Source organism: Clarias gariepinus, chromosome 27 (assembly GCF_024256425.1).
Source record: "Clarias gariepinus isolate MV-2021 ecotype Netherlands chromosome 27, CGAR_prim_01v2, whole genome shotgun sequence".
In the NCBI taxonomy this organism is placed as follows: domain Eukaryota; kingdom Metazoa; phylum Chordata; class Actinopteri; order Siluriformes; family Clariidae; genus Clarias; species Clarias gariepinus.
The window spans coordinates 16,646,164-16,770,051 of record NC_071126.1 but is presented as its reverse complement, the minus strand read 5'-3'; the positions used below and the strand labels follow the sequence as shown (position 1 = coordinate 16,770,051).

The 123,888-nt window shown below is 38.3% G+C and overlaps 6 protein-coding genes across 11 annotated transcripts; 1 reads left to right on the top strand and 5 right to left on the bottom strand.

Moving 5' to 3' along the window:
- Nucleotides 1–9,371: 9,371 nt before the first annotated feature.
- On the bottom strand, nucleotides 9,372–15,403 carry ccdc25 (coiled-coil domain containing 25). The gene is made up of 9 exons (XM_053489420.1): nucleotides 15,264–15,403; nucleotides 14,669–14,716; nucleotides 14,538–14,577; nucleotides 14,336–14,387; nucleotides 14,161–14,236; nucleotides 12,023–12,126; nucleotides 11,566–11,768; nucleotides 11,392–11,437; nucleotides 9,372–9,977 (listed from the first exon to the last, which is right to left on the bottom strand). Exons 1-9 carry the CDS (start codon nucleotides 15,286–15,288, stop codon nucleotides 9,948–9,950), a joined length of 624 nt encoding a protein of 207 aa, XP_053345395.1. The 5' UTR covers nucleotides 15,289–15,403; the 3' UTR covers nucleotides 9,372–9,947.
- esco2 (establishment of sister chromatid cohesion N-acetyltransferase 2) lies at nucleotides 15,367–25,560 on the top strand. 4 transcript variants are annotated; one of them, XM_053489418.1, is made up of 12 exons: nucleotides 16,530–16,604; nucleotides 17,086–17,103; nucleotides 17,813–17,876; nucleotides 18,608–19,475; nucleotides 20,358–20,445; nucleotides 20,534–20,570; nucleotides 21,264–21,405; nucleotides 21,723–21,854; nucleotides 22,433–22,522; nucleotides 22,657–22,800; nucleotides 22,994–23,178; nucleotides 24,988–25,560. In XM_053489418.1, exons 3-12 carry the CDS (start codon nucleotides 17,818–17,820, stop codon nucleotides 25,118–25,120), a joined length of 1,878 nt encoding a protein of 625 aa, XP_053345393.1. In that variant the 5' UTR covers nucleotides 16,530–16,604; nucleotides 17,086–17,103; nucleotides 17,813–17,817; the 3' UTR covers nucleotides 25,121–25,560. The 4 variants fall into 4 exon arrangements, with proteins under 4 accessions (XP_053345394.1, XP_053345391.1, XP_053345393.1 ...); XM_053489419.1 differs by lacking the exons at nucleotides 16,530–16,604; nucleotides 17,086–17,103 and adding an exon at nucleotides 15,367–15,448; XM_053489416.1 differs by lacking the exon at nucleotides 17,086–17,103 and having other exon boundaries at nucleotides 16,499–16,604.
- An 876-nt stretch (nucleotides 25,561–26,436) lies between these two features.
- pbk (PDZ binding kinase) lies at nucleotides 26,437–30,991 on the bottom strand. 3 transcript variants are annotated; one of them, XM_053489215.1, is made up of 8 exons: nucleotides 30,910–30,991; nucleotides 30,676–30,749; nucleotides 29,521–29,614; nucleotides 29,296–29,435; nucleotides 28,908–29,077; nucleotides 27,945–28,074; nucleotides 27,672–27,863; nucleotides 26,437–26,881 (listed from the first exon to the last, which is right to left on the bottom strand). In XM_053489215.1, exons 2-8 carry the CDS (start codon nucleotides 30,743–30,745, stop codon nucleotides 26,646–26,648), a joined length of 1,032 nt encoding a protein of 343 aa, XP_053345190.1. In that variant the 5' UTR covers nucleotides 30,746–30,749; nucleotides 30,910–30,991; the 3' UTR covers nucleotides 26,437–26,645. The 3 variants fall into 3 exon arrangements, with proteins under 3 accessions (XP_053345190.1, XP_053345191.1, XP_053345192.1); XM_053489216.1 differs by having other exon boundaries at nucleotides 30,894–30,912; XM_053489217.1 differs by lacking the exon at nucleotides 30,910–30,991 and adding an exon at nucleotides 30,894–30,903 and having other exon boundaries at nucleotides 30,676–30,770.
- A 4,761-nt stretch (nucleotides 30,992–35,752) lies between these two features.
- Nucleotides 35,753–40,633, bottom strand: LOC128515267 (solute carrier family 35 member D3). Its single transcript, XM_053489375.1, has 2 exons — nucleotides 40,112–40,633; nucleotides 35,753–37,210 (listed from the first exon to the last, which is right to left on the bottom strand). Exons 1-2 carry the CDS (start codon nucleotides 40,545–40,547, stop codon nucleotides 36,396–36,398), a joined length of 1,251 nt encoding a protein of 416 aa, XP_053345350.1. The 5' UTR covers nucleotides 40,548–40,633; the 3' UTR covers nucleotides 35,753–36,395.
- Nucleotides 40,634–43,333: 2,700 nt separating this feature from the next.
- On the bottom strand, nucleotides 43,334–79,224 carry pex7 (peroxisomal biogenesis factor 7). The gene is made up of 10 exons (XM_053488407.1): nucleotides 78,908–79,224; nucleotides 77,742–77,799; nucleotides 77,506–77,656; nucleotides 77,262–77,339; nucleotides 76,448–76,556; nucleotides 64,201–64,307; nucleotides 63,525–63,638; nucleotides 62,512–62,567; nucleotides 52,806–52,905; nucleotides 43,334–44,508 (listed from the first exon to the last, which is right to left on the bottom strand). Exons 1-10 carry the CDS (start codon nucleotides 79,011–79,013, stop codon nucleotides 44,428–44,430), a joined length of 960 nt encoding a protein of 319 aa, XP_053344382.1. The 5' UTR covers nucleotides 79,014–79,224; the 3' UTR covers nucleotides 43,334–44,427.
- Nucleotides 79,225–83,945: 4,721 nt separating this feature from the next.
- hey2 (hes-related family bHLH transcription factor with YRPW motif 2) lies at nucleotides 83,946–90,972 on the bottom strand. The gene is made up of 5 exons (XM_053488527.1): nucleotides 90,792–90,972; nucleotides 88,454–88,532; nucleotides 88,268–88,351; nucleotides 88,011–88,092; nucleotides 83,946–85,630 (listed from the first exon to the last, which is right to left on the bottom strand). Exons 1-5 carry the CDS (start codon nucleotides 90,872–90,874, stop codon nucleotides 85,095–85,097), a joined length of 864 nt encoding a protein of 287 aa, XP_053344502.1. The 5' UTR covers nucleotides 90,875–90,972; the 3' UTR covers nucleotides 83,946–85,094.
- Between the last annotated feature and the right edge of the window lie 32,916 nt (nucleotides 90,973–123,888).

Below are 123,888 nucleotides of genomic sequence, written 5' to 3'. Positions count from 1 at the left end.
AATGAGCCAGATGAAATTGGAGAGCTACCTGAAGTGTTTTTTTTTGTTTGTTTTTTTAAACAGGAGAACATGTTTTATTTATCTTATGTAAAGTGAAAGATTTTTATGTGTTTTTAGGGAAAAAGCTTTTTATTAAACCAATAGCAAACAATTACTGGATGACAAGATATAAGAAGTTAAAAGAAGAAGACATATGGAAAAACATAAAAATTAAATTTAAGTTTTTTAAGATTTTACTTACAGTATTTGTTAAGACGTAACACTATACTGACACTAATGAGACTAAAGCATTTTAAGCAAAAAGCCAAAAGAATAGCATGTGATTTCCTAGAAGATGAATATAAAGAAAATATAAGAAATAAAGAATGGGAATTTTTTTTTTTTTAGTAGTATAAACAGTAAACAACATAAAGCATGTGGTTTTAATTTTATAATGGAAGTAGCCAGGAATGCAGTTTGGATTAGGCAGAGCGTGAAACGATATGAAAAAGGTATGTGGAGGTGTGGAATATTATTTAAAACAAAATGAAACAAATAGGAAATTTGTAAAAAAAAAAAAAAGAAAAAAAAGAAAAGAAAAACGACCGCTCGTGACCTTTAAACACTAAATAATTCATAGAAATAGAAACAAAAATAAATTAGGGAATGGACATGAATAAAATATAGAGAAGAAGATAAGAAGAACAGAATATAAAATATGGGAAATAAAATTATATTAAAAAAAACTGTACAAAAGATGCACATTAATGACTGTACAAATATGCAAAATATGAAAATGTGCAAAAGTGTAAAAAATGAAATAGATATAAATGTCCAGAAAGTATGCAGAAATGAAATGACCAGAAGTATATGCAAAATGAAGTGTGCAAAATGAAATGAAGTGTAAGTGTCTAGAAATGTCCAGAAATATCCAGGGTGAGCGCAAATGTGCCTGAGTGTAAAAATGTATAATGTCCATAAGTGGACTATAATTGTTAGTTGTGAGACATGTCCATAAAGTGCAGTGTGGAAAAGGATGATTTTTAGTTCAGTGTGATGTTTTGGGTGAGAGACCCTATCGCCTGCGGGAAGAGGCTCCTCCTTAGTCTCTCTCAGTTGACCTTCAGGGAGCAGAATCGCTTTCCTGACCGCAACAGAGAACTGTTGGGGTGACTTAGGTCTTTCACAATTTTCCTGACCTTAGTCCACCACCGCTTGCCGTAGATTGAGTGCAGGTCAGGAAGCTCGGTGCAGATGGTGCACATCTTACCAGCCTCTGTAGAGCTCGTCTGTCCTGCATGGTGCTGTTCCCGAACCAGGTCGTGATGTTTCCCGTAAGGATGCTCTCTATGGTGCAGGAGTAAAAGGTCCTGAATACCCTGGAGGGCAGTCTGAAATCTTGTAAGCGTCTGAGCTGATAGAGAGGCGCTGCTGGGCCCTTTTTACCACTGTGTTGATATGACAGGACCATGATAGGTCCTGTGTGATGTGAACACCAAGGTTTCTGGAACTGTCCACTCTATCCTTGATAGAGGCTCTTGTTGAGTCCTCTCCTGTAGTTCCTCTCCTGCTTAGTGCTGAAGTCCACTATCAACTCCTTTGTCTTGCTGACATTTAGAAGGTGTTTGGCTCTGGCACCAGTTTTCCAGATTTCCAATCTTCAGGCTCACCTAAAACGGTGTTGTCAGCTAACTTGATGACGGTGGTGGAGTTGGTAGTGGCCACGCAGTCATAAGTGTACAATGAGTACAGCTGGGGGCTAAGAACACAACCCTGAGGGCTCCAGTGCTGAGGGTGAGGGAGGCTGAGACATATCTGCCCATCCTTACTGCCTGTGGTCTGCCAGTCAGAAAATTGGAGATCCACTGACACTGAGTCCCAGGTGCTTCAGCTTGGTGGTGAGTGTGAGGGAATTATGGTATTAAATGTCAAGCTGTAGTCGACAGGTTCTGCTGCTTTCTTGGTGCTCACTCTTCTGAAAGCTCTCCTCACGTCATGTGGAGATGATGAGCACATTTCCGGTGCTGGCATTCTCTTCCTGTCTGCAGCCGATGGCACCGCTAGCATTAGCATTGCTAGCGTCTTCAGCTGCAGCCTTGAAGCAAGCACAGAATGTGTTCAGCTCGTCTGCCAGAGACCAGTCCGCGTTCGTCATACCGGATGTTGGTGTATTTATTTAGTTGTTGTGATTGTCATTATTATTGTTATTATTATTATTAACTATATTTCAATATTATTAATAGCAAATATTTAATTAAGTTAAAACTTTTAAAGGATGATATTTAAACATGAAAAATGTGATATGTATACTGACGAAGAATTAAATAAAAGGGAAAAAAAGTGCCCGAACTTGCCTCATCTTAAAAGCTAAGCAGGCTCTTACCTGATTAGTACTTGGATGGGAAACCGTGCAAGGAATACTAGGTGCTGTAAGCTTTTCAATTTTATTCCTCTTATATATATTTTTTCAATATATATATATAAAAATAGGCCTCAAATAGGCCTCCATTTAAAACAGATTTTACTTATGGCCATGCCAGTCTCATCTGATTGTGGAAGCTAAGCAGGCTCTGGTTGGTACTTGGATGGGAGACTGGAAATAAACCAGGTAGTGTAAGCTTTTCAATTTTATTCCTCTCCAGTTTTTTTAATTTATTGTTATATAGGCCTCCCTTCAAGGCAGCTTTCACTTAGGGCCACACCAGTCTGAGTTGCCTGATCTTGTCTGAAGCTAAGCAGGCTTGGTCCTGGTTAGTACTTGGATGGGAGGCCAATGTAACATTTTCACGTGCCCACTCTGGCCTTTGAGTGATTGAAACCAAAATTTTATTGTAGCACAAAAACATGATAGCTCAGCTCATGATGATTTAGGACAATTAGCACGCATAGGCTCTTGGCCTTAGTCCAACATCTGTTTTTTTATTTTATTTTTTTCTGCACTTGCTGTCCTTATTTCATAGTTTCATGATTATCTTAAAGTGAGATCCTGACGGTAAGGCTATTGGTTCTACATGTACAGTACATGCACATGATGCCCCCAGCCATTGCCTAACACATTAGATTTACCCTAACAATAAATTAAACTGGCCTTTACCTTATCTACCAGCCTAATAACCTACATGCTTTCCAGCAGCTCCATGTACAGCACAGAACTGGGGGCAGTCATATTACGTATTTACACACGACAGTAAAAATGACAAAATTTTCATTGTTTATTCATACATAAATTGAAATATCTAAGAAACAGTTGAGTCTTTAGTCATTGCTTAAAGACTTTATTGACAGTTTCTAGCTCAGCACTGTTGCCTTGCAGCTGCAGGGTCCGGATTTGATTCCCGGCCAGGCTCGATTCCCGTCTCTGTGTGCATGGAGTTTGCATGTTCTCCCTGCGCTTGGTGAGCATATTATTATGAGAAACCAACCATTAAAGAATGTGATCATGCTTTATCTGATAATGCTGTATCTGTGCTACTTTTTTGCCTATATGACCCATTTTTTTTTTACATGTATTTTTTGGTCGGTCATGTTTGTATAGTCGGTTAAAATTAAATACATTTTTTCATCATTCAATCAAGTGAGGAAACAGAAACTCTATTCTTCTTCCTCATCTTCTTTTGTTTTATGCTAGTCAGCAACCTAGGGCAACCTATTTACTGGGGAATGTGCTATTGAGCTGCTGTGCTCAATGTGTGTAAAATCTCATGTTCGAGTGGCAGTAAATTAATTTAGAATGATAATAATGGAAAATAATTTTTTAATCAAAATATCAAAGCTATCTGGACCAATATTTTTTAGACTTTTTCTGGAATATTTGGGAAGACAGTAGAGCCAACTCCATTTATTGCATTGTTTAGTGTGCCCCCAGAAAACACTATATAACCAAAGGAAAATTTTAATATTGGCCTTCTGCTCCCTTTTGGCTAGGAGAGTAATTTTGATTAAATGGAAAGACCCTGATCCACCAACATTTAGCCACAGGATAAGGGAAGTGATGTACTGCCTTAAACTGGAGAAAATAAGGGATACATTTGGAGGGTCTACTGGCACATTTTATAATATTTGGCAGTCTTTCTTGACTTTTGCTGAGGAACGCAGATAATATTGTACTGTAAATAAAGGGTGTGGGGAAGATTACTTATTATTATTATTTTATTTTATTTTAATTTTTATGGACATCTGATTGTTATGGCATCCTTGTGTTTGTCTGGTGTTGGGGGGGATGAGGGGTTTGGTTTAGTGTTCTCTTTTTTAGTGTTTTCTTGTGTTTTTTCTGTATAGTTTGAAAATAAATAAAAAAACTTCCATAAAAAAAAATCAAAGGGACCCAGTTTAACCCTAAATAAAAGTTGAGACGCACTTGACAGACTGGGTCTATGTTCTACAGCACTTTTGTGCATTTATAGCAGTGTGCATATTGTAGGCAGTGAAATGCAATGCGTGCAGGTAATAATAATGCTTGTAATCATTTTGACTCATATATTACTAACAGATTTAGATGAGAAAAAAAAACATCACCATTTCTTCAGACAAGGCAGAGTTACAGAAGCAGTAAGAAGGGAGAGACAAATACACCCTGGATGTAGTTGGTAATAAACAAGCTAGCTAGCTAATCTAACTTAGAAAAGGCAAATGTAAAGCTTTAAAAAAATAATAAATTAGCTTTTTTAATTTTGTGTAATTGTGCAAATATACAGTTGTTTCAACAAGAGCATAGGGCAGCAGCAGTAATAGTGGGCTAAGCAAGGGATGTTTGCGCAGCACGTTTTCACATTTAATACATGCAACAAAGGTTCAAGAAAAAAACAAATCTGTATATTGAGTTGCAGGATCTTGTGTCCAAGTACAGCTTTACATCTAGCAACGACTCTGTCAGAAGTCCTCTTAAAATGCATTAGTATCCTTTACTAGACTGGAGTTGGGATCATTTGCAAATTAGGGGGGAAAAAACAGCATAGATGACATTGTAGTAAATTCTACTATTAAATCAGGTTTTTTATAAATACAAACCATTCAATTGCCAAACAAATCGTTTTTACAATCAAAACTTGGAAATCCCTTCCTGCTGTTGTTCTGCACATGGGCTGGTTTGGGACATGACTGACAACCTGCAACAAATAACAAATTACTTAATGCAATATCCATTCAAGAAAATGTATTTTAGATTTTGTATTCTCAAATCTAATTAATCAGATGGTAATATTTTTTTATAATAGCAGCTTTAACTGTATTTCAAATCACAATATTATGTTCATGCACGTTTTAAAAATATTTTTAATCTTTCTTTTACTTACATAATATGTTGCTTTCTTTTCTAGCATATCAATATTTTTTTCTGTAACTTTTAATTTTGTAGTGGAATATAGATGAAAATCAGAAACATTTTTGTACTGACTGAATGATAAAGTCATAATGTAAAAACAAAGCACAGTACTGTAAATTTGTCATTTTATAAGTACAGTCAATTTATATTTTTGGAAGAAGTAGCTTACATCGCAAATTTAAACAGTCGATCTAATGGACATCGTAAGGACAGAAGAGTCCTCAAAAACATTATACTGTTTATACAGCATTTGATATAACAGTGAACTTACTAAGTATAAACATTTACTATTTATATTTACTATTGGTGAATAATAATCATGAGATTCTAATAAAATGAACATTTTCTAATTATTTTAAAGTGATTACAACAGTGAAGAGCTGTGGTCTTATAAGTATAAAAGATTTATGATTGAAAAATGCTCCAATAATAACACTTATCATGAAATCTTCTCATCTAATTAGTACTCACAACACGCTGAGGTTTAGCATATTTCTTTAGGTAATGTTCTGTCTTGCTGAATGCTTCATTATTCTTTGAACAGTCTAGGAGTCCTTTGTCTTCATGGAACAGGATGTCCACCATCATCAAATTGTTCGTTTCGTACCTGCTGCTTTTTTGGGTGTTGTAGTCAGGGTCGAAGGTGTGATGAAGTACGAACACTATGGTGGGCTTTTCAACTAGAAAGTCAAGATTACTTATTAATGCATAATATAGAAGTTTTGCATTTAAAATGTTTACAATCAGGTGTTCCTTTATAAAAAAAAAAGTGTTTGGCTTGCAGAAATATACTGGCAATTAGGATTCATTTATCATGACTAAAATACTGTTTGATAGAATGGCGAGCAACAGAGCTCTGTATATGTAGGCTGCCTGATGTTAGCATTTTAAAAGTTGGGGCACGTGCCCCCTCTGACCTAATATTGTTACAAAAAGACTTGTTGCAGCAGAGCAGTGTATAAAAGCTGGCTAAAGTAAGCTTTTTCAAATGGTGCTGATTAAAATTCAGGCAGTTATGAAGTTCTCCAAACTCAGCATACTTGCATACGCTTACACAAATGAGTGCTAATTAGTCGAAAATTATGTGCGTTATAAACCATGCGTGTCAGCGCTCGCAACCGCTCAACCGCTCACTTTTGAGTTTTGAGACTTTGGAGGCGTTTAAGGAGGTAAAATGTTGCCATTTCTTTATAATCCTACAGGTAAACTATTTTCATTTCATGTGAATTATTTACTAAGTTCGAATTATTGTTAGAGATAGTAATTATGCCGGGATGACAGAAGTACGTGCTGCTTAGTTAAATGTTAAACTCTTGTATTTAAGGGTAGTTTTTACTAGTTTAAATGGTGCCCTTGTCTTTTAAGGAATAAACTACATTTAATTAACTATTAAACTTTTTCAAAGGTTTATAATTTAAAAAAAATTAGGTGAAAATGTAATATTGAATAAGTATATTTAAAAAATCGCGATACTTATAGAATCGCAATTTAAATAAAAAAAATCGGCACCCGAGAATTTTAATAATATTGTATCGGAAGGTGACTGGTGATTCCCATCCATAATTAAGTACTGTGAAGGTTTCATTAAATTCTGTCCAGCGGACACGCCCACAGTTTGACGCATATGCGCAGTATGATGTGATAGCATGACTAGCGCACGTTTAACTTCAGGCAAATACCGAAGGACTGGCAATTGTTTATTTAATTATGTCTAACCAGTTTTGAGTGATGCTGTAATAAAATCTGCCTGGACAGACGGACATACAGACAGAAATTTTTCTGCGACTTGTTTCGGGTCCTCCAATGTATAAAACGTATAACATTGAAAGCGCGAGTTTCGACCAATTGTTTGACCGTTGTTAGTGCAAATCAGACTCACGTGCAAGGCGCGAGAGAGTCAATTCAATATCGGTTCCTGCGCGTGACACGATCGGACAGAAGACCACTTTAACGTCACACTCTTCCTCGTTACTCACACTGATAACATTCAGTAATCTACACACGCGTCCAATAACTTCAGCACGGACTTGCTGGATACTATCGTGATATTCAAAATAAACACTGATCCTTAATACGGGCTTGAAAAAAAAGCGTCTCAGAACTGTATTCTCCGTCACCGCCATGAGGAATAAAGCTACGGGATTAAACACGCCTGCAGGGCTCTCGTACTGCAGCCTCCCAAACTTGTCTTGTTTAACTTTCACTTTCGTTTTGACCCCAGCTTTAACGTGACCAAAGATCTGATTGGTTGTCACAAAGGAACATGCTCCTTTCTGATTGGACGACAAAGCCACAAAAAATATTTTGTACATTTTACTACATTTGGTAAATATGCTCAGTATATTGTATAATTGCTTTTTCTATACTCAAAAGTACTAAGTACTAAGTTTCAAAAGTAACTGTACCAATTGAAATGTCACCCCAACCCACAACTATGATGGCGTTTGCACTAGAAAGAAGCAAACTTCACACAGGTCATTCTATTGAACAGGTGAAATTTGGGTCATAAAAAGCTCCTGAAATATATTTCTTTCTTCACACCTTGAACATTCTTTACATGCCCTTTATACGGCGCAACTTACAATTTTATTTCATTATCCATCTGAGCAGTTGAGGGTGAATAGCCTTGCCCAATCGTGGCAACTTGGTGGTGGTGGTGGTGGGGTTTGAACCTGTGACCTACCAATAGTAGTCCTATAGTAATAGCCATAACAGAATGTTAAACTTGATGTTAGTTCACTTCCTGCAAACACAAATGACTGTAAGAACAATGACAATTAAAAGAAAATTATAACTATTTGCAAAATGGTTACCTTGCGTAAGACCACATGGTTTTCAATTATGTAAAAAATTAATTATTAGAAGTAGTCAGTCTTTTTTTTCACAATTATAATTATAAAACTAGAGAGCGAACATTTCTGGAGAAATTTTAAGTGTGCCTCTGCGACGGCCGGGTCAGTTCTAATGAGTGTGGCTACTATTCAGTGCGTGGTGGCGCCTTCCGTTGCATCACAGTCAGCGAGCCGCACGGGATGGTGTAACATACGTGTGGGTCGTCTCGAAACTGCGGGACAAGTTTTAGGGATATAATAAACTGATTGCGCAATGATTTCTAGGGGAGGAGAGTACTAAGTGTGCGCCGGCACACTTAATGAGTAACGCCAATGAGAGACCTAAAAGTTTCGCATAAAATTGCTAAATACATGGTGATATTCCTAAACAAATGAAGAGACACCTGACATAACTTTTGCACTTGTCCAGTGCCCTTCATTAATTTCTAATTGTCAAATGTACTATAAAATAAAACTCTTTTTGTGTAACAGTAACATAGATGACATTGGGGATGGTTGGGGATGACTGATACCCATTTCCCATTTGCCTGCGTGTTGTTTTACTTACACCTAAGGCTGGCTACGAAGCTAACTAGCTTCTGATACCTCTCTTTCACCTATGCAGGTTGACTCGCGGTGAGATGCAGTGTAAGGCACCGTGAGGCACCGCGAGTGATCGCACGACTTTTCTCGAAGCTTCCACGAGGACCGGCAAAAAAATGCAATGTTAGTGTAAGTGAGATAAGGGTATAACACAAGGCTGAATCCCAAATCCCTCTGCAACCCCTCAAGTGCACTATTTGGTGTGTTGAACAAGTGATTTAGCACCCTAGCAAACAAGCTTTCCATTTCCATAGAGTTAACATAGCTGATATTCTAAAGCACAAAAAGTGGAAACTGCTTTCATCCTGTTAATTACGCTAACTCTCAGACACCAGTTCGGCCAGTTAAGTTCCTCCAGTCGCAGGAACCAATTTGTTGAAAGACCAAAATAACTGGTTAAATAAACAAATCATAATCTGTTGATAAATGGCGTTAGTGGACCGGTTGTATTTATGCCTACAACCTCAACAGAGCCATGCAGATATTCATCACAACAGCAGTCACTCTCATGTAATAATTTAAATGTGATATTTTAAAATGTGTATAATTAAATATGTGAGTACTTTCCAAATAATCTGCACATAATTCTGAAATGACTGATTTTGGTTAGTGTCTGTCATATAATCCATCGAATCAACTGTGAAAAAAGAAACATGTATTATAAGATTTATTGTTTTGCATCCGTCAGAAAAACAAACAAGAAAATGAACCAGGGCTAACATATATACTGTCATGCATTGCGAAAGTCAATGTGTATACCAAGATCTGGCTATCATAATGTCTCAGGAAAGGAATTGAGCCAGAAACATATCAAACTACACAATCCATGATAGACCAACATCCTAGCCCTGATGAGTCACTGCTGCAAAATCAGTAAAATTCGAATAAAACCATGCCATTCCATCCCTCTTCCCCAAATTACAACCATCATTTTCCCTGTAGAAAAATCAACAAAGATAGCCAGAAAAGAACAATCCTTGTTCATAGAGTAAACAGCCTTGCCATGGAAAATGTTGCTTTTTCTTGTTTGGTGTTTAAGAAGCCATTGTTAATTTAGCTCCAACACGATCCAGGCAAAATGGTTTATTGGCACAGGTAGTGTTTATGATGCACAGCAAGCAAATTCCTCCATTTCATGGCATGCTATGGTGTCCCTCTAAGCGTGTGCATGGTTTAAGATGTCAAGTCTGCTCCTGAAAACCTTTTTTTTCCAGTTACATAAAATCGTCAGAATCGTTACCATCCTGTAAAACAAATAGACATTGAAGGATAGACATTAGAAATACAGATTGGGCATCATGTTACGCCAAGGTAACTCACTACAGTTTTCTCAGTATTCCTAAAATTAAATAAAATTATTAACCCTGCATTTAATAGAGTACCAACAACACAAATATAATATATAGAAAGAATGATTAAATGACTGCAATAAATCTATAAAATGCTTTTCATTTTCCTTGTAGGAGAATTGTCACCTTGTACCTTATAGGTAGACAGTACCAGGCCCAAAAAAATTCCTATTTCTAGGGCTGCAACAACGAATCGATAAAATCGATAAAAATCGATTACTAAAAGTATATTGCGATTCTTTTCAAAGGTAAAGTGCAGGTTAATTTTATTTACTTTACAGCAGTGATTCCCGTTAGTGTGTTTTTAAAAATAAAATTTGGTTTTCAAGTGTTTTGGAATACGAGCCGCTTCCGTAACAAATTATGCTCGTAATCCAAGGTTCCACTGTATCTACTGTATTTGGCATATGTAAAGCATACATGTCTATGTTTTTTGTGTTAGTCCATTTTTATTTTATTTTATTATTATTATTATTATTATTATAACAGCTCAAGGAGCAACATGTTTGTGTGTAGGAATTAATCGACAGATTAATCAATTATTAAAATAATCGTTAGTCGCAGCCCTACACATTTCAAAATGGTCAAACTACTGGCCTGCACCAATCAAAGAAAACAAATGAGGACATCTGAAACTATTACAATGAAATATAAAGGCTTTAGTTTGCTAGGGAGCATAAAGATAGAAGCAACAGAAAGAATTCTTATTACGAAAAATCCAAATCATCAATTGGTTGGAATAGAGTGTGCGACTTTTATTTTTGGCCATGCAATGTAAATATATGTATATCTAATAAATAATATGCATTAGATATACATATTATAGCACATAAGTGTTATCCAATAGAAAGGCATTTAGGTGACAGGTTCCTTTATCTGCTAATTTAATAAATTTTCTACCAAAACACTGTTAAATAATTTGTCAAAAGGATGTTGATTCATTTACTATCTCACAAGTTTATTGTTCCTATAGCAACAACCAGTGCATTGACTTGTATGGTAGGAATTTTACACACAAATTGTAAATGAAGAGGTGTTTATTAAGAGGATTTGAGGTTTATTTAGAGATATTCATTTTTGGAAGGAGTCTCCAGTGTAAGTGTTCATTATTTTCCCATTACAGTGTAGTCAGTTAGTGTTCTCGTTGAAAAAGTTGCTGCTACATTATGAAACGCAGAAAACTTTGGCATGTTTTGAAAATTTTTGAACAGTATTGAATATTTTCACCAGGCCAAGTGAACACACTTAAGTGAGGATGACTAAGATTAACAATAAGCACACTAGTAGGAGAGAAAATAAATGGTCCTACCTCGTTTGTGGTCATGTTTTCGCTTTTCATAAGTGATGAGTAATTTCTGTAAAAAGAAACAGGTTTAAGCTTTAGCATTACAATGGAACTTATTCTTAATAAATTCTGAGAAGTATATAAGATAAGCTTATACGCGAGGTCCAGGATTTATTGACAATTTGATCATCATGATACCTCAACTCTTCCTGCTCCTTTTTCCTCTTCATGTCTTCCTTTTCCCTTTTCTTCATCTCCTGAATCTGGACCTTTTTCTCGTTTCGATCCTCTCGTTCTCTGGACTCTTTCTCCGCTGCGAGATCGGGGTATTTCTCCTCCTTTGTCTTCTCTAACCGGTTGATGATTTCGTTGATTTTCTTTTCTACAGCCACTGTTTTGACCTGTTAATGACAGAATACTCCTTGTAAATAATTATGCTTATGCTTCCTGGATCAATTCTAAACAGCACAGGTAAAGTGATGAGAGACATCCCTGAAGAACCGGATAGGGATTGTGGAAGATATTTACCGAAAGACATTCCTTCTGGATTTTTTTTTTTTTTTTACAATTTCAGTGCAGAACTCAGAATATCACAGAGTGATATGTATAGCTACATTTCAGGTGAGTGTTCACTTTTCCATCATGTTTCTTGTACCTCTTTCTGGCGATGAAAGCCAATCTGACCCACATCCATGTCTCCGGTTTTCTTCAGGTTTCCCCATGGCGTGTAAACAACGTTGATATTGTTCATTTTGCAGCCTGTCAGTGACAAAGCAATCACATGTTAAATCAAAGCAACACACAAAAATAGGTGGAATCTGATCTAGTGACATTGTGAATTACATGAACACCATAAATATTACTTAAATAAATTACTTAAATAAGTCAATGCTGAGTCCTTGAGCAATATCCTTATATTCAGTAAATCTGGACAACTTTGACAATTTCTCAATAAAAAAAAAATCAAGCTGCATATGAACTAACTTAATTGTAATAAATAAACCATGAAAAAATGTGGTATTCATAGAAATCCGGTTAGTTTGAAAAAATACACTTCTATCCGATGAGAGCTCCTGAACTGTATCAGTCTGCATACACAAAAAAGTGAACCTTTAGTTTTAGCTTTAAACTTGATAAGGACTTGATATTTTTCAAATAAAAATACAAAATTAACGTGAAATATTGTACAACTCAGTTGTTTCATTTTAATCAAAAAGAAAAAGAAAAAGAAAAAAAAAATGTAAAAAATAAATTGCCCCAAATTTAATTGGGCCAAAATTCCTCCACAACGATGTGAAAGACTCATCACAGTTATTATAAAGGCTTGATTGTTTTTGTTGCTGCCTAGGGTAGCCCTGATGCTTTGCTGATAAATGAAAATAATTAATATTATTATTACCATTACTCTAGTGCTTTTTCCCTCGAGGTGGGCGTAACTATACATGTCACTCATTAGAGCCAATTGACATGATAGTTTAACGTGTTTGGAAGAAAGCGAAATAAAGGCACAACAGAGCAGCCAAAAAAAACTTTAGTAAACTATGAAAAATTAACATTCAAAGACGAATGGACAGATTAACATATGTCTATTATTCCTGGGGGAAGTTAAAACCAGTTTGTCTCGCATGTTTTGAAACCATTGCGATAATAAAAAGCAATAGTGTGAAACGCCAATATGCGATAAAACACTGGTCATAAGATCAGACATATCTGTAGTAGTCCAAAATTAGCGCATGTAAAACATTTAGGGCCAGTATGATAGAGCAAGCAAAATTCATTTACAGCCCAGCAGCACTGAAAATAAAGATTTACTGAAGATTGTTGTCTGTATTCCCATACAATAATAACATACTAGACCAGTTTATTTTAAACTAGACTAAGTTCAAATTGTCCATATGTTTAAGAAATTACTGAAAACTGCCAATAAATATTATTGAAATGCTATAGGAATTTTTGATTGCTTTATATCTTTATACACACACACACAACCGTTCAAAATTTTGGGGTCACTTTCTAACTCCATGATCGTTCCTGATTTTTATTTCTTTCTACATTGTAAAGGAATGCTGAAGGCGCCCAAAAAATGCATTAATCTCCTTTGAACAGTTGATATTGAGATGTTTCTGCTACTTCTGCTCTGTAAAGACTTCATAACGCCTCTAACCTGAGGTGCTGTTAATTGGTCATTTTTCAGGCTGATTACTCTAAATGAACTTCTGGTCTGCGGCAGAGGTAGGTTTTGGTCTCGCCCTCCTGGGACGGCCTTCATGAGAGCCAGTTTCATTATGGTGCTTGACGGATTTTGCAAATGCACTTGACAATACTGTTCTTGCAAGAACTATTACAAAATGGCTGACCTCTGTGTCATAAAATAACAACTAACTGTTGTTTTTGTTGTTGTTACATGATTACCTAATTCCATATGTGTTATTTTATAGTTTTCCCAGTATTGTTGTAAAATGTAGAAAATAAATCACTAAACAAAAACAAAGAAATTTGCAAGTGACCCCAAACTTTTGAACGGTAGTGTGTGTGTGTGTGTATATATATATATATATATATATATATATATATATATATATATATATATAGTGTGTGTGTGTGTATACAGTATAGACTCACAATAACTGCATTTAAGAGATCTCAATCCTAACACAAACATGAAATTCAGACCTCTGCTCGAAGAGAATTTTATTGACCAGACTTTATTAAATACTAATTCAGTACCACTTATCTAATCATTAATATGACTCATGATTTATTCAGTCTAAAAAACATTAAAGTACACTTTACCTTGAATGCTATTGTTCTTGACGAGCTGTGCGCAGTCGATTAGGACTTCTTTGGGTATGTCCTCTATTGTCTTTCCCTTTTATGCAAAAAGAAAACAATTTGATTAAACTGCTATGATTACGAAACACACCGAGGATTAAGTATAAGTAAAACGGTATAAAAATAAACATTTTACTTTGGGCATTCTTAGGTACACGTGTGCAGACGAGAGTTTATCCACGTGAAACCTGAAAGACAAAAGTCGCTGTTTACACCATGTCACCACTGACTGTAATTAGAATATAAGGGCAGACTACAGCTCCATTTAGGGTCAACTCCACAAGTATTTGCAAAATTCATGAAAACATACACAGAAGAACAACACACGTTGTCCTTACCAAATGTCCTCAGGCCAGCCGTATTTTATAAGATCTTCATCTGGTGGGTAAAGAAAATGCTTGTTACTAAAGTACAACCATGAGAAATGAAAACAAAAAACAAACTGAGTATATATAAGAATGAGCTTTACTTTCATATTTGTCTTTGCCCATGTAGATGGTACAGGGTGGGGACACAACTGCAAAGATAAAAAAAAAAAAAGCCTGTTCAGCATAAGCCATTAAAGCCGGTTTCCTGAGATAGATCACTGTGGTAGAAGAGGAATAAAACACTACAGGGCATGCAGTTATAGGAAAATAATCAACCACAACAGGCAGCACAGCGTTTTATTTACAATTTACTATATAATCAGGGATGCTTATTTAGACTAAAATGAACTTAAACAATACATATCTATCATTAGACACACAATATATAACCTTTATAAAGGGTTTGTGTTTCAGAGTATCTATTTACTTTACATTTGTGTCTTTCCCTATCCATAACCTCACAGATCCTGCCTCCTGGATTCTGAATGGTTATCATTTCACATCTCAGAACTGCGCGCCAACCGAACAGTTTCATTAGCCAATCGCAAAACAGGACCAACCACAATTAACTAATAATAGCACAGGAGGCGGGAATTGTCCGAACAAGCAGATAAATATAATAGTAATAGTTGTAATAGTTTATATCGCTAAACAGATTCTGCCATTTCTTCTGTTCAGATGTAAAGCTGCACTCACCGGCGCTGGTAAAGTAGAAGACCATGATTCCACGCTCAGTTTAAAGACGAGGCAGATGTGAAAAAAAAAAAAACAGGAATCGCAAGCGTTCAACATCACCTGACAACTAGCATGCTACGAGCACTGACAAAGCTGACACCGGAAGTAAATCAAACATCTGCCGCTATATGGAAAGGTCATTTCCGGTGCGTTTTATTTTTCTCACTTGTTATTTAACGTTTAGAACGTTAAAAGTCATTAAAGTCAAAATATCTTCAGATGTACTTCTGACACGTACATTTTCATTTAGGTTTTAATTTGCTAATGAGCTGCATGACAAATGAATAAAATGGTTGAAAGTAATAAAGGGCAGAACAAAAGTCTCAATACCATAAGAACTTAAAACGTGTAATCGTCTATAATAATAATAATAATAATAATAATAATAATTATTATTATTATAGTTGCAAAGCAAATATGATTGGGCCCAAGCACCTCCGCATCACTGCTTGGGTCGCACCACAAAACTTGTGTGCTTTTTGAATATGTTAAGACCTCTAATAAGCTCTAAATGATAAAAGAAAAACGTCACATTATGATGTCACTCAAAGTGATGATGACTTAAGTTATTAGTCATTTTCTGGCACAATTTTAAGGTATTCCCCTTAGCTGAATCGTTTGAGATATATATAAAAAAATCTCACAATTTTGCATCAATTTTGCAAAATCTCCTGTGAAGGGCCCAGCCACTCTGAGTCCTAATGGCAGCAAATTCCAACCAGTTTGCTGATTTTCATGACTTTTTAAGAATGCTGGAAATGCTGAAAAAAAAAATTTGTAGGAGAACAATATGGCTCTTCGCATACTTCACATACTTCAACATGCCTGTTGTCATAGTGCTTGGGCACTAATAATAATAACAATAATAATAATAATAATAATAATAAAAGTTTTTATTTCTTAAAATGTTCTTAAAATGTGTTGGTTTCCCAGCTACCGCACTTTCTAGTAACAGGCACTCCCTTAATACATCCTTAATTTGATTTAATGTGGGTTATTTTAATGTGTCTACTTTTAATTTAGAAGTTTCCTTTGTTAGGGTACACTTGTGTTATTTTTCTTTATTTGATTTAATTTAATAATTTTACAGTCACTCTTATAGGACATTTATTCTGAAATAACTTCTTCCCGGAAGTTGTTTTGCATAGCACGGACTCGCGCAAAAAAGAAAAAAAAAAACGAGTTTGGCGCGCGGTTCAAAAGCCAGACTTGTCAGCGCGCGCGAAGAAGGAGGCAGCAGGAAGACTGACAGTTTTGTTTTCTTTAAAAAATTTAAATCAGTTAAACTGAAGCTATCATTCAGTAAGTGTTTTATTAAGAGTTTGTCTATTCCTTCACATTTAAATCACTTGGTGTTAGTAGGATATTAACACGACTGGTGTTGTTATTCGCGCGCGCGACTAATGTTGGCGGCGTCGCGAGCTGTTACAGTTACAGCTGAATATTTTACCTCAGAGTAAAAATATCTTCTGCAGCGGATGTGTACAGAGATAAAATATATTATTCCATCTTTAATCATTATACAGCTATCGTTTACTACTAAGTTTTTACTGAGATTAATTGCTAAGTCAGTCGCTGAACAGAAAACGCGGTCAGATTTGTGTTGTGGTTTGGAGTCGAATAAGAGCTAGCTTAAAGCGAACTAGCTGCTTTACAGTAATTAGCGCCTTTCTTTTCTTTAATAACCTAGTGTTCTAGAACATTCTAGAATTTTCTGTAACATCTTGCATGACCTAAATACATATCAGACAAGTTATAAATCAACTTTCTCTCTTCACATAAGCTTCAGGTCACTGAGCTGGTAAGAAACTTTTTTGTCTGTCTATTTATCTGTCTGTATATACATGCACATTTGGATAGAGCCATCTTGGGAAAAAATTCTTATAAGAAACCATAATGATGTGCATCCACTTGTGTGTGTCAGTATTGTATTTATTTAGTAACTTCCAGGTTACAAATAAATCATAATTTTTTGGTAATAAATGGTGTGTGTGTAACTGTTGTATAAAAGCAATATCACACTCAAGGTTGTGCTGTTGTACTAGATGTCAGCTTGGCTGTGATGTGTTTAGCACTCATGATTTCCAGCACAACAGGACTTAATATTGCTAAAATATATTGCTTCCATTACTGCCATAAAAACATTTTCCTGTAACATTAATTTATCTATTTACTTCTCTACTAAACTAATGTTTAAAAACTATTTTTGATCAATTAATAATGCAACATAAAAATAAAGAGACTCAATCTGTATTAAATAAAAAAAAATTCTTAAGTATTTTTGCACAGATTTGTAAACTCAGAAAAAGCAGGATGAGGTGTTCTGTTAGGTAAATAAACAAGAAAAAGTCTTGCTGAGAAACCACAACCTTTCTTCATTTGTTGTGTATGGATGTTTCTTCTACAAAAACTTAAATTTGTAAGCAGACAAGCAGTCTGGAATATTGGCCCCCTATTGTTCTACCTCTAGGTGCTAGGCCAAAGTGTCAATTTTTTTTGTTTTGTTTCAGGCAACATGAAAATGTCAACTAGTGCATCCAAGAAGAGAAAACAGTGTTCTCCAAACACTGAAAAGTAAGTGCTCTATTTCTCCCTCACAAATAATGATATAGTACATGGTGTATGAAAAGTCAAGAATAAATGTGAACACATTCAGCAAAATTGGTGTAAGCTACACTGCCCCTTAAATGTGATACAGTGGTTGAGAAAATGCATAGGCCATGTAACTTGTGTTATAATAAATGCTAGTGTAAGTACCCCTCGTTGATAGGAAATAGAGTTTTAGAAATAGTTTGTAGAAGTAGGTTAGGTTTTCTAACTAATATATATTGGTGCAAGTGTTTGTCTACACTGAGCAATTAGCTTGATGGTATCTTATTTTAAACTAGACTAACATGTACCCATTGTTGACAGTTAAACAGTTTGTGGAAATAGTAAAAGGTTTAAGCTAAAAATAATCTGATCAGCTTTAATGTAATCAGTGATAATTCTATTTTAGGTTGTCCATGTACATGTCGGCCTGTTTTTCTGTACAACAGAACTCTCTGCCTAACTTGTTAATACAAAGAAATAAATTTATCTTACACCTTGTTTAAACTAAATTGTAAACTTTTTTGGACATCAGCCAAATACACTCCCTGTTTTGTTTTGTCTTAAAACAACTCTAACATTCGTAATAAAAAGGGGAAAACTGGAAACTGGTTTTGGGTCCTCTAATGTATAAAATATAAAGATATCATCGAAGGAGCAAAATTCTTTATTTTTCTATAATTGATTCCACTAAAGCTGTGTAATGTTCCACACAGTAATCCAGCAAAGAAGAAAGCCTTGAGACAGGAGACTTGCCCAAAGAGAACATCCGCTCGGCTGAAGGAGAACTGCCCGTCTCTTCTGAACTCCCCTGAAAGGATGCGCTCTCCATCGCGCTCTCCCGGTACACCTAGGAAGAAGCGGCGCACCTCCACACTGGAGTCTCCTCCCAAAAGAGCGTCTCCTGTCAAAGCCACCTTGGGAGCAGGCTCGTTTTACAGCAAACAGAAACCCCTTTACCTCACCCCGCTCGAAAGAAAGGTGCTCAAGGAAACTAAGTCGCCTCCATCAAACCAAGATCAGCCGAGCGCTCCCGTGTCTTCAGCAGGAAACAACAAACCCAAAAAGCTGAAAAAGAAGGAGAAAGCGAAAGTGCAGAAATCCAACCTAAAGGGCTACTTTGCTCCTAAACCCAACTGCATGCAAGCAGATTCCTTTACAGACAGTGTGGAAGTGAAGAAGCAGACTTCTATCACATTCAGTAGTTTAAAATCCAAAAACAAACCCAGGATCGTCGTCGGTGCTGCGTTCTTCGGCACCGGAAAAAAGCCAGCTTCCATGTACAAGCCACACGCTCTGAAACCGAAGCCCAAACAAGCCATCCCTCAGAAACCAGCAGTGGAGAAGGGCACAGCTCCAGCAGAGAGGGAGCGCTCTCCGGTGCGCCAGGCTGTTTTTATTCACAAACCTAAACCTAATCCTCAGCTGCCATCTAAACCCAGGGACTGCGGTATTTCTGAGGGCACAGAACAAACACCACGTTTTCAGACCTTGAGTCTCCCTAAGACCACTGAGGTTAATATGGCGGTTGCAAGGACACCTCATTCACCAATCAAATTCTTGGTCTCGAATACGGATCACCAGGTAAGTCTCCTGTCAGTGTCCTGTTTGTCATTGTGATGTTCGAGTACGTTTTAAGAAAGAAAAGTTTGGTTGTTTGTTTGTTAGTTTTTTTATTGGAGCTGTGAGAGAGTCTAGTCTAACTGTTTTTCCACATGTCAGGTAAAAAGTGCCACGGCTTAAATTTGATATGGATTAATTGTTTATTTTATGAAACTATGAGGGTAAGTCAAAAATTATGTGCAATTCAGTTATACAAAATATTGACTGTACTGTTTTATCAGCGCTTTCCGTTCAAAGCTACTGTCTCCCCAGTCACTGTAAAACTTTTGCAGTACAAGTAAAAGTACCACTTGTGATTTGCATGAAAATGCAGCACGCAGTGATTAGTTTTTACTGTCTGAGGGTATTGACTAGGTGTGCAAGAATGGATAGGTATCGATAACATTTGTGGATCTCCCTATATTCCTCATCTTGCTCCATCAGACTTTCACCTGATTGGTCCCCTGAAAGATAAAGATTTGCTTCTGATGAATGAAGATAGCAGTGAATTGTGGTTTGCAGCTTAACCTAAAACGTTTTTAATGAGGAAATACGAAACCTTGTTGACAGATAGACAAAGTGTATTAAAAAGCAAGCAGATTTAAAAAAAAAGGTATGCATCATTTTTCTAAGTGAATTCAAATAAATTCTACAGCCAGAGTGCGGATAGTTTTTGACTCATCCTCATATTACTAAACAAATTGTACACAGTACCACCCAGATGCTTTGTTAATTCTTTAGTTTATTAACATCTTGGCTTAAATGCAGAAACCCAACAAAACCCAACATTCTTGCTGTTTTGTATTTGTATTTTTATCTTTTAAATATTTGCAAAACCCTTTTTTTTCCCTTTCTTTTTTTAAGGCCATCACACCTGCCAATCCTGATTCAGAGACGGTGCTGGACATCAGTGAAATCAGTGCCCCAAATAACAGCAGCTGTTTAGATAATGGTAAGTTCCAAAAACAAAACAAATGGCTAAAACAAACAGTAATTAAATTTTACATGAAATGATACAATGCTGTGTTTTGACTTCTCAGACACTTCAGCTGTGTACCCAATCTTTGGCTCAAGGAGGTAAGTAATAATATCTATACATGTAATAAAACTGTAAAGTTGACTTGTCTTTACATTGAAGATATTTGCGAGAATATAATTGTGTGTGGGGTGGGGAGATTAGACAGACAAAAATTCTTAATGAACGAGGTCTTACACGTTCATTCACTTCATGGTAACCTGTAAAAAGTTTTGTTTGTTCCAAAATTTAACAGATGGTGCTGTACATTTCTTTTTTAACGTGCCTAAGTGTGCAATTAAATTCCATGCAGGCACATCTAGTATATAATATAGAAAGTCAAAGTGCGTGCGTCTCCATTCAAATATTAGAGAGCGCAACTCATATTGAACCAACCTTAATTATGAGCAAATACAATTTGCAGCTGATCAGGTTCTTAGAAACAAGCTGTTTCAGTGGCAGTGCACCATTGCCAACTGAAACATGTGGAAAAAATTTTTACTGTGTAGTTTTAGCTCAAATAGAGTTTTATTATAATGATGCATTTTGAACAAGGAAATGAAATAGTAAGACCTCAAGTGTAACCGTGGTAAACAAAGCCAAAATTAGAACACATGAATATTCATGATAAAATATGTACTACTCATTCTGGTCATTACACATTGCACTAATATATTGATAGATATGCTATACACAGTCCTGATTCTGATTTATTCATTATGATTCATGTTAATGATAATTGTTTTCTTCTGTAGGCCTCAAAAGAAGCGTGCTCTGTCGTCCCCTCTGAACTGCAGTACCCCGTCTGCAGGCACGCCGTCTCTCATGGTTAAAGAGAGGAGCGCCAGAAGAAAGAAGGAGCTGAAGAAGCAAAATGATGATGATCAGCTTGTCATTGTGAGTCAAAGTGACTTACTCGCTCACTCACTCATCTTCTATACCGCTTTATCCTGTATTCAGGGTCGCGGGGAGCCTGGAGCCTATCCCAGGAGGCTTCGGGCACGAGGCAGGGTATACTCTGAACAGGGTGCCAATCCATCGCAGGGTGCACACATAGACTCACACACTAATTCACACACTACAGTCAATTTGGGAACAATGTTAACCACTACACCACTGTGCCGCCCGGTTAAAGTGACTACGTGGATTAAAAAAAAAAAAAAAAAAATCAGATTTATGCTGTGTAAGCTGAAAGATCCCCTCCTGTGTTACAGGATGCCGGTCAGAAGCAGTTTGGTGCTACGATGTGTAATTCCTGTGGCATGCTGTACAGCGCAGACAGTCCAGAGGACAACTTCCAGCACACGCAGTTCCATCAGCGCTTCCTTGACACGATCAAGTTTGTGGTGAGGAAATGTATATGTTTTGCACTGACTAATTTATTTGGAAGATGATTTAATGTTTTAAGCAAATAAGAAGGATACACTCTCAGCACTGCTGTTATATTTGTATATATATATATATATATATATATATATATATATATATATATATATAAGAAGAAAAATTTTATTTCTAGACTACTGCTAAACGCACAGAGGACATATGCGAATAACATTGGTAATATTGTTGTTTGAGAGTTCCAGCATCCTCAGTTCAATGCAGAGCTCTGGTTACTCTTGGTAAATGGTTTTCCTGTGTCCTTTCCGTTTCCATCATGTTCTTAGTGTTCCTCCTACCTCCCAAGAACAAGCAAATAGGTAAATCAGTCATACTAAAATCACCTTAAGGAGGAAATGGGTCAGAACTTAAGTCAGTGTAAGGGTGTGTTTAGGCCTCACACTCTTTATTCCTGGAAAAGTATGCCAGACAAAAATCCCTGACAAATAAAGTGAAATCAAACTTACTAAATGTACAGATACATGCTAATGCAGTGTATATTTTTTTTGCTGAATTTTGGTTTTCCTCTTGTTGGTCCATGAAGGGCTGGAAAAAGGAAAGAGTTGTGGCAGAATTCTGGGATGGCAAAATCATCCTTGTTCTTCCAGACGACCCAAAGTACGCAACTAAAAAGGTGTGGTTTTTTTTTTTGCATTATGATACTTGCAATGTGAGTGAATGGATATATGTGTTATTTAATTATAGAGGAGTGCATTTAAGACCCTGTGAGGTGAAAATGAACCTGTATTCTGTGGTGTCTGGTTTCAGGCAGAAGACGTGAGACGTATTGCTGATAGTGAGCTGGGATTTCAGCAAGTCACCCTCAGCAGTCCCAGTGCTGCGAAAACCTACCTGTTTATCAACAGTGACAAGATGGTAGTAGGCTGCGTGGTGGCTGAGCCTATAAGACAGGTGTGTTTGTGTGTGTAAATAATGCTCATTTCCTGTCAATGTTAATATTGGAGTGGAGAAGTACTCTTACGAAAAGAGCTTAGATTAATCAAACCGAGCACATCCTTTATGATTAAAGTGAAACAAAGTGTATTTATACAGAGGCTTTCTGAGACTTTCTCAGTTAATCATCAAAGTGCTGTTCGGCTTGCAGGCGTTCAGAGTGCTGGCACAGCCGGAGAAGCTCAAGGACATGACCAAAGAGGACTTCATGGAACATCACAGAGCCTGGTGCTGCTCCACCGTGCCAGAGAAAGCCATCTGTGGAGTGAGCCGAATCTGGGTGTTCAGCCTGATGAGGAGAAAGGGCATCGCCACACGTCTGCTAGACACAGTCAGGTAAACATTCGCACTTAATGACACCATCGTCTTAAAGAATGTGTAAAGTACTATACAGGATGTGCCACAGTGTGTAACATGTAAGAATCCTAGCATTGTGCTATGCTGTTTCAAAAGAATAACTTATTACACTATTTAGCCATTACAGTCCCAAAGTTTGTTTATTCTTTTTATTTAATTAGTTTTTTATTTTACATTAACAGTAATCACAGGATTTTCCAAAGTTATTTATTCCTCATGTCTGCAAATTTAAAAACTGTCATGCTCTTTTCAATAAGGAATGACGTACAGTACTTATACATTTATATTCAATGTAGTAAAGGAAATTTTTTAGCAGGTAATTTTTCCAATAATTATTAGTACTTGCTTTATAGCAGCTCTATTGAAGAAGAGATAAAAACCGCAGCTGGTTGCATTACTGCAAACTATTCTGTCCTGAAGACTTCCAATGCCAGAAAACAGTAAAGTTACAACTTTACTTCTGATTGTTAGTGTTGACTGAGGTGTAGTCTGAGGTGCTTCATTCAATTCAATTTAAATTAGAAAGATAAGTATGAAACATTTGAGAAAATGTTTATTAATTAAAATGATCAGTTTATCCCAGATGAGCAAGCTGCAGGTGACCATGACATGAAAAAACTCCCTAAGATGGGAATAGAAAGAAACCCTGAGAGAAATTAGACTTAACAGGAAACCCCTCCTTATTAGTGTGATATCAGATAGCAGGGATTGACTGTGTGTTGGAAGACTGGAAGTTCAGTATAACAGGAGAGAAGTTTAAGTAAATATGGACTCCACTTTCGTTATTGTAGGCTCGGGTACAAAAAACAATTTGAAGGCTTGTTAAACAACTCTGTACAGGAACCTCCATATTAACAACTAAACGATTGTCTATGTGAAGTAATTAAAATATATGTTTATCTGGCTTTAAACAACTGTTAAGTGTCTTATAATTAAGCACAATTACAGAAGGGAAAGTGCAGCTGCACTTAAAAAATGAACAGTCAGTATGACCATATACGTAAGTGAATATGTGGGACATTTTTTTCCCCTTTCTGAGCAGACTGATCAAATACTGTTCACCAAGGGAGAGACTTCCCTTTTTAAAACAGACACAAGGTCATTCTTTAAGCATCTGATAAAATTTTTATTCATTTAGCAAATATGTTACCATGAACAAACCTGCATATATTCTAATCATCACTATTTTATATTTGTACTATAACACAAAAACAGTTTACTAAAATATACGTAAGTGTGATATTGCTTTTATACAATAATTCTAAAAATGATCATGTAAAAGAGTTACACAGTATGGCCAAATATGCTGCAACATTTTCCACCCGTAGAAACTGATGCTAAAGAAATAGATGCCATATAGCATGCTGGCTAGTTGACATTAAATTTAAGTTCTTAAAGGTGCTTTACCTGACTCAATAGGGAACCCTCATCATCCTCATTTGAGTGATATCAGATAGTAATAAACTAAGTGTTGGTTCGCTGAAAGTTCTGTATAACATGAGAGCAAGTTAATATGGAGTCCACTTTCGTTATTGGAGATTTGAACACTTGTCTCTCTCCCCCCCTCATGCTTATTATTAATCTACATGTGAGCTTTTATATTTTCTTAGCAGCTTATTTTTTTATTAGATTAATATTCTTTGATATTTTTTTCTAGATAACATAGCTAGGAAATAGAATCTACTGTTGCACCACAGTATAAACCCTCAAGATACTCTATAGACTGAGCTAAAGGATGTGTACATTAGTGTGTGAACAGTGTTTTCTTACTTTTCTGCCTTGTTGCAGGGGATCATTCATGTATGGAAGTCCACTAACCAAAGAAGAAATTGCCTTCTCCGACCCCACTCCTGATGGCAAGCTCTTTGCAACAAAGTACTGTGGAACGCCCTCATTCCTAGTCTATAACTTCATTGGCTAACTGTTTAATAGTTTATAAACGAAGAAATGACCTGCTGCTTATCTGTTTAATGTTTTTAACAGTTTACTTTAGTGTTAATGGATGTTTTTACCAATACACAATTAATGGAACAGTTGAAACATTAATTAAACAAGTGTTGTTTTTTATAACCTCAGCAATTGAAGCTGTACAGTTTCATAAATTTATATCAAAAGCATAGTAAAATTTAGACAATGAAACATGTCTCAGTTTAGTGTTTTTCTCCCTTACTCTTAAATTTAGGTTGAAAAAAAACAAACTTTAATAAAAGTTCATTACTCAGGCAAATTCATGTTTCAGATTTGGAGTAGTTAAACAGTCCAAACTGACCCCTCATAGTCTGAGTACAATCTTCCGCTAAAATGTTTTATTTGCAGTCTTTTTTTTTTGTAAATATTTTAAATAAATGTTGCTGCTAAGCATGTTTGTGTTTGGTCCAATGTTTGTTCATAGGAAGTGATAAAACACTACGTAATGAGTGCAACAGTAGAGATGGGGATAAAATTAATTTAGTTATGACGTGTGTGTGCCAATTCATGTATCACAACACTGACTTCATTTTAAAAATTATAATAGAGATGCACTAGTCAGTCAGCCAGTGACCGGAATTGGGTGTTTTTTAGCTTAATCAGCCATGACCGAACCACTTTGGACATAATCAATTCTGGCCAAAGTAACAAACTTTATGGTGTTACATTAAAGAATTGCTCACATTTAAAACCTAATCTGTAAAACGTGCACATTAGAAGCTATACACATGCACCCCACCACACGCTCACACCCTTGGACCCCTTTGAGGTCGTACAGTCACCGTTTTTTTTTTTTTTTTTTTTTTATTATAATCTTGCAGGTGGTGCTTTAAACTAATCACACATTAGCAACCTGTGTTTAAAGTTAAATGTTAATCTTCTGTTTGAAGTTAGTTTGTATCGTTTAAATGCCCCTGATTTTTAAGTAAAAAAAAGCTAATAAGGAACAGGCTACAATTAATTGAATTGTGGAGCAAAAATAAAGCTAACGTATAAAATTATGATTGCAACAAACTATATAAAATCAACATGTACACTATATAAACAAAATATTGAATCAGGATATTTATAAAATCGTGAAACTTTACAGAATCACAACATTGAATTGGCACCTACATGATATTATATCTAAGATAGGAGCACTATAAAAGTAAAGCAAGTGCTGTAATATGAAATGTGGAAAATCACCTCATGTGATCTATTCATTTACAAATTTTTGCATCATACATTTAAAAAAAGAAAAAAAATCATCATGGAACACACCAGAACTCTAATTACATCATTTAATTAATAACTGGAACAAGTCCAAATCTACATACAGTAAAAACAGGTACATATTTGTAAATGATAATGTTTTTCAGTGATAACTGTAGAGTGAATTTTAGGAGAGAAAAAAAAGTTTAAAAACAGGACAGGAAAGAATTTACACTGAAATAAGGACAGACAGTACAGTAAGGAAGAAAAAAAAGGGTACAGAATTAATCTATGACTATGACCTCACAACGTTTATCATCCAGCTGACTGTTGGACTCCAGAGCCTGAACGATGTGAGAAGCTGACGGTCTTTTGCTGGGATCTTCCTCAGTACAGAGACAGAAAAGCTCCACCATTCTTTGGTAGGCACCGCCCAGAGTGGCTGCGTCCAGCGGAGGGCGGGTTCCCAGCCTCTCATAATAGGCATCTTCGTCAAAGTCATCCTCATCAAATGAGTCATCTAGCATGAGTTTAGGGGGAAAAGAAAAAAACAATGTTGGTAATAAATGAAGATTTGCCAACTTTAAGAATAATAAAATGTATTTAACAGTTCACCATTTACACACCAACCTGAATAAAGGTAATCGGGTTAATATCCAAGTATCAAATGTGCTGAGCTATAACACACATAATAGTCAACAGGTGGTGGAATTTTTTTTTGTACAGATATTTGCTGTAGGATGTAGTGGAGTAAAAGTAATGGTGTCGTTCCTCTATAATCCTACAGGTGGTGCTAAAATTCATGGGTGGAGCGAATCTGTCATGGAGTTTGTTTAGAAATAATAAAAAAAAAAAACTTAAATCAGGATATTTATAAAATCGTGATGCTTATAGAATCGCAATATGACACTGAGGTATTGTAAAAATATTGTATTATGTGGTCACCTGGTGATTCCAATTCCCCAGTAATGAAGTAAATTTACTTAGTTACCTTCCACCTCTTCATGGGAACAATAGTTGCACTTTCTGCTGCTTTTCAAAGTAAGCAGCAGCCACAAAATCTAAGACTTTTTGCTCTATTTTTTTTAAACAATTAGGTAGGTGCAAGACGAACTTAACAGCTCATTAAGAACACCATTTTCTGGGGAAACGCCCCTTCCTCTGCCTCCCCAAGCTTGTCACGTCACCTAATCTTACCCCCATGAACAAGAGAGAAATGAGAGACGTTTTGTCTATAAACATCAAGTCCTACTGATGATTAATAGTAAATGTTCAGTCATAGTGTGAATGAATAAATAAATAAATCTAACCATCATCATCAGCATCCCCACAGTCACCCTCGCTGTCGAGCATCTCTAGGTGCGGCACAGAGAGAGTCATCATCTCCCACAGGGTGAGTCCATATGCAAAGATGTCAGCTTTGTCAGTGATGACACCGTCCTCCAGCGCCTCTTTGGGTTTCCATGGCTCGGTGCCGATGTAGTGAGCCTTCGGGTCGCTCACTATGGATAAACAAAGATAAAAACAAAGATTATTAACCGCTTTTTTTTCCTCTTTTATTTTTACTTCTGCTTAAGACTTACCTTGCATATTTTTATCCAGCTTAAGGGAAACACCGACATCACAGATTTTGATGGTCTCGAAGTCACCTTTAACGACGATGTTGCAGGATTTCATGTCTCCATGCAGAAGCTTTTTCTCGTTGTGCAGATACTGAGGAGAAAATTGTAGTGTTGCTTATTATACAGTGGAATAAAAAGGGACGACCTCTTTGTTCCTCTTAGTGCTATGGTGTTGAATTAAGCTAAAGGAACATAAGCTACATGAAATGCACACACAAGAAAATATTCAAGATTTAAGAACAGTACAATGCTGATCGGTACAAAATACTACAGTGAGCAGGGTGCTAAAACAAAATTTTGCAATACAAGAAATGTTACAAAATAAAAGTAAAAAATTACGAACTGAGATTCTTTTGTGTGTCAAATCACGTATTAATACTGACTTTTGTAAAAAAAAAAAATGATATGTCTTGCATTTGAGGTGGTAATATTTAGCAGATCCTCTACAACCCTATGCTAGGTTTGTTTAAAAGTGTAACAAGGTCTTTAAAAAATTAAATAAAAAGATATAAAAAAAGGGAAGATTTATAAACTCGTATAGGATCGCAACACAAATCGAATCAGTACCTGTGTATCGTGATCATATTATAATCGGGTGATGGTTGGTGATTCTCATCTCTAGTAAATATGCCGTAATGCAGAATAACACAATGTTTTTACCAGCCAGTTCAAACAATAAAAAATGTGAATGAAAACTATTGAAAATCCTTTTTTCCTCATTCAAATTAATAAAACAAAAATAATAAATAAAAAAAAAAGAGTAATTTACCATTTTTAATAATTATTACAGTGCCCTAGAAATATTTTTAGCTTTAAACGAAGAGTGAAATGTTTGTATAAAACGCACATTATTAGGTGTGTTTGTAAGTTCGAGTCAGGTGATGAACTCTAAAAGGAAGCAGGATTTATTTGTGCAGTCGATACCTGCAAACCACGAGCTACATGAAGAGCCACTTTTTCAACAGTAGCAACTGGGAATGCCTGCAGGCCCTCCTCTCTCCTCTTTTCAATCAAGTCATTGAGAGACTGCTCCCCTCCGTACTCCATCGCCAAACACTTCGAGCCATCCTTCGCTGTAGTGAACGCCCGGAAACCTGCCATACAGAAAATAATAAATCCATTACTTGAAAGAGAGACGGTCTCCAGCAGTTTAAATGACTTGTCAAAGCATTTATCAATCACAAAACCAAGCACAGAGCAATGGACAATGTGAGCTAAAACTAAACGCTCCCCCTTTTCTACACAGAGCACAGCAGCTGATCTATTAAAGTTCACTTGATATTAAATGATTTATTTATTAATTTTTATTTACCAACAATATTTGGGTGCTTCAATTCCTTTAAGATCTTCGCTTCCTCATTCAAACGCTTCTGAAACATGGTCTGCTGAGTCTTCGCACATTTGCTGTTGATCTTCTTAATGGCCCACGGCGAATGAGTCTGTTTTCCATTTCTGAAAGCAATTTCAAAATAGTTGAGTTGAGAGCATTGCTAAAATCCTTCAACTAAATCTAATCACAGACTGAAATCACTCGTACCTGTTCATGAGGTAGACGTTCACACCCGTGCCACAGCCGAGCTTCTTCATAAACGGAGACGCTGGTATAGTCACCGGGGTTCCACAAGAACCAACTACACGAGAGGGGTTGATGACAAAGGAACAAATCTATTACTTCAAAACTTATTGTTCATGGAAGCTAAGAAACCATTAAAACTATATTTTGTGAAAATGCTCTGCACTTGTTTTTTGAACCTGAACTTGTTACCTCCTTTCCCTCATTAACACAGAATTAAAACAGAGGAATTTCCCTAAAAATTAAAAATGATTTTTCCCCATCAAATTATAGTAATTAATTATAAATAATTGGCTTCCATGTGCAAGACCAAATTGTTTGATTATGTCAAAATCAATTATGTCAAAATAATGAATTTAATAATTAAATCAATTATTAGTTGTAATCACTTTTTATGTCTAATTTTTATAAAGTTATATTTAAAAAAAAATATATATAAAAACGAGTAACACCAATGACAGATTTAAAAGCTAAGCATAAAATTGCTTAATAAATTATGACATTTTTAAGAGACACCTGGGATCTTTTTGCATTTGTTCAGTGCTCTTCATCTACTGACCTCAATGTCAATGACTGATATTTATTTCATATTAATAATCAATTGTTGTTTCCTGATTTTAGTGCTTACCTTATAAAATAAGATATTGGGGTAATTGCAAATTAGATTTATTTGATAAAAAAAGACATGTGTTTAGATGAAAAGTATACGGTCCCACGTCCACGTATGATCATAGTGACGAGACATTTCCTTGAACTTGGTATTTTAAACTTAATAATAAGAAAAAGAATTTCCTATTTAAAAGTGCATGCTATATTTTCTGAACGTATACAAGTAATGCGTCTGTTATGTTAATTTAAAGTATTATGGGATTAATAAGACTAAGTGAAACTTTGCATTTTCCACCATTTTTTTGGTAGAATGACCCATAGATGTGCAGCCACAGGTCCATATTAATTGTGCAATACAAGATCTGTCCACTAGATGGCAATAGAATGCAATAGAAAGGTCTTAAATGCAGCTTCGTGAAATGAACCTTTTGACGAGGCTTCATCTAACAATCATCTCACAAGCACTATAACTAATTAAAAACCTTAAAAGTTTTGTGTGTGGTGTTTTACCAGGACTTTTTATCTTCGCCGGTTTACACGGAGTTTTAAACGCTTCCGCTGGTCTGCTCTCGGACTCCATTGTACTGAAACAAAACACACAACCGCTAAACAAACAGCAACACGGAACGCGTCAGTATACAAACATAGAAACATGTCTATATATAATTTAGACATACTGTTAAATATTTATATTTATTGCTATATTTAGTCCTATTTTCGCTAGCTACCTTACTAACAACAAACCTGCTGCGTTTTGAAAATCCGCGCCCGTCTTTCAAACCTTTTCCGCTTCCCTTAGCTTCTGCGTTTTCATTGGCTACTACGCGACGGCGTCTTGCGTTATGATTGGCTACAAATCCAAATACCGCCTTAAGAATGGAATTTACAGCCAATAGTAGACCAGAGGGCGGGCTCTTAAGATTCATTCTAACCGGATAGGGAAAAAATAAAAAAAATAATGAAACCTAGGGAAACTACATCTCTACAAAACCAGTATAAACGCTCTAAATTCATTTTTTTTAAACAAGAGAAGCAGAATTTAAATAAAGTCAAATTGGTCAAGTAATTTAAAATCACCATCACTGGTTTGAATCACCAAGCTGTATTCTTTTAAGATATTATTATTATTATCGTTAAATATTATTAATCATTAAAAAAAACTTAAGTGCATTCTTATATTTTAAATGAGAATCTATCCTTGCCTTTTTATATATATATATATATATATGAACTATCTACCACTGGCCACTAGATGGCGCCTCAAAACAAAACCTGCCTTTTCCTGGGTAACTGCTAAATGTTTAACTGCCCCCAGGGGTTTCCCAGCTCTACTGTACATGCAGTTTAACTGAATAATAGATGTGAAGTGATAACCAAAAAGTCAAATTCACTGTCAATTAAATTTTGTTTACAATAATGACAATCAAGATAAGAATAATCTGTTATTTTATGCATTAAAATTGCTATACAGCAACCAATATTTCAAATTTACATTTTATTTGTCACATACACATACATATTATTAAGTTCTTTCTTCTACTAAACATGCTGGATCTGGCTGAGCGTAGAGTCAAAAAAAGTATGTCTGCAGTACTCTAATGTTATTCGCTCAGTCCTTGCCTGCTTGACTGCCACTGCCCTTCTTCACCATCGTCCAACAGTTTTAGATCTGGAGATGACCTAAATCTCCAGACCTAAAACTGGGTCATAGGTGCAGAAGCTGGGAACCATGGGTGCAGAAGGCCGTGGGTGCAGAAGGCCGTGGGTGCAGAAGGCCATGGGTGCAGAAGGTGGGTACCATTGTCAGATAGCCAGTTTTCCACTAGTATTTCAGTTAATTAGGACAACTCTTTATAACTAATTAGTGACAGTACACAAAAGGAACGATAATACACAGCATATGCTGTGTAACCCTAACATTAACCCTTATCCTGTAGTACTATAATTTACCGACACTAAGAGACCCAACTCAGTTCCAGCATGACAATGATAACGAAGACATTTTTGCGCAGGTAGAAATAGAAGAACCACAGACTTCTGCCCTCAACCCCACTGAACACCATTGGGATTAATTTAAACATCCAAGTCTTGTTCTCTCTCTCTCTCTCTCTCTCTCTCTTGTTATTCTGAGGTTAAATTTTCATTTCATGAACCTTTCATGTGTTTGCCTTTTAGGCCCTTTGTCATAACTGTTTCTGCTAAATGATCCACTCAGAAAATGCCTCAAGGCAAAAACAATAATGCATCACATGGTGCTCTTAACCTGGTCTAACTGCACATGGTAAGAGCTCCTGGAGCGAACTGGAGTTATACAGGGAAAGTGAAAATGAATCCTAGGGCGTTGGGTTCAAACCTCTGGTTAAGCAGGGTCACGTTTTGTTGTTCCTAACACAAGGATGAAGCTGTGAAGAAGCTGACGTGCCAGTATTAACAACATGCTTCAATATAAAACAGACAAATTATATGCAACTTTTTGAGAAATGACACACTTTACTTTTTTTTTTTCTCTTTTATACATTTTGAACACATGCTCTATGGGGATTAGGAAGTCCTTGTACATCAGCTCCCACAGAGTTAAACATGTTTCGTTCTGTTCTCCTCTCTACAGGAGTTTATTTATACTGACAACTTTAGAATTTCCCTTCATATGGCTTTCCAGTCATTAATTTATGCAAACTAATTTATAAAATGGGCAGAATCAAAAGCATAAACCCACTTGCTCACTCATCGTCTCTAACTTATTATTTTGTCAGTACCACATAAATGCAAGTATTGCAATTAGTCCAATTTCTGTAAGGTCAAATTATAAAGATTATGGGCTTAATTCTCAAATACCTTCCATTAAATAATACAATCATTTATTTATTCATTCATTTATATATTTTCTGTAACTGTTTGATCCTTATCCTGTTTGAAAGGTCAATCCTGTATCCTACAAACACTGGTGTGAATAAATGTGAATACACCCTGGATCAGTCCATTGCATGGCACCACACACACACACACACACACACACACACACACACACACACACACACATTCACACCCTCAGTCACACCTATGGCCGATACAAAGCAGCCAATCCATTGGCATGATTTTGGGAGTTTGGAAGAAACTGGAAAACCCAAAGGAAACCCACGTGTACACCTGGAGAACCTGTGAAACCCAGACAATAACTCTAACAGAACATAATCATGATTTTTCCCTATGAAAAGTATCATACAGGCTAAAGACTTATTATTATTTTTAAAGTCTTTAGTTATAATCACTGGGAAATGTCTTGAAGGTATTATCTGTGGCAGTCACTTAGACATACATTAAAATAAGGTTGCACACTTTTATTCCTTCACCGAGCCACTGATGCATATTTCCTATCTACTACCTCAAGTTTCTTTGTCTTTTCTAAGTTTACTTTAGTATTTCATAATCCCTCTGTATACAAGCGATTCTTTACAACGCAGAGGAAATGTATACCCTTATGACTGTGTGTTATCATTATCAAATCCCAAGGTTCATTATCCAGTAATTGCACCAAAAATATAAAATTATTAAGCCATTATTATATCCTAAAAAAAAGAAAAAAAAGAAAGCCATCTGGGGTTTATTAAGCGTTAAAAAAAGTCTGAGAAGCCTTCACATTCATAAATGCGCTTCTTTAATCACAGAGACATCCCTTTACACAGAACATCCTCGTATGAGTCAGAGATAAAAGAATCACAGCGCTCATGGTCTCAGGAGGAGGTCGCTTCCCGGCGTGTCCCGACTCGGACCCCCCCTCAACTCTAACGACTGAGGAAATACATTCTCTAATGTCTCTGACTTCAACATAAAGGATCAGGGAACGTCTTCTTGTCCCCGTGCGAATCTTTCAGATTCGATCCAGATTGTTTTTATGTTCAGTGACCCTTCTCCCAGTCGTCTGTGTGTAATTCAGTACCAGTCATCAGTGACAGCATGAGCAGGGCAGCTGGCAGGGATCTCTGATAAACGCCCGATCATTAATGGTGACATGAACATTTCGAGTGTTCTATATAAAGCTTGTTTGAGATTTCTTTACACAACACATGCAAATAATCTCTTTTAGAGATCGCAATTTCTCGGCTTAAACATAACCTAGACTGGGACAAATGATGCGTGCAGGAAATAAAAGCTAAAAAATAAACTATTAGAGATCAGATTAACAAAATCTGATTTCATGATCAGATCATGTAAATTATTTTTTTTAATCATTATTAACCATATTTTTCTTATTAAAGGAATGGTTAGGCAAAATATAACATTTGCACAATAATACCCTTTAAACATGGGTCAGTCACTCAGTCAAGACATGTTTAATGTTTGAAGTTTGCTTTTCTAGAGATTTGCACTGCACTTAATCCTGATCAGGGGAATCAGTGGGTGTTAATCAGGAATACACCCTGGATGGGACATCAGCACATCACAGTATGATTTTACTGTTGCAGACAAAAAAAAAAGTATGTTTTACATAAATTAATTTAAAAGAATCCATGCCCAACCCTTTATATTCCCTCGTTAAATATCATAATTATCTTTTTTTTCTTTTAAATAAATGATTTAGTTAAAAAGCTGTAGACACATATTATATAATATTATAATTTATTATAAATTATATTTCTGTACTGTTGCATTAACATAACACTGTTGTTCTTTTACTAGGGGTCAGTATAGCAGTATTATTATTATGCATATTGTTATACAGTAGCCAGGAGGTTTTGCCAATGCCCTTGCTGATACAACCTTACGATCTTCATCTGGGCCCTGCAGCGCCCCCTAGCTGAACTCAAACCCTGGCCTTCCGCATGGCAGACGAGGTGCCTACCACCGAATCACCAACAATCATCCTGCAAATTGCACAACTGATAAATCTGTGCATAATTTAAACATATTCTTTAACTATAAGTCTTATCCATAGGACACTACTTTATAAAATAGTCCTGGAATTAATTAAAAAAAATTATAATAAAACATTCAAAAATAATGTTTGGAACAGGGGATGAGATAGACAATTTAAAAAATTGTATATATATATATATATATTTAAAGTGGAAATGCCAATACCTTTATGGCACAAAATATTATAGAACCATATAATTAAGAAATTTGCAATTTTGCATCCTCAATGTCTTGAGGTTAACCCAAACACAACCCAAAATAACTGACTTCCTCTTGAATAGAGCCAATGATACGCATAGTCAAAGTTGTTCAGCACAATGTGGTCTAAATATGTACCGAGTTTTACATGTATACAAGTGTGCATAAGCCATGCAGCAAAATGACATCTTGGACCGTGATAAAAAAAAAAAAAAATGAAGACTGTATCCGGCCAATCATATTTTGACACTGGAGTCACCACCAAATTCCAAAATAATAGTGTCTGATTGTTTCAGATTAAATCCAGAGAGAATTAAGATTTTTGTAGAAGTTTTCAATTCTGAAAGCCCCACCCCTTACCAGTTTTACACTTGTACTATTTTGACCTGTGCTTTCAGTGCTTGAAAACAGTTTGAATATGCATATATCCTACAGTATTGATAAATTGTGTTGGATGGTGGTGTCAAGGGGGATGTGGGGTTGTAAGTTTGTATGTCATTGCAATGTCAGTATGAATACACACTGCACAAAGGAGAAAAATGATTTTCGGTTATCCAAGATCTCCACCTTGTTACAATTTCCATTTACAATTTGAAGCTTATTCATGTTCATAGGTTACAGGAAATCACACTGACTTCCTCCTGAAACCCAAACAGTCTGTGTGTCTGTGTGTGATGTCACTGGAAACCTGGATGAGGTTTGAGGCTGACACAGATGTCTATTACTACCTATGGCTACATTTGCCAAAGCTAAATAAGCAAACTTCAGACCGCAAACACGTCTCGACTCATCGACTACATCTGGGGTATATGAGCTATAAGTAAAACTGTGTAAATTTCATTTTTTGAGGAAACACTCCTTTAATGTGTATCAGTCCACTGCCATATAAGACACTGAGAGAACTTATAAGTCACAATAAAAGTCCCATTCTTAAAAACAACCAATATTTGATTTTAGCCATCATACAAACAGACCATAATGTGTTTTTAAAAAAATACTAGCTTTCCATAAATTCAGGTTTAAGACAATGAGTAATAAAAGGCATCATTCCTCTTGTTCACACGTGAACAAGTCTGTGAACATGTTTTAACTTAGCATGCATCTCTTGTTAACCTTTATCAAGGACTCTGCACCTCCATGTTGTCCAGTAAAGTGTCTTTTTTAAGGAACTTTAAGGTACGCACTGATCTCCACACGCCTACAAAATTGTCACTCAAATTCGGGTTTACAGATTGATCCTCATTCACCTGCGCTGATGTCTGTAACTCTATAGACTCTGCAACTTTGTTGTCGTGCACACGACCCAGGCCACCGTCCTCCAACGATTCAGCTGGGCCGCCATTTGGAATACTCTCCACATCTCCATCAGGTTTGGAAGGAGGTTCTACATATGGCTCTCCGGGTGGCTCCTCGTCCTTCGCGGCCTCGTCCATGTCCTGGTAGCTGACCTTCTTCTGTGTCTCGTAGTACTTCACTATGCAGTAGGTGATGGAGCCGATGGTGTTGACCACCACACCGGCTATGAACAGCTTAGTGGGCGCGACGTCAGCAAAGGCCAGCATGCCCACAGTGATTGTAGCGATGCTCTTTACCACCCCAACAAAGCTGGTGGTCACTGCTGAGTTAATGTACGTGCAGTGCAGCGTAGTGAAATTCATGGCGCAGCCAATCACAATGCAGATGCAGAAGATTCCTGTAATGTATGGATTATTCCAGCCCTCGTAGGTCCACATGTCGATGGCGTCCATGCTCACGAGGGAGCAGACAAGCAGCACGGGCGTGGCCACCAAGGCGATGGTGTATTGAGCCGTCAGCGGGCCGTACTCGCTGTCCACGCTCGTCTTTTGAATGAGTACCAGGTATGAGGCATGGATAATGACAGCTAAAATGCCCGTCACGTAGCCAAAGGGATCGCCGGTGAGATCTCCTGCACCTGCACCAGTCAATCAAAAACATAAAAAACAAACAAACAACACACCCATCAAATTAAATGCCAAAGAAAGATCTGGTCAGCAGTGGTCCTATATGATGAGCACCCTTTTAACACAGAGTGCTAAACTTAGCATAGATTAGAGTACTACAAAGTACCCTTTTGTATGTACTGTACCCCTCCCTTACAGCCACTAAGCATCACTACATAGTAGTTGTGTTAACTAGCTATGAGGAAGTCTAGATCGTAACAGTCTGGAAAGTTTCATCATTAAAACTCTGACTGCTGGCGTTAACCAATACCCAGTCAGCAGTAACATTTGGTTCACAACTGACCTCAGAGCAGCTTAACAGCACATTTTATGGATTTGCCTACATACCTAATCACTTGTGTTCGGTCTGTGCCAGACTTTAACTTCTTGTTAGGAAGTGCACATACTAATATACGGTGTTAAAAACTAACATTCGATATAACTATGAGTAAAAATGCGTGCATTAATATGAGAACTTGTATTATAACTGTAGCATGTAGCATGTTGTTTTATAAAAAGCGTAGTTTTTTCCTCCTTATACTGTAGTTATACCACAAGCTAGATAATTCGCTATAAATAAATGCTAAATGTTAGTTCCGGTTTAAGCCATTCTGTAGCGATCTATTGTGAACTAATGTTACTCATTATTAATACATGATGAGCACGATGTCCCTAAAGGCTTCAGCTTCACAAGGACTTAGGATTAGCATAAAGCGCTTATCGAAAATAAATGGATAAATGAAAAAGGTACATATTCAGGACTGACAGATTAACTATGGCACATTTTTGCAATGCACTGTTAATCTTACCAAACTTTTTATCTTGTCTTTGACTTAGGTACACCTACTGTACACCTAGCCACTAAGTATCACAGCTATGTAAAGTAGGTGCAACCAAAAAGCATGATGTATGTGAAATATACGGTATAAAATAAAAAAGTATAATAATCAACAGCTTGGTATCTCCAATAAATTGTTTTTCATTGTTTTATATTGCTTTGTATTTAATTAAAGAAATCTACAGTCTGGACACATAATCAATTTGATTGAGTGTAGTTTAAAACTCTTTATGATCTTGAACAAAATAATTATCTGCTGAATAATAATTAGGCACTTGAATTATGCAATGTGCTTTACAAAGAATATCACATATATTATCAGGTGTAATAATAATAATAATAATAATAATAATAATAATAATAATATTAATAATAATGTTCATCAAGTAAAGCTGTCATTTGGATTTTATTTTACAGTTAAAGTATAGAAAAAGTACAAAAAAAAAAACTCCTGGTTGACTGTATCTTGGAAATGTGGTCAGGTATGGTGATATAATATTTCTGTTTTATTGGTCTATTGATCTGAGCAAATGCTATTGTATTACAAAGGCTATTTAAGAGACAGTCTGAATAAAGTAAAGAACAATGTTACTGGGTCAAATTAAGTACATACTGGTATGGGTACAACTTTGCCTATACTAATGACTGGGTAAAAGGAGACTAGCTATTCTTTTTGGTTTGGTTTATGACCAAATAAAATGTACATATGACATCGAACCATACTGGTTCAAAATAACCACACTGGTCTATGTGTATGACCAAACAACCCCATGGAAAGGTAACAAGTAACATCATCTATGCAAACCAATGACTTCAGAGTGACTGGTGACATATTGTTTTTTATTACCAGAGGCGATAGGAAGATTGTGTTGGTGCTACACCCACTGGGGAAAAGCAGGCTAGTTATTCTTTTCGGTTTGGGTTATGACCCAACTAAAATGAACATATGACATTGTTACTTGTTTAAAACAACCACAATGGTCTATTTGTATGGTGCAACAAGTAACACCACTAATGAGTCAAAATAATCCAGTGTCTTTGGAGTGACTGGTGACATATTGGTTTTTATAACGAGGGGTGATGGGACGATTGTGTTGGTGCTGGGTGCCAGACAAAAATGTACATATGATATTGAACCATACTAGTTCAAAATAACCACATTGGTCTATTTGAATGACCAAACAACCTCATGGAAGTGTAAGAAGAAACACCATCAATTAGTCAAATCCAGTCGGCCAAAACGTGCTATTTGTGCAAAAAAGTGTCTAACCTAGGTGTAGTGTTCGTAACTTTTTAGAATTTAAATCTTTCAACAATCTTAACTGTCATTTAGATGAAACTTGGCTAATTTAGATTTCACATAAAATGACATAAACCTGAAAAAGTGTATTAGTCTAAATCAAAAATGCTAAAATCTTAAGAAATCAAAACATAAATTTGGCATGGTTACGGACACTACAGATTTTTAGCTTTTTAAGCTTTTACCAAAAAAAAACAAAAAACAACAATTTAAGCAAACATATTTACAGGTCAAATGCCTCTGAAAGTTTACACCAACTTACACCAATTTTAGTATCAATACTCATAAAGAAATATGAATAATTTGCATGTGGTTTGAAGTGAGACAGTATAACTCAGAAAAATGGCCATTTTTGGGGCACATATAAAATGATTTTTCCAAAAATTAGCTGAAATTAGCAACTTGAATTTTTTAAGGAAGCAAGACTGGTCAATTCCATGTTACATAAATTTGAAAAGTAGTTTCTCTGACACACATTTTCAATATTATATGTATAACATAATAATAATAATAATAATAATAATAATAATAATAATAATAATCAGCACCAGTACTGTGTTTTGGCGTGACTGGTGACCCCGTTGGTTTTTATAAATCAGAGCTGATGGGAAGATTGTGTTATACCCAGTGGGCATCTTCAGGACCCCAGTCCTCATACTCTTGAAGATAAACAACACTACTGGGTGCCCAAATTGGTGGCAACAGTATTTGTGCGTGTGTGTGTGTGTGTGTTACCCGCCAGTGCCGCTCCGCCGGTGGTGATGAGCACAGCCACGGTGACCCCGAGTGACGGCGCGCCGTCCCGCAGCACGCACACGCCGACGGAGAGCGTGACGAGGGGCAGGCAGCGCTTAAACACCACGTACATGGGCAGGCTGAGGCCGCGCAGAGACCAGAGGGTGAGCGTGGACTGCAGCGTGGAGAGCGCGCACACGCCGGCGAACACCCGCGCCAGGCGCGCGCTCGGCGGCGGGATGTTCACGACGCCCAGCCGGCGCAGGATCTCGAGCGTCACCGCCGCCGTGAAGCTGGTGAGGAACTGGATGAGGGTCAGGTAGGTGAAGTGGTACGTGCTGATGAGGAACTTCAGCAGGATGTTGAGAGACCCGGAGAACACGCCGTGCGCCACGGCCACCGAGATGCCCAACGTTCTGCCTCTGCAAACTTCCATCTTTATTTGTTTCCCTTAAGTTTTATATATATGTATAAAAAAAATTATCCGACTCCTTCTTTAAAAATATTTAAAAATGTCGAGCTCTAAATAACACATAGCAGGTGAAGTTTCTCCAAAGCACTGCATCAAACCCAAATCCACACTCACACACACTCGTCCCTCTGTCCCGGTGACACGCGTCCCGGGGTTTCCTGCAGCCCTGTTATCTCATTCTACACACTGTGGACACTCTGTACGGGTTTAGAGAAAAAAGCTCACTGCCTGTGCGCGCGCGTGTGTGTTCTCCCGCCCCTGAGTCCAAGTGCGTGCGTGCGTGTGTGTGTGTGTGCACGCGCCTGAACCCAATGCGCCACACACTGCGCCTCCTGCAGCTCCACTTGACTTCCTAACTGCAGGATCAACTGTTTGAGACAGAAACCCCACTGCAGCCAATCAGCTCACTCCTACTTACAGACTTAATTTATATACAGCATTAAAAACAAAACTAAACAAAAAAACATCATGCAGTTTAAAAGTTTAATAGTTTTTGTGTGTGCACTGTGATTTAGCAGGAAAATATAAATTCTAAACTGGTACATCATTAATCAAAAATATTCTGATGTTAGTTTGTGTTTGTAAGAAACACACCACTTACTTTTGAAAAAGGCACAGAGAGAAAAGGAACAGAATTGTTTTTTTTTTAACTTGCATTATGTTTAAATGCAAAAAGTGGAAATCTACTTATTTATTTATTTATTTATTTATTTATGAATTTATTTAAAGTTTCATATACAAAAAAACCATTGAGGTGATTTTGTGATGTGATTTTGAAATGTTTAATATTTAATCCAGCTCTGTTATTTTTTTCTCTTTCCTTTTTTTGATTTCCTTTTAAACAAATATTTAATGCCACTGCCTGAATAAAAGACTTGGATTAACTGGCAGGGATGTGTTATTTTCTGGTACTTCTCACACCTTTCTAGTGCAATAAAGTAATAACACATGGGAGATAATGCTGTCATGATAAATGTCAGTACACACACACTTATACAGTGCTAGCACAGTGGTGTAGTTTTCTCTCTTAATACACAACTTATTAATGATCGTTTCAAGACCTCCCAACATGATGCACTTCCCAGTTGTTGGTTCCCAAATTGCCCATTGTGTATGTGTGTTTGCCGTAAGTCTGGGATAGGCTCCTGACCCCTGATGACACTGTATATAAGATAAGCAGTATAGATGATGAGTAAATAAATGTATATCATAAGTGTCAAAGGCTTTTATTGACAATTACCTTAAGTTTATGCAAAGAGTCTATATATGCAGTGTAGACTCTTCTTTTTCAAGACTTCTGCAATTAACCCTCGCATGCTGTCGATCAATCTGAGCCACATCCTGACTGAACGTAGCCCATTTTTGCATAATCAATGTTTGGAGTTTGTCAGAATTGGTGGGTTTTTGTCTGTCCACCCCCCTCTTGAGGATTGACAACAAGTTCTCAATGGGATTAAGGCCTGGGGAATTTTCTGGCCATGGATCCAAAATTTCCATGTTTTGTTTCCTGAGCCACTTAGCTATCACTTTTGCCTTATGGAACGATGCTCCATCATGCTGGAATAGGCATTGGTTTATCACCAAACTGTCCTTGGATGGTTGGGAGAAGTAGCTCTCAGAGGTGTTTGTTATGGTTGTTAGTCTTCTGGCTGCTCCGGCCAAGGGGTTACTACAGCGGACCATCCACAGGTTATATGCAGGATGCCCTTCCTGACGCAACCCTTCCAGTTTTATCCGAGTGCATCCAGTGACTGGGGTTTGGGCGGGATCAATCCTGGGCCTTTCTCATGGCAGGCGAGAAACCTACCACTGAGCCATTTTTTTTTAAATTCATGGCTGTGTTCTTAGGCAACATTGTGAGTGAGTCCACTCCTTTGACTGAGAAACAACCCCACACATGCATGGTCCCAGGATGCTTCACTATTGGCATGACACAGATGGTAGCACTCACCCGCATACATTTCAGGAAGAGCAGCGAATAAGCCAGAAAAAAAAAACATCTGATGTTCTGCAAAAAGTACAAGGATTAAACTTCTGAGGACTGGGGCAAAGTCATTTTCTTTGATTAATCCCCTTTACGATTGTTTTGGGCATTGGAGAAAAAAGCTTGTTCGAAAAGAAAAGGTGAGTGCTACCATCAATCCTGTGTCATGCCAACAGTGAAGCATCCTGCCAACATAAATAAATAAAATGTACAGTATGCATACAATAAAAAAACTATAACAGCCAAGAAATTTCTGTGACAGAATAAGTACACAGAGATGCTTTTAGGAAAAATAATCAACTCTGTGGTAGAAACTGTAAAAACTGTAACTTTCTCCTTTTACACACACACCTTGTCATGGGTAATTTTCCCATAATGGCGTTTAAGTCATTCTACCTTACATAACATACAGTCCATTGTGTGAAATGTTCGATGTGCTTACAGAGCTGATTAACAACATCTAAGCCAGATTAAAATTCTGGCAAAGACAGATATTAAACAAAAGAAGAAAAGATGCCATACGTTTATCTAGGCTTCATATACATGTTCTGTACTTCATATTTCATGCAAGCTGCAAATTCTTTTTACAGAGGAGGGATCGCATCTTTATTATATTATGCATGGTGATTTGCATTCAGTGCAACACACTCCTGCTGGGAAATAAAGGGCACTTTTCCTCTTAGTTCTTTTAGAGATTGAGGGAAGACAAACAACATCTCAACAACAGTAAAAAAAAAAAACCTAAATGTACTTTTATTTTTTTTAGCTTTAAAACACATTCAGAATTTAGGTTATAAAGACCTTAGATTTTTAAACTATTTTTTATTTTATTTTAAGGGCAATCTAAACATCTGATTTCCAAGTGCGCAGAAAACTGAAGACGAAAAAAAAAAGAAAAATCTTGGCCTGAGGTACGACATATGTTGATGCCTCAACATATGAAACAAAAGAAAGAAATACATTTAATGGAAATGTGGAATGGGGAAAATATGGAAATGTTTTTCTTTTTTTTTTAATTATGGCTTTCTGCAGCATCTTGTTGGAAAAAGAGGCAGTTTAACTTCATCGCCTGGAGTGTTATAGCAGAAAATCAATGAAATGGAAAATTTGCTCTAGCTATACATACATTTATGATCACAATAAAGAGTCAAAGCCAAGATCTGAGTGTTTATTTAAGTTGTGCAATTTTGCCATTGTGTAAAGCAGTACCAAGTTAAAGCACATGTAAACTGCTAAATGGAAAAACTATGGCAAAAACACTAAGCTTGCCTGAAGATGTCTAAAATTCTGCTAGCCGAGTTGTGATTTCCTCACACAGTGAATGTCACGCTTTGATCAAGGTGTTGTTTAGCTCGGGGTCTCAGCAAAAACAGACGTGAAATTGCTATAATGTGACTTTTTGGGTGAAATGCATGCCGAAGAAAAAATTTTGTTAGTTCAAATAGAGAGGTTTTACTCTAAACGTCAAGACAAACCTGCGGAAGGCGTACCATTTTAATTAGAAATTTTAATTATGACTTCATTTATGATTCACTTTCTATACAAGACAATTATACCATGGACCAGACATTAGAAGTCTACACAGCATGTGTTTATCACCTAACAGGAATCATCATGATTTCATCCAGTTTTATAAAGCACTCTAAAGCTGCATGTGAACCAGTAAAGTGTCTTTTCAATGGAACTTCACATTCCACACATGGATTTTCAGAAACATTTTGCATTAAAAACTTCTCAGCAGGATTCTTGGGTCTGTTTTGCACGGTACTATTCACATGGAGCAGTGTCCTCCTTTAGGAAGAGTGCAGTGGTGGACCTCCAGACTCGGAGCCCTTCTGCAGTCACAGTGTTGTTTTTTCTTTACGCTGTACTGGGCTGCGTAGCAGCCAGACATGGAGGGGTGTAGATTTTTACCATCTCGTCCCAGGAACAGTCCACCAACTGTAGAAAAACCCCCACACATACATACAGTGACATAGGATTGACCTGTACATTTTAAACTGGAAGCACTTAGAAACAAACAAAAAAAAATGTAATTAGGGTTAATTAGGGTTCATTTCATACAGCATGTGACATGCTACTGACGTCTCACAATGTGATAAAGCAGCAGTCTCCACTGGAAACTAATCCCGCCCATGGTCTTGAATTTAATCTAATTTAAGTAAAGTATGCTGACTGAAGTCACTGATTGTTCTCATAGTAAAATGCTCATGCATTTATTATAAAAACTCTAAGTCCATATATTTTTAAACATTTGTGGACATCTGACCACCACACCTGCATCTGATTTAAAAAAATAAATATCCCATTGCAGATTTAGTCCCCATTTGCTTTTATAATAACCTTCTCTCTTCTGGGAAGGTTTTCCACTCGATTTTGAAGCATGGCTGTGGAATCGTAATGCGGCCAAGTATGGAAGTGGGGTGAGGAGGTCTGGGTTGGAGTCGGAGATCAGGTTCATCCCAGGGTTGCGGTCTGGGCTGTTTGCCTGTTCCAACCTTGATGAACCACAACAGAGTCCCATGGGGCTCACGTTCTTTAGTTTGGACCTATTCATTCTAGTGAAGGGAACTTAGCATTCAAAGACATGCCATACAACTGTGCACTTCTAACTTTTGGCAACTTTTTGAGAAGGATCTACACATTGGTAAGATGGTCAGTGGTCAATGACTTTTGGCCACATATTTTATGTTAGTTGTAATCATATCCTCATTCATCATCAGTTCATGCCTTTATTGTCTTCATTTGTTTTAAAACAGAAGATCGTCTGAAATGTCAGTGTTGACATTTGACAAAAGACCAGAACTAGGGGTCTTCCTCTTCGAACCATGACTTAGGACAGTGATTGGTTTACTGACTAAAAAAAAACCAACACCACCAAGCTGCCACTATTGAACCCTTGAGCAAGCCCCTTAAAAAAAGCCTCTGCTCCAACCCTGTGACCCTGTGCTCTGACCCCAGCTTCTTACCCCAGATATGTGACAAATTTTAAATTTTACAGTGCTGCAAGTTATATGTGAAACTATAATAAAATTTTATGATTGGTGTTGGGGCAGCACGGTGGCTTAGTGGTTAGTATTGTCGCCATGCACCTCTAGTGTCCGGGTTCGACTCCCGCTTCTGTGTGGAGATTTTGGGTACTCTGGTTTCCTCCCACAGTCCAAAGACATGCTGATTAGGCTAGTTGGCGGTCCCGAATTGCCCGTTGGTGTGAGTGAGTGTGTATATGTGTGCTTGCCCTGCGATGGATTGGTCCAGGGTGCATTAAGTTTCCTAGGGATTGTCTCCAGACCCCGCCGCAACCCTGTATACAGGATTACGTGGTATAGTGAGTGACTGGTATTGGTTGAAAAAGTATCACCTTGCACAGGAAGTATGTGTGTCATTTGGTCATTTATGGAAAATGCTTTGAATCAACATTTTATATATGTTTTTGAAAATGGACACTGCCTCTGTGCTCATGTTGCCTGTGTAGAGTTTCTCTGCAAGTTCTCCATGTATCTGTTTGTGTTTTCTACAGATTCCTCATACCTTTTTACACAGATGGCATATAGGTTCTATGTTATCACAGGTTAAAGATAAAAGATAGAATATGTTATGGTTGAAATGAATAAAAATTCCCCCCGGAAGTAGAATGAGGCACTCTCTCTCTCTGAAGTATATCCAAATCTATTTATATGCAGCGTTAAAGAATAAAATACAGCAGGCTTTCACTGAGCGACACAGACTGTCTTTGCCAAGTCCAGCAATGCTGTACCAGCACTGACCGTATCACTCTAATGGACTAAGCACCATCACTGAAGATGATAAAAATTCAATCCCAGGTTTCTTTACCTCACTGCTTTAAAGGGCACTGAGCTCGGGGTTCTTAACAAAGGACACTAGCTGACTGAAAGGTATTTGTCTCTTCTCTGAACTGCATGATAAGGACGTTTTGGTTCAATATGCTCCAGCTTGGACTACACATCTAGGACAGACACCATTTGCTCTTTTGAAGCCGCTTCAAAGGCCGAAGCACGGAGAATGAAAAATTAATCTGAATTTGCACAGGGAAAAGTGCATGTAAAATCTACTTGTGTTCAGTTCTCCTTTATTCTCTTAGACAGCAATGAAAAAGCAACAAAGCGTCACAAAAAAAAGGGATGAGATTGTCCAGAAAACCATGTTGAAGGCAAAAATGAAAGACAGCAAACACATTTCGGCTAATTGAATACATTTGGAGTGAAGGCAGACGTATAGAACAAAAGTTCTGTCATCAGGAAAAATGTACAGTATGAGTTCTAATAAGTTCGCTCAGAAAAAAGAAAACAAAAATAAGTGGGGTTCTGTAACATAGTGTTAGTACTACACAGCATGTTAAATATGTAAACATTAATAATACACGAGAGGTGGTTATAACTGCGGTCACACACCTCCAGGGTTGAGGGTTCGATTCCCGCCTCGGGTCTGTGTGAATGGAGTTTGCATGTTTTCTCGGTGCTTGATTGAGAATCGATAGATTGGCACTCTGTCCCTGGTGTACTATGTCTGAATCAGGGTTACTTTCCTCACCCTGAAATTTATTACTTATTAATAACAGCACGGAACCAAATGTTTCATTCATCAGAAATGTTTAGTTATTAAAGGAAGCCTTGGTACTTTTTTCCAGTCATAGTTAATTTAATACTTTAAAATCTGTTCCTTGTCCCAAAGACTTTATAGCTTTACCCTTGACTTTTACCAAGCACTGACACTTGGGACCAAAATAAAAAAAAGGCTTACACATTACACATCTGTTATCTATTTTATTTATATGACAAGACAATCTGTAGGTAAAAAAAAAAAATCTAAATTAACATAATAAAATAAAACCACTTCCACCCAATCAGAACTCAGCAATTAACCACATTATGGTTTGACCAGGGACAGGCAGAGACATGCTGAGGGGAAGTTGATCTAAACTAATGCTGTATTTGCCAAAACAGCAGTGATGCTTTTAGGATCAGCGTCCTAAACAGTTTAGCAAGAAAACATGGATGTTAAACTCTTTTCAGCTGATGTCACCTCTCTTGAAAGTGTTTTAGATCTTCACGGTAGCCTGTGATAAAGGTGTCTGTATGTTCTTTTTCAAAAAGTTTTTAACTGGCATAAAAAAAAAATAATAAATGCATGGAAATCACAATTGTATGAAAAAAAAACTGCATAAATGTAATTTCTGGCTAAAGTCTGACTTTAAATAAATGGCAGTTATAGTGCACAACCCACTCTCCGTCCTGGCTCCTGTCCTACAGAGGAAGTATGGGGGAGACGTTCATTTAATTAAAGAAGGCATGAGATGCATTTCTTTCTCGTTAAAAAAAAAAAATAACGAGAAGTAACACAGGGCAGTACATTCGCTTTGTCCGAACGGAGCACATGCAGATGAAATGACAGGACGAGGTAAAAGAATGTCGAGGCTCACTCCAGAATAATGCACAATGATGTAGTGAAGCAATTGGTCTAGGACAGATGATATATGGCGCAGTCCTGTTTCACTGCTGCTGTTCTTTCGTCTGTCTCAGATGGGAGGGAAGCTCATTATTCCTGAGTAGGAAAGGAGCCGGTGCACACCACTGCCAGGCCCGTGACTCATCCATTTAAGGGGAAAAACGACTTCCATTAATTACTTAACTACACTTGTGAGACTGGACAGCGTAGAGACGCCAGTGTGGTTGTTGGACTACTGATCAGAAGGTTCCTGAGTTGAGCCCCAGGGCCACCGAGCTCCCACTGTTGGGCCCTTCCAACCTCAACTGCTCAAACACTCAGGTGTCAAGCTGGCTATCCCAACCCTGTAAGAAACAACGATGAAACTATGGATATATCTCCAAGGAGGGGAATATTCATCACCCAGTGTAACCAATGTTATACTGACAGACCCCATAGTGATACCCTATAATCTGATTCAGACTCCTCTTTATGTACTCATCAATCAAAACTGTTTCTACAGGTTCAATTTTAGTCCTAAGAAATTGAAGGCGAAAACATAAACAATTAAATTCAAATTCGAAAAACACTAAGCGCCCCAACCATGTCTCAGCATGACCTCCAAGAAGACAAGGTCTGACATGGTTGTACTGGAAGAACTCGAGTGGCTTTTACACAGCCCGGACCTTAAACCCCAATTAAACACATTTGGAATAAATCCCCACTGCCACGCTTCCAAATAAAGCCTCGGCAGAAAGTGGAGAATAAATCCGGAATGGGATGTTCAACAAGCTCGTTTGATTTTAATGCTTAGGCGTACATATACTTTTGGCCATACAGTGTGTATCCACACGAGAGCAGATGATGGATATACTGTATTATTGTATGGTTGATAATGGTAGGGGGTGGAAGCAGATCCTATGTAGTGGAACTGCCAGGGTGGGAGGCAGAGGAGTGTGACAGCCACGATTTGTGTGAATGTGTGTAGGGGGATGCAGGAGAGAAAACCTGTTAAGCTGTATGCTCTTGTCTGTAATGAACATCCCACTTCATTCACGGGCTGCCAACAGCTGAACGCTCTGATGTGGAATGGACAAAAAGCAAGAATCCACACACACGTGCTGTATTCTTCTTAGCCTCATCCTATAATTTGGCTTGGGCGGCAAAGCAGCATCTTTATATTTATCTTTTCTAAGCTTCTTCCTGCTCCTTGGAAGAACTTGGTGCCGAGATTGGTCCACTGGTCTACTGAAATGATTTCTGGGACTTGAACCCTCACAAAGTGACCTATATGGTCGGTGTGTAGAGCAAAAGGGGCAATGTGTGTCTTTAGCGTTATTAAATTAAGCTAAGATTCCTTGGTGTCCCTTTAACTTTACACCATTCAGACACACTGTGTCCAAAAGCAGACAAGTATTGACTGAGGGTTTTTGAGTGAAGTGTTTGGAGTGAAGTTATTAATCCATGTTAGTGGAGTGTACCACTGGAAATATTCACTTATATGTAGCGTTTTTTGTTTAAGAGCAGGTTTCACGTTGCCAGGTCCAACCCACAATATCTGCGTATATCAAGGTTCATCAGACGTCCTGTAATGCGATAACAGGATTATTCTGAGCTTTAGTTTTTTTTTTTTCTTGCTTATAAGCTTGTTATTCATGACATCATTTGCATAAGGGCACACTTCCATATGAAAAAAAAACCCCAGTTAAAATAGGACTAATTAAGCCTACACCCAGAGTACACTCAGGTTGTGAGTTTTAAAATGCCAAAACAAGAGGTGTTTTAGGCCCAAAGCCCACAAGAAGCCTTGAGGTTATATCAATAATAAAAAAAAGTGTTGACCACATTTCAGAAAAACAAACAAAAAAAATTAATATGAGCTGCTTTTATTATTTTAGAATCTTTTGCTGATTTTCAAAACCATCTCTTAAGTTGAGCAGAAGCGCATGAGGACACTTTTCTGCTCAACACTGTTGCAGATGTGCAACAGCAAAAAGACAAGCTTGGCTTCCACTCGTCAACCCGATTCCTCAATTTGATCTACACTTGGCGCTTCTATTAAATCAGACTACACGGGCCAGCCTTCACTCCCCATGTGCATCAGTAAGCCTTGGCCACTGTCGCCAGTCCACCAGTTTTCCTTCCTTGGATCACTTTTGGTATGTCCTGACAACTGTAGCCTTTGAATGTCCCACAAGACAACAGTTTTGGAGTTGCTCTGACCCAGTTGTCCAGCTATTACAATTTAGCCCTTCTCACAGTAGCTACATTTTCAATAACTCATTACATTGGCGGCTGGAAGTAGGTGGAATATATTAGGCAGCAAGTAAACCTTTTTTCCTGAAGTTGATGTGTTGGAAGCAGGAAAAATGGGTAGGCCTAAGGATTTGAGTGACTTTGATGAGGGCCAGATTGTGAAGGCTAGAGGACTGGGTCAGAGCAACTTCAAAACTGCAGCTCTTGTGGGATGTTCCTGATCTGCAGTGGTCAGGACATACCAAAATGAAATATTCTAAGAAAGGAAAACCGGTGAACTGGCGACAAGGTAATGGGCCAAGGCTTACTAATGCACACGGGACACACAAGTGCACAAGTCTGGCCTGTGTAGTCCGATCCAATAGACGTGCTAGTGTAGTTCAAATTAAGGAAAAGGTAAATGCTGGTTGTGATAAAAAAAAGTGTTGAAGCACACAGTGCATCAATGTTATGTTGGCAAAAGGGGGGAGGATCTAGTTAATATTAAGCAGGTGGTCTGTCTGTCTGTCCATCCATCCATCTGTTCATCCATTTAAATCTCCATTTTTTCCACTACTATACTTTTTTTTTGTACATCTTCATCGCTTCAGTATAGTTCCAGTAGAATTTATGCCATAAGCACTGAAGCTGTTCCGGTGGCCAAACACACCTAATCCACTACAGTATGTTAGCTTTTCCAACTGATAGTTGTAAGCAAAGTTTGGATCACTGCACCACCGTCTATAAAGTCAAATTTCAGCTTATAATTGAAGTCTTTGATGCAGTGAGCAGCACAGCACATGAACAATACGCTCTTTATTTCCATCATGTTTCAGTTCCACAGCTGGAGATGGAAGAAAATGAGCCTATAATATCGATCCTACTGAAAGACTTCAAAGCCGTGCTCGAAGGGAGTGCGTTTTGTGCGAGCTCAGTGGGACGTCATGCGGCTGATGAGTTGAGTTTGTGAGTGACGGTTCATTAAATGATCTGACCTCAGGCTTGTTCTTCATCAGTGTGAGTGCTGGAGTTGGGAAGCGCCGTATCCCCTGAGGCCTGAGACTCGCGCTTCTACCGCAACACAAACTGTGTCTGGGTTCGTACGAGACCTGCGTGTGTGTGTGTGTGTGTGTGTGTGTGTGTGTGTGTGGATAGGTTTTTTTTTTCCAGGAACAATCTGAATGTCACATGTATGTGACTGATTAGGTCTGGTTATTACTATAAACGCAGGCTGGGATGGCGTGATGGAAACAGTGATGCAGGTCTTAGAGAATAATAGCTGTTTGCTTTCAATAACCTGACTCGGCCATCTTCAGTCACTGGGAAGATTGAGGTCGGTAAGCAATGAAATAAAACATTTGTGTGTGTGTATTGTATGTAAGCAATACTGTACAGTACATGCTGACTATTTTCCAGGCAATAATTCACAAGTCATCAGAACTGCTGGAAAAAGAAGCTTACAGGACCAGGCAGGTTGAGTTGTTCTGGATCATTGTAAAAACGCTGAAATTGAGCGAGAAAGTATAGATAATATGCTGGATATACAGTTTTCCTCAAGTTAAAATGAAACCAGTATCTAGCAGAAATCAAAACAGATAGTGATGGGGTGGCTTGAACTGGCATCACTACTCCAAAGTTGATCTCTTCTCCAGAGCTTAATATAATATCACTCACTCACTCACTCACTCATCTTCTATACCGCTTTATTCACTCCAAAGGCCTTAGGGCACGAGGCAGGGTACAGGGCGCCACTACTGCAGGGCACACACACATACACACACTCACACACCCAAATACACACTACGGGCAATTTGGGAACGCCCATAAGCCTAACCTGCATATCTTTGGACTGTGGGAGGAAACCGGAGTACCCGGAGGAAACCCAACAAGCCTGGGGAGAACATGCAAACTCCATGCACACAGAGACGGGAATCGAGCCTGGCTAATAGAATATTATACAGTTTTATTCTTTTTTTCAGTGATTGTGAGTGTTGAATAAAAAAAATATAGCACCACTATTTAACAATATGTTTATGATGAGATTTCTTTTTAATTATTTGTGAGGATTCGCCAACACTTTGAATTAACTGTTACTATAGGAACGATAATGCCACTTAAAAAAGTTCATGGAGTAAAAAACCTATCACACTATTATAGCCATGCAAATTTACATCATTATTGTATTATTACTTTCTATTATATATATATATATATATATATATATATATATATATATATATATATAGTAAAGTATTCTAAACCCGAGTTGTTGACTCGGGTTTAGAAATACGACGACAAATAAAACAGCTGAACTGAGTTACTTGATGGAGGATGGGCATCTACTGTATATCATTACAGAATCACATACATAAAGGAATTATAAGTGAAACATACATCTCTAAAACACACGTGCTAATAAACAATGCCTATGCCTTCTCCTAATTTAATGTTAATGATATGCAAACTAGTGCTCTCGACTGAATTAAGGAAATCTGTTGTGCTGCGCTACAGTGATTGATTTACATAAACTGTTTACATCTGTTTTACTGTGAGCCTACCTGGTTGGGGACGTGCAGGTTGAAGTCCAGGCCGCACACAAACTCTGAGTGGTGCTCCATGGTGTCGAGCAGCGGCGGACTCCTGGAGAAATCCCAGACCCTGCAGATGGAGAAGCAATCACACTAATTGAGTGGTCGTTTTTCTTACTCCGTGACGGGCGAATGGCTCAAAGCCCTGACGCAGCCCTGGCTCAATGCGCCTGGTCGCATCCATTCAGCAAATACGATTAAATCACTTCCCAGGGCAAAACGTTAGGCGAGCATTAATACCAACGTCGCCCGAGACGTTGAGCTGGAGCAAACGTATTACTTATAGGCGTTATAAGAGTTTGGCATAATGCTCTTTTAAGAAAAGCTGTCAGTATGAATTATATTATATAAGAAGAAGAAGGAAAAGTGTATTGCACTGTAAGATATGAGCTTACACATTACAATTAATTAGTTTAAAAAAAAAAAAGACCAGCCCTGGAAAGATTTAGCATAAAACACTAAAACAATTATGAACCAATTTATATTTATTTTCTTTATCTTTGGAATACATTTTTATAATACTCAGGGAGAAATTTTAAGGAGTTATTTTAAGGAGTTTAAGGATACCAAGTTTAAGGATCTAAGCGACTTTGATGGCCAAATGACCGGGTCAGAGCATCTTCAAAATAGTAGGTCTTGTGAATGTGCTCAAGGGTTTGTACCAAAAATGTTTCCAAGGAAGGAAAACTGCTGAACCAGTGACAGAGTTATGGATGGCAAAGTCTCGTAAAGTCGAGCTACACATGCCCCTCCTGAGCTGCCAGTGATCCACACCGCCTCTGCCCTCTGGACCCGTCTGACTCATCCTGGCGCCCCGCTTCTAGTTGTCGCATGGGGGCCTCATGTGGTCTGTTTGGGATGCGTGTGGTGATTGGGGTTCCACTTCACATTGGTCCGATGCACACAGCAGTTCTCTGAGGACTAGTGACTGCATTCGCTCGATAGTTCAGGACTAAAATTTCCAACAGTCTTTCTAAGCCTCCAATAACAAACTGGACTCTAAGACATCATCTGTTATATTGAACATCAAGGTACCTAACACATAGTATGACTGCAAAACAATTCCTGCTATCCGTTATCACCCAAATGATGATGGGTTCCCTGTTGAGTCTGGGTTCTCACAAGGTTTCTTTCTATTGCCATCTCAGGGAGTTTTTCCTTGCCATCGTCACCCTCGGCTTACTCATCAGGGACAAACCGATCATCATACACATTTCCATAATTTTATTTGGATTATGTAAGGCTGCTTTGCGACAATGCTCATTGTTAAAAGCGCTATACAAATAAAACTAAGCATGTGAGCATCAGAACTTGATCATGGAGCAAAGGAAAAAGGTGGGCCAGTCTAATGAATCATATTTTCCTTTGATGTTAATAGCTTTTATTTGTCATGTATATGTTAAGAAACAGTGAAATACTTTTTTTCGCATGTCGCAGTTACAAAGCTCCTGAACCCCTGATCAGTAAACCAGAGACATGACCTTTTAAGGCACCACTGCCATCTTGTAAATGGCCATTGTAAATGGTTGTGCATCAACTACCTGGGGCAGGGGTGGCACCAGGGTGCACTATGGAAAGTAGGCAAGCTGGCAAATGCTCTGGGAAATGTTCAGCTTAGGTCCTGGCATTCATGTGGTTGTTACTTTGAGAAGTACAGCCTATCTGATCATTGTTGCAGATCAAGTAAACTACTTCATAGCAACAGTTTTCCCTAATGGTCATGTCCTCTCTAAGCGGGATAATGCGCCCACACTACAAAAAAGTGTTGAAGAATGCATGGAGGACATGACAAATTGTTCAAGGTGTTGACTTGGCTTCCAAATTTCATGAGCATCTGTGGCACGTGCTGGACAAACAAGTCCCATCTATGGAGGCCCCACAAGATCTGCTGCTAATTTTCTAGTGGAAGATACCACAAAACACAGAGGGGGGCATTGGTGGCTCAGTGGTACAGGTCTCTCGCCAGCCATGCGAAAGGCCTGGGTTCGCTTCCTAGACAATGCCAAAACCCCAGTCACTGGATTCAGTCCTGGTCCCAAGCCCGCATGAAATGGGAGGGTTGATTCAGGAAAGGCATCCGGCTTAAAACCTGTGCCAAGTTTGGTCCGCTGTGGCGACCCCTTAACGGGAGCAGCCAAAAGACTAAAACTCTCAGCGGTTGACAGCTGTCTATAGCTGTTATGAAAGAATTAGTTTCATATTGGATAAAATGTTACTATAAATTACATTTTACATTACATTTTCAAGTATATAATGTATTTAAAATGTAAAACTTGCACCAATCTGTCAAGTTTTCGTACATGTACAATACAATCTCAGTAGCATAATGGTCTGTAAATATTCTGGACACACCCGCTCTGTCTTCTCACAATTCCACATTTTTCCATGACAGGTGCAATCCTGTTATTTATATCTTAGCTAAACAATCCATTCAGAACAAATAGACACATCCCTGGCTTGGAAAATCAGAACACTTTCCTAATATCTACGCGCGGACAAGACTAAAAAAACTAATTTCCGTTCCTAATTAACTCTTCAATAATGTAAAACCGACCTTCTAAAACCAACCCTATGTAAACAGGTCAGTTTCTATAGCTAAGCCTCAGCACGGATGCTTGTGTGGGCAGTTTATTGTGGCAGGAATAGGAAGCGTTATCTCTGGCAAATATGGAGACCTCTGGCTTTTGAAAGCGTCCCGAGCAGACTTTGGTTAAGCAAACAGCGCAGTGTGCGAGACAGCAGGTGCTTCTCACGCTCTCGTGTACGTCATCCTCTACAAATGAAAATGGGTCAGTCAGACATGTTCCCATCAGGTTACAGTAGAAGATCAAACGACTGTCCTGTATATGCAAAATCAGTTTTATTGCCTGGGTGAGATTAGTACAACATTATGCAATCTTAATTAATTTTAAGAGACGTTCTGTTATAAGCAAAACTAATATCTTAATAAGCAGATAATAGAATATTCTGGTACTTCTATGATTAAAATGGGTCTTGAGCTTTTTAAAGCAGGTTTGTCCCTTGATAGCCCCCAGAAAGTGACAGAAACTTTAAAGCCGCGTATCTGACATTTCAGTGCTATGAGAATTCACTGTAACTTCTAATATCTATTAATGTAAATTTTGTTAAGAAACAAGAAAATAAAATTTTGGGCGTGCCATTATAGGAAATTGAATTGAGTTCCATTTTATTTACAATGGAGAATGCTTTAGAATCTTGTCACAAACCAGCTTTAAAGGGGAATAATATTGATCACAACAGCAAACTGGTGAGAGGATCATGGGCACCCAAGGGTCATTTATGCCCATAGGGACAAAATTCCAAAATTGTCCACTCCAAATCCCACAGAAAAGCCAATTATGAAGCAAAAAAAAATTATGCTGGCCACACTAGAAAGGCACCAAAATACCCAGTGCACCACAGCCTACTGTGCACGAGCCCAGCAGTCAAAGAGCCCAAGACATCAAACCCAGACATTAAACTCTCCAGATCCCAATCCAATCAATCACTCATGGGATGCACCGGCCAAACTATTCTGATCCACGAAGGCCCAATCCCTCAACCCACAGCACTCAAAAGGTCCACTGCCAACTCTCTCACTAATGTCTTTGCATGGACTTTGCTTTGTGCACTGGTGCACAGTCATGTTGGAACTGGTGTGAGGTTGTTTTTAAGGGGTTGGGCTTGGCCCCTTACTTCCAGTGAAAGAAACTCTTAATGCTTAAGCATACCAAGACATTTGGGACAATTTCATGCTCCCAAGTTTGTAGGAACAGTTTAGGGACGGCCTATTCCTATTCCAACATGACTGCGTAAAGCAAGCTCCATAAAGACATGAATAAGCAAGTTTATTGTGGAAGAACTTCACTGGCATATATGGATGTTCATTCCGATGGAACACCTTGGAGATGAATTGAAGCCAGGCCTTTTTGTCCAACATCAGTGTTAGACCTCACAAATGTGCTTTAGGAAGCATGGTTAAAAATTCCCATAAACACACTCTTAAACCTTGTGGAAAGCCTTGCCAAAAGAGTTGAACCTGTTATAGCTGCAAAGGGTGGGCCAACATCATATTAAACCCTATGGATTAAGATTTGGATGTTACTCAAGTTCATACGCATGTGAAGGCAGACGAGCAAATACGTTTGGCGAACATATGGTGCATGTTGTGAAGCCCTCATTCATTAAACTACTAGTGTCAGTTTATGTTTTGTATAGAAAAACACATTCTTATATATGTTCTCTAACAATCCTTATTATTAGCTGCTTACAGTATTTGTAACATGTCCTCCTGTTCATATTGAATTTCTTCAAGGCCACATTACTGCTAAATGCTGATAAATAAGAGTAGCACCCTAATGTTCACAATTGAAGAAAATATTTTTTCGTTGTCTGTCTTAGACCTTTCTGTGTTGTGTGTGTGTGTGCGCGTGTGTGTGCACAGCTGCTTCATCAAATACTGAGGAACAATAATGACAAAAACTGGTGAGCTGGTCTGGCCACTGAGAGACAAACACAACACTGACCTGCTCCTAAGTGCCCAAGGCAATGATTACTGCACTACAGCCAAATCATGTCCGTTTAAAAGGGCTGTCTTTGCAATATATGGTCTTTTACTGCACAGCTCGTCAGTTCAAAGAGTCATGGGCTGGATTTCCAGGTACAGGTTAAGCCCAAGTTTAGACTGAATGACAACGTCAATAAGGACTCTCCATTAAAAATGCTCCTCGTAACGATGGGCCATTAAGTAAATTGCCATCTGTTTGTCTTTAAGCTTTATGGTAAACACCGTGACAAAGGCGCATTATTGATCTAAATTATGACTTGAACGTGAATGATTCTGCAGACATTCAGCTAAAGCTTTTTTCAATTTACCCTCTGGTGGTAAGTGCTTTAACTGCTTACTGTTTTCTCTAATACTGTCATCTTCTACTAACAACCCCGGGAAGGACCCATGAATAATTCAAGAGCAAGTAGATGACTTTAATTGAGCTGTTGATCATGGACATCATAGTAAGTGACTTCAAAGTTTTGGTCCTGGGGTCAGTACTAATGTCTGGAAAACCAAATTTAAACTTTGGGGTCAGCTTAGACTAAACATTGCTCAGAAGTGCTTCATATTTAATGAATACTGATACTGATACTAATACCAAAATGAATAACCCACTTAGCGTTCATCAATCAGAGGCTTCATAGAATACTATATTCACCTTAGAAAGCACTGCGTTGGCCAAAAGTATTAAGTATTTTATTCAAAAGTGAAAATTTGTAAAATAATAACAATCAAGATAATAAATCTATTGTGTTATTTTATGCATTGTGTTACTTATTGCTACACAACAATAAGTGTTTATTACAAAACCTGCTGGATCCAGTTGGACATAGAGTCAAGAAGACGTCTGCAGAACTCTGGTGTCACTCACTCAATTCATGCCTGATTTCTTACTGAAAATCAAGTACAGAAGATGGTTTCTTCACAGCTACAGTACCACCATCTTCACCATTGTCCCAACAGTTCTCTATCAGGAAACTGTTTTTGCCAGTTTTTCAGTTAATTAACACTTCTCAGCCAGATATGCTAAAACCAATTAGTGACATTAATTATTTTGTGCACAGGGACAACTATAATGCGTGGCTTCTTAATACTTTCAGCCACTGCTGTATAAGGCAAAACAAGCATGGACTAAAAACCGATCCCTGAGGAACTCCTACTGAGTAGTTAATCTGCAAGCTAATGAAACTGAACTATGTTGTGTAGTACAGGGCAATTAATAACACCAATATGTTGAGTTTTCAAATTGGCCGGAACCACAAGTTAAAATAGGGCTAAAAATGAATAAATCTGTGTGTAGAGAAAGAAGTGTTGGGATTCAGAAGCTGTAGCTAATGCTGTAAAATTTTCCTAGTGTCAATTTTCTTTCCTAAGTTTCATGTGTTTGTCAGAATGTTGTTCCAAAGCCTATATCATTGAGCATAGAGACAACGATCTGGTGGTTAACCATATCAGAGGCACCTGAATTATCACTCCGTGGCTATTGCTTTGGGCTACTGAGTGGAAAATTTGCAAGCCTAAATGCCAAAACTACCAAGTTGGGAGCTGAGTTGAGTCCTTTTATTCCAACACTTTGGATAAAAGTGTCGGCTAAATGAGGTACAGTATAGGCAAATAAGGAAAATGGTTATCATTGAAACGGGGGAGTGTATTAGAAGTTATTAATATACCTGTTTTAGAAAAGCATGTAAAATGTTTGGAGATGGCAATAAAAGGGAACAGGTCTGTAGTAGGTGATGGTAGTTACTGTAGGCCAAGCCTTAGATAATATATAAGCGGAGACCTGATGACAGAAGTGCACAGACATCAGTATGTTCATCATAGCGGTCACACACTCTGTGTGTATAGAGACTATACAGACTGTGTGTATATATAACTTGGTAATAAATGGAAAAGCACTGAATCATAGTTGCGTGCTGCACTACATACTATATTATCAAAACACCCATAGTAAAATATGAACAAATCAACTTGGACTATTTTATATCAACAATAAAGCTGTTCTATGAAACAATTAGTTCAGGCTGTAGATTTATTCCTGCACGCATATGTCAGACGTACAAGCTAAACAGAACAGGTGCACAGATTAGCCCGAAGCAAAAAGCGTTTATAAGGGCACACATCTGTTTTTATTTAAACGCTTCTTATATTTTTAAAAGGATGCATTATTAATCTTTTAAACATGAAATAATGAACGGACTACCTAAAGAATATAAATGATTGAAAACTATAGTGAAGCTAATAGCAACAGTCACCAATAATTTAATATAAAAACACTTTACATAATATTAGAAAAGTATTGTCGGCATGGTGGCTTATTGGTTAGCACATGCACCTCCAGGGCCTGGGTTCAATTTCCGCCTGGAGTCAGTGTGCATGGAGTTTGCATGTTCTTTCCATGCTTGGTGGGTTTCCTCCGGGTACTCCAGTTTTCTCCCTCACCCTAAAGACATGCGGATTCAGCTAATCGCCATTTCAAAATGCCCAGTAGCGTGTGAGTGTGTGCACAGTATATGCCTTGTGTCCTAAGTCTCCTGGGATAGACTCCAGGTCCCCACGAGCATGTATACAGGATAAAGTGGTATAGATGTTGACCGAGTGTCTTAGCATTGTATTAGCATTCAGGTAATAACAATATTATTATGTAGATATAATAATATTCTTAAATACTGATTGGGTGATATTGATGAGATGACACTTTTTACATGATCGCAGTCTCTTTGTGCTTTTTTAGTACAGCTTGCATAAAAGGCCAAACTACAAACCAACAGTAAGTGCGTTCTAGATAAAAAAATTTAAAAAAGTGAAAACAGCTAATCTCCACAGTACTCGGAAGATCAGTTCCGTACATCATAAACGATATTCATCATTTTAATGTTGAAAGTAAACACTCCCTTCTTCACTGAGCCTGAAAATTAGTAATGGCAATAAATCTTTAGCAAGACTTTAGCAAACGTTTCATCCAGGGAAACAAATAAGGACATAATATTCCCATATATAACACAAAAGCCCTTTTTTTTCACACTATAAGCTCTGGTGAAAGACTGCTATCACCCTGTACATCAAAAACATATTATAAATACAAAAACTGTATTAAAATAAACCAATTTCTATGGAAGATAGAATTACATATGGCTTACGTCAAAAAGGACTGCTTCATCTATGTGTGTGTGTGAGTGTTTTGCATTTATATTAAACACTATCAGTACAGTGTAAAATTCTTCCCTTACTACTAAGGCTGAATAATTCATGCCAAAATACAAATCGTGATTTTTCTCCATGGCAATTGAGATCACGATTCTCTTAAACTTATTTTTAATAAATAATAAATAAAATAAACTAATAAATAACCCCTATATTTTTGCACACTCAGCCAACTACAGTACTTCATAGTTTGTATCATTATTATTTTTAATAGCATTATGTACATGTCATGGAGCTTGTTGGGTAGTTTGTAATTAAATGCATAATTTACAGTATTGAATTTATTGTTGTCAAATGGTTTGATTGCTCAAACTTAACATAGGCCTACTTCTAGTGTAAATCTCTGAGCTTTTGCTCATAATACATGATACAGCAGTAAGTTATATGACAGTTATGGCTGTACATGCCTGTTTTTGATCAGACACGAGTATATATTACATTTTTTTAGTTTGTGTATATGCGTGTGCGAGACATTTATAGTATGCTGATAAAAATAATAACGAAATAATGAAATGAAATGGAGGACTGCTTGTATGTATAAATCGTGAATGTGATTTTTTAAAATTTATTTAAATTAAGTGCGCAGCCCTACTCACCACAAAAATGTCGCATTAGTGTTTAGCCTGACAGGCTTTTGATGAAACTCCATATGGAGCTTTATTTTTTCTGCTTTCCATCAATCAATTTAAAACCTGCATGCTGCTACATGATTTCTTTCACACATAATTCTTTAATAACATAAAACATTTTAGAAATATATGTAAAAAATTTTTAAATCATTTTCAACTCACTCAGCTGCAGTAACTGGGATAGTAAGTGTATAATAATAATAATCAGAGCTCAGACCACTACAATGATGTGTAATCAGAACACGGTTCTGCGTGGCTGAAGAGCAGTGAACTGTGGCAGCCGTGAACGCGGTAATATCTTTCTCAGCCTTTGGGTGCAAATATTATCTTCGCGTGCGTTATGAACACAGCTGATAGCTGTCTGCAAAGGAAACAAACCGGTCTAGCTTGAAATTTAATCAGCGTCCTTTATAGCTCTATTAGTCTGAAACAGCAGTAACTCGTCCATCCTCACAGCGCCTGACCTCCTGCTTTACCCACGCTGTGACCCTGTGATGGCTGACTCTGTGCTCTAACCCCAGCTTCCTAAATGGGATATATTATTTCACTGTGCTGTAACACAGTGTACAGAACCCTACAAGTCAAAAGTTTAGACACAGCTTCTAATTTCATGGTCTTTTCTGATTTTTATTTCTTTCTACACTATAAAACAATGCTGAAGTCGTTTATCCAAAATATACAATAATCTCATTTGAACAGTTGATATTGAGATGTATCTGCTACTTCTGCTCTGTAAATCCTTCATAACGGCGCTAATCTGAGATGCGGTTTGAGGTTAATTCGTGATTTCTGTGGCTGGTGACTCTAAATGATCTTCTCCTCTGCAGCAGAGGTCAGTTTTGGTCTTGCTTTTGGTCTTGCCTGGGATGGTCTTTGTGAGAGCCAGTTTCATTATGGAGCTTGATGGCTTTTGCAAATACACTCGAGAATACTGTGCAGAAAAAACGGGCAAGCATAATGATTCGAACCACTTGAACAAGGGCAACTTTGGACAATCGTGATGGATAGACGTCTGGGAAACTCCACAATCGCAGCTCTTTTGGGATGTGTCTGGTCTGGAATGATCAGGACCTACCAAAAACGTCAAACTGGTGACAGGGTCGTGGGCGGCCAAGGCTCACTAATACACAATGGGAGTAAACACTGGCCCATGTAGTCCGATCCATGTGCGACGCTGCAGACCAGTCATTTCTCATTATTCTCAAAAATTTTATGAGAACCTGAGCTGTTTATAAACACTTTTAAATCAATTCCATCATAGTTCATGCATGCTTGACATTTGCGTTATTACCTGACGGTGAAGTCGTAGGAGCATGACGCCAACACGGCCTTGTAAAATGGGGAGAACTGTAAAAGAGGAAATGAATAAGACAGCGGTGTGAATGAATACACTGCTGTATAAACATAACATACTGCTATAAATGCAATGACCTTTCCATATTCACGGATGTGCTGTTATCAGTTACTGACTATGAACACCCGCCCCTCTATCACCAGTGAGCAGGTACGGTATTATATACCAGTCCATAATGCCAATAATTGTAATAATGGTTTCTATTTAACAGCAAAATTACCAACAGGCATTGTTAGAAAGCAGAGTTCATATGTAAATCCATATGTAAATTTAAATCCTTAATGAGCAAGTCAGAGAAAACAATGGCAAGAAAAACCTCCCTGAGATGACTTTTGTCTTCAGCTGTGTGTTCTCAATGCATTCTTTAGTTTTTTTATAACTTCCTATTCTTTTAAAAGTTTCACTTCAGGTTTCTTGCCGAATGTTTAACTCTTTCAATCTGCACCATTCGGCCTCTAGCAAAACTTTTTTTTGTTATAATTATTGATTGCTTTTCTAGATGTGTATAACGATTAAAGCATGATGTTGAGTTAGTACTAAACACTAAAACACAAATTTCACTTAATTTAGTCGCTCATTAAAGCTGTTGTGAGAAACGCTGATAGGAGGCTTTTAATGCGGAAATCTATAGTGATTGGCCGACTAAAATAACGGGTGTTACTCGGCTGAAAATTATTGTCACACCCCTACATAGTCCTGACCTCGCTCCAAACCATTTCCACGTTTCCATAAAAGGAGTTCCTGGGAGGCCAGCGTTTCAGATTTGAAGCAGGCAGTGCGATCATGGCCCCCCGAGATACTGAGTAAACTTTCTACCCTGATGGTATCCAAGCTCTAGTGAAACACTGGGTTGGTTACACCACAGCACGCAACAATAATTTATTTAATAAAGACTGATCATCGGTTTATAGTCACCAACCTCTCTTTCACTAAGAATTACACAAAGTTACCTTTATTCTCCGGATAGCATAAGAATGGCCCAGCAGTTGAGCTACAGGCTGGCGGACGTTGCGCAGATCCCACACGCACACGCTGCAGTCTACGGAGCCCGTCGCCAACACGTTCTGTTATTTATAATAAAAAATACAAATAAAATCCTTTTTACGGGGCACTTTAAAAGATATATATTAACTAAATTTAAAGTCTTGATCATCAGAAAGGGTTTGATCAGACATCCTTGAAATAGTACACAGTACCGAACATTACGAGTATATTTTGTAGCATGAAATGTCTTTACAATACAAATAAACTGCACTTAATCAATTACAGTATTTCCTTAACTCTTTGATAAATCTATAACAAAATGATTATTATATTTAAGAAAGAAACAATTGATATTGGACATAATACTAAAAATGCAAGGATTATGGATGAATAAACACAAAGAATGATTATGTAAACTACATTTTAATTTAAAATAGAAAGGGTTTATCAATTAAGTTAATTTATTATTTGAGACCTGAGCCTTTTCAAATATTTACTTATGAGTGTTTTATTTCTGGTATATGTGCTATTTTCATGTCTTGTGTTTTTACTTGGCTTGTGTTATGAATCCAGTATAATGTGTTTTCCTCCAACATGAAAGAATGAATGAAAGAAAACCCTGGTGTTCATTACTGAGGTCACCTGGTCATATTTGCACCAATCACAGCTAAGGATCTCGGCCTTGTGCGCCGGAATGGCCAGTCGACACGAGCCGGCTTTCACGTCCCAAACTCTCAGTGTGCCATCTCCTGCAAACACATGCGACTAAGTATTATTAATGTAATAAAACATTATTTCACGTGAATCATATAAGAGAATTTACGTCATTTTGCAAAGAAGCTCCTATAAAGCATCCCTGTGACTAACGCTAAGTACTGTTTATACACTTGGATATAAAATCAGTACATTTTTCTATCATAACGTTTGCCATAAAATGCTTCTTGGGCTTCCTGTCATTTTTTCACATTTTGCTTTCAAAGAACCAGATTTTTAATGTAGTCCTGAGGAATAGTTCTCCAGTCCCTGTACCTGAACAGTTTTAGGGGAATTTTATTGTTTGTTATTTAATTTAATTTAAAAAGTTCATTTGATGGTTTATTATACTAGTACTGAGTAGCTGGAACAGACGAGAGTGGAAACAAGATCGCTGCTAAAGTTTTTCATTAAATCGTATCTTTAGGCAGATTGCAGCCTGTAACAGGAAAGCTTTTGTCCTCATTTCTTTCATTTAATTTATTATGAAGAAATAAGGCGGGATCAAGATTTTCATGCAGTACTGCATAACTGTACCGTACTGTATATCTTCATCAAACATCACAGGGTACACCTAGAAATATCAGTGTTAACATAGGTGTTAATCAAAACCTGAAAGTGATGTGGGGAATATGGAAACAAAGCTACAACACAGAACCATAGAAAAAATCAAGTCAGACATGCAGGCAGACATAAACAGACAAACTAATCAGTCGATAATCAGGAACAGCACCAATTAAAAGGCAGGGGCGGGGACAAGACACAAATCAAAAGAAAACTAAGAAGCACCAAACATGAACAATATGTGCCTTTGCTGTGGACACTTACTATAGCAGGAAACTACATAATCGGTGTCACTATACAAATCATAGCAAGTGCAGAAACTACAGGAGCAAAAATAAAAACTAGAACAGCTGAGTGCATGACGATTCAGGCCCAATAGCTTACACACCACTACACCAGTGGCTCTAAACATTTATTATTAATCTCGTACCATTAATCTTGCAGCTTCAGTGCAAAACTAAAAAAGCTAATTTTGAGTCTTAATTGTCTGACTGACTGTAAAACGCTGTGAACGTTTTTTTGTAAACAGGACGCTTCAATCAGCAAATGGTGGTCCTGCCAACTTCTCTTGCCGTTTCAGCCTGCACTAATTCTCTAATTGCTGCGTACACACTAGTGCAGCAAACGCAAACCGTATCCAAAGCTCGAAAAAAAAATTCCCTCTTCGATCGTTCTGCAGAAACCTGTGGACTGTGACGCTCATTTCAAGGAGCACGTACTGTACTGTAGCCATGATCAGAAGAACGGCAAAACTGCCAAGACGATGCGTCAGTGTGCGACTTTCAACAAGCGTCTCTCTCTCTCTCTCTGCATAAAGCCATCTATGACCTTCATTCACATAAGAAAAAACCCTAAAAAGAGGGAACTGCCTCATAAAGCTCTGTAATTCAACACTACATTTAACATTCTCTAGTCAGCAGTAAGTGAGTTGTTCGCTGGCCGTTCATCGTATAGCGCACGCGTCCGTGGAGACCTGAAACATCAGCACTATTTATACCAGTGAAAAACACTCTCGTGCTGACTTAAAAAAAGAAAAAAAAGAAAAACATCATTCTAGTGGCATTGATTATTGTACATATGCTCTGAGTTAAAGTCTGTGTATCGATGAACTCATCAAGCATTTTTTACTGCCATCCGAGTCTGAGGTCTTAAATCCAGTTCTTAGGTCGAAGTTTTCTCCTGTGAACCTCAAACCTTAGACAGTGCAGGCGGTCCTCACACACATCTAATCTAAACCCTTTAGCAATACTGGGGTGTGATATAGATTGGTCTCAGGGTTATGATGTAGAGCTGAACTGACTTGAAAAGCATAATGGTCAATGGACCTCTCAATCCTAATGAAGGAGGTGTGGCCTGTGTAGCTGTCGAGCCCAGTTAAGGAGACGTGGCTTGTCCGACAACCAATCACAGTAAAGGAGGTGTGGCCTGTCTGTCTGTCAGTGTCAATGAAGAAGGTGTGGCCTGTTTCTCTGTCAATCACACTGAAGGAGGTGTGGCCTGTCTGCCTACCAATGTCAATAAAGGAGGTGTGGCCTGTCTGCCTGTAAGTGACAATGAAGGATGTGTGGCCTGTCGGCCTGTCAGTCACACTAAAGGAGATGTTGACTGTCTGTTCTTCAGAGTCAATGAAGGAGGTGCAGCCTGTTTCAGTCAGTCACACAAAAGGAGGAGTGGCCTGTCTGCCTGTCAGTGTTAGAGAAGGAGGTGTGGCCTGTCCACCTATTAATTACAGTAAAGGAGGCATGGCCTGTCTGCCTGTCAGTCACACTAAAGGAGGTGTGGTTTGTCTGCCTGTCAGTCACGCTAAAGGAGGTGTGGCTTGTCTGCTTGTCAGTCACGCTAAAGGAGGTGTGGTCCGTCTGCCTGTCATTGCAAGAGAAGGAGGTGTGGCCCTTCTGCCTATCAATCACAGTAAAGGAGGTGTGGCCTGTCTGCCTGTCAGTCACACTAAAGGAGGTGTGGCTTGTCTGCTTGTCAGTCACGCTGAAGGAGGTGTGGTCCGTCTGCCTGTCATTGCAAGAGAAGGAGGTGTGGCCCTTCTGCCTATCAATCACAGTAAAGGAGGTGTGGCCTGTCTGCCTGTCAGTCACACTAAAGGAGGTGTGGCTTGTCTGCTTGTCAGTCACGCTAAAGGAGCTGTGGTCCGTCTGCCTGTCATTGCAAGAGAAGAAGGTGTGGCCTGTCTGCCTATCATTTACAGTAAAGGGGGTGTGGCCTGTCTGCCTGTCAGTGCAAGAGTAGGAGGTGTGGCCTTTCTTTTTATCAATCACAGTAAAGGAGGTGTGGCCTGTCTGTCTGTCTGTCAGTCACACTAAAGAAGGTGTGGTCTGTCTGCCTGTCATTGCAAGAGAAGGAGGTGTGGCCCTTCTCCCTTTAAATCACAGTGAAAGAGGTGTGGCCTGGCTGCCTGTCAATTACAGTTCTAGAGGTGTGGCCTGGCTGCCTGTCAGTGTTAGAGAACAAGGTGTGTGCTTCGTCCCGTAGTATTATCTTTGCACTGTGTTTAGCACCACACTTATCATATTAAAGCAACTCATATTTTGTTTACTGATTTTAATATCATTTTAAAGTCATCATACAACAATGCAATACAATAAAACTGACCTCTATCTTGTACCACCGAAACAGCTTTTATTTTAAAGGCAATTTCGCAGCACACCCATCATGAGTCTTTTAAACCTTTGATGCTTATGTGACAAGCGTTTACCGCTCTGCATATTAAACAAGTCTTTGCATTGTGAGGCTAAGTACAGAGCAAACCAAAATATGATTCTTATTGACAATTCAATAACTCGCTTTACTTAACTATGGCTTTATGCAGACGGTATGCACGATAAGTCGCAGTCCACCAGAAAGCCGCAGTGCTGAGCCCGAGCCAAATGAATGCTTGGGCAAAATTAAAACTTGTGTCTACTGCGGAATATAATTTTTGTCCAAACGGACAGCTTGATTTAGCCTGGAGCGGTTCATGCATTCTCATTAGAAGGACATGAAACATCTGTTTCTTGTGCTATACTGCAATTCTTGTAAAGTCAACTGCAGAGATTCCAAAAGGAAAAAAAAAAAAAAGTCCTGAGGATGAATTGGCATTTCGTACAGGGCGCAGCGTTTAGTTAAACCTTTTGATTTGCAACGCGCTCTACGTGCTGCTGACTTTAATTGCGGCTAAATGGATCTCTCATCGAGACTGCTGGCAGGCTAAGCTTTTGCTTTTAAAGCTTTCATGGCGTGGCTGCCAGCCGAGCCTAAGGAAGCCCGTATCCGCAGTGTGCAACAGGAAAAAAAAAAGCAGGATCGCTGATAAGCTTTAATTTTGTAGTACTGCTATTGTTTCTCTCTTCAAAGCAAACCTTCACTGTAAATGACGTAATCAGCACGGTGCTGCCTTTGGGGAAAAGAAAAAAGCTGGAAAGAAGCTCGAGAAGACAGATGGAGTAGTAAAAACAAGCTTTAGAAATGGTTCTTCTCTCAAATGTTCAAATGTTGGAATTTTCTAAAAGTAAAATAGTAAACCTATATACCATTATTATTTAAGTTTACAAAAAAAAAAAACAAAGCTAGCATATATATACAAAGAGACCCTAAATAATGGTGCTAATTTGTATGTGTGATCAAGTATATTACTTTTTTGCGTGTTTAAGGTGATCTATCATGAATAAACTGCATATATGACATTATGACATCACGCTCAAAGCAGGAAAACTGAAACATCTAAACAAAATCTACGCTTAAAAGAGATCTCAAAGGAACTTCCTGAAAAGTAAAAAAGTTAAGCTGGGCACACTGTATGCAAGACTAGGCATCAGTTATACAACAGGTAGTTTTGACTGAGTAATCTGATTGGACAAGAGGCATTCCATGAGTGCTGATAATAGACAGTAACAGCACTGGGACATTTAACTCCATGTATCACTGGATGTTTAAAAAAGTCGTTAATTACACTAATTATCGATGGCAGAATGAGTGAAGAGCAGCTGCCTACCAAAATCCCACATTCAAAACCAGTCCCGGAAACTTTTTTTTACAAAAAAAACCCACATCGGATAACTTTATGTCATCTCAAACAACACTTTGTCTCCTTAGTAACATCTTCTAAGTTGTTACAAATTGCCTCTGAACTGTTATTGTTGTTCTGGTCAAAGCTAACGTGACCTACAAAGCTAATTAGCTTCTAACACAAGGCTGAACCCCAAATCCCTCTTTAACCTCTGATCAAGTGCACTACTACTTAGTGTATGGAATAAGGGAGTGTACACCCTACATAGAGCACTAGGTTTTCGTTTAAAGCTGTTTGGGATTCAAGCCCAGAACCTGGAAGTTAGACGATATTCCAAAGCGGAGTCAGTGAAAATAGAAAGTAAATCTTGTACGTTTCTCAGGACTGTTGAGTCAAGTCAAGTAAATTCTCGATTTTATAGCATGTTAAAAAAAAAACACCTCATGTTGACCAAAGTGATTTACAATGATAAGAAAAAGATAAACAATAAAACAACCAGTATTAAACAACATATATGATAGCGGCTAAAGTTACACTCAACTATGTAAAAAGTAAATAAAATCATTTAGTGATAATTAATAAAAACAGTAATCAAATGAATTCATAATATATTTATCAAAATAATTCACCACCTCTATGGTTTACTCTCCGCACCATTTGGCTACATAATACCGTTAAGGATTTAAAACTATTTTTCATCATTTAATTACACTAACTGTGGGTCGCCAGCTCCACCAGGCGCGGTTAGTTAGTTAGTTAGTTCTGCCAGTTGTGGAACTGTTGTATAAAAGCAATATCACACTCGAGGTCATGCTGTTGTACTGAATATCAGCACGGCTGTGATGCCCTTATGATATCAGCACGGCAGCGCTGTTGTTTATTACAGCAGCATGAACTCAAGTGTGTTTTTGATTAATCGTTAATCAATTCGATCATTTATTTATAGCACCACAACGCCTTGAAAATACAAAAGATGAAACGAACACAAATTTGTGAGGTCACAGAAAGCCGAATACGACCCTGAACTCTGTAAATTCTAGCTTTAACCCGTTCCTGACTGTTACTACTGAACAATCCATTTGCATGACCAGGAATCATTCTAACAATGGGGGTTACACTCCTCCAACCGGAGGTGTGAACTAAACCCACCGGCTCCCTCGGTGCCTCTTCCATCACTGAGTAAAGGACAGAAAGTAATTTCATGGTAGTGCATATGATAAGTGGCTTACAATTAATGTGTGCGAGTGGGTGTTCGATGTACCAAGACCCAATTTTAATGCATATTAATGGGGAAATGTGGTTTAAAACTTGGGTTGGTTAAGCACATGAAGCACAATGCCGGTCATGTGTGATTACAGTCTGTTTAGTGAGTTAATTTATCTACTTTATAAGTCATTAATAAACATGTCATCACAGCAACAGTAACCAATCTCAGACGTCCGTGAGCTCATGTATCCAAAAAAAAAAAAGGGGGGCAGATGTGTTATGCTGCCACATGTCTGTAAAATCTTTGGGACACATGAATGAGTCGAACCAAAGAGCTGAGTCTAAAACATAATATTTCAGTAGTTTTTATTTTTGCTTTTATTTTATATTGTGTGGGTGTGAGTTTGGCAGTAGAACGTATTTGAATTAACTTTCAGGAAAGACAAAGGCGTCATTTTTTTTTACATAAACTCCTTCAGAGAAAAAGTCAGATGGAGCGAGATCAGGACTATAGGGAGGACGCTTTAACACCTCAGAGTGTCGACAGTGTGGGCAGAAGTGTGCAGACGTGCAATGTCAAGCGAGATCACGACGCCCTTGAATAGCAGTCCTTAGTGATGGGTCGTTCATTAACGATTCGTTTTTTTTTTAACGAGTCTTTAACGTGACTCAGAAGAACGAGTCGTCTGATTCGATCTACTGGGCGTGCATGCACAAATCATCGCAAAACATCCATAGGTTATATACAGGAAACAGAAATGAGTTGTTACCTTTGAGTCTTGGTCCAAATCGTTCGTTCTTTTGTCACGTGACTCCCATAGACGCTATGCAGTGCAATAAATAAATAAAAAAAAAACTACTCAGACTGCAAGATATGAGAGTTGACCTACTCGTTCTGTTTATTATAATAAGACCTTAGGTGCATTGTAATATTTTCATTACTGAAACTATAGCCAAAATTTTGTTTGTAGACGTGTTGGGGGTCTTTTTATTAAAAATGTAACATTTTATTTTATTTCTGATCGAAAGAATGAAACAAACTAAATGACTCAAAAAAAGATTTGTTCGTTTTGATGAACGAAATTCAAAGAACCACTATAGGTTCCACTATAGGTTCTTGAGAATCCAAAAAAACCTGATGGTTGACTTTGGAACATTTCTTGGTCCGCGATTGAGGATATTTCCGTTACGCACTCCATAGCCGTTTGCTCTCAGGCTCACGCTTAAGAAACTTTCACCTTCCTTAGAGTATCGGTTCAAACTGTGTTCGTAAATATCCAAAAGCTTCTGTTTTACGCTTTTCAGTGAATTGTTTCAGCACCAGGAACACCCTTAGACCACAAAAACACACCAGGAGATAAAGCCTTAAAAATAAAAAGTGCTGATCCAACGCAGCCAACGGAAATTTAAATATAACCTGATCGTTTTTGACTCACCCTTGTACAACAATGGTTGTGACAGTCTAGCTTTTCATAATCTACATTTCATCCATATGCATTCTTAGAGCAAACAGTTTGCACTGACATCCTTGGAACCAAGTACAGCTTGTTTAATCAACTTAACCATTCATCCACCTTCACCCGGAGAAGATTTGTTTCCCTCTAGGAACACAGAGGGAAGAGATTTACAGAATATGAGAGCAAATCCCACCTGCATATTACAATTTATATTGCTGCTGGAGATGATTTTCATTCTGCTTATATCCATTCTATTTTTCCTTACTGTGTTCGGTTCAATATGATCTTACCTGGTTAATGAAAAACATGCTAAGACAAACACGAACTGGCACAAACCTCAGCTGCATTTTATCCTCACACTTGATTAACAATGTGCTCACGATAAAAGAATTGAAATATCCCAGCGGTATCGATCTTTTAGAAAAACAAGGTTATAAAATAATGCATGTTCCTCACACAAATAATGCACAAATCGATGTTTATAGTCAATAAGATCCACCGTTATAAAGAAGACACATTTCTCTGATATAACACAACATAAAAACCCAGCTATAAAACACAATAAAAATACCCATAAGAATCTTATAAATATAAATATTGATAAAAAGCAGCGTGACGGCATAAAGGGCGGGCTACACGGCATGACTGTAACCCTTTAGAGAAACGCTGTATCAGCAGAGGCACAAACACTTTTTCCACATGATCGAATTTAGCACTGTCGCAGCATCAGGGCTCTCGTATCGATTTTCAGACATCTCTCATCACGCACGTGCTTCCAGCTTTAACGCTGCTATTTTAATAAGAAAGAAAAGGGCTTTCCATCATCACCATGGCAGTGTGTAACAAAATTCCCTCTAGATGATTAAAAAAAAAGCAACAGAAATAATGGTTTTCTGCTCACCATGGTCGTAAAGCGTAACTGTTTAAATCAGTTGTAAGCGCAAATCATTCTACTCTTCTACATCATTCTAGCCATAATGTTATGACCATAACCGCTAACAATACACCAATCTGGTGAGAGGATCATGGCTACCCAATGGGCACCCATGCCTACGGGAACCAAACACAAGCCTGTCTGGTCCGATCCCACAGGAAAGCCAACAGAGAACAAATCGCCAAGAAAAGTCAAAGCTGGCTATGATAGAAAGACACCAGAACACCCAGTGCACCACAGCCTGACGCACATGTTGCCTAGGCCACTGACCTGGCCTTCAAATTCCCCAGATCCCAATCCAATCAAGCACCCATAGGATAAATCTGACAAATGTGTCACATCCACAGAGGCATGACCCATCAACCTACAGCGCCCAAAGGATCCACCATCAACGTCCTGGTGCCTGGCACAACAGGACATCCCCAGAAGTGGCACAAGGAGACCCCAAAACCCAAGTGGTTTTAAGGTTTATGGTTTTGACCGATCACGTACCCTCAACAAACTTTATTAGAAACACCAGTACACTTAAATGTTCGAATGCAATTATCTAATCTGCCAACTATGGTAACAGTGCACTGCATAAAAACATACAGACACAGGCTCGCAACTTTGAGCAACAATGTGTTGGGAAAGTGGTATGTGGTATTGCTAGTGCCAGGAGGGCTAGCCTGAGTATTTCTATAACCGTTGATCTCCTGGGATTTTTAACACTCTCAAAATGGTGCAATGAAGAAAAATCATCCAGCGAGAAACAGTTCAGCGGATCAATGGCGAATGGACAAACCGTTTTTAAGCTGGCAGAACGCCTACAGTGCCTCAGATAACCACTCTGTACAATTGCGCTGCGCACAAAAGCATCTCAGAATGCACAGACCGAACGGTAAAAAAATCTAAAATAACCTTCGGCCGTCGGAGCTTTCTTTCTGAAGCACCGTGGCTTAGTGTGCAGGGTCGCTTTATTTGGAACACAGCCGCTGGGTGAAACAGTGAGGTAGCGCAGGAGCTGCAGACTCTCAGTGTGAGCTGATAAGATCTGAAAAGAGCAGCTGGGAGAGCTGAACGACTGCGGGACACGATGACAGAACCTCGAAATATACGTGCACACACACAGAAACACACACACATACACAGACAGACACACTCACACACATGCAACACTTTCAACTTTCTCCTTCTCTTTTAGGACTAAAATGAACAATCAGTCTAAATGAAAAAAACTTTACCCTGGTTAAGAAGAATATTCGAATATTCACTTTAACAACTGGAGGCACATGTGTGTGTTTAAGTGTGTGTGACTAAACTAATTACTGCACAAACTGTAGGACTACTGTGAAAGGTTGTCAGTGAACTGCTATGTGGTTTGACAATTGTACTACACCGCGCAGAAGATTATAAACATAGGCATGAAAATCACAGCTCACACTTATGAAGCTTCAGCCAGAACATCCAGGACATCCATTACCACCGTCTCCGTCCGCTCATGACACACACAATGCTGTAGGCCAGGTATAAAATGCTGCACTTTGACACACATTCGCCCTCTGCTGGTCTCATGTTCTACACCGCTTTATCCTGTATACAGTACACACATACACACACTCACACACTCATTCACACACTACGGGCAATTTAGGAACGCCATTTAGCCTAACCTGCATATCTTTGGACTGTGGGAGAAAACCAAAGTACCCGGAGGAAACCCACCAAGCACGAGGAGAACATGCACACAGAGGCGGGAATCGAGCCTGGCTGGGAAGCGAACCCAGACCCTGGAGGTGCAAGGCGACAGTGCTAACCGCTACACCACCCCCTCTGCTGGTCCAAACAGGGAACTTGTCCATACACTATGCAGAGCCTTCATTTCAGTGATGTTTAACTATGAACAAGGACTACGATAAAATTGTATTATTGTTTTTTACTTTTTAAAAGTCACATATTATACTATATGAATTTTTAAAATTTGTCTCTAAAAAGACTTAAAGGTCTCCAAAATTTTTTTTTTTTTTTCCACCTGCAACACAGCTCAGATCCTGCATTCTGGCATGCCTGATTCTCTTTCTGTTTCACTCCTTTTCCAACCACGCCGTTTCTGTGTCTAAAAGGAAGTGCATTTTCCCGGCCAATCAGAACACAGGAAATGATGGAACCCATGTTCGGAACCTTATTAAGCACTTCCAACCTACTTAGGCTTTTTTTGTGAAGGCTAGGCTAACCTTTAGTGGTTAGCTGCTACCCTAGCCTTGTTCACTGTAGATCTTAAAAATGGTGCCCAGCATAACTGGGCAGAGCAGGATGAGGATGAGCACCAGAGGAGGGTCTCTTGGATCATAATAGGTGGAAAGCTGGTCAACCTGTTTAACCTTGTTTAAAGTTTGCATGTTTTTTTTGTGGATTTTGCACAATAGGTCTCCTTTAATACATTTTATATTATATTTTTTAAACAGTTACAACTTAGCTACACATCAACATAACTGACTCGATGACCTGACATACTGTATACACGAGTATATGATAAGTGCATGCTTTAGGATATTTACGATCACATTTAGTACATCTTTGGCCAAAGTAGCATATAATAATGCTGTCGGATAGAGCAATATATATTAGGGACTCAATCTATACTAGGGACAGGAATCACCAGGGTGCGACCGATATTATATTATCATGATACCTAGGTGTCGATTCAATATAAATGTAATTTTTTCAATTTTTTATTTTTTTTTTACAATTCTGAACAAAACTTAAAAAGCAAACCATTCACTTTAACCACACAGGATGCTGTTCTGCCTGCCAACATGTGAAAAGTCTATAGAGCGCCACCTGCAGGATTATAGAAAGACGGCATCATTTTTTTTACCCCAAATGCAAACATACTGTATATACATTAAAAATCTTTTAAAAAATTAATCGTAATACATCACTGAATCGATGTACCCCTCCCCCCCATCTTTAATATGCACTCTGCCTAATAAGCATGACTTAAAACACACGTTAGTTATATTACAAGAATAGCAGTGTAGAGTAGTTCTCATACTTTAGCCATGCCATTCTTTGTGTTTAAGTAAAGTGGCACTACAGCAAGCTTTAAAAATCCAGTACCACTAATCAATAATGAAATTTATTATCATATATTTATGTTATTCAATTTGCCAGATTTTGTTGATTAGTTGTTACAGCCCTTCTCTGAATTAGATGACTGCAATGCACTTTTGCACGAATGCCAATATATCCATTAAGTAATTCCTGTTAGTCTAAAATACAGCAGACCCAGAATAAGAGCTTAAACACATTAGTCCCATTCTATGAGTTTAACACTTTATTTAGCTTTAAGTCTAAATAATAATCATGTGTCTAACAGTACACAGAACCATATGACTACCAGTCAGACCACCTCATATTTAACTCATGCAAAAATCACTTTACATGTTCATTCTAATGCACTGGACTATTAACAAGAGTTTATAGGATTGAAACGTCAGTGCAGTATACAGTACTGTTTAGTTTACTGTATCATCTGCCTGAAAATATTGACTTTTGCACTAATAATCAGCGTTACACTTATTTTGTTGACCGACAGGAGAAACTTCGTTCCTAACGTTACACACGGTCATGATGAGAGAAAGTGGTATTTACATTAAGACTGTCTGTTCCAATATTTTTGCTCAACCTGAAATTGCATGCCCTGCTACAGAATGGGTACTTTTTCACAGCACTGTAAATTTTAATGCACAGTTCTGTCTTCCTCTTGCTCAGTCTTGATGTATGTTCTACTCTCACTGTGTGTATATGAATGTAGAAGGGTCCATGAGGATTGTATGGACTGGAATTTACTATTGTGGTCTTTTGTTCTTGTAAGTAACTTTTTGTCTTTTGACGCATTAATCTATATCCTTAAGCCCGGTAAACTCACAGCCTGAAGACCAGTTATAATGTAGACAATGCCAGAATGTTAAATGTGCTGGTGCGTCCTGTGGGTACCTGATGCCGAGGCGAAGCAGGCTGGGATGTGTGGAGACCAGATGGTGCTGTACACGACCCCCTCGTGACCCTGAAGCGTACACACGGACTGAGGACGCTCTGGATCCCACTGTGGAAACGCGTCATGTTTAACAAGTTAAGTGAGACAATCCTGCGTTTTAATGTGCATCAGATAAGATTTCCCAAAATACAGTATGTTAAGAATAGGTACTGATTAAGAAGGTGGAGCTGAATTTGGTTTGAAGGATGTTTCTTTCTACTTTTTTTTTAGCCCACCATGCTTTTCCCAACTGATCAAAACTGATGAAATAAAAAATCTTGTGTGAAATTCTATGAATTTTACTTTTACCTAGATAAGATATACCTTCAAAACATATAATGTGATGTCATCACTGGTAAGATTTTCAACATTTTCGTTAAGTGAGTGCAGTGTAAGTAATGTAATAATAATCCAACAGAATAAATGGAGATTTAATTAGTATATTTAACAGTAATATTAACTTAAAACATGACTTGATTTTTTTTTTTTTAAAGATGTAAACTATTCCATTTATAAACTTGGACATTTTACTACTTATAACACACATTCGGGTTTTGTTTATACCCATTTCTGTGATCCTCACCCTTTAAGTTTGCCTGACTTTAAGAAATATCTTGTCACAGCAATCTAAGACTGAGCAGTTAATAGGATTTACAGATTTAACGGATGTTCACATATTATAGCGTTTAATGCGTGGTGGTAATAGTGTAAACTAATTACAGCTGTTCAAGAACTTTTAACATACTGTAAGTCAGGATTCGGGCTGTTTCTCACCACTTTGGCTGTGTGATCCCAGGATCCTGACACCACCAGGTTCTCGGTCCGTGTCTGACTCCAATCCACTGAGTACACCTGAACACACAGAGTAACACTCACATGCTCCTCAACCCATAAGAACAATCTTTTCCCCAATAAGAAAAATCCCTCAGATCATGCTGACACACATCATGCAGGTCATGCTGCATCATATTTAGAACTCTAACAAATAAGTCATCATCATCATCATCATGTGCTTCACCTCTTGAGTGTGCTCCTTCAGCACGCGGATAGGCCCTCGTGGGTTCGCTGTGTCCCAAATCTGCAGGGAGCCATCACCAGCTCCGGTCACCAGCACGTGCTCGTTGGTCTCGCTCCACGTCACGTCAAACAGACCATCGTTCCAGTCAAAGCTGTGCATCAGGAAGAGCACGCAGAAAGGGGATAAGAACTAAAATAATAAATAAACAGAAATTGAAATGCGTTTCCAGATTCTACCTTCTCATGAGCAAAATATCTGTTTCCCTTTGCTCCAGGACCAGCAGTGTTCCACATCCTGAAACGTACAGCGTAACATAAAACACTCGAAGTTAAATGCACTGAGGTAGTAGGCGGAATATTTACTCTAAATGTCTATTAGGTATACTAATGTACATAATTGACGTGTGACGTAGGGGGCACAACCTGCAGTTCCTCGAATGACCACTGGGGCGAAAAGTTAGTCAATCTGTATAGACCTTTATGTTAAAATGTCTAGCTTTACAACAGATATAAATGTTTTTACAGCCTGTAACAAAAAAAAAAAAAGGCTTTCGGGCTGTAACTCATCAGTTAAAATCACTATAAGACATACAATTGTGCACAATTAGGGACATTGCAGAGCATTCAGATTCACGAGATGGCACGTACATTAGGTTGTGGATGACGGAGCTCAATCAAATGCGTAGTAACATTAGCCATCTTAGCATTTTACTGAAGCTAAAGATAAGCTAGCTGGCATGTGGTTCCTGAGGTAAAGAGACGTGTTCCAACCAAGAACCAGGCTCTGTTCGCTCCGCCCATTTGCCCATTTATGGATTAATTAAAATATACGTAGAAGGACTCAGCTCCTGCCAAAACGGCGACAACCAGAGCGCCTACAGTTGAGGTTTAAAAGCGCTCTCTGACAAACTTGTGCGATGTCACGCAGGGAATGGTCAGTTCTTTTTATACAGTTTATGTGACCTTCAGTGTAATTCTGAGAAAACTTTATTTAGTCTAAGGATCTTTCAGTAACAATTTTGCACTTGCTGCTACGATTTTATTTTAAAAGCACTGATTAGGGATGACGGTTTATATGAGTCGAGTATAGCACCAGTAGCACAACTCCAGATATACACAGGACGATGTCTTTTGGCACACTGACTTATGAATGCCAGTGCTTTCTGTGCAGCTTTGTGCTGCCATCTGCTGGCGTGTTACAAAACTGGCCTGGAAACTTTTTGATACCATAACAAGATCACACCAGCACAAATCAGTGACTCGGGAGACTGATAAGTGCGGCCTACAGAAGTTTCGAGAGTATGACGTCATCTTCGACGGTTACCGACGTTCTGCGCATGCGTTAGTTCCTTTCCTTACAGAATTACAGCAGGCAGCTGCGTGTATAAAGGTGTATGTAATACCTGCTATGCCGTAATACTGGGCTGTAGCACAGGCCAGTGTGTTGGGGAGAAACGGGGACATTTCCACCGCATACCCGTGTCGGGCTGGACACCTAAAGCACTTCATCCTCTCTTTCCTTCAACTCTTCACCATCAACTCCTCATAAATCATTTCCAAATCGGCTAATCCGCTATCTACCTAACGCCCGTCCTCGGCCCCTAAATATTACTGTTTTTACTTGTTTTTTAAAAGATTCTCGTATTTAGTTTTTTTTTATTAAATTGAATCTGTCAATGTTAAACATATTTCATGCTAACATCGCTGCTTCACATGTTCCCTGTTTTGGTTCTTAGGAAGAGAGGGCGAATTATAAAAAAACTAATATCCCTACACATGCGCACTACGTAGAGTATAAAATAACAGATTGCGTAGTGCACTATCTAGCAGAAAAGGAGTGGTTTAGGATTCATCCTTAAAAGGCTAGCTGTTATTGGTGGATAGGTACTTCCGGGGTCAGCATTAAGGACGTTCATTGGCTGAGGAGTTTGTCTCCACCCAAATGAGAAATTTCTATCAGTAAAATGCATTCTTATGCATACATACCATGGACCTCCGTTATATACAGTACTCTTACTTTACGGTTGTCATAGCAACTGATACTATCAAGTATAAAAATTCTAGAAAAATGGCGGATGTTCTCACTCATCCACTCTCGCATTGTCTATAAACAGCCTTATTAACTTAAACACTTAAATAATTTAATGAAAGTGTAAGGCAAGATGTGTAGTGTGGCGTGTTAACCACTGTGTGGCGCCATTGCTCTTACAATATTCAGCTAATGTATAGTATATATGTGAAAAAAAATATATAGACATTTTGGTGAACTTCTTACAGAAGTTCTTCTTCTTCTTTGTTGATTAACGACGGTTGGGATTCAGGCCTCATTCTCCCTCATCTTCCCGGCCTCTCAAAGCCGATTTTCCAAAACAGCCTTCATAAAAAAAAAATACCTAAAGGTCTCCATCATGATCTAACCAATTTGTAACTGGGTACGGTTTTTGTAACTGCAGCTCCAGTTTACTCTGAGGAAGTTAGCGCTTTTGTGCCACAAGGTCGTCACAAGGTGATATTGCTAATGCTAGCTCAGTTACGTGCTCAGTTATGTACAGTGTTCAGAACATGGGGAAAAAATAAACGATTTAAAATTGAAGGGATAAGGGTGTGATTTAAAGTAAAATTACAGGGATCATTTATTTTTCTTACTTGAAGGACATGTTGGTGCAAAAGTCCCAGAATGCAGTGCAGCAATAGGGATAGGAGTTGTGAAGAGATTCGGCTCGATCGGTTAGGGATCTTTACAAGATTGATCATTAATGAATCATAATATTAATATTAAACTCAAAACTTTGGGTGCTGATCTGTTTGAGTGAAGTATACACATGATAAAGTGAAAGAGCTGAACAGGCTAAAGGAATAAAGCGCCGCTGCATCGCTCTCCTAATGCAGACATGATGCGAGGTCAAAATCTCACCGGCACAGCGATAATTCTAAAGATCGACATGGAGGTCATTTCTTGTTTTGTTGCATGGTGGAGAGAACGCTGTAAAACCAGCGGGACTTTCTCACACCGGTGCTTCCAGTGGAGCGTGACGTGAAGATCACGTGTCTACCTCTCTTTGATACACGGCGGTCTCTTCAAAGCCGTGAGCCAGAGAAGCAGCCTTCTAAAGCAGATAAGCGTCGGATTTACGGCCCCGCTCCGTTCCCATGCGTGTCTGCGGTCTGCAGCCGCCGTCTGCCCTAATCCCTATTCACTTGGAAATGCTGATACTTTTCCCTTTTAGGAATGTAAGGACGGGGTTTAATGGCATGACAGTGATTTACTCGTGTAAAACTGTCCAGCATAAAGGGGGTGGATTAGAGGGGCACAGAGAGCCATTTCGGGGAGGAGTGACCTCTCTTGTTCTCAGTTAGTGCTTTGAAGGTTGCAAGTTTCAAGGCCAGAGGTTCACACACAGCAAAACGGCTCGCGTCGGTTCGAAGACGTGTTCTCGCTTTTTACATGGCTTGGGAGGATTTTTCATGGAAAAGCCAGTGGAATTGTTTTCATTAGAGTAGATGGGCTTGCTTTAATCAGAGAGCAGAAAAAAAAGAAGACTCACAAATTTGCTTTGATGCGTCATTATGAGAGTAATACAGTATGTGATCAGACGTTGGAGAACGTGTGAGGCTTCATTTATAGCACGCTACGCCTTTAATTACGCATTCAATACATGTAAATACATGACATCACATGAAAAGCGAGGTGTTGGAAACATGAAAACGCACGAATCTTGATATGTGGAGAATCTTTTCCATGGAGCCACAGAATTTCATATATAATTTATGTACTGTACAAATGTAGGTCATGCTATTCACCAATAAGTTTGTTTGTTTTTTGTTTTTTTTAGTAAACTTGTACTTTTTATTTTTTATGTTTTTCTTCCGAGATGGCACAGTGGTGTAGTGGTTAGCACTTGCACCTCCAGGGTCTGGGTTTAAATCCAGGTTAGGCTAAATAGGTTAGATTGCATTTTCTCCCCGTGCTTGGTAGGTTTCCTCCGGGTACTCCGGTTTCCTCCCAAAGACATGCAGATTAGACAAACTGGCGTTTCCAAATTGCCCATAGTCTGTAAATGAGCATGTGAGTGTGTGTATGTGTTTGTGCCCTGTGATGGATTGGCAACCTGTCCAGGGTGTACCCCGCCTTGGGCCCTAAGCCTCCCGGGATAGGCTCCAGGCCCCCCACGACCGTGAATGCAGGATAAAGCGGTGTAGACGACGATGAGAGAGTGAGTGTTTTTCTTCCTGGAGCTTACTTCCAGCAGAAAAAAAAAACATACAGTTAACAATGACGCATTCACAGATCACCCAGTGTTTAACGTTCTGATGAAAGCTCATCATAACATTCCACTTAACCCACTTGCGTTCATTTGGTTAAAAAAAAATCTACAGTACGAAGCATGCCGTTATAGGAAATTAATCAACGATGACTTAATATAACAAGACCTGAACCTGAGCAGTGCTGCTGTTGATTGTTTTATACTCTTGCTAGTTATTTTGTAATAACATCATGCATTGAGTTGGTATATTACACCAATTTGATCTGAATGGCCTTTGTTTTTATTATTAATTATTAAAAATTAATTATACCTACAGCATAATTATTATTATTGTCCATGGAAAGTTATGGAGCATGTACTAAATAAACAATGTAGCTTCTGTAATGTTATAGCAGATATAAAGAGTGGTTCTCTCACCAGAATCTGGATTTGGATTGTTTTATTTTTAGCTTTGACTGCGATGACACTAAAGGCTCCTAATATAAAACTCAATCATATCAAATAATGTTTTTATTATTATTATTGTTATTATTATTATTAATTTTTTTTTGTATTTACTGTTACAAAAAAAAAAAAAACAATGAATCATAACCTCTAGAGTCGAGGGTTAGATTTTTTTTTCTGCTGTGTGTGTGTGTGTGTGTGTGTGTGTGTGTGTGTGTGTGCTTGGTGGGTTTTCTCCGGATACTCCAGTTTCCTCCAACAGTCCAAAGACATAGATTAGGCATTTTTGTGGTTCCAAATTGCCTGTAGTGTGTGTGTGTGTGTGTGTGGCACCACGTCCTGGGTGTACCCCGCCTTAGGTCACCTGGCACACCTCCTGGCCCCTGTGTGACCCTGAACAGGATAAACAATATAAAGAAAGAGTGAGAGAGAACCATGACCACGTGGGCATCTAGAATTTATCGTTCAGCACCACTGCAGTGTTTTTTTTTTCCCTTTTTTCGCCAGCAATAATTAATTTGTTGTTGTCTCGACTCAGACTGAAATGCACGAACATTAATGAAAAAAATCTTTCACTTCTGAAAATCTCAATTCCACACGACTTCATCTCTTTGTTCCGTCCTTTCATGGTTTTTGTTCTAAAACCACATTAAAAGCATATTATTTCCTTCGCCAAATAGTTTCTGGAACTCGAGTTGCGTTTCGACAAACAAGTCTCCCCTCCGGTTTGTGGGTGAGGGTGAAAGAAAGGATGAAGACCAGGGCAAATAAAAAGGACTGAATTTTAATCGGTGACATCTGCTTCTTCGTTTTGTTTTTTGTTTTCATTTTGCATAGAAAAAACGGTTACATATTACAAGAGCAGAATGGGGTTTTAAAAAACAAAACAAAACAAACAAAAACAAAAGATAAAAAAAGATACAGTAGTGTGTTTCACTGGCAGATCTGACACACGACACGAGTGAGAGCTGTAGCGCAAACATGGTAGAGAGAATCCCGTCTCTCCGGGCAGTAGTGACCGAAGTGCATCGTCATGACAATATACAGCTCCAGTATAAACTCTAGTTACACTCTTAATACACATGTACATATTTACAGGACGAGTGGTTAGTTCTTCACAACACACACTCTCATTCACACCGCAGTTGTTTTTATTTTTTTGTGATTATCTGGAAAACCTTTGGTTTATTGTTTGTTTTAATGTGAAAATAAAAGACTTTCTCTAAAATGTCCTGATGCTTGTACTTATGAGCACAATGTCTCAGAGGTAAAGTGGGCGGGGCCTTTTCTGTTTAGCGCCACCAGTCTCATGGCTGATGTCACAGCATTCACAAACTGTTTAATTCTCTGCGTCCGTTGTCCTCCGTCTGTTCGATCTTGTACCCGTGAGTGTGTCGTCGTTATCTGGGAGAGATGATGGGTGTCGCTCATTAGGATTCTCAGCCATGCCCGAAATCAAATTCGTTGGGATAGATTGGTTCGTGTACGAGCAGGTGATCCTATTTCAATATTGTTTATTTTCTTTGCATAAACGCAAAACACATCAACGAAGCAAAAACACAACAGCAAATTTAGAAACAACATTAAGGACGCGTTCACACTAAGGTCTCGATCCCATAACATTACATTTGCGTATCGTGCCCGGTGATTATGGGCAGCTTACCGCCACTTACTGTATGGGAAATTAATACGAAAGAAACAATATAACTAATGGGAATGCTGTGCAATAGGGGGTGGGGGGGGGATGTGGGGGTGGGGGCGTTTGATTTGGAGTGCAATCGAACCCGAGCACAGTACGAATCGATCGTGTCTAGAGGGAAAGTCTAGGTGCGTCCTTACTGAACATCGCATACTCCTTCCTGATTGGTTACAGCATGTGTCAGTCTAAAAATAAAAAACACAAAAAGGATTCCACTAAGAGGAGATATGCACCTAAGTGAATCTACTCTACTTGTGCTGTTATTTGTATTTATATAAATTTCTTTTTTTTTTGTTGAGGCAACTAATTTATTTCTCCTTCCTGACACCAAAACTGATTTTTATTTTATTTTATTTGAATTCATATATGATTATATATGGTTTTGCATTTGATGGTGCAGTTCCTCTATGATCCTGCAGGTGGTGCTGAGAAAAAATTCTTATCGAATCAGGATATTTATAAAATCGTGATACTTGTAGAATCGCAATACAAATCGATTTGGAGGCTCGGTGATAACGAGCTATAACGATATCGTATCAGGTGGTACCTGATGATGCACATCCTTTATATCATGGGCGTGTGTAATCTGACACGAAGCCAAATCACATGAAATTTATATAAAGATGGAAAACCGGAAACCTGTTTAAAGTTGAGAAGTAATAGCCTAGGCAACGAGTAATGATCCATGCTTCTCATTAAATCTTTTCCTTAATGGAATGAAAAGTGCAGTTTTTAGTCCTTGTGATATTTGAACCCTGTCATGGTTATGCTTGTTAATGTGTTTTGTCCAATGTTTAACATAACTAAGAATGTTTACATCATAAAGATGATTTGTAATATTTTGCACTGGGGCTGCATACACAGGCACGATCGTTCAGGTAGAACACATTGAGCTCAGCATTAAGGGTGATGAAGGTTGTGAGTTCGAATCCCAATGAGCTTGGATCTGATTCAGCATTACTGAGATCTTAGTTGCTGAGTTGTGTTTCAGTCACACCTTCCTGCAGAGCAGCATCAGCCGATCATGTGCCGTTTGTGTGAGATAAAAACTTGTGGTATTTCTCCATGGGTGATGAACAAAAGACAACCGCGCGCCCATTTCATTGAAAATACCAAACAATCATCCGTGTGTGAACATTGATCCACTGATAGTGCAGCGTAAACAGTTCCTAGTCCAGGCTCTCAGAAAGCTCCCACCTCAGTCCCCCATGGCCGATACGGTTTAGCAGAGCTGGAGCTTGAGCTGCTCTGCTGTGACGTCGACGACGCGGACGAGCTGGAAATGGAAGGGCTGATGGTCGCGGATGAAGTCATGCCAGGGGCAAAGAGCGGGAATCCGGCGGGAAACGACAGGGGGAAGGTGGCAGAGAGCGAAAGCAGCGACGCGGAGAGCGGCGGTGCTATGCTGGCGGCGTGAGAGAAGGAGGAGCGATGCGGCTCTGAAGATGAAGACGAGGACGAGGGCGCGGCGTGCGCCAGGAAGGCCGCGGGCAGCGGGTGCAGAGGGTGAAGCGGGTGCAGGGCCTGAGGGTGGTGTGCGATGGATGAGGCGATGAGCTGAGAGGCGCAGCTGCTGAGGTGCGAGACGAGGCGGACGCGCAGCGGATCGCTCGAGTCCAGTCCTTCCACCGAGCTCAGGTAGCGGGCCACTTCTGTGAGACACTCGCGGAAACCGATGCCCATGAAGTCCATGGCCAGGGAATGGAAATCGAAATAACCTGAGTGAGAAAAAGAGAAAGCACGGTTAAGCATGGAGAAAGTGTAGTACTGTATATTGAAGTCACCTCCTGATGTGGAGGATTCGACATTTGTACACATTCCCCAGATAACATGGCAGGAAGCAAATGAGATACAGACACCATCGATAGCATCGCAGGAAGCAGCTGAGTGGTACATTTACTCTTCAAGGTGACTTCGAAAAGATATTATAGGTTTAATCACTTTCTTAGTGATGCTTACACACCTTCATACATCAATCAATAAATGAATAAATAAAATAAAAAAACAATTAGCCTCGGCTTTTTGCATGTTAATATTATGTTTATTTTATTCCAATAAATAACATTTAATTAAAAGTGCTTTAATTGACCGGTTTTTATTTTTCTTCAAGCCACATAGTTCACCTGAGTGGAAATTCTTCCCTTAATGTAAATATGTTGATATAATAATACAAATGTTTTTTTGTGTGTATTTTTACCTGCCGAGTACACAACCGCAAAACACAAACAAACATACACACAAACAAAAGAGAAGACAAAAACTTTTACACCTGAAGTGCAAAATGCAAAGACATGAAAGGAACGCACATACAACAAAACAATAATAATGACCATAGAAAAACAAAAACAAACATGACGGTTAAAAAGTTGCAGCCTAACATTTTAAACATTTTTAAGATTTTTACATCTAAATTGTAGACCGTCATTAAAGTACAGTCTTGAGGCACTGATTCGTGGCTCAGTGGTTTCTTGCTTGCCATACGAAAGGCCCGGTTCAATTCCCACCCAATGCTGGGTTGGGTCGGGTCAGGAAGGGCATCCAGAGTAAAACCCGTGCCAAGGTGCGTGTGGGTCGGATGGACGGCTGTGGCAGCCAAAAGACTAATAACATCATTAAACTACAGTCTTGCTTGTTTTGCAGGAGGACAGTGTAGTGAACCATGGAAGAAGGTGGCTGATGATATACTGTACCAGTCAAAGATCATAAGTATCAGATAATCATAAGTAGAAGACACGGAAAATAATTTTGGAGGAATTCAGTACTGGTTTATAACATAGCAAAAAAATTTATTCTGGAAAGACGAAGGTGTTTTTGACTGTTAGTGTATTCCCATCATTTTTAGGCTTAGGACTGATTCTGTTTGTTGCCTTTTTTTTGTTTGTTTGTTTGTTTTGTGTATGTGTGTGCGTAAGTGTGTGCATTTTAGGGCTGAAAGAATTTTTAATAATTGATCCATTTTGCACTTACGGACAGAACGTCTTGGTGTGTTTTTGTATTTGTGTTCCTTATTTGCTTTTGCATTTTGCACTTCAAGGCAGAAAGTTTTTGTTTACCCTTTTTCTGTGTATGTGTGTGTTTGCTTTGCTCTTTAGTGGTACCGTACTCATGTGACGACTTAAAGACAGGAAATGCATCTAGCTTTTAAATAAGAATCTAAATATTACATGGAAGAAAAATACTTGCGTTTTAACATATTTAAATTAAGGTCTGGAATGTTACTTAAGTAAAATCCAGAATGTCAGTCAAAGAAAAATAAATAACAGTATGTTTACGTTAAACTTATTAAACAGAATTAATTTCAAATAATAAAATAGATCTAACGTCGATATGTACAGTAGAACCAAAATCGAGACCAAAATCATTTTTCAAATTGGAAATGATATACTTTATGTGAAATCTGCTGGTACGAAAGGATTCAAAATTTTTAATTATTTAAAACTTTCATTAAAATAAACAAACAAACAAACAAACAAATAAATAAATAAAACATACAAAAAGCTTTTCCCATGCTGGTGGGTTGGGATGCCCCAGGTGGAAGGTGTGTGTGTGTGTGTGTGTGTGTGTTCTTAAGTGGGAGTGGAAATAAATGAGATGTAATAACATTAAAGTCAGTTTTTTGCACGATCGACAAAAAAGTGCTATAATATAAATATGAAATCATTATTATTACTCAAATTAATCTAAAATAAATGCTTCAGGGAGCCTAGAGTGAAGCATGATGGAACGATCCCCTCTGCGCCGAACACTCTGGGCCGCTTGTGTGTTTGTTTTTGTCTCCCCAGTGCACCGAGTTTACACTCGCTGTAAAGCGCAAACACACCCCCAGCGGTGGGCTGTGTGAATACGGCCTGCTCGCCTCCCACTGGTTTATCAAAGCAAACACAAGCTCGGGGTCAAGTGATGCTTTTGTCCTGCCTGCGCTTTCCCACGGGCTCAATCCTGCCATTAGCGTCGACTTCCACTCCTTTAATCTGAGCCGAAAGAGGCCGAGCTCTCGTGTTTCACAACACACACACACACACAGAGAGAGAGAGAGAGAGAGAGAGAGAGAGAGAGGGGAAGAGGAAGAGGGAGAGAGGAAGTAAATTAACTCTTTACCTTTTCCTCCTGTAGCCTGAAGCATCTTTAGATGATCTACTGTCATCTGCAGTATTTCAGCCTTCTCGAGTTTAGCAGAGCCCTAAAAATTATTAAATATTATAATACATATTAATATGATATAATTATAATTATTAATATAATATTCATCATATTATTTTTATTTTCTTGACTTGGCTGACTTATATTCCTGAAAATGTAATTTAAGGCTTATATCCAACATATATCAGTTCTAATCATTTCTCTCTTACACTCACCTGTTTCTCGAAAGCAGTCGGCACCAAGCGACGCAACTCCGATAAACTGTTATTGATCCGGTCTCTCCGTCGCTTCTCGATTATCTGCGGGAAAAATAAATCAGCACCGCGGTGTTAATATTCTCACGGCATATTCATATACACGTCTGTTATCTGTAGTATTCACGTGGATGCTGAGTTGCTCACCCCTCTGCGTTTTTTCCGGGCCATGACCTGCGAGGTGGTGGTGGGAGAAGCACATCTCAGAAATGAGCTGGTGCTCTGGCTGTAATGAGAAAGATATAGAGAAATGGATTGACTAAATGACAAATAAAACCTGACCGGGTGTGCTGTTAGAGGACAACAATCAATGATAAAGGGACGAAGCAGACCTACTCTTACCTCTCCCATCTTTTTCTAATATCAGCACCGTGAAATGTTTTATTCCTCTTATACCACAGGGAGCCACCATATATTAGGATTTTATTTAACTAAAGAACTACACACTGTACATTTTCTGATTAGTTTTATGTTAACAGATATTTAAAGTGAACTGCCACTTACAGTGTTAACAGAATAATAATAATAACAATAATATAGTAATTTTACATTGCATTGAATTAATAGCATTGAATCGACTCTGACAGTAATGAACTGACTCTTATAGCATGGAACCGACTCTTGCACCATTGAAAGAGCTCTTACAGTCATGAACTGATTCTTTCAGCATTGAACTGACACTTAGAGTTACGAACTGACTGTTACAGCATTGAATCGAATCTTAGTGTTGAACAGACTGTTTCAGCTTTTACAACATTGAATGGACTCATATTGTTGAATCAACGAATCAACTCTCACATTGCTCAATCAACTCTTACAGTGTTCAATTGAATCTTACAGGTGAGGTGACACACTGTTTATTACCTTATTTATTTTTATATAAAAACTCAAGCTTAATGGACATAAATCCTAATTCAAATGGTTCTTCAGTTCCTGGAAACTGATTCATTTTATTTATCATCTTTATTCAATATTATTGTTAAAATTAATTGAATAAAAATATATTATGGATCAAAGAATGGCTATTATTATAATTTACAGAGTGCAGGATAAAACCCACGAGGATTAAATTAAATCTTGAAGTATTGCATTAGGACCTGAATGAAATGCCTCTTTCAGTTGGATAATTATTGGCACCCTTCAAAAGAAATGGACAAAAATGATTTGGTTGTTTCAGTTCTTAATTTGAATCCAGAAGTTTAAGATGGTGTCCTTAGCATTTGGTATGGGTCGCGATACATCATCTAAATTTATTTTTAAGATATGGATATTGTGATACCTTTTTAATCAAGTGTTTAAACGTATATGATAATTACAAGGTAATTGAAAGCACATGTATCTTTAAAATGGTAAAATGTTTGTCAAAGTTTTACAAATTCTCATTGTGAGCGTTACTTATGCATAGCACGCTTGCATTTTCATAACAGTATGATACAAATTGTGTATGGCAGAAATGCTACCGAGATTCCTATTGTAATAGTGTTGCCTATTTTCCCACCACATGTCCATGTGTACAAAATTTTAAATATAAATGATGGGGAAAATTTTGCAACGTTATCTATTTTTTTTTTTTTTATAGATTAAAGGCAAAGAAAAGAAGAATTTCTTTCTAAGGATGGAAATTAACTGTATAATTAACTGTAGCACGTTAAGACTAAACAAGTTAAACTATAAAAAAAAACTAATTATAGTTGTTGCTTTTGTTTTATGCCGGTTTAAATGTTATTTACATTAGTTCATTAAACTATTTTAATTTTCAGTGTTCGACTAAAATAGTTAAGAATCGCATCATGGATGTTAATCTGGAATTATAGGATGCATGATAATATCAAATTGGAATAAATTATTATAAAATCCTACTAATAAAATAGCAAGATCACCTGTTGAACTAAGGTGTCACTTTTAGAGTGAGAATTATTGACACCCTACAAAGCAAGTTTTTGTTCTTCTTTAATACCCATCTCAGCCTGCTAATATTAAACAGTGTTGCATTTTGTCTACTTTTGTGGTGCTTTCTTTTTTTTACTACATACAATATGAAAAACAAATAAAAAAGTATAGAGCAATTGTTAAATGCACTTGATATATAGTGCTTTTGCAGAAATTTTTTTTCTGCAGTGTGTCATTTCCTATACAGATTTCCTTAGAAATTATTTCTCTTTTAATTTCAACAAACACGCATAAGGATCAATATTAAACAATAAACAAATGCTAATCAACCATTTAAGACCTTATGATGGTATATGCTTAGTTATTACTATGCTTAGTAATTTTTGCACGTCAGTTTTTAATGCATTTTGATTGCATAAATAAGAGCGAACACTTTCATCACCCACTTCAGGTCTATATATGTAAGAAATGCACAGGAACTATATAAGCCGGAAGAATTGCCTTTGCCCTTCCAAAACTGAAACGCAGCTCCGTTTCTTCCTCATTTAAAGCCATGCACGGTATAAAACTTCTATCCTTCTATAAATGCACTCACGCGGGATAATTATTCTCACTGCCCACGTCGATGGTCTCGTCCATGTCGCTGTCGGATGTGCTGTCCTCACAGGGCCGCTTCATGTCGGCGCGAGTGCGTGCTTCAGGGCTTGAGCGATCGGAGCGCGAGCGATGTGCGCACAGCTGGTCGTGGCGCGCGCGCGCCTGTCTGCCTGATGTGTTTTTTTTCTTTTACCCTCTGAGCTGCTTTTCCCACGGAGCGCTCGAGCCTCGGGCGCTTTCCCGACACGCCCACATCCCTTACAGGACACGCCCACTATCCCACTTTTTTTTTGGGAACGCCCACATCACAGCAGGAGGGGAGAAAAAAAACCACAACATTTTCACACAACAGTATTTTGTGCTAGCTGACTAAGATAGTGCTCAAAATAATGTATTAATATCAAAAATAATAATTAAACAGTAAAGTACACCATTTTCAGCAGTCAGAAATATGCATTACTAAGAGTTCACAAGGGCAGAAAAGGATGCGCAGTAGGAAGGCAGGAGCTATTGAATTACAGATTACCTGGCTGTGTGGCCCCTTGGCTTCAATTGCAAAGCACCTGGCTGCACTGTGGTGTAGAAGTATAAACTGTGGCCTTGTGCCTCCGGGGTCCGGGTTCAATCCCCGCCTCGGGTCTGTGTGCATGGAGTTTCCTCCCACAGTCCAAAAAGACAAGCAAAATAGGCTTAGGTGGCTCAAACGGATAGGGCTGTAGGTTATTGGGTTTCAGATTGGAAGGCTGGGGGTTTGAGCCATAGCTTTGCCAGGTTTGAGCCAGGCCCTTAACCCTGTCCATGCAAAGAATAAAGAATTTCACTTTGCAGTAATGCATATGTGATGATTAAAGGCTGAACTTAACCTAATTGCCGTTCCAACATTGCCCATAGTGTGTGAACAAGTGTGTGAGTGTGTCATGTGTGTGCCATGCGATGGACTGGATTGGTACCGCATCCAGAGTGTATCCCACCTCGTGCTATAAGTCTCCTGGGATTGACTCCAGGCCATGCGATCCTGTATACAGGATAAAGCAGTATAGATAGTGAGTGAGTGAATACAATCATTAAAGTTGCAAGACAGCAACAATGCAAAAGTAACACAAAGAAAGACAAAATCTTCAATTTTAGTTCAATTTTATTTGTATAGCGCTTTTAACAATTGCCATTGTCGCAAAGCAGCTTTACACAATCAAAAGAATTCACAAATAAAAAGACCATGACAAGACAGAAAACTTTCACGGAGATGTAAAAACTGCAAAAAGTCATCAAAGACCCACAGAATGACCATAAAGTGACACAAAACGACATGGTCAATTTGTGTCTCTTTCAGTGAGGGGAGTTTTGCTCTTAATGGAGCTGTTGGGACCCTGTGCATGCCGGGTCCAGGGGCTCATTGTGTCATAATCCATCCATACTGTAGCAATACTGTAGGACACCCTCCCAAATGGTGTCATATCCCTTTTTGTTTCTAGATAACAGAAACAACACTAAGAGAATGAAGATTGGGTGATATCGAGGCCTATTCTACTTATTTTTGTATTATCCATTTAAACCATACTAATACAATAAAATACTATAATTAATAGATATACATAGATAATAACATAACTTACTCTAAACTGCAGCATTTGTTCCTGGAAGGTCATGTATACAAAAATAAAGGGAAGGTTTTACAATTTTTAAATATCTTGAACGAATATATCCTGTGTATTTAATGTCTGATCTCTGCTATTAACGACTTGAGAGATTTAATTTAAAATGGATAATCTAAATTGCACAAGCTTTGGTGCACACAAAAAAAGGTATATATACAATACAGTATATACTTCTTGATACCGATTATGTGGGCTTTATATCCAGATTATATCCAGATTAGTACAGTACCAATAAAACAGGAATGACTATGTACAGCATTACAAGTGCAGAGTAATAATGTATAGTGTGTGCAAACATTACAGCAGGTCAGACCGAAACAATCAGAAGTTATGAGCTGTCTGACTGCAGAAGGTGAAGCTGCAGGAACTGCTTCTGAAGTGTCCTTCTTTATTTATTACCAGTCTGTATGTTTTGCTAGATGCATATGGGATGAAGTAATGTCTACATATGCTTTCCTTGTTGCTCTCATGGTACCACATATTTTTTTAATACTAGTAATGATCATTATATCTGTCTAGTAATGTGCATGAACAGTTTATGTATGGTATACTGTGCAAAAGTCTTCTCCATATTAAATTAAATTAATTTGCCTAAAGATACAAAAAAAAAATGCTTGTTTATGTAACAAGCTCAGCAGCAACCTCTTTTAGCCTCTTGTCTGTTCCAGCCGCTCAGTATTCAGCATCACCAGTATACTAATCTATGACCCATCTGTCATCATCTCCACCTGTTTCTCACTGGTTTATGCCTTAGTTTAGATGGATTCTTTTAATGCTTGTATGATTCATAGGTCACTATGTGGCTTAACAAACAAACAAAAAACATTCCTCTGAAACTGGCCAAGTACAGAGAAATGAGAGCCGAAAAACCTTTAGGAAGCCTGGAGAATTATTACTTAAGATAACTTTAAAAGATACATAAAAGTCATATTCTTTGGAAACGAAATATGAAAAAATTAAAATTGTTTCAAGGTTTTTGCACAGTACTATATCTTTAAATAATTACTATAAAGTTTACATAAAAATATATTTCCAGCGAAAAAAAAGGAAAAATAAATTAAATAAAATTGGAAAAAAGAAATAGCTGATGATTGCATAGTTTCTGCATATTTTCTCTATTTCTATAACTAATTACGGCTTGTGGAGACTCTACCGCACAGAAAATAAGCTGAACATTTAGTCTGGTATATCATTAAGCATTTAGTAAAGGTAGAAACGATGCCTCCTTGATGGTATCACCACAGCGACAAGGAAAAGTGCAGTATCCAAGAAGAAAATACCGAACTGTTTGGGATGCAGCCATAAGTCTCCTGCGACTCCAACCAACTTTAAAGTGTGACAAAGACGTCAGGAGAGAGACGAAAACAAGCCATTCAATTTGATGAAGGTCTTTGGACTGAGAAATTTGCGAATACAGAGTTGCACATTTAAAATGCATCATCATTATCATTTAGAGCACAGAATTACAGGCCTATAATAAAGACTAGAATACTTGAATAGAAATAGATTTGTTTTTTTGAGGGGGGGAGGGGGGTGTTGGTTTTCCTGTCTGAAAACACTATTGTATATGATTAAATATACAGAGATTGAAATATATCTCGTAACTACAGCAATGTTTATGCTAGGTTTCGTTCACTGTGGTTTTAGAGAAACTTTCCTGTTCTCAGTGTTTTCGTGTTAAATCTTGTTTAAGCATAAAATAATACATAAATCAAACATTTAAAATGTGTAAAAGAAATTGTAGCAAAACTACAAATATATTTCATATACAAATATAATATCATATATTATTGAATAAATGTCAATTAAAAAACTCCCTTCATGGTTTCAATCCTTAAAACAGATCCAAGTTTGGAAAAATAAATTGCTGATAATTGCATGGTTTCTGCATATTTTATTTCGATAACTAATTAAGGCTTATGGAGACCATGGGTTACATAAGAGCTAAAACATTATACATTGGGTAAAGGGTAATTAATCAGTAATTCTTAAATATGGACATATACTCTGTTTAAATCTATTCACTGTGTATATTATATTAATGTGATGAGTCCCTGGTGTAAAGTCTGCTTTTCTGTGCCTTGGTGAATTTAAAAACAATGCACACAGATTAACACATGTACCCACACAGGCACATACTGGAGACTCCAGTTCAATGAGTGGTTTCCTGGGTTAACTGGGCATTGTTTCGGGGCACACACACACACACACACACGCACACACACATTCCCTCATCCCTCCACACACACACACACACGCACACACACATCCACACACACACACACACACACACACACACACACACACACATCCCTCTGTCATGTGCCTTCGCCCTGGTGGAGCGTAACACACTCTCCCAGGCATCCAGCCAGTGTAACAGGCTGTGTTCCCACAGCTCGGCGCAACACTGAAACCCAATCACCATGTGAGAGAAGGCACAGCGAGGGCTGTCAGGGGCCGGCGGGATCTCTCTGCCAGCCGTGAGGCGCCCGCTCGCCACCGTATTCTCCACACTGTTTGTGTTTGCTCTATGCCCAATTGAACCAACATGACATAAAACCAGGGAAATGCCCAGCTACCATTGTGAACCAGGGCAGTGCTTGACCTTTCTCACGTTAATTTTTCACAGTTTAGTGGTTTGGATTGTTTCTGAGAAAGTACATAACTGTCGTGAGAAGTCATAGACAACTTATCCCAGTTTCTCTTTCTTTAAAAATGTTTGTAATAAAACATATAAAAATATCAGGGTATTTAAGTACGGCAAAACCAACATGCAAATTTAAAGAAAAAAAAACTGTAGGTTTATAAAAAGGATCACTATTGCACACTTTAACTTCAGCTTAGATAAAAATAAAAATAATTCATTATCATAGAATTGTCAAAATTGTCATTACTACAAAAACATCAAACCATATTGTGCAGTTTTCATTATGAGGCGAGAAGACGTCAACATTGAGCATGTGAATTGTGCAGTGTGACACTTCGCTAGGATTTCTTTCTTTGCTTTATTGCTTTTTACAGAAAGGTCTCCAACAGATTTGGCTGACGGCAGCCCCCTCAATCAGCGGCTTGGTCTCCCTGAAAAGAATGATGTTTCAGCTAACAGCCTCCAGTACTATAACCAAAAATTCTGCCATGGTCCATGCACTAACTGCAAGGGGTCCGATATTTATGCACACAGTTTAACTAGGCATTTTAGTTTGGAGAGATTAGCATTTAAGTTTAGTAATGTAACTATGTTCATTCATTGGCCTATTAAGGTGTATAAATGTATCTGGTAATGCTCCATCCCAACAGTTAATGCAACTTCCTCAGTTTCACTCCTCTCCCAAACGTGCTGCTTCAGTGTTTATGTAAATGAGCTACTGCTGAGCCACACCCCTCCAGAAAAAAACAAACAAACAAAAAAGCAGAGCTGGGCAACAAGCTTGGGGTGGGATACGTTATTATATGAGGTCACATTAGAGGAAAAATCTAATTAGCTTCTTTAATACAAAAAATGTGGACCTGCTATGCACATGATGGCTGCAGAATTCAGAGGACATAGAACATCGAATTTTTAGTACAGGAACTACTATATAAATCATTGTTATGGAAATACATCAACACTTTCAGACCGATCAGGATCTAGAATTCAAAATCGTCATTCTGGTTAAGTAAGCAACAGAGTGAGTTAAATAAAAACAAACAAACAAACAAACAAACAAACAAACATTTAAGGTCAAATAATGACTTGAATACAAAGAGTTTTCCACTTTGTTTTTTTGGACGCCTTAATAAATCCAGATCTGCTGGACTGCTTTCCTTCTTTATCCAGTCATAAAGTATATGTTCTGTCCTGTCATCACTGTGACCAGGTGAAGCTTTTATAGCTGCAGGTTTTATGGGCCCGGCTTCACCCCGTGCCCCTGGCTCGCCGCCTGTCATCCTGTCAGCAGCCTCTCATAGCACAGCTCTCTTCCAGGTGTGTGTGTGTGTGTGTGTGTGTGTGTTTGTGTGTGTGAACCAATGAGCTAATTAAAGCAGCTTTACTCACCCCGGAGTTTCCCTCGTTTTCCCTTGCTGATGGATGTCTCCCTTTATAAGTTTTTTTTTGGGGGGGTAAGTCTTATTAGGTTATGAATTAAGGACAGTGCAGGCCACATAACTTGCTGGAATCTTATGGTAATTTGAGAGGACATCTAAGTAGTCTGAGTCCTTTCAGTCTCAACCCCAGCTGAATGCTATTAGTTGTACATTAAAGTTACTGTAGAGTTGCATTTTTTTTGCCAATATTTCTTGATTAAATATACTACTACTAATAATAATACATTTATAATACATTAATACTCCTACTCATCTGTCAATCAAATTTCCTGTCAATTCAGAAAGCTCTTGGCTATTTTCTCAGGATTCAACTGTTTTAGCCTAGGCATGTGTCCTGAAAAAAAAAAGTTTTTTGCATTTGTTTGCATTTTTTTATTAGATTTTCATAGAAATTTTAGATTTATGTAACAAAATAGCTAACAACACCCAGAATACTTAGGCTGGATAAACGTATGAGAAGAGGTGAATTGTAAAAAGCCCTCCATGGAGGATTTGACATTACTAATGCTGTAAATCTCTATCGTCTCCATATGAGAAATGTCTATAGTCAAAGACAAATACAATTTAATCAAATAGGAATTTGTAAATTGCAGGGTTTGTTAATTCTTTTATTATGACCTTTGTCATTCAGTTTGTTTGCACAGTGCATCCGTCGCCAATTGTTGTGTTAGAATAGAGGCAGGAGTGTGCGGCGATGATTCAGCCCCCAGCAGAGAATATGCCGCTGTGCCCTCTGGGAATAATTAGAGCACGATTCAAAACGGCTCCAGCCTTGCAAGATGGCTCAGCGTGAAGGTTCATTCTCTGTGTTTGTGTGTGTTTCTTCTTTTCCCAGGCAGGAGGAAGGATTCCTTTCATCCCGTACATAGTTGCCGTGTGCAAGCGACCGACTCGGCCCCAGTGCCTAGAGAGAGACGCCCGGCCCTGGTGTGCCACGCTATCAGCCGTTCCCAAGGCTGGCCAGTCTGGGAAAAGTTGTGTGGATGAGTTCCAAAATCAGCATTACATGCATTATTGTTTTTTTGCCCTCCCCGCGTCCCGAGCACACAATGAAAACAACAGCAGCGGCCACGGTTTTGAGCCCTCCCTCCTAACACAAGGCTGCCCTTAGTCACTCGCAGAGTGGCCTTTGCTTATACAAAGTTAACTGCTTCGTGGCAACCAAGTGTTGCCCAGGCATCAGGTCTTCTGCCAGTGTGTGTTTAAAAACTAACGGCACACAAATAACTCTGAGTCGAAGGAAGGATTTTAACATGGTATTTAGCTCTTGTGAATCTGTAAAGTGTATCTCTGTCTGTTACAAAAACATCTAACAACCGCAAAACATGGGATAGTTTCTTTCTTTCTTTCTTTCTTTCTTTCTTTCTTTTCTTTTTTTCTTTCTTTCTTTCTTTCTTTCTTTCTTTTTAAATAGAACGAAATAGACATATATGATAGGGGACATTTAAGGGATTTCTAATAATTTATTGACATTTCTAACCTAAACGTTTACATTTAATCTGTAATTTAAGTCACAGGTTTCCACTTGCAATCTGATTGAAATCATTCCGATTAGAGATTTCCAACTTCACTGTTTACATGCAATCTGATCTGATAAATAGTTCTGCTTGCTGGGAACCGTTTAATCTGCCAGAAATATAACAGAAGTGGAAATATTTTTCTCAACTGTGAGGTTATGTTAGGCTTCCTTTTTTTTTTCTGCAAATGCCTTCTTCTGTGTTTTGACTGGTTACATGAATTCAGTCTCATCTGTGATTGGTTAGGTGGTTTATTGCATGAGAAATACAAGATCCTGCCTCAGACAGATATCCATTAGATAAAAGCAACTATAGGTTGGAGAGAGTTGTTCTCACAGTTTAATGAGTTTAATTAATTAATTAATTAATTAATTCCCGGAAATGTGTCAAGAGCCGAAATATTACCTTATATAGGGCAAAGTGTGTAGAAAGAATATATGTTAGCTGCAAAGTCAAACCTCAAATCTGGTATTATGTTGCATTTTGGGGGATTTGGGTTATGCATATTTTTAGATTCCTGATCCCATTTTGATGTCAAGTTTATTACTGTGCCATATCCGGTTGCTGAGATGTGGCCGGTGTGAGATGGGCCTTAAAGAAATCTATCTAAATCCTATTTTTTAAAAGAAATAAACAAGGATTTTGTGATGTAGTAAAAAAGAGTGAACCCGCATCCTCATTTTGACACCAGGATTTCCCGGCTAGCCTTAAGAATAACTTTAATAATCTAAAAATTATGCTATATAAGTTTTTCTGAATAGTGTTCATTATAGTTCATTACAGTACTTTAAAACAATGTTTAGTATTAAAATATTCTCACTACTGTTAAATGAGATCCATTTCACCTAAACTAACTTGTGTGACATAATACCTGACATATTTATTTCAACTAAAGAGAAACAATCAGATGAAGTGTTATCAAAAGTTTATACCCCCCATTCTAAGATCTGGGATCGGGCGAGACTGTTCAGTCAGGTGTTTACATGATATAAAAAAAAAAAAAAAAAAAAAAAAAATATATATATATATATATATATATATATATAAACGACTAATGTCTGAATCTGAGCAATTAGAAAGTTTGGAGTATCAGAGTCATGCAATGTGAATGTATAATATTTCGATATCCATAAATGTATATTATACATGGACATTCTGCAATTGCTGACCCTTTCAAAAACACAAGCCCACAGTATGACATCACACATGGAAGTGATTGTTTCTATGTGCACAAGAAGAGTTTTCTTCACACTTACTAAAACAACAGCCTCTCTCTAAGCAAACAGAACCTCTGGTTTTTCTTATTGTTGTCCTGCAGCTCAGAGACAAACCAACATCTTTTTGTTTTTCCAGTGAGCAGGAATCTCACGATAGCCCTGGCCACCAGGCTTGGGACCTCTTGACTCCCGGGACGTATTATAGGCCCTTTATTAGTGTTTAAGGTCACACAGAGACAAGCGAGTGCATCCTATATCAGGAAGCACCATCCGTCTCAGGAGTGAAATATTTGGAGTTGAGTGGGAGCGGCGGTCGCGAGTCGGATATCCTGGCGAGTGAGAACATTGCAGACGGGCTCCAGGCGTCGCACGGCTCACCGCTGCACAGAATGGCTTAGAATAATAGGGCCCTTCCTGCCATTCTCAGCTTCGGAGCAAGCTTTTGGTCCAGCTAATCTCATCCGCTGCTGTGTGCTGCTGCGTGGCGGCAGAATGTTTTTGGAATTTGTGTGTTTTTTTAAGTAGAAATCAAGGACTGATCTTAAAAAAGTGCAAAGATTAATTTAATATTCTAACAGTATATTGATCCAATTCACAGAACTTGACAAAAGACATTTACATACAAGACAGGTGCCCCCTTTCTACTTCCTGTACGTAGGACCTAAGCTTCCTGTTGGGATCCACAAGCTTAAGGAAGCCTTGGATTTCCATTCTATGCACACAGCTTCCATTGTTCAAGCACACAACCAAATCCCCCCCTCCATATAATACACACATTCCACGTTGTGTGTGGCACCAGCCGAGGATGCACACTTTCGCTCTAATCTGTTTTGATGGGGTTGATGTGTTTGTTTTGTTATTTCTGATCCATATTCACTGCTGGAATAAAACACTTCCTCATGCACACTGACCTCATGCTTTCCAATAAACCTTTAAATAATTAAATGGCTAAAGGAAACCAGTGCTCAACTGAACCTAATAAGAAAGTCCCAACTATGAAGAGTTTTTTTTTCTTTTCAGCAGATAGCATGATTGTAAATTATGTAAATACACAAATTAAAAAAAAAGATGCAAATCAATAAGATCTAAACCTGGCCCCGTGCAATAACTTTAATCATTTGTAATCTATAATACGTGCTGAAAATCTTTATTTGTGGGATATAATAATGTTGATAATCTTTATGGGATGATTTTCAATGCATTAAAAAAACACCTAAAAATTAAGTACAAATTGTACCAAAATGGCCAAAACTTTAAACCAAAGAGCCATGTAAGAAAGATTTTTCTTTCTTAATTCTTCTTTTTTAAGAAGTTTAAGACTACCATAGCTTGCTAACTAAGAGAAGGTTAGAGCTACTGGTTTAGCATCACTCATTTAGCTCAAAAGGTGTTATTTGTCCTTTTTGGACATATAAAGGCTACATAACATTGGAACTACACTCACTTGGTAATACACCTAAGCATTCATTTAATTATCTAATCAGTAAATTAGAGAGTAGAAGTGCATTGCACCAAAAACAGGGATGGGATTCACTAGGAACCATCGAATATAATATCACAATACCAGGTTTTGTTACAATGCTAAACAACTTTGGCAAGTCATCCACTCCTACTACATAGAATGCTATGCTTTGTAAATAGTTTAGAGCACACCACTCACAGGGTTATAGAGGAACACCAACATTTTACCATTGCATTTTCATTAATGAAAATGAAAATGTGTATAAATAAAAAATTATAATATTAAAAATTAATTTTAAAGTCAGTGCACCAATACACAAGAAAATATGCCACACAAAAGAATCGTGAATACAGATACGGGCCAACAGCTTTGGGTAATGTTCATATCAGCCATCAAAATGGGGAGAAATTGAGATCATAGTCATTTTGACTGTGGCATGATTGTTGGTGCCAAATGGGCTGGTTTGGGTATTTCTGTAACTGTTGATCTCCTGAGATTTTCACACACAACAGTCTGCAGAGTTTACTTAGAATGGTGAAAAAAACATCCAGTGAGTTGCAATTATGTGCATGAAAATGCCTTGTTTTTATGATAGAAGTCAATGGAGAATGGCCAGACTGATTAGACCTGACAGAAAGGCTACAGTAAATAAGATAACCATTCTAAATATCTGTGGAGGGTGGAAAAGATCTCAGACTGCACAAAATATCGAACCCTGAGAGTCAGCTGAGGTCCGGGACCACCATAACAGTTAAAAACTGGAAAAACAACCAAATCCTAGCCTGATGAATCTCAGCGTCTGCTAAAGCTTGTAGATGGTAATGTCAGATGGTAATTGGCCAGTATGGATTTATGAAACCAACCTTTCTTGGGTCAGCAGTCCATGCTGGTAGAGGTGGTGTAATGGACTACCACAACCTGTCTGATTATTGTTGCTGAGCACAATTTACCGATCTACCTTCAGTATGATTATGCACTGTCACAAAGCACAAGCCATTTTAAACTGGTTTCTTGAATATAACAATAAGGTCACTGTACAGTGGACTTCTCATTAACCGGAGAAAATAGGTCTACAGAACATGTTTGGGACTGGCAGAATGGGAGACAGCATAAAATTACACCTAAAAAATCTACAGAAATTGCAAGATACTATGTGAACTTGGAAGAGAATCTCCAAATAAATGTTTGAGATCCACATCTTGTAATATCCTTGCCATAAGGAATTAGGCTGTTGTGAAAGTAAATATAACAACCTCAGCAGCAACCTCATTTCCCCTCTCATCTGTTCCGACCACACAACATTCAGCATCATCAGGATACTCATTATCAGCCTGATCATCTGTTATCTTCACATGTTTCTCACTAGTTCATGCATTAAGTAATCTTTTTCTTGCTTAAATTGTTCATAGGTCTCTGTGTTTTTTGTCTTAACAACCAAAAAACATTCCTCTGAAACTGGTCAAGTAGATGGACAGGATGAAAATAAGATCCAAAAGGTCCTTCATGAAGCCTGGAAAAAATATTTATCAAGACTCCTTTTAGATACAAGAAAGTTTAACTCTTTGAAAACAAAATATGAAGATATGAGGGGTGGCTTAGCATATACCGTATATAGGCTGGTTGACTACGTTTGGGATAACCTAAAGCTGGATTAATGTCTGCCTGCTCTCGTGCCCCGACACTACAGCTGCTCTGGACACCCATGGCTAGAAGTAAATGTGTTAAAGTCATTATCAGCCAAGAGGGAGGAAGTCATTGGACGCACATAAAGTGACCCGACCACTGTGAAATCTCAGGCTCGGCCAGCAGGATACAGTCTGGGAAAGATATATGCACGTGGCACCGGCCACAACCAACAGCCATGTCTAATCTCCTCTGCAAAGGACATCAAACTAAACGTGGGAGGAGAAGCCGTCGACATCTGTGCTCAGCATTACTCTAAACCCAACTCCAAAGCTAATAAACCTGACACTTTTACTTAGGATAAAAGAGGAGTAGGTCTACTGTATACTAGTCGCAATCACCAGTGATATGAAGTCGCATTTCTCACTTTTTCAGAGTGTCAGTGGATCTGGCTTTTTTTGAGATCTTTTCCCGATTGATATTTACAGTAGGACAATTTTACTGTAATCAGTCCACCATGTTTTGGGGAAATAAGAGGAAAACTGAGAACATAGAGGAAATCCACATGGACATGAGAAGAAGATGAAAAATTTCACACTGACATTAATGTAAGCTCAAAATCAAAGCCAGGAACTGTGATGTGACAATGCTATCTGCACCATCACCCTGCATTAAAAAAAGTATTGTATTAATATTGCATTAATATAAATTCAAATGGCTTGCATCCAACTGATGTCTTGCATTTAATATAATCATATAATTTCTAAGTTTTAAACAGAACATACAGAGTTACAGTAAGGAAATAGAGTTAAAGTCTACATAAATTAACAAACAAACAAATTCATGCTGTTAACATGTTCATTTAGTTGACAGGAATAAGTTTAAATTTCATGTAGATCTCTTTCTCATAAAAATTATCAGTTTGAAAAACTATAACCACCAGGTTGGAGATCAGGAGGTTATGGTAAGAATTTCTTGTGTGATGCGTGCTGGATATCAAATTTCTGAAGCATTAAACAAAAAACAACAATATAAAATTTTGTAGAAACTATAACAGATAAACAACACATGCAACTGGACACTATGATATCTAATTTAATAAAAGTAACAACCCTGACATTTTGGTTGTTGTGACACCTCTTGTGACCGCATTTGATTGTGAATGGAATGTAAATTTACTTTACAAATCTAAAGCGTGAGCTTCGTCCCAAATACAAGGTGAAGTTTATTTCCAAAACATTGACGCGTGTTCATTTTACCATGTTCCTCCAGCAACTTTTTTTCAATGTAAGAAACCCAAACATCCTTTGATGAAAAAACATGACTCGTGGCCTCCAGACAGCAGCATCCCAGTCTCAGGAGTTCTCCTTGGGTGAGGCCTTCACATTATTTCATTTGCTCAGGAAACTTCCAGTTATCAGAGCAAGTCTCGGCAGCGCCACAACACTGATACGGACAGCTGGTGATAAGCAACACTGGGTATTGTTGTAAAGTGCCCAGTTCAGCTGTGCTGTTCTAGAGAGCTTAATGCACTTTAGAGGAGTCACTGTCTTCAGCAAATATGCCCAGAACTGCATGAACAGTATGTAATCCAATTTTTGACTCCATCCAACTGATCTATTCTTTGAGAAAAAAAAGTATATATATATATAAATGTATATATATTTATTTCTCAAAGAATAGATCATTGGGATGGATTAAAAAATTGAATTACATACTATTAATACCATGAAAAAAATGAACATTTAAAGCATGGTTACCTTATGAAATTTAGTTTAGCGACCTTGCCTTAGAATTTCAACCTCAAGAGATTTATTTTAAAAGTGTTAATTAGAGAATTTAAGCTAAGGAACGTTGTCTAAAAATATATATGAAATCATAATCTTAGAAATCTTACGCCAGAAACCTAAACACAGAAAGTTTACCTCGAAATCTTTATTACTGGAACTCAGGAATGTTGTTGTAACAACATTATCTCAAAGCTTACATTTAGCACCTTTAGCTTAGAATTATTACCTCAGGAGATTTATTTCTAAAAACTTGAGAACCTTAAGCACCTTAGAACCTCGATGTGTTTAGAGCCACTTTATATCCTTTAGGGTTCATTCTGGAGACCTGAAATATATATATTTTGGTTGTGGTGGTGGGGGGGGGGGGTACATTTAACTGTAAATAGATTCTATCCTTTCATCAACAGCATGGCTGACTACACTAGTACCATATACATACAACCCTTATTTATTGTAAAACCCCCTTTAAAGAGAATAAGGTTAACATTGCTATCCTTATCTGACACTCCTGCCAAAACTGGAAGGGGTTCTCTTACAACAACCATATAGCTACCCATAGCTTAAGTCCACTTTGAACATTTTGTTTCCCAAGAACATCATAAATAGTCCACAGCTTGCTTGCATAATGAGGAAACATTAATGTTCTGTATCTATTAATGAATGTATTCTGATTATTTTTTACTGATTGTAGTAAAAAGAAGTATTAAGCTCACCCACACAAAAAAAAAATCCCTCAGAAACTTTACCTCAAGAAAAACTTTACTTCTGTATTTGTATTGTATTCTGGATATTCTTTGCTGATTCAAGTAAAAAAAACAACAACAAGCTAACAGAAACAAAAATCATTAGTCTCAGAAAATCTATGTAAAAAGTAAACAAATTATCAAGCTAACCCACATAAAAATCATTTGCCTCAGAAACTTCAACTCAAGAACTTTAGCTTAGGAATTTTACCTCAAGAAAAAACAATAGCTAGGGAGATTTACTTTATTAAAAAAAACAATAATTTAGATTTTAAAAGAACTGAATAAGTGGGAATTAAGCAAAGCTGTGAACTGGATGTTATTGAAAGTTCCTGAGGTAATGTTCATAAGCTTAATTTTCTAAAAGAATGTATGTTTTTTGACCCAATAGCACCAAAAAATGGGCTACATATTGTAAGTTAAGCGTTAAGAAACTTTTGTGACTCATATGTAAAAAAAAAAAAAAAAAAGAATGTCTTTCCACTTAGCAAAATCATAAATGTTTTATTGTTCAGACATAAATTACATTCATTATCCCAATTTCACTGTAGTACTATATTTCTTTAGTAAGTGGTACATTTTCTAATGAATAATGGTAATCTTTTCAATCATATTGCCAGTTCTAATGACCCCCCCTGCCTTTCCTCAGGCGTTCAACCTTATCAGTGGTGTGAGCTGCTGAAAAGCACTAGCACACATGCTTGACCCTCTAAACCTCTGGCCTGTTGCTGTACTCTCAGATCCTGCTGAATCTTCAGCTGAAGGTGACGACATGGGGTTGGCTGGTGTTATCAGCTGGGCAAGACAACTATGCACAGACTCCAGATCAGTTATGTGAACACTACTCCTTTTTAGATACAGCAGGGGAAACCTGGTAACATTCCCCGCAGCTGTGATTGTGGTGGTCCAGGCCTGGAAAATACCTGTCATCAGAAGGACTGCAATCAAGAATCTCCACACTTTCACACCAGCAATGAAATGGAGGGAGAGGTGTTCATGATGTCTCCCAGATCTATCCTGTTCTATTCTTTTTCTCCTACAGTGTTTTTTTTTTTTTTCAGCTGCTTATCACCATCGAGTGCAGGGTCCCTTAATGTTCAATAGTTGGCAATGGGTTTAATTCCTATAAGGTGTAACTTTCTTGAAACTATTTGGGAAAAAATACTATCAGGCCTTAACCAAGTGCCTTAGAACAAAGTTTGGACTTTTTTCTGCAATGTCTTTCCTGTTACTGCAGCTTGTGTAGATACATTTTTCCACTACATATCTTGTCTTGTGTAATAGTTACCTTCATTTATCTGGGCAGTGTGATCAGCCATGAGAGTAGCACAGAAATGCAGACCAAGGCTGGACTTGGCCCAGCTAGTTCAGCCTTCAGAACACCTCAATCCATCTGGAGGTCTAAGCAGATTTCCATTACAACCAGAGGAAAGCTGTACAACAGCAACATCAAGTCTCTTCTTCTCTATACCATTCAGGGCTGGACAGTTAAAAGGGAGGCAGATATGGGACAGAGAGGAGCATTTCACCATTAATGTCAAAATCGTATGACCTAATAAAATCAGCAACATTATACTATCCAATGAGTATCCAATGCCATCTGAGGTGGTTGGAGCTTGTCCTAAAGATGTTCAATGTCCCAAGGAAGGCATTACATTGGATACCGTCAGTGAAGTGCAAGCCAGGTCATCCTAAAATTCCTGTGCTTATAAAACAAGACAGAATAGGCACAGGAAGCAGCCCAGAACAGAGTCTCACTGGGTCCAAAACAGGGATGTAGATGATATACAGGTCCTTCTCAAAAAATTAGCATATTGTGATAAAGTTCATTATTTTCTGTAATGTACTGATAAACATTAGACTTTCATATATTTCAGATTCATTACACACAACTGAAGTAGTTCAAGCCTTTTAATTGTTTTAATATTGATGATTTTGGCGTACAGCTCATGAAAACCCAAAATTCCTATCTCAAAAAATTTGCTTATTTCATCCGACCAATAAAAGAAAAGTGTTTTTAATACAAAAAAAGTCAACCTTCAAATAATTATGTTCAGTTATGCACTCAATACCTGGTCGGGAATCCTTTTGCAGAAATGACTGCTTCAATGCAGCGTGGCATGGAGGCAATCAGCCTGTGGCACTGCTGAGGTGTTATGGAGGCCCAGGATGCTTCGATAGTGGCCTTAAGCTCATCCAGAGTGTTGGGTCTTGCGTGTCATAACTTTTTCTTTACAATATCCCACAGATTCTCTATGGGGTTCAGGTCAGGAGAGTTGGCAGGCCAATTGAGCACAGTAATACCTTGGTCAGTAAACCATTTACCAGTGGTTTTGGCACTATGAGCAGGTGCCAGGTCATGCTGAAAAATGAAATCTTCATCTCCATAAAGCTTTTCAGCAGATGGAAGCATGAAGTGCTCCAAAATCTCCTGATAGCTAGCTGCATTGACCCTGCTCTTGATAAAACACAGTGGACCAACACCAGCAGCTGACATGGCACCCCAGACCATCACTGACTGAGGGTACTTGACACTGGACTTCAGGCATTTTGGCGTTTCCCTCTCCCCAGTCTTCCTCCAGACTCTGGCACCTTGATTTCCGAATGACATGCAAAATTTGCTTTTATCCGAAAAAAGTACTTTGGACCACTGAGCAACAGCATAGTGCTGCTTCTCTGTAGCCCAGGTCAGGCGCTTCTGCCACTGTTTATGGTTCAAAAGTGGCTTGACCTGGAGAATGCGGCACCTGTAGCCCATTTCCTGCACACACCTGTACACGGTGGCTCTGGATGTTTCTACTCCAGACTCAGTCCACTGCTTCCGCAGGTCCCCCAAGGTCTGGAATCGGTCCTTCTCCACAATCTTCCTCAGGGTCCGGTCACTTCTTCTCTTTGTGCAGCGTTTTCTGCCACACTTTTTCTTTCCCACAGACTTCCCACTGAGGTGCCTTGATACAGCACTCTGGGAACAGCCTATTCGTTCAGAAATTTCTTTCTGTGTCTTACCCTCTTTCAAGATTCAAGATTCAATTCAAGATTCAAATAACTTTATTAATCCCAGAGGGAAATTGCTTAAAATTTTCGCATATCCCAATTAGGAAACTGGGGTCAGAGCGCAGGGTCAGCCAGCTTGCAGCGCCCCTGGAGCAGATAGGGTTAAGGGCCTTGCTCAAGGGCTCAACAGTGGCAGCTTGGCGATGCTGGGGATCGAACCCCCGACCTTCTGATCAGCAACCCACTAACCCGCAGCCTTAACCAACTGAGCCACCACTGCTCTTCCTTGAGGGTGTCAATGATGGCCTTCTGGACCGCAGTCAGGTCGGCAGTCTTACCCATGATTGCAGTTTTGAGTAATGCAGTTTTAAAGTAAACAGGCTGGGAGTTTTTAAAAGCCTCAGGAATCTTTTGCAGGTGTTTAGAGTTAATTAGTTGATTCAGATGATTAGGTTAATAGCTCGTTTAGAGAACCTTTTCATGATATGCTAATTTTTTGAGATAGGAATTTTTGGTTTTCATGAGCTGTATGCCAAAATCATCAATATTAAAATAATTAAAAGGCTTGGACTACTTCAGTTGTGTGTAATGAATCTAAAATATATGAAAGTCTAATGTTTATCAGTACATTACAGAAAATAATGAACTTTATCACAATATGCTAATTTTTTGAGAAGGACCTGTATAAGCAAGGATAATAAAATATTTCATAAGCCCTTTTCACACAGAAAAATATGAATGAAGAGGTGATACAAGACCCCCACAATATTGCATTTTCCTTAGCATCAAGTAATTCACTCAAAACTCACAAATTTTCTGAGTTATTAAGCCACCCCAGTGTTTGCTTTCAAGCAACACATGGCTATCCGCTTATAGATTAGCTATCTAGAGTGAGGTGTAGAAGGTCTAGTGTGTACCAAATGTGTTGTAAATATCATGCATACCGTTGCTTTCAAAAAAGAAGGGCTTGTGAACTGAATGTTGAGGTGCGAGCCCTGCACATTTACATCACTCACCAAAAGCAGTGCTCTGTTCAGAGGTCGGTGCTTGTTGTCTCTCCAATTCACTCAAAATACACAAACACACACAGATTAATAATTATCGTTATTGGCTTCTGTGTCAAAGCTCTGGTGATCGAGCCAATTATAGTCCTGCCTAGTGCTGCACTCACAGTATGATCCCCCAATAAAAGCCTGCTAATCCGCCTCAATCTCAGCTGATCTTTTAATGCCTTGTTGTTTATGCACTACAGCTTTAGCACTAATTAAGTCTGATCTACTCTATCCAATATACCATTGGGTTAGCTGTTAACAGTTTGCGGTTGTTTAAACCCTGATGGCGTGTCTCACACACATTACATCTTAAAACATCAGACAACACATTCTTCCTTTTCAGACAGATCTCATCTTGCCCCTGTCACTACCACTGCTCCCCCATTACAGTCAAGTCAGCAATGACCCCCGATTTCGTGTCAGTGTTCTTCTTAGTTTCTTCCTTATGTCATCTCGGGAGGCTTTGCCTTGCCACATCTGGCTTACTCATTATGGATCTACAGTACATCTGGTTTCCTGCAAAATTGATTTGGGACAACTATTGTTAAAAGCAGTATACAAATTACAATATAATTTTGGAATTAAATTGTTTAAAAAGAACTATTGGATCAGTAAATCCATTGTTATTGGAATACTATTGCCTTTTTTTGATTTATTTACTTTCCTGTTGAGTTGTGGTCCTGTGCTTCTCTACAGGACTTTTCCTTGGCTTATTGTTTCTGCCCAGTTTAGCTGTAACACAATGATCTTAAGGGAAGCGTCGCTTGCTCTGAATTGCTCATAAGGGATCTAAATCTATGTCTGGATTTCTTTAAAGCTGCTCTCTGTCATTAAAAGCTATACAACTAAAAGTGAATTAATTTAAATGTGGATTAATGTTATGATTGAAAAATCATAGTAGATTTGCAGGTGAATGATTTATATATTTATGTCCTTATGCACTGTTTTTCCTCGGTGTTCTACTCCATAAATGATATCGGAGCTGCAGACTTGCAGCCTATTGAAGAAAGTATTTTGATGATGTCAGTGAGAAAGAGGGCAGTGAATGGAGGTGGAAGTCACAGTTCATTGTTCGACCGGGTAACAGGATAAGGCCAGAGCGCTATGGAGAATAATGACACGCTACACTTTTATTGCTACTATTGACCAAACAGCTGTGGGGGGCAAGTGGCTGGCTGGCGTGGTGCACGGTGCAGCTGCATCATGGAATATGACAGACTATGGCTACTGTTGCACCAAGCAGCGCTCGCTCTTTTTCTCCCTCTCTCTTTCTCTCTCTCCCTGGAAGTGGAGACTCAAATAAGTCTTCAAAGCAGCCTGTAGAGCACAGCTGGCTAGCACAGTGAAAGTGTGTGAAAGGTTGGGGATTTTAAAAATAGCTTCTTCTTTTTTTACACAGTACAGAATCACTTTTTATTTAGACTCTAAAACATAATGACATAAGTGCACCATGGGTACAAAACAGTGCTGCCATTATAATGTGCAAATTCTGACTTTCACAAGTCCTTAACCTCATCACTCAAGTTCCATCCATTCATCAATCCATCTCTGAACCTCAGAACCTCTCCAACTAGGGACAGTGGAGGCCAATGGTCACCATTGGATTTCTTCCTATTTTTACCACCATGGTAGGACAACCAGTTAACATTCACACATGCATCCACACACTAGGGGCAATTTTGGAAAGCCAGTTATCCTAATCTTGTCTTTGGACCATGGGAGAAAACCAGAGTACTTTGAGGAAACCCACCAACCACAGGGAGAACATGTAATATAACTGCGGTCTTACCCCAGGAACTGAGCAGAGCATTACGGCTGTATATCTTACCTTTTGCCACCAAAACAGCGATGCACTGTGTGTTCTGACACCTATGGAACCAGCATTAACTTTTTCAGCAATTTCAGCTACAGTACCTCTTCTATTAGACCAGCCTTCACTCCCCACATGCATCACTGAGCTTTGGCTGCTCATGACCCTGTTTTAATTCCTTGGAGCACTTATGGTATGTCCTGACCACTGCATACCACAAGAATGGCAGTTTTGGGGTACATCTCATCCAGTTGTCCAGCCACTACAATTTGGTCCTTGTCAAAGTCACTTAAATCGTTATGCTCTTACATTTTTTTCTGCTTCCAACACATCAACTTTAGGGACAAAATGTTTACTCGCTGCCTCAGTGCCTTTTAGGTGCCACTGCAATAAGATATTGTAACTGTTACTACTGTAACAAAGGGCCAAATTGTGATGGGTGTTATGGGACAGAAAAAGTTAAAAACTGAAGCTCTTGTCGGATGATCCATAAACAGAGTGGCATAAATGAGCTTTGCATGCCCATAACCCTGTCACCAACTGGTATATAATTGATATAATTGAGTTATTGTTATGGGTGATTGGGATAAATTGATATTTTATAAAGTCACATATAGTAATGATAGTTAGAAGGGTACTTTCAATACTTGAGTTTGGACCTTACATAGCTGCTGTGTGTATTTTCCCTCCAAACTCCCTTAGGCACTTAAATTATTTAGTTTGGACCAGACCACAGGTGTATTGGGGAGAAAGAACTTCCTTAAAAGGAAGTGGTTGTCTAGCACAGGGGTTAAAACACTCTGACTCGGAAACCACACTAGTTAATAAAGTACACATGTTAATCATTAAGATGTGGCAATAATTAAGATGACAACTTAAACTTTTTGTACTATATATAACACCAGGAACCAAACATGTGCATCTTAGAAGTCTAATTTGTCGTGCCATGCTGTTGTGCAGTTATATGTGATCCTGTTTTCACTCTGAAGTATTTTCAAATAATAGTAAGCCCAGAGTGTATTATTCCTCTAATACCACATCAGGTGGGACAATAAATACACTCACTCACTCATCTTCTATACAGCTTTATTCAGGGTCACAGGGACCTGGAGCCTATACCAGGAGGCTTAGGGCACAAGGTGTGGTACACCCTGGACAGGGTTCCAATCCATCGCAGGGCCAACACACACTTTGGGAACCTACATGCCTTTGGGCTGTGGGAGGAAACCGGAGTACCCGGAGGAAACCCACCAAGCACAGGGGAGAACATACACACTCCATGCACACAGAGACGGGAATCGAGCCTGGCCGGGAATCAAACCCGGACCCTGGAGGTGCAAGGCAACAGTATACAGTGATATATATTCTGGATATATTTATGGTAACACCTGAACTTTATGCTTTTATTTGTTTGTCTTTCTTTTTTTTTTTTTTTTTACTTATATATCAGTATTTAATATTTAAAAGCTTCTGAAGTTGCAAATAAAATGAATTTCACTTTTACATTGACATTTTATCTATTTGCTTCTATTCTCTCTGTCTTATGTACAAATAGCAAACTGTGTATTTAAGGATAAATCGGCAACACAAGGAGAGGAAGTTAACACTTAACACCTCAGCGTCTGAACTCATGTTTCATGGACTCGGTTACGATGGACCGGTGTGGTTTACTGCCCCCAGTCACGATCTCACATCCAGTATGAACTATAGGGAAATCCATTGCACTCATCACACACATTTAATATTCAAGTCACCTGCTACTTTATCCGCACCCTGACCTCCATCCCACATGGTGATAATATGGGGTGTTTTACTAGTTCAGTCAAATCTGAGTGCGCCAAAAAACGTCTTTGATTTCTAAATTTTGCTGATGTTGTTCTGGCTTTATAAAAATAGTAAAAAATATATAAATATAATAAATATAAATATAAGAATTAAGATTAATTAGGGAGAAAATCAGGGAAATTCTGTTCAAAATTTGTGGAATGATATAACACATCAAGGGCAACTATGGAGCACGGTTTCATTTATAGCCATTACAGCCAATGTTTCATAGCTACGTTTAAAGATCACCAATACACATGGGAGGATTATTGGAGTTTGATATGTTTTCAGCACAAACCTGTTGGTCTGATGTGTGAAGAGACTGAATAATAATCATATTGCTTTATTGTTAAAATGTGAAACTCCATCCATCCATCTAGGAGCCTCTGTAGTCCAACTAGGAACATTGAGGCCAATGGTGACCATTGCATTTGTTCCTATTTGTACAACTGTGATAGGACCTCCGGTCAACATTCAAACACAACGGGTAATTTGGAAACGCCAATTAGCCTAATCTGCATGTCCTTAGATTGTGAGAGGAACCGGTGAACCTGGAGGAAACCCACCAAGCATGGGGAGAACATGCACACTTGAGACCTGAAGATGCAAGGTGACAGTGCTAACCACTAAGCCACTGTGCCACCAAAATGTGAAACTACATCAAATTATTTAAAAATAATGAAATGCTATATAAAGACATGGTTTGCTATTAAATAGTCTGAGAAATAACCATGTTACATCCTTAAACTGTGATTTTATAACATTCAAAAAATGTCATTTTAAAATCGAACAAAAGCTTAAAAAAACATTTGATGAAAATATTTTTTATGAAATCCATAACAAACATCAACTATTGAAATCCTAGTTAAAGGAAATAAACTTACACTCTTATTTACTTTGTTCTTCATTGTAGTTATTAAAAATGATGTGAATGTGGTTCTGCCAGAAACTTGTATTGTCCTCCGGCGTCTGTTTAACTGAAACACATCAATCAAGTGGAAACTGTGTGTTGCTCTTAATTTGCCCTCACATGTGTGTGCTTCCTGTCCCGCTGGCTGATGTCGCAAAGGTCAGGGCCATACGTTATGGTTTGATTGGTTTGCCCTCTGCTACATTAGCAAGGAAACATTGTGTTAAAATCCTGAGAATACAATTCGACATAAAGTCAATTATATAGACAATATAATATTTTACAGTATACAGTAGTATAAAGTTTTTTTTTAATTTCATTAAATTTACATTCCAGATTCATTACAAGTGAAATATTTCAAGCCTTTTTCTGTTTTCATTTGAATAATTACGGCTTAAAGCTCATGGAAACATTAGCTGCTTAGCTTGTTTCTAAGCTACCTGCTATTGTGCACTGAAAGGAATACCTAAAATAGTCCCCTAAAACATGACCAAATTAAGGACCTCAGATGACATCTGTCTTGTTAATGACGGCGCCTTCATCTCAGGAGCGTGCCGATAATGTTAAAAAAACATTGTGATTGTGATGCCGTCTGAACAGCTGTGTTGTGCAATTCAGGCTGCGGTTATAAGCGTTGCTAACACCGTCTGACCCAGAGCTGTGTCCTGGAAACAGCATGGGTCACATAGGGTCACTTAAGGTCACACAGAGTGTCCAGACAGGCCATGCGGAGGCCTTGATGTAGCTCAGCATGGAATCCGGACGACACGTGTGAACGTCTTTTCTGCTTGTCGCACGTGTGTAACAGCAGCTGGAACTTCAATTACCCTCTGATAAATTATAATCCTGCCTTGCTGTGTCAGACATGGGGTTACAGAGGGGCTCATATATAAAATATAGAACAGTTATATAGTTCAAAAGTGTGGTTAATAAAAGTCCCTGACTTTGACTGGTAATACAGAATATTTTGGTTAATGAGGACGACACAGTGGCGTAGTACTTAGCCCTATGGCCTGTGTGCATGGAGTTTGCATGTCCTACCCTTGTCAGGTGGGTTTCCTACGGTTCTTCCAGTTTCCTCCCACAGTCCAGAGCCGTGCAAATTGGTCTAATTGGTGTTTTAAATTGCGGGTTGTGTATGAATGTCTGCGTATGTGCCCTTTGATGGAATGGCACCATGTCACCATGTTGGAATAGGATAACTGACATATAGATGATGACAGATGATCAGGTTGGTGATTAGTATACTGCTGATGCTGAGTGGTAGGAAGAGACGAGAGGGGAAAAGAGGCTGATGCTGCTATGGTTTTGTACATAAATAATACATTTTTAAATTGTATCTTCAGGCACTCTGCAGCCTGTTTAAGGTAATGTTCAAATATCTTCAAGTATAACCACCTTATATGTATCAGCATTAATACCTGGTTCACTTATTACCTGTTATAGAGCTCCAATGCAGAGATACCCTGCATCAGATACAGATTTGAAACTACATAAAAAAAATCTGCATGCTTTGCAAACTGAAATTGACACAGCCTTGACTTAAGGGGTTAAATGTCTACTACACTGCGGGAAATCCCCTTGTTATATGCACAGAGCAACCAACACATTTAAGAACAAATAGCCAGAACAAGGAGAGGAAGTGGAAGAAGACTCTTAACACCTCGGTGCATAAGGTATATTTTATATTCTAAAGTGGAAGTGCAGCTGTTTACGATGGACTAGAGTGGTTACTTCCACACAGTCACAATCTCACATCCTGCACATCTCCCCTTGTCTGACGGAACTCTGGAAGTCAACTTCTTTATCTTCATTAAGACCTTCATCCCAGTGATGATGAGATGAGGAGTCTTAGAAGAACAGTATAACAGAATCTGATGAAGAATCTAAAATGACAGAAAGTGCTTGCTGAAAGTCTACTACAACGATAGTGAAGTCTTACGTAGTAGCTTTATATTTCAATTTATAGCAAATCATTATTAAATAACAATATCTGCATATTTTACAGCAAATTGGTAAAGGAATATACATTATCAATGCATGTTACTATTAATATTTGCTGCATGCTTACTGTACCTTCAGCCAAACATGGTATTGATGCTAAAAAGTGTCTCACCTAGATAAAAAATTAATCGTTAGATAAAATCATATAACACAATTTTTTATAATACTTAATGCTTCTTATTTCCCGATCAATGCTTTGTTTTTTGAAGAAATGCATACACATTAATATTCTTATCAGATAAAAGAAACACATTTGCTAAATACAATTTCATGCACTTTTATCTTTTAGTGTCTGTTACTTTTTTGAATTCAACTGTCATTCAGATGAAACTTGGCCAGTAAAGATTTCATACGAAAAGACATAAACCTGAAAAAGTGTATCATTCTAAAATGCAAAATTGTTAAGATATTGCCGCATGAATTTGACATGGTTACGGACACTACAGATTTTTTGCTTTTTAAGCTTTTTAAGCAATTTAAGCAACAATTTTTACAGGTCATATGCCTCTAGAAGCTTACACCAATTTTAGTATCAATGCTCATTAGGAAATATAAATAATTTACATTTTAAATGATTATTCTTTAAAGCTAGATGCTGAAAATTGCTATTTTTGGGTCACATATGAAATCATCTCTCCAAAACGGCTGTTTTGTTTGAAATTTTTTAGGGAAGGAATATTTGTCACTTCCATGTTGCATAGACTTCAGAAGTAGCTTCTTTGGCATTCACATTTTCCATTTTATATGTATTACATAAAATCATTCTATAAATATTTTTGGCTATTTACATTTGCATCATGAAGAACTTTGTTGAAACTGTTTACCAAAATGTTTCAGTTGCAGTCTCGAAGTTCTCTTTGCTTGCTTTTATTTTTAGGAAGCCCACACACAGTACTTGTGCAACTATTATTTGCATTCTTATTAGGATATTCTAAATGATCTTCAATGGCTCATTAAAATCCCATTTATCACAGCATTGACCTTAGGAGAGACACAAAGGATATATCTCCAGAGAAAAAAGCACCCGGTGGGAGTGTGGACAGACTTGCTGTGCCCACGGTGATGTTGCTGATGCTGGTGTACAGAGGAGGAGGAGGAGGAGGAGGGGGAGAGGGGGAGCCACCGTGGTGGCGTTGGTGGAGAAAATAATAGCCCCAAGGTAGAGCACGGCAGCAAACAGGAAGGGTGTGGACAGGATCCGAGTGCAGCTGCTGCACCGAGCGCCCGTCTGTTCCCACAGTCTTTGATGTGCGGGCACACTGCGCTCTGTGCCATGAGATAAACACCCTGGGAGCGCCACTTTGTTTGTGTTACACATAGCTCTGTAATGAGACGTAGCCGCGCTGAGCCTGGGAGAAAGGCAGCCGCCGGTCGTCCGCTTTCAACGACCGGTCAGTGAAAACTGACCTAATGCCCTGGGAAGAAAAAAAAAACAAGATTGTGTAGCTTTTGTTTGGAATCGTTTGTTTTTTCCTACGTACTCCTCATTTTTGCATTAGCATGGCGTCATCTTTTCTGAAGTCATTCTAAACATACTCCTCTTTATCAGAGTCTCTTTCAGATCTATTCTATTCTCTGCTTGGCTCAAATCCCCTTTATCCTTTCACACTCGGTAAAACCTTATACTCACCTCGGGAGTACCGAGTACTGAGAAAAGCTACAGTGTTGCACAAGAGGGAGGCAGACATTCTTCTCAGGGCTAAATAAAGTCTCTGAGACACGCTTTCTTAGGGACCCATTGGACTCTCGAGTAGCAACAGCGAGCAGTGTGTGGACGGCCCTGTGTCAGCACTTAGAGATGGAAAAACATTGGGTTTTGACAGGAACCCTGAGGCTTGGAAATAAACCTCTATGAGTAATGCAGGATGCTCACACTAGAGCACGGCTTAAATGGGTGTTTTTTGTGCAGAATGATCTCTGAAGGACAAACCTAAAGATTAATATATAGGATCAGATCATTGAATTAACTGTTGCTTTTAATGGAGCAGTATCTGTGTTTGCAGAACACTAATTTTCTTCTTTTATACCACAGCATTTGACTGCATTGTCGGTCAGAAGTTGTTGATTCATTTTCTCTAACAGCAGAACGTTCAAGTTTATATTTAATATTATTGCATGGAATCACGTGTTGGAGGTGATGGTGGATGCAAGTGCAAATAGTTTATTCTGTAAAGTAGAAGTGGTGCTAACATGACGCCGAGGAGACAATACGTATACGCGTACAAGACAATATGTACAGTTTAAAATGGTTAAGATTTCTATAAGATGACTATTTATGGATTGCTTACGGAAGGGGCAGCAGTGATTAACAAGGTCGGCTTAGGTTTGTGTGCGTGGAGTTTGCATGGTCTCCCCGTGCTTGGTTGGTTTCCTCCAGGTACTTCGGCAGATTAAGCTTACTGGCGTTCCCAAATTTTGTGTGTGTGTCCTGCGATGGATTTGCCGCCTCACCCTGGGTGTACACCACCATCGTGCCATGAATAGGCTCCAGGCCCGCCTGCAACCCTGAATACAGGATAAGCCGTATAGGACATGGATGAAGGAATAATTGTTTATGGAAGGAGTCTCCAATGTCAGGGCTCAGTAACAGTCAAAAATTGTCCACCGTGGGAAAGTCTACAGGACTAGACACGATCTGAATTTTAAGCTGTGATTTTTTTCTTTCTTTATTTAAAGCTGTCAGAATTTAGCACATAAGCATGACTAACTTTTTTGTTCGATGTTTCAGAATTTTAACTATAACTATAAGTGATGTAAAATATTGGCACGTTGCATCTCTCCATTATTAATCATTTTCATTTAAAAAAAAAAAAACATCACCAAGCATTTCGCTGAGGATTTATCACATATGTAATGAAATGTTCTTCTTTTGACCCTAAGACTGAGGCTGTCACGTGCACACGTGAACTGTGTACTTCAGTTTGTTTTCTACACGACACTTATGCAACGCACACAATGTATTGCTTTTCAAAAACGTCTGTTTCCTTAAGCAGCACATTTTTCTGCTGAATACACTCTTTTAAACACGGTGGACATTTCTGTCTCAGCCACACACCATTGTCATTCCAGTCCTCCGGCTTGTGACACTTTTGTGGTCTACTGGGCAGACAATGCTTTTTTGGAGCCATTGTTCATGCCTATTTATAAAGCAAGAGAGCGGTGAGAGACAAACAACCACCCAGGTCCCATAGGTACAAGCTGTGGCCAATGTTTCAAAAGACCCAGGCGTGCCAGAAACCTCTAATTAGGCTTTGGTAGATTGGGGAATAATGAAATATCACGTTTGTTTTGACTACCCATCATGAGTCATCATGAGAAGGGAAGCTAATGGCTTACTTCGGAGTATATGTTGAGTGCAATACATAAGGAGGTGCGTGTTGGGCATCCTTTATTGCCCTGGTGTTGATAAGCGGTTTTATTTCCATGCAGAATTCAAGAGGCTGAATTGCTCAAGCAAGCGTGTAGCTTGGGGGAGTTTTTTTTTTTTCTGCATTGAGGATATAAATGATCACAAGTGTCTGATTCACTTTTACAGTTTGATGTTAAAGTAATCCGGGTGACACTCCCACCACAGGACTGCCTTCACAAGCCTGCGATTTGTTATTATAATGAATTCAGAATTATTCATTACTGATTACCATCGCAATAGGGCTTTCGGCTAGCTGTTTGCTATTTCCATATTTAAATCTGCCATATAAACCTAAATCTCTAAATGGCAGGTGACAGGGCATGGCAGAAGTGTGTAATCCAGTCACGTTTAATAAAGAAAAGCTCCATTATCCCAGTTCATGGACTACATGGCTGGCATTCAGGAGCACACAAAACCGCCGGCCCACTCGCCCAATGAGAAAGGACGGTTCATTTTTTGCCACACAATGGCCCGAAGTCGTCAGTGTGGCTCATGATTATGCAAAATGCTCCATTTCTCGACTTGAGCCTTTATTAAACTCGCCCATTCCAGAGCTCCAGAGTTTGGAGTCCTGCGCATTCCTGAGGAGAAGCAAGGGGGTGTGGGAAAGACCTTGAGGTTGCAGCGTCTCCCTAAATCAGCTGATTCAGCTCCGTGTTTAATTCCTGATACAGTTTGCATTTGTGTACAGGTCAAGGCCTGTGGAGAAAGTTCTCGAACGAAGAGCGCGGAACGTGATCGGCCGCCGTCGCCGCTAGATTAGCTAATGTAAATTGTAAATCGTTCTCGCGTCCCGAATTGAAAAAAAAGGAAAAAAAGAAACCTTTGTACCTAAAATGAATGAAAAAAAAAAAGAGTTTTATTTCGAAGAGACAGACCACCATCATGTAAATTGCTGCAAACTGGGATCTGAAACGGCGCAGCCATTTTCTGCCTATTGATGGCATTTAAAATGGCCGCTCTCTTTGTTTTGGTTTGTTTTTTGTTTTGGCACTTGTGGACGTGTAAGACAAAACGTGGACATGCAAAAGGAATGAGCATAAATCTTGTACCCGTGGACTTGTCATGAGATCACTGAAGGCTTTGTGAAATCGAGGTTAATTACATTTTGTGGGCCATTTAGAGACTCTAAGGAAATTGGCATGTTAATGCGAGGCGAAACGGAATGGAAATCAGAGAGCGTTTGTAGAGAATGGAGGCTGAATATATTTACACGTTCAAGAACGTTTCATTCTTTTGGCTGACATGTAAACCATGATTCATTACCTCAAGCTTTAACGCTGAAACACATCTATTTCACGCACATACTCGACAACAGGGCAGCTTCGCACTTGGAACGTTTGAAAGAGTCATGCCTTTTAGAAGCACTCATGGCTCCAGGTTTGATTAAACGCTTTAGGAACTGCCAATGCATCATTAAGCTGCAAGAAGAAATAAAATAAGAATGAACATTATTTCTTTATGGCCAAAACACAATATTGGTGCTGATTTTATTAGTTTTTTAATATGTTATACATATAATACAGAAAATGTGTTTGCCAAAGTTGCTAACTTCAGTCGTTTTGGAGAGATGATTTTACATATAAATTTACATTTTCTTTTCATTAAACTGTCTCGCTTCAAACTATAATAATATGAAATGCTAATTATACATATTTATTTATACTAAAATTAATGAAAGCTTCTAGAAGCATATGACCTGTAAAATTTGTTGCTTAAATAGTTTTTTGGTCAAAGCTTAACTAGGCCAAAAATCTGTAGTGTCCGTAACCATGTCAAATTCATGTTGCAATATCTTATCAATTTTCCATTTTAGAATAATACACTTTTTCAGGTTTATGTCTTTTCATCTAAAATCTAAATTGGCCAAGTTCCATCTGAATGACAGTTAAAACTATTGAAAGATTTAACTTCAACAAGGTTACAGACACTACAGAGATAAAAGGACATGAAATTGTATTTAGCAAATGTGCTTTTTTTTTGATAAAAAAAATAAATGTGTATGCATATTTTTTTTAAATAAAGCATAGATCGAGGGATAAGAAGCATTAAGTATTATGAAAAATGATCTTACATGATCCTTTACATACCATGTTATAGACAATTTTTTCTGATTTATTAATCAAGCACTCTTCTTTGCTATAAACACAATTTATTGTTGTATATTTTTTGGATGCAAGTTAGTTTTTATTTATATTGGTTTAGGTGTTTTTATTCAGTCACTTAACATAGCACTATCCATAATAAAATAAAAAAAGAGTTTTGAAACACCACATTTATGTTTGATATATAAGCCCATGGTAGATGTAATCTTTGAAGGTAAACGCTAATTTGATTTTAATTAATCAAAGAAAACCAATTTTACATCAAGCCCAAAATAATGCACAATAAATTGATTTTTTTCTGACCACAAATGTGGCTTTCAGTTGCTTAACTGCGGTTACCGTGTTTACTGAGATTGCGGTCACGGCTCAGGTAATTAGCGTACAGTATGTCGCGCTCATGTGATCTGGGTTTGAAACATATGCTCCCACCACCTGTTAAATATTTAACAGTGGGAAAGGGTGCTCCGTGAAATCCCCATGGCTCCTATTCAGCTTTGTGTGCTGTCGTGCCTGTCTCTTTCTCTCTCTCTCTCTTTTTTTTGTTTTGTTTGTTTTTGTCAATTTTTTTTTTTTTTGGGTTGTCGGATGGCCCAAAGGCGCCACGTCCAACACAACACAATTAGAGTGGCCGGCAGCGGAGGAGTGAGATAGAGCTGATTGCAATTACGTGTTGAACTCACTGCCTCCGTCTCTGTCAGCAGCCTCTTTTTAAAGCTCACATCCTTCTACCTGAAGTCGCTGATCTAGCCGTGATGACATCCTGTTGGAAGTGCCTTGTGTTTCAGAGCATTGTGTTGCACATTTAGTATTTTCGCAGCTTGTACGGAGTTGACAGCTCGTCAGCAAATGATGATAATTGATCCGTTTAAATTGAGGAGAGTAGAGAAGGGAGCAGTTGCAAAATACTGAAAATGATCTAAATCAAGGAGTTTGTATAAATAAAGACATGAATCTGACGACATGCATTTTATGTTTCTTTCTTCCTTTTGTCATTATGTCCTGGAGTTTTGAGGCTTAATGTTCAGCATTGTGCAGACTCCATCTCTAGATCATATTCAAGGGGTTTTCAAGTCAAATCCGGACTTTTGTTTGTGCAGAAAAACAGAATACAGTTATGAGAGTAAAAACTCCCTTTATTTCTCTATAATCCCTTCTACACTAATGCACTTATCCCAGTGTTTCACAAGTGCTTGGATACCAACAAGGTAGAAAGTTTTCTTAGTATTCTGAAACCATGATGGGACTGCCTGCTTCATGTCTGGTCTCCCAGGAACTCCTTTAATGGCTCAAAAATGTGGACATGGTATAGAGTGAGGTCAGGACTGTATGGGGGGGGTGGGGGGTGTAGCAATAACTCCCGGTTGAGTTCCCGTAATGTTCAAGTGGCGTTGGTGAATGATTGTGTGTACAGTTCACACAGACTGATGCATCTCTTCTGCAAGTTGGTGACAATTATCCATCAGTTTTCACGGATAAGGCATTCCACCCGATGAATGTTCGTGGGAACGACTGCAGTGTGCTCTGAGCCACCTCGGCCGCGATCGTCACTCACAGACATACATCCTTATTTAATTTTTTTCTTCCATTTCATTTTTTTCCCCCAAAAAGTCCTAGTTTGACTTGAATGACCTTCATAGTATATTCACCTTAAAGACATTTGGCTCAGAAATATAATCATGATTCCGAATAAAAGCATTAAATATACAGTACCTGGACCTGTTCTACAGAAATCTTGAATTAATTTTGTTAAAATGTCTTCATTGTTATTTTTTAATAACAGCAGCACTGACAGTTGTTCCTGATGCAGTACAAATCAGGGCTATTTCAATGCATTCATATGTAGTTGTTGATATGCACATGATTTCTCTGATGTTTAGAATAAATCTTCTAAATGAGGAAAAGAATACTTGTTTCAGGTTAAAAACCTATGATGTGTTATTTATTCATTTAAAAATGGTCAGAGTTGCAAATTGCTGTGGAATAAATGAAATAAAACACTTATATAGCATGTGCTGCTATTATTGGTAATAATATCATTATTAGCTGGATAATTATAACCAATAAGCATCAACTTTTATTAATTACCTATACCCACACAATCTTGTATAATTCCAAAACACCTTTTTTTTTAAAGCCCGTAAACTGGTGATTTTTGCAGACAATGTTATTGTATTATACTGTAAGATGAGCAAATTCCACTTTTACTTAAACTATTTCACATTCTTTTAACCATCAAGCATAATGCAAGTAAATATGAAGCATTAGCTACGAGTAAACAGTGATCGCCTTGAAAGTTTAAGCCAAGTTCTCACAGATTAATCTGCATAAAAAATGGAAATGGGATAATAAATAAAGCACCTCCAATAATCTAACGGAGACCTGACATATGATCAGAATGAAAGAGTAAGCAGCTGTGTGAACAGACACGCTCTGCTGGATTTCACACAATACTGAGGCTTGGATTACACTGAAAATAATAGCGTGAGAGAAGCTGCTGGCCGTCTGAATGAGCGACAGAACCTGTACGCTACCCAGGCTGGGCTCAGGAGCTCTCCATTACAAGCCAGAGAAAACAATGATGAAAGTGCCAAAACTAGCAAATAAGCCCATTATTTTAGAATGAATTACTTACCGAGCCCTATTTCGGGAATTTAATTAATTATTCAGAACTTTAAATCCAATTTTGAAGTATTCGACATTTGAATTTAAAACCCAGGACATACTAATTGAGTGCCATTTGTCTCATCTTAGAATAGTAACTGTTTGAACTAAAAAATCTCCACGGACAGCAACCTGAATTCAGAATCAAAGACCATATTGGAAGAGTTTGACAGCAAAATGAGATAACTCCATATTGGCAGCTCAAAAGTCAGAAAAATCTGAGCAAAACACTA

Bases quoted from the DNA above. Each gene is read 5' to 3' on its own strand.
- pbk (XM_053489215.1), bottom strand. From the start codon at position 30,745: ATGGAGTCCGAGAGCAGACCAGCGGAAGCGTTTAAAACTCCGTGTAAA. The intron at 29,615-30,675 runs GTAAAACACCAC...CCTCTCGTGTAG, and splicing joins GGCGAAGATAAAAAGTCCTG to TTGGTTCTTGTGGAACCCCG. The intron at 29,436-29,520 runs GTACGAGTGATT...AATTGCTTTCAG, and splicing joins AACGTCTACCTCATGAACAG to AAATGGAAAACAGACTCATT.
- esco2 (XM_053489419.1), top strand. From the start codon at position 17,818: ATGAAAATGTCAACTAGTGCATCCAAGAAGAGAAAACAGTGTTCTCCA. The intron at 21,855-22,432 runs GTGAGGAAATGT...TGGTCCATGAAG, and splicing joins TTGACACGATCAAGTTTGTG to GGCTGGAAAAAGGAAAGAGT. The intron at 23,179-24,987 runs GTAAACATTCGC...GCCTTGTTGCAG, and splicing joins CGTCTGCTAGACACAGTCAG to GGGATCATTCATGTATGGAA.
- pex7 (XM_053488407.1), bottom strand. From the start codon at position 79,013: ATGAAGTGCTTTAGGTGTCCAGCCCGACACGGGTATGCGGTGGAAATG. The intron at 76,557-77,261 runs GTGAGAAACAGC...GCGTTTCCACAG, and splicing joins GGGATCACACAGCCAAAGTG to TGGGATCCAGAGCGTCCTCA. The intron at 64,308-76,447 runs GTACCCACAGGA...ATGTGTTTGCAG, and splicing joins CTGCTTCGCCTCGGCATCAG to GAGATGGCACACTGAGAGTT.
- hey2 (XM_053488527.1), bottom strand. From the start codon at position 90,874: ATGAAGCGGCCCTGTGAGGACAGCACATCCGACAGCGACATGGACGAG. The intron at 88,093-88,267 runs GTGAGTGTAAGA...AATAATTTTTAG, and splicing joins CGACTGCTTTCGAGAAACAG to GGCTCTGCTAAACTCGAGAA. The intron at 85,631-88,010 runs GTAAAGAGTTAA...TTTCTCACTCAG, and splicing joins TCAGGCTACAGGAGGAAAAG to GTTATTTCGATTTCCATTCC.
- LOC128515267 (XM_053489375.1), bottom strand. From the start codon at position 40,547: ATGGAAGTTTGCAGAGGCAGAACGTTGGGCATCTCGGTGGCCGTGGCG. The intron at 37,211-40,111 runs GTAACACACACA...TGACTGGTGCAG, and splicing joins CGGCGGAGCGGCACTGGCGG to GTGCAGGAGATCTCACCGGC.
- ccdc25 (XM_053489420.1), bottom strand. From the start codon at position 15,288: ATGGTCTTCTACTTTACCAGCGCCG. The intron at 14,717-15,263 runs GTGAGTGCAGCT...TTATCTTTGCAG, and splicing joins CTTCTACTTTACCAGCGCCG to TTGTGTCCCCACCCTGTACC. The intron at 14,237-14,335 runs GTAAAATGTTTA...TTTGCATAAAAG, and splicing joins TGTACCTAAGAATGCCCAAA to GGAAAGACAATAGAGGACAT.